This window comes from Cervus elaphus, chromosome 11 (assembly GCF_910594005.1).
Source record: "Cervus elaphus chromosome 11, mCerEla1.1, whole genome shotgun sequence".
Classification (NCBI taxonomy): Eukaryota; Metazoa; Chordata; class Mammalia; order Artiodactyla; family Cervidae; genus Cervus; species Cervus elaphus.
This window is the reverse complement of record NC_057825.1, coordinates 93513327-93657505: the sequence shown is the minus strand read 5'-3', so window position 1 is coordinate 93657505 and position 144179 is coordinate 93513327. Positions and strand designations below refer to the sequence as shown.

Genomic DNA, 144179 nt, shown 5'->3' with positions numbered 1-144179 from the left:
TCAAAGTCTTTCCCAATGAGTCGGCTATTAGAAAAAGGTATAGCTCCTCAAATCTTGTCCCTGCCGTGAAAAGCTAAACTTCCCCTGAATTGAAAAAAAATTTGAATTGCAGCAGAACTCCCTATTTCTGCCATAAACAGACTTTATGGAAACTTTTTTTTATTTACAGCTTTCAAAGGTTGTCACTGTGCCTCTAATGGCATTGTGCACTGTTCATTTTATGTTCCCCAAAGTGCCATAAACTAGTGGCTCTTCTATTATTATAATATAAACTGAAGAACAGGAACTGTGCTCTTAATTTAACTAATCACTTCTGATATCTTCTGAGCTTATAGAAACCCAAAACACTTGTAGGATGTCTGTCCTTTGATTTTTTTTTAATGAAATGCACACACATGTTATTTTTTATAATGTAGGCATATGCTTCCACATGTATGATCTTTATGAGTTTACTTAGCAAGAAACCAAATACGTGAGGAAAACAGACCTTTTCAGCGGCGCCTTAATTGTCTTTCCTGCATGCTCAACAGATCGTTACTGGATGTTTGCGGGGTCCCGCACAGAGCAACTTCACACCCAAGAAGAGGGTAACGTGTCTTTGTTGTTTATAAAAACGACAGCCCCTAATGGGCCATATCAGCTCTAACACAAACTATTAAATCCCCTTCACTAAATGCTGCCGTGTTCTGTTTCAGCATCTCGGCGGCCCCGGGAAGTAGGTGCAAACTCCAGGACCCCCGCGCGCACATTGAGACGATTATAGAGGCTGGTTATTAGATAAGCCTCGGAAGGATGTTTTTCTTGGGCTGCTCACAAGCATTTTGAAAGAGTTGTGCTCCAGGTTTGAGGTCCGCTGTTTTCTTCCTCTTAAACCATGAGCAGCTGTCGCACATGACCTACTTCTGTAGGGCCCTGTAATAATTTCCTTTCTTCGGAGGCTACAGGAGTCCTCCTCCTGCCCTGTGAAAAAAAAAAAAAGAGGGACAAATATTTTAATTCAAGCAAAATGCTGAAGCAGGTCTTGTTGGTTTCAGGGAAGAAACTCAATCCAGCTCCAGCACCGAGTGATGGCCTCAAATTGGAACCACCTGGGCTGCAGAAGGGCTCTGGGACCTTTGGGGAAGGCGGGGACAGCCTTGCCTAGGGCTGCAGCCCAGCCCGTACACCTGCAGAGACCCAGGCATCTGGAGGGAGGCTGGACTCCGCCCGAATCTGCCCTTCCAGGCTTCTCAGCTGGTCGCCAGCTCAGGGCAGCCGGGAAGCCACGGTGACCATGCTCAGGTAAAGGTAAACAGCCAGGAAGCCAAGGTGACCACGCTCAGCCTGTCCAGATAAAGAGTCCCCACAACGACGGAACACATCTGACACAAATCAGTCAGAAACACACACTTTCCAACTCTTTCAGAGGTCAAGGGAGAAAGTCTTCAGGGAACTGTAGGTTGGAACACTTGATATTCTTGGAGTTCTCCGTTAAGCTGGGGAATAAAAGGTGTCGGCAAAGCCTTGAATGTGTTTCATCGTCTCTGCCTTCGTTTTATTTATTTGGTTTCTGTTTGCTTGTTTACCTTTGTGACTGGCTGATTTGACCCTCCAGGGAAGTGAAAGCACTTTTCCAGTGTGTTCTAATAGCCAAGCCGGAAGACTTAGGCCAGCTCCTGGGAGGATATTTTAAATAAAGTATTTTAAACATTTTTGTACAGCTAATCATTTGATTTTTTTTTAATTTAAAAACTGGAAGAAAAGTTACTTCTTGTTTAATAAAGAGAGTTGTATTCCTTAAGAGAAAAATTTTTTTTGTACAACAAAATTTTTGTAATGCTCTAGCATGTTTCAGCTCATGTACCCTCTGCCCCAACTCCCCCATTTTCAAGCAAAAAGGATGAGGATCTTTGCTTAGTCAAAGACCAGAAATCTTACTTTGAAATCCAGCTCATGATATATTTTCCAGAAAGAAAATAGCATACCAAACCGAAATGGGACACAGTTGTTCAAATAATACATACATTTTCCAAATATCGGTTGATGAGGAATATGTCATTTTTAATCTGGGTTTTAAATTATTGACTGTGGTTAGAAGTATAGTGACTATAATGTGGCCATTACAGAATCCTAAAGAATACGATCAAACAGGACACTCTGGGGGTGGGAGACCCAGAATCCACCTCAGCACAGAGATCAGAGATCGATGGCAATAACGAGAGAAAGAGCCAGTCATTGGAAAAGGTGGCGATTTGGAGAGAACATAGGAAAGGCTGTTGAAATTTTGAGTTTAGTTAAATGTGTCAAAGTGTACATTTATCTGGCTTCTTCCAAGTAACTTTTCCAAAGGAACCCATGGACCACACTTTTTTGCTTTTTGTGATTAAATGTATTAGTTTATCATAATTAAATGTACTGACTGATGGAAATTATACAGTCAAGATGTAGATAATATACTTGAAGAAAACACTTTATTTGTTTTTAAAAAAAAACTTTAAAAAATGTGCGCAAGGATTTTTTTTTTTAATTCCTGAAGGGAAAAGAAACATTTCAAAATAATAATTGGATAGCCAGCCGCACAAGACGTCTTTCTTTTTTGCAAAGTTTTGAGACTAAAAAGGACACATAGGGAGCCAGCTTCTGGGACACATCATGATACGGTTCAGCCATGCGGGGTTCATGTCAAGAGCGTTCTCCCAGGCACCCCTGACTCCAGGCGCCTGGCAGGGCCACAGGAGTGTTGGGCTTACTCTTTCTAAAGTGAAAAAAGTGACAAAGTGTTGGTCAATCAGTTGTGCCCAACTTTTTTCGACCCCAAGGACTGTAGCCCGCCAGGCTCCTCTATCCATGAGATTCTCCAGGTGAGAATACTTGAGTGGGTAGCTGATCCCACTCTTTTTACCCCTGTTCCAAATGTATATGCATGAACATTTAGATTTTCAACCAAATCTTTGTTCTCTGAAATCTCCAGGATGCTTCCTACTCCTGCCTACGCACCCAGCTGCAACCAGACCTACCTCCCCCGACCCCCGAGCCTGCAGCGCTGCCTTCCCCGGGCCGCCGGACTCAGTGGGGCTGAGCGCCCTTCGTATGAGGTCTCCTGTGGAAAGCCAGTCGGCTGAGACCGGGAAAGGCCCCGTGGAAACAAATGGGGAGCCCGGCCTGGCAGCAGCTGGCCCTCTCAGGCAATTATAGCGACCCTTTGATACGAGCTTGTGTTTCTCTGGGAACCCTGGCACCATCTCACTCCTGAGCTCTGAGAGGGGCCGGGCCCAGCACAGGGGCCCAGCAGGCCGGCCACTCGGACGGGTTGTGAGTTTCTGCAAAGCACCAATGCCTAGAATCAGCAAAAGGAGAAATTCTGTAGGTGTCTTCATTATTATTTTTAAATACAGGGTGTGATAACATCAACCTACCCCTAAATTAAAGCAATGATTATAACAATCACGCGGCGACAAAGTCAATGTTCTGATGGTTTTATTTGAAAAGCACATTTTCTGCAAAGAAGAAATAACTGATAAAAATACATTATTATATATAGATATACGTAAAATATAATATGGGCGTCCCTGGTGGCTCAGTGGTAAAGAATCTGCCTGCCAATGCAGGAGATTCAGGAGAGGAGGATTTGATCCATGGGTGAGGAAGATCCACTGGTAAGGGAAACGGCAACCCACTCCAGTATTCTTGCCTGGAGAATCCCACAGACAGAGGAGATTGGTGGGCTACACAGTTCACAGGGTTGCAAAGAGTTGGACACAACTGGGCAACTGAACAACAGTAACAACATAATATAATATACACCTACACACACACCTATTTTGACAGAAACCTCCACTCCCCCCTCCCCGTTTTGATGAAAGGTAAACAGCTGGGAGTGGGCAATTTCAGACTGATTTCTGAACTGGGATGGGAAAGTGCTTCTGACTGAAAAAGAAAGAATAGTTTTTTGACCAAAATGGTCAGGAGGTGATGAGGACTGACCTCCCCTCCCCCAGCACTTGGCTGCCAAATCTTAACTGCCTGAAAACTTAGAGAAATGCTTGATTAAAACTAGAATAAGAATCTCCAGTCGCCTTCAGCAAACCGCAGCACAAGAGTGGGAGAAGCCCTGCCAGGCTGCAGTCGAGTTACTTGGCGTCTGCTGAAAGCACGGCTCCCTTCCTGTTTAATAATTAATTCAACTTTAAAGCCCCAAGGATCTGGACTCAGCACCAGCTTCACAAAGCAGTACAGAAACAAAATGCTTCCAGAACTGGAGGGGGACAGAGGAAGAAAGAATCTAGCATTTCAAGAAACATCACCACATGGGCCAGAGGGTGGGGGGTGGGGCTGGGAGGTGGAGAGAAGCAGGGTGGAGAAATTCAAAATTAAATAAGTACCCACAAAAGCAAGGTTATTCGTGGCCATAGGCCCCAGGACCGGAAGGGCACAGGGAGCTAGAAGTCATCTACCTGGGGCGCAGGCTGGGTGCCCACAGGCTCACGGGGAGCCAGTGGCCGAGGGGCCCTGTGTCTGGAGAAGGAAAGACCCAGGCTCTGTTCATTAGTCAGATCAACACACTAGAAAAGGCATCAAAGGCACGCCAGGGCCCCCTGCTCCTCCATCAAGCCCCTAGCCCCACAATTCTCTACAAAGGGATGGCTGGGTAGGAAACATGGACACACCCCCCACAGCTGAAAAGAGAGAGGAAGGATTTAGTGAGTAGCTGCTCAGTGCATTAAGAACAACGCAGAGACCCAAGCAAGTTACTAGACTTCCAATTCAGTTACAGAAATTAACACCCAACATAGCAGCAAACCGCAAAACGCATCCCATCAGGCCCCCTGCACTGGGGCTGGTGATTTCTATAAACCATTCACTTTCTCAAAAGGGGTCAATTCAGGACCGGGGAAAATACACTGAGGATGCTTTAAAGAGGCAGAGGTCACTAACAACTCACCAGATCTCTTAACACACCCGGGTGTGAGGAAGAGCGCTTCCAGAAAAAATGAACCTCATCCTGGGAATCCAGTGCCCAACCACACGGACTGAGCCATTGTATGTGGGACATTTCAGGATCCTAAAGCATCTGAGAGGGGGGACCCCAGTAAGGAACAGATTAAATGAAACAAAGGCCTGGGTGGCCAAGGAAAAGAGGAAAGCAGGTTAAGCACCAAATTGTATTTATTTTTCCCTTATTATTATTATAAAGAAGACATGACATAGAACACTCCCCATATCCACTGAGACTCCAGTAGGATATTCTGAAAAAGACATTCACGTAATTAAAGGGTTGATTTCAACAAATACTGGCCTGAATATTTTCCCCAGTCCTTAAAAAGGGGATAATACTCTACAATTATCAAAACGATGTGGATTTTCTTTATATTTTACTTTCTGCACAAATCAGTTATACAATGTTTAAAGACACCTCCTCCACATGTGCTTCCTCCCACGTCAGACCGATGGCATTGCCTTGAAAACAGCTCAAGTGTCTTTGAAAAATAAGCCTGCCTTCCTCGAAACTGTGCCAACCCAAGTTTGAAACCAGTTTCCGGTTACTAAACCATTTCAAAATCAGAAAGTCAATTTATCTTCTCTAGTTTTGAGTCAGTGAATGTTCAGCTGCAGTTTTTATCTTTTAATTCCAGGTTCAGATTTGAGCTGATGTCCCTGTTTTCTTCCCAAGCTCATAGCACTTTGGGTCCATGAGCACTACCCCATGCCAGTGACTGAATCATTCTGTACCTCAGTTTCCTGGCCTGTGAAATGGGAACAATCTTTGTTCTGAGCTCACCAGTCTGTGATAAGATTTGTGGCCTGATGAGAGGAGCCTGGTGGGCTACAGTGCACGGGATTGCAAAGAGTCAGAAGAGAAGACTTAAGCGACTTGGCACGCACGCACGCTCATGGGGCACACAACACAGCACCCTTCAAGTTCAAGAGCACAGCCCCTTCCGAGGTGCCCGTGACCCCTCCCTCAGCTACCCTCCCTGGGGGGAGTCATTGAGCTTGGTGTGTGCTGAGCTCCTGGGTGCCGCTGTCGCTTTACAGAATAGGCGCGTTCTAAAGGCTTGTAAATTGATTTTCTGTAAAGCCAATCGTATTTCCAGGACCGAGGGAGCTTCCTATTTCAAGGAATGTCCACAGTGAATCCTTTCTTAGAGCAGTAAATTCCTCCATGGCGAGGGCAGTTACCTATCAGCTTATCTTTTTTCTTTTCTCTTTAAAAATAAATCCAGATAGTTGCATGAGGCAGGTGGTCTCGTGGAAAGAACACCAATCATGAGACAAGCCAGCTTCTGGGTTGGTCCAGCCACTCACGGTGCAAACCCGGGCAAGTGACAGACCAGCTGCCTCTGCGGCTGAGGCAGGCGCTCACAGACTTCCAGGCGCGCTGAGATTCTGCTGTGTAGATGGAGCCCAAGGTGTCAAAGCTTGTTTCTGGGGAGGTGGAGGACTTTCGATACTCACAGGCCCTGTAACAGAGCTGTGAGTTAAATTAAGTGGGCCCAGGGTTTGCAGGGCCCATCCGGCTCCGTGACACTGGTTCTGTGGGAATCTGGACTCACGGACGTCCGAGTCAGTGCCCCAGCATCCGACCCCATTCACTAAATGTCCCCTGTGACCTGTTCACTCCTGCCCGCTTACCCATTCAGCGCAACTCACAGGAACTGGTGGGGGTCAGGTCATTCGGAATGGACCACCTGTGCATGTGAACATGCCCTGAAAGGGAAGGGAAGGTGACTCTTGGTGAGCAAAAGAACAGACACCCAGCTTAAGTCTGGGTAGCCAATGTACTTTCAGGGAAGGTGTATTCTATTCAAAATTCCACACGAGCTTAAAATGCCCTGTTGGAAACTGCAGGATAAGAGGACTATGAAGGAAACAGCCAAGCGCTCCTAGCCCCAAGTCCCCTTCGCGGGACCCTACCTCCCCAAGGTTTGCAAGGCAGCGTCCCTTTCGTAGAGGTGGTCTGTGGGCCCCAGAGTCCCACGGAGCAGGACTCCTCACCCCAGTGTTCTCGTCTGAAGACTGGGGGTGACACCCTCCTAGTGGGTACACGACTGATGTGTGTAGACCCCTTTGTAACCATACCCAGCACCCACAGAGCCCTCAGCTGGCGTGGGCCATTGTGACGACGAGAGCGGCTGGGATTAACCAAAGAGCCCATTGTCAGAATTACGCAGCAAGTATTGCCAAGCTGAGGTATCTCAGCCCCTGTATTGGTTTGCTGGGGCATCCCTGGCGGCACAGCAGTCAAGAAGCTGCCTGCCAATGCAGGGGACACAGGTTCGATCCCTGGGTCGGGAAGATCCCCTGGTGAAGGCAGTGGCAGTCCCCTCCAGTATTCTTGCCTGGGGAATCCTGTGGACAGTCCACAGGGTCACGAAAGAGTCGGATACAACTCAGTGACTGAACAGTAGTAATATTGGCTTACTAGCGCTGCCATGACACATTACCACAGGCTGGGGGATTAAACCACAGCAGTGAGTGTCTTCACCAGGCTGAAGGCCGAGAGTCCCTGACCAGGTATGGGCAGAGCTGGTTCTCCTACGCCGTCTCCTCCCTGTGTCTTCACAGGGGCCTGTCTGCGTCCCTTCCTCTTCTCAGAAGGACACCAGCCACGCTGGCTGAGAGCCCACCCCAGTGACCTCAGCCTGTCTAGCCACTCAGTCGTGCCCAGCTCTTCTGTGATCCCATGGACTGCAGCAGGCCGGGCTCCTCTCACCTGGGTAGCACATAATTCCATTAGCTATTGGTCACCACATGGCTCGCGCAGGAAGCTTTCAAAGAAAATTAAAGTAAGGGAGGGAAAAAAGATCTGGCACTGGTTATTAACTCCACCTCAGGGTGACTTCTCTTCAGGGGCAATTAAATAGCAGCTCTGGGCTGTTAAGTTTACTGGTTTGCTTGTAGGTGCCACATCTTCGTCAAGGACAGCCGAGGCCCAGATCTGCTTCGGTTTCACGTGATGAAGCCCGGGCTCTCTCTGCAAACCCAAGTTTTATGTGAAATTGTATGTATGACCATCCTTGTGTGTGCTGACCTTTCTTCTTTAAGAAACAAGTTTTGCATTACCAGGTAAATGCCCTTTTGGTAGAATTTCCATGGAACACTGGTGACATCCTGTGGTCAGTGGTGTTTAAGGCAGCCAGTGTTTCTCAGGAACTATCCCAGGGAATAAAGAAAACGCCCCCACATAAATCCTAGTTTGTTTTGCAAAACCAAAAATAAAAGAGAAGTCTATCCTCATTCCTAATTATTTGTACAACGCAGACTTCTCCTTTTTTGAGTAATGCGGTTTTCCCATGAATGTGGACAAAAGCAAATCCTGGTAATGAGTATCTTTGGTAAGAAGAGGTATGAAGCAGACAGAAATTACAGCTTCATCCAAACAGAGGATGTGTGCCATGATGTCGGTGTCCACCCAACACCACCCCCGCCATCGTACCTGGTTCCCACCACCTGTGACTTAATTCTCTTCGTCTTGGCTCTGAATCCAGAGCTTGCAGGAGACAACCTTCTGTGAAAGAGCACACAGCATGGCATAAAGGGAAAACAGTGGGTATTTTGGCATTTTTACATCCGTGACAATAAATTGAAGCCATTTAGTTGTAAATGTGATATTACACTTGACGGTTTCCTCTGGCAGAGTGCTGAGCGGCCCATATTGAACAGAGGCAGAGAAGTGGGTCTTGGGAAGCAGAGCCCATCACCAGAGCAACCCACCAAAGGGGCTCATAAAAGCATTTGTCGGTCATTTAGAATCACGGCTGAGCTCCACGTTCCTGGTGCCGGGGGCAGCCCCTGCTTGGTGGAAGTGGTGCTGGAGCGGGCGATGGAGTTTATGTTGTTCTTCTGTTTATTAAAAATGGATGGGAGCGCTTGACAGAAAAATCAAACTCTGGTCACGTCTCATTAATCCCTGTTGTATCTGTCAGGGGTGTGAGTCGGCTCCACTGCACCTCTGAAAGGAGTTCACAGCTGAGCTCTGGGACTCTCTCTCATTTTGAGTGGAAAGGGGTGCCAATTACCTGGAAAGGGAGAGAGCAAGAGCCTATTTTTAACCTACCAGCTTTGGTGGACAGTAAGTATAAGAGAGTTGGTTTAAGAGAAAAAGTATTATGGTGGAGAATTTTATTGCTGGTATTTGTCACAGAGAAGAAGGAAGGTAAAAATGGATGTGGCATACAGTCTACTGTTACAGCTCTTTCATGAAAAGCACGACTCTCGGAGACAGATCTTCGGGCAAACCCTGCAGACTCCTGACATAGCATGTGGTCACAGAAACACAGCCCTGCAGAAAGTAATCCTTAGGTACCAGCCTCCTCCCCAGAGATGGAGATGAGACTGTTTACAGCAAGCCAGAGGAACAGACCTGTCCCTCTATTGGGAACAATGGCCTGTTTAAAAGAATATATGTTGAGAGCCTTCCTTCTGTGCCCAACTCAGGCTTACTGGTTAGTAAGTGTCGCTACTGGTTAGTAAGGGTCTCCAAAGGTCCCCACAGGATGGGGAGACCACTGACTTTCCTGTTGATTTGGGGCTTGGGGTTTGAAGTCTCCCAGAACCTTGGATTCCTTGTGTATATGAAAAATAAAGGCAATAATTTGGTGTCTGCCCCATGGGATGTTGGAGGGATTAAATGAGATAATGTGTCAATCACTTAAGCACAGCACCTGGGCCCTGGGAAATCTGCAATATGAGTTACTCTCAAAACAGTTACTCCATGCAGTTCAGTTGCTCAGTCATGTCAGACTCTCTGCAACCTCATGGACTGCAGCACGCCACTTTTCCCTGCCCATCACCAACTCCCAGAGCTTACTCAAACTTATGTCCATTGTGTCAGTGATGCCATCCAACCATCTCATCCTCTGTCATCCCCTTCTCCTCCCGCCTTCACTCTTTCCCATCATCAGGGTCTTTTCAAATGAGTCAGTTTTTCACATCAGGTGGCCAAAGTATTGGAGTTTCAGCTTCAGCATCAGTCCTTCCAATGAATATTCAGGACTGATTTCCTTCAGGATGGACTGGTTGGATCTTCTTGCAGTCCAAGGGACTCTCAAGAGTCTTCTCCAACACTACAGTTCAAAAGCACCAATTCTTTGGCGCTCAGCTTTCTTTATAGTCCAACTCTCACATCCTATACATGACTACTGGAAAACCCATAAACTTGACTAGACAGAGCTTTGTTGGCAAAGTAATGTCTCTGCTTTTTAATATGCTGTCTAGGTTGGTCATAGTTTTCTTCTAGTAAACTCTAATTAGAAAAGGTACATGTACATTCATAGCAGCACAATTCATAATAGCCAAGACATGGGAACAACTTAAATGTCCACTGACATATTAATGCATAAAGAAGATATTGTATGTGTGTACAATGGAATACTACTCGGCCACAAAAAAGAATGAAACAATGTCATTTGTAGCAACATGCATGGACCTAGAGATTATCACACTAATTTTGAAGTAAGTCAGACAGAGGAAGACAAATACATGATATTGTTTGTAGTGAAAGTGAAAGTCACTCAGTCATGTCCAACTTTTTGTGACCCCATGGACTAAACAGTCCATGGAATTCTCCAGCCCAGAATACTGGAGTCGGCAGCCTTTCCTTCTCCAGGGGATCTTCCCAACCCAGAGATCGAACCCAGGTCTCCTGTACTGCAGGCAGATTCTTTTCCAGCTGAGCTACAAGGGAAATCCAAGAATACTAGAGTGGGTAGCTTATCCCTTCTCCAGCAGATCTTCCCAACCCAGGAATCGAACTGGGTTCAATTGCATTACAGGTGGATTCTTTACCAGCTGAGCTATCGGGGAAGTCCACTGCTTATACGTGAAATCTAAAATATGACAAAAATTGACTTATTGACAAAACAGACTCACAGATATAGAAAACAAATTTACGTTTACCAAAGCAAAACCAGAGGGGAAAGGGAGGATAAATTAGGAGACTGGGATTAACAGATACACTCTACTATATATAAAAAAGATAACCAACAAGGACCTACTGTATAGCACGGGGAACTCTGCTCAATACCTTGTTGTAACTTATAGCATAAAAGAATCTGAAAAAGAATAAATATGTATATGTATGTATATGTATAACTGAATTACTTTGCTGTACATGCGAAACTCATGCAACATTGTAAATCAACTTGACTCTGCTTAAAAACTAGTGACCCATCACCATCTTCAAGGTCATCACTATTTGCTCCAAGGGGTGCTTGCTCCACAGAGTTCCCGAGGGATAGGCAGTGGGCATGTGAAGTGAGGAAGGGAAGAAAGGATGCAGACAGATCCAGATGGATCAACTTCTTCCACTGATGGGGGCGATTGTGTAACTAATGATTATGAGCTCCATTCTGGGCTGGGTGCTGTGAGTGACACATAGGAGTTTTAAATGTAGTGTCTGTATTCAATAAATTTATATGTAGTCCAAATTAGTGGACACAGGAAGTTTTTCTGGGAAGGCAGCCTTAGGTCAACAGCTTTACAGCAAGGAGGTGAACCCTGGAAGAAGGCTGGTGCTGGGCAGAGGGAGGTGCTAAACTGATTCTGGTCAGAGCAGGGGCCATACCTCCCACCTGCTACACCCTGTGGAGCCGGGGATTAGCTGGAAGCATACCCCTAAGGGTCTCCAGGGGGGCCCAGCCCCTCCTCGTGAATTTCCAGTTCTTCTTAAATTTGGTTTTTGTTTAGAAACGTACCTACAAAGGTCCACATAGTCAAAGCTATGGTTTTTGCCCAGTAGTCCTGTAGGGATGTGAGAGCTGGACCATAAAAAACAACAAGACCTAGCAACTGAACAATAACAACAACAACTTCCAAGTACAGGGCCCAGGGGCCTGGGGCCAAGGCACCATGGTGTTTATGCAGGAAGGAACCTGAGGAAACCTGACCTGCATCCTTGGAAATCTCTCCTTGGCAAAGACAGACAAAACTATTCCAAGGCATGCTCTCCATGGGAAACTTCATCCTGCTGATCTTGTTGGAACCTGTTCATTCCAACAATCAAGATTTGGGAGTCTAATTAGCCCTGTGGCTTTTGTTTATGTTAGAACTCGAATCTGTTTACCCCCTCCCTCCCCCTTGCTTGGCAGGAGCTCAGGGATCTGAGGGCCATGGGCAGGCTGCAATGTCAAAAAGGAGTGTCCCGCTCGGAGTTGTATTTTCAATTTTTATTAGCATTTCTTATTTGCCCACAGCCTGAAATTTTTTTAGACCTCATTTGCATGATAGAGTTAATCAAAGAGTGAAATGCAGTAGGGACTGGAGTCAATGGGTGACAGGAAAGGCGACATTATTAGGACAGAAAAGAGATGGAGCAGATGCTATCTCCGCACCTCCACGTACAAACGGCCTACACGAGGACACCCGGATCTGGGCCGGGACAAGGACGCTCTGAAGAGTGAGCCACGTGTGCCCTGCATCCGAGTGGGTTTTCAAGGCACTTCCAAGCCAAATGTTTCCAGCAAGGCTCTGGATCTGAGCTGGGCCAACATCTCCATGCAAAGACATCACTTCGCTGACAAAGGTCCGTACAGTCAAAGTTTTGGTTTTCCAGTAGTCATGCATAGATTTGAGAGTCGGACTATAAAGAAGGCTGAGCATTGATGAATTGATGCTTTCAAATTGTGGTTCTGGAGAAGATCTTGAGAGACCCTTGGACTGCAAGGAAATCAAATCAGTCACTCCTAAAGGAAATGCACCCTGAATATTCATTGGAGGGAAAGATGCTGAAGCTCCAATACTTTGACCACCTGATGTGAATAGCCAACTCATTGGAAAAGACCCTGATGCTGGTAAAGATTGAGGGCAGGAGAAGAAAGGAACGACGGAAGATGAGATGGTTGGATAGAGTTACCAATTCAATGCACATGAATTTGAGCAAACCCTGGGAGGCAGTGAAGGACAGAGAAGCCTGGTGTGCTGCAGTCCATGGGGTCACAAAGAATTGGACACAACTTAGGGACTAAACAGCAACAACAACCAACTCTGGGATCATAGAGTAATATAATTAAATGGGTTGACACACAATAGCTTAGTCATCAGCACATACTGAGACTGTAAAAATAAAGTTGACACCAGAAACCTGCCCCCCGGCCAAAATTTAAAAATCACACCACTAAAAGGCATTCCCTTGGGAAAATGTTTTGAATTTAACTGCTTGATTTTTATATGAAGCCATTGCCTCTGTACTGGAAGATAAAAAAAAAAAAAGTGTTACGTTATTATTGGAAACCCTGCATTCAAGTAATGCAAATCTGTCTTCAAGTTCATTTAACAAAGTGACATTTAAATTACTAAGAAGAATGGAATAAACTCTATGTTATTTGCAGTCTCCCAATACACTGGGATGAAACTGTCCTGGGATCAGCAACTGATTAAGCTGATTATATACCTCATACATGGAGGATGTGGTTTTCAACCGGCCACAATCAAAATACAATTTACTTCTGTTAGTGTAATAATGTAGATGCCATAAAAGGCATCTCCTGGTAAGAGTTTTTCATTTACATTTCTCCTACTATTCGGGGAATTTTCACAGCTCTGCCCTGTCGTCTCCCTGCCTTGAACTCCAAGTTCTCACGGTGGAATCTGGGCGGCTTCTCTGGGTTAGCATTGCAAGGGAAACGGGCAGAAGGCAGGAGCTGAGCTGTGGGCGCTGGAAAGCCACACACACACCCCTGCTAGCCTGCAAAATGGTGCAAAGGGTGAGTGGTTCCCGGAAAGGTGATGAGGGAAAAGGTGTAGGCCAAGAAACAGCTCAAGCCGGGCCCAGTGGAAATGGATCCACCATCCAAGAGCTGTCTGCTTTATGTCATGAATATTTCACTCTCAAAGATTCCCGTGAACACAGATGCTACGGGGAATATTTTACAGTAGATGAGGAAGGATTACATTTCCACGCACACACATAATGAAAAAATACCATCTATATCCACGAGAGTCTTCCTTACCTTAACAAGGACAATTTCTCCAGTTCTCTGAGTGGCAGGATGACTATACTTCCAAAAAGAAGAGTTTACGGTGCATGAACTTAAGGTTCTTGCCAAGGAAAGGGAATCCTTTGGTGGTCCAGCAGTTAGGACCCTGTGCTCTCATTGCCAAGGGCCTGGGTTCCATCTCTGGTCAGGAAACTAAAATCTCATAAGGTGCATGGTGTAACCAAAAATAAAATGAAAAAAAAAAAACTTAAAAAAAACAGTGTGGATAGAAATCACACTTAATAGTAATGAATATTAAGCTAGTAACAATCTTTCCAGCAAGAATTAGATGCAGTTTCCTCTGAGGACCACAGTCAGATTATAAGTCTTAAATGGAACGTTTTTTGTGATGTGAGCAAGGTCCCCTGTGAGAAATCTGACCATGTGACTGCTGTGGTCCCCCCTCATATAGCAGAGATGGTGGCGGAATTCATCAGACCTAGAAACAGAGAAAGAAAATACCACCATGAAACCACCAGGAAATGGGAATGTTTGGTGCAGCCACATCAAACAGGTTGGCCCTTTTCACTCTGGCCAGTTTTAAGTGGTTGGGCTGTCTTTCTTTTAACTTTTTTTTTTTTTTTTGCTGTGATGGGTCTCCACGGCTACAAGTGAGCAGGCTTTCTCTAATTGTGGGAGCGGCGCTGCTCTCTACTTGCAGGCTTCTCACGGTGGAGGCTTTCGCTGTAGAACGCAGGCTCCAGGGCTTCAGGAGTTGTAGCGCATGGGCTGCGTTGCTCCTTGGGATGTGGAAAGAATCTTCCTGGACCAGGGACTGAATCCATGTCCCCTGCACTGCCAGGAGGATTCTCAACCACTGGACCACCAGGGAAGTCCTGAGCTTTCTTTTTCAGATTCAAATGTTTAAGGCAGAGAAATGTAATCTAAGTGGAGCGTCTCACTTGGAACTTCTGTAAGCACCTTTCTTTCAAAGCCTTTTGGTCTCATTACACTCCATTGAACTCCATGCAAGAAACAGGGGCAGAGAGGAAACCTGAAGTTCTACCCAGGCCATCTGATTCCACGCTGAGTTGGAGGCAGGGTCCAGGGTTTTTCACCTTTAAGCAAACACCTAGGCCATATCCACACACCTGTGCCCCCAGTCCTGTGCATTTGGCAGGAAGAAAGTCAACATTTTAGAGCTGAGCCCAGGATAAGCCTGAGTGGTACAGAGGCTGGTTAATTCCTCATTCTGCAATTGAAAAGAATTTTTAAAGGATTTTTTATTAGGAGGGTTCTCGATTTAAAGAGGTACTTCAGGAAGTCATCAACTGTTTCACTGTCAAGACGAGATCTGCGCTACTTAGTCTGTGTAAGCGTGAGTATCCTGGCCAAGTGAGGGAGGATGCAGCATTTCCGAGCAAATAGATGGGAAAGGGGTTTTTACAGCAAAAACCCTCAAGACCTGCTGATCAGGAGAGAACATACTGATCAAGCAGATGAGATAGGAGGCAAATTGTATCAACAACAATTTTTCTTATTACTTGGCAAATGAGACAGAGAAAGGAGAAAAAGAGAGAAAAAAAGAATGGGGAGGCAAAAATAGCCTATTGCCTTCAGTATAAACCATGCGTGCCTGGCTCAGAATCATCGTGTTCATTCCCTTTACAGATGATTTAAATTTCCTGTGTGTGTGTGTGTGCTAAGTCACTTCAGTCGTGTCCAACTCTTTGTGACCCTATGGACCATAGCCCGCCAGGCTCCTCTGTCCATGGGATTCTCCAGGCAAGAATACTGGAGTGGGTTGCCATGCCCTTCTCCAGGGGATCTTCCCGACCCAGGGATTGAAGCCGTTTCTCTGATATTTCCTGCATTGGCAAGCGGGTTCTTTACCACTAATGCCACCTGGGAAGCTCTTAAATTTCCTACCCATTTCTAAAATATGACAAAATATTGAGACCCAGAATTTTGGCTCTTATGATGTTTAGTTATCACTAAAGCTGGCCCTTCAGGGTGGAGCCAGACACCTGTGTGAACCCAGGGACCACGATAAATTCGCCGCCATGTCCACCACTGATGCTTTAGCCACATCAAAGTGAAAGTAAAACAAGATTTCCTCTTTTTTTATTTTATTGAAGTATAGTTGATTTACAATGTTGTGTTTAATTTCTGCTCTATAGCAAAGTGACTCAGCTATACATACATACACTCTTCTCATATTCTTTTCCATTATGGCTTATTCAAGTCATTTAGGCTTGTTTCCTCCAGGAAGGGCATAGTTTTTCTGAAAATGAGCAGAAGGATTCAGAACCAAGTCATATGACAGGTGGGTGACGCACGCTGAGATTGGAGGCAACGTGATGCACAGAATGGTCTCCAGAACTAGCCTCTCAGGTGGAGCTTGGCTATAATCCCAAATAAACAGCAACCAATGTGTAGCCTGAATGAACTCAAGTCTTCTAGCCCAATATGATTATCCTGTTCTTTAATAGGTAAATTAAAATGACTACTGGAAGATATGGTACATATACATGATAGAATATCACTCAGCCATTAAAAGGAAGAAATAATGCCACTTGGAGCAACATGGATAGATCTAGGGATTGTCATATTAAGTAAACTAAGTCAGATAGAGAAATATCATATGACATCCCTGAAATGTGGAATCTAAAAAGAAATACTATAAATGAACTTATTTACAAAGCAGAAAACATACAACACTGAAAGAAGAACTCCCCAGGTCGTTAGGTGCCCAGTATGCTACTGGAGATCAGTGGAGAAATAACTCCAGAAAGAATGAAGAGATGGAGCCAAAGCAAAAACAACACCCAGTTGTGGATGTGACTGGTGATAGAAGCAAACATCTGATGCTGTACAGAGCACTATTGCATAGGATCCTGGAATGTTAGGTCCATGAATCAAGGCAAATTGGAAGTGCTCAAATAGGAGATGGCAAGAGTGAATGTCAACATTTTAGGAATCAGCGAACTAAAAATGTCTGGAATGGGTGAATTTAATTTAGGTGACCATTATATCTACTACTGTGGGCAAGAATCCCTTAGAAGAAATGGAATAGCCATCATAGCCAACAAAAGAGTCTGAAATGCAGTACTTGGACGCAATCTCAAAAACGACAGAATGATCTCTGTTTATTTCCAAGGCAAACCATTCAATATCACAGTAATCCACGTCTATGGCCCAACCACTAATGCTGAAGAAGCTGAACGGTTCTATGAAGACCTACAAGACCTTCTAGAACTAACACCAAAAAAAGTACACCCCAAAAAATGTCCTTTTCATTATAGGGACTGGAATGCAAAAGTGGGAAGTCAAGAAACACCTGGAGTAACAGGCAAATTTGGCCTTGGAGTACAGAATGAAGCAGGGCAAAGGCTAATAGAGTTTTGCCAAGAGAACACACTGGTCGTAGCAAACACCCTCTTGCAACAACACAAGAGAAGACTCTACACATGGACATCACCAGATGGTCAATACCAAAATCAGATTGATATATTCTTTGCAGCCAAAGATGGAGAAGCGCTATACAGTTAGCAAAAATAAGACCGGGAGCTGACTGTGGCTCAGAGCATGAAATCCTTATTGCCAAATTCAGACTTAAATTGAAGAAAGTAGAGAAAACACTAGACCATTCAGGTATGGCCTAAATCAGATCCCTTATGATTATACAGTGGAAGTGAGAAATAGATTCAAAGGATTAGATCTGATAGACAGAGTGCCTGCTGAACTATGGACGGAGGTTCGTGAGATTGTACAGGAGACAGGGATCAAGACCATCCCCAAGTAAAAGAAATGCAAAAAAGGCAAAATGGTTGTCTGAGGAGGCCTTACAAATAGCTTTGAAAAGAAGAGAAGTGAAAGGCAAAGGAGAAAAGGAAAGATATACTCATTTGAATGCCGAGTTTCAAAGAATAGCAAGGAGAGTTAAGAGAGCCTTCCTCAGTGATCAGTGCAAAGAAGCAGAGGAAAACAACAGAATGGGAAAGACTAGAGATCTTTTCAAGAAAAAGAGAGATACCAAGGGAACATTTCATGCAAAGATGGGTTTGATAAAGGACAGGAATTGTATGGACCTAACAGAAGCAGAAGATATTAAGAAGAGGTGGCAAGAATACACAGAAGAACTATACAAAAAAGATCTCCATGACCCAGATAATCACGATGGTGTGATCACTCACCTAGAGCCAGACATCCTAGAATGTGAAGTCAAGTGGGCCTTAGAAAGCATCACTACAAACAAAGCTAGTGGATGTGATGGAATTCCAGTTGAGCTATTTCAAATCCTGAAAGATGATGCTGTGAAAGTGCTACACTCAATATGCCAGCAAATTTGGAAGACTCAGTAGTGGCCACAGGGCTGGAAAATGTCGGTTTTCATTCCAATCCCAAAGAAAAGCAATGCCAAAGAATGTTCAATCTACCGCACAATTGCACTCATCTCACATGCTAGTAAAGTAATGCTCAAAATTCTCCAAGCCAGGCTTCAACAATACGTAAACCGTGAACTTCCAGATGTTCAAGCTGGTTTTAGAAAAGGCAGAGGAACCAGAGATCAAATTGCCAACATCCACTGGATCATCAAAAAAGCAAGAGAGGTCCAGAAAAACATCTATTTCTGCTTTACTGACTGTGCCAAAGCCTTTGACTGCATGGATCACAATAAACTGTGGAAAATTATGAAAGAGATGGGAATACCAGACCACCTGACCCACCTCTGAGAAATCTGTATGCAGGTCAGGAAGCAACAGTTAGAACTGGACATGGAACAACAGACTGGTTCCAAATAGGAAAAGGAGTGTGTCAAGGCTGTATATTGTCACCCTGCTTATCTAACTTATATGCAGAGTACATCATGAGAAACGCTGGGCTGGAGGAAGCACAAGCTGGAATCAAGATTGCCAGGAGAAATATCAATAACCTCAGATATGCAGATGACACCACCCTTATGGCAGAGAGTGAAGAGGAACTAAAGAGCCTCTTGATGAAAGTGAAAGAAGAGAGTGAAAAAGTTGGCTTATAACTCAACATTCAGAAATCTAAGATCATGGCATCTGGTCCCATCACATCATGTCAAATAGATGGGGAAACAGTGGAAACAGTAACAGATTTTATTTTGGGGGGCTCCAAAATCACTGCAGATGGTGATTGCAGCCATGAAATTAAAAGATGCTTATTCCTTGAAAGGAAAGTTATAAGCAACCTAGACAGCAGATTAAAAAGCAAAGACATTACTTTGCCGACAAAGGTCCATCTAGTCAAGGCTATGGTTTTTCCAGTGGTCATGTATGGATGTGAGAGTTGGACTATAAAAAAAGCTGAGCACCGAAGAATCGGTGCTTTTGAACTGTGGTGTTGGAGAAGACTCTTGAGAGTCCCTTGGACTGCAAGGAGCTCCAACCAGTCCATCCTAAAGGAGATCAGTCCTGGGTGTTCATTGGAAGGACTGATGTTGAAGCTGAAACTCCAATACTTTGGCCACCTGATGTGAAGAAGCGACTCATTTGAAAAGACCCTGATTCTGGGAAAGACTGAGGGCAGGAGGAGAAGGGGAAGACAGAGGATGAGATGGTTGGATGGTATCACCGACTCAATGGACATGAGTTTGTAAACTCTGGGAGCTGGTGATGGACAGGGAGGCCTGGTGTACTGCGGTCCATGGGGTCACAAAAAGTCTGACACAACTGAGCAACTGAATTGAACAAAACAGAAACAGACTTAGAGAATAAACTTATGGTTGCCAGGGTTGGGGGAGGTGGGAGGAAGGGATAGTTAGGGAGTTTGGAATGGACATGTACACGCTGCTGTATTTAAAATGGATAACCAACAACGTCCTACTTTATAGCACAGGGAACTCTATTCCATGTTGTGTGGCAGCCTGGATGGGAGCAGGCTTTGGGGGAAGATGGATACATGTATATGTGTGGCTGAGTTCCTTTGCTGTTCACCTAAAACAATCACAGCATTGTTAAGCAGCTATACTCCAATACAAAATTAAAAGATTAAAATTAAACAATAAAATGCTGTCACATAATTTAGTCCAAGAGAGTCATTAAAACCCTGGTCCTTTCAAGCCCAGATTAACATATTAGAAAGTGCTTGGTAAACTTCCAGATATATTAGACTAGCAAGGAATTCTAGAGTAGAAAGAATACCTAATTTATTATCAATATACTACTTTGCATTGATTTAACAAAGTTTTTGCAGTGTGCAAATATGGAGGTAGACCTCAGCTTCAGCGTGGACAAGGATCATGCTGGACGACCACAAGGACAAATCTCCTGCCAAAGTCTTTAATCACTGAGTTTACACAATTAGTCCTAAACACCACCTTTCCGCTCACATGTTGAATACATAATAGCACTTTACACGAACTTGAAAATTTCTTTCTCTCAGTTTAAAGTATTTTTTCCTTTCCCAACATCTGTTTATAAAACATGACAACATGCTTATAATAGAGCAGTACTTTCTCTCCCTCGTATTTTGCAGCCTGAAAACAGAACTGTGATGGGAGTCCCTTGAAATTTCAGAGCAAACTATTGGCAAAGGCAGAAGGAGAAAAAATCCAAAACAAACAAACAAAAATTCCTTTCCACCAGAACACATCGCCTGCAACCCTCATCCCATCGTTGAAATTCCATCCTGAGCTCAAGTTAACATACAATTAAGAATTCACCACTATGGAGAGCTTTGAAAAATGAAGACACATTTCTTACTACATTTGAAAACTTCCTCAAAGCTAGGAATTGTTGTAAAAAAAAAAAAATGTTTCAGCTCATTTTTCATTTGGGAAGTAGTGGAAAAGGATGACAAATGGATACCATCAGCCACAGACTCAAAAATCTGACTTCTCTTGCCTTTCAGGCTCCACAGATACATGGATGTGCCCTGCTAATTACGCTTCAACACCTGGGTGAGCAGGTGTGTGTGTGCGTGTTCAGTTGCTCAGTCATGTCTGACTCTTTGGGACCCCATGGACTGTAGCCTGCCAGGCTCCTCTGTCCATGGAGTTTTCCAGGCAAGAATACTGGAGAAGTTGTCATTTCTTTCTCCAAGGTGAGCAAAGCCCTCATGCAAATAGTCAGCTTTCTTTCTGATGAAAATAATGTTTACTTTACATTTCAAGTTGAAGAGTAACATGTCAGTTGAATTCACAGCAATAATCATGGTAGAGATTTTGACTTAATTTTTTTACATTGGAAGCATTTTCAAGAGCACAATTACATACTTGTCCCTTATTTGCATGAGGAAGGGCTGTCACTCCAGTCAAAGGAAAGGCATGCTTCCATTCACCAATCCATCCATTCATGTATCTGTTGGGGTCTAGGGTGTCTTCTAGGCTCTAGGGTCATAGCAGTGCAGAGAAAATGATGGATATTTACAAGTCCCATGCCCCTCATTCCAGCTGGGGGAGACAGGCCATGATCAAAACAGATGAACACAGAATTGATTAGAAGGGCATCCTGGGCTGGAGGGGAGTTTGGGGGAGAATGGATACATGTATATGTCTGACTGATTCCCTTCACTGTACACCTGAAACGACCACAATGTTGTTAATGGCTATACCTCAGCATAAAATAAAGAGTTTTTTAAAAAAAAAATCTGTATTTTTTTAAAGAGCAGTAAAAGAAAGAATTGATAAGAAAGGATAAGTATTTGAAGAAGAATGAAGTGGAGGAGGAGGATAAGCCTGGGGGCTACAATTGAAACAGTATGGAAGGTCCTTAAAAAATTAAACATAGAATTACCATATGACCTAGCAATCCCACTCCTGGGCAGATATACAGAGAAAATCATAATTCCACAAAACACATGCATTACAATGCTCATTGCACCACTATTTACAATAGCCAGGATGTGGAAGCAACCTAAGTGTTCATTGACAGAGAAATGGATAAAGAAGATGTAGTACATTTATATGTGGAATATTACTCAGCCATAAAAAGGAACGAAATTGGGTCATTTGTAGAGAAGTGGATGGACCCAGAGAGTGTCATACAAAGTGAACTAAGTCAAAAAGAGAAAAACAAATGTTGTATATTAACACATATCCCCAAAATATGCAAATCAGGATCTCAAAGAGATGTTAGAACTCCCAAGTCATAAAAGCCAAGATGTGGAGACCATCTAAATGTTGTCTGATGGATGAATAAATAAAGAAGATGTAGAATGTATGCACCGTGGAATACCATCAGCCTTAGTAAAGAAAGGGATGCTGCCACATGTGTGACAATGTAGGTGAACTTTGAGGACAAAATGCTTAATGAAATAAGCCAGTTATAGAAAGACAAATAGTACATGATTCCACTTATTGAGGTATTTAAAATAACAACTTCTTAAAGTAGCATTTTTTAAAAAAATTATAAGCAGCACTTTTGAAGTAATTTAAGATGGCATTTTAAATAGTAACATTTTTAAAGTGATCATATGGTGTCTTCATCGTATACTGTGATGTGGGCTGGTCAGGGTAAATATTATCAACTGGGTTTTATCATTTTAAGAACAAACTTAGGACTTCCCTGGTGGTCCAGTGGCTAAGACTCTGTGCTTCCAATGCAGGGGGCCTGGGTCCCATTCCTGGTCAGGGAACTAGATCCCACAGGCCATAACTAAGAGTTGGTACAGCCAAATAAATAAGTAAAAATATTTTTTTAAAAAGTACAAGTGTCTGCCTTGGAAGGCAGGACAGGGAGCAGACCAGCCGTGCCTCAGAGCTCAGCTCTGCAGAATCTGCTTCATGCCCAAATGATGTAAACACTGCTCGGTAAACCATTATCAGGAATAGAAATGCCTGTGCCTAACAGAACCTGGGAACCAGTTCAATGCACCAACTAAATGTTTTACACAGTAAAAGAACATTTCAATGTGCATAACTAAAAGATGAACTACAGACACAAATACAGATCTGTCCTACCTATGCAAAGTACAATGACAATAACATCAACTAGTTAGAACATATCAATATCTATAACCTGCTCTGAAATTTACACACCCTTGTTGCTAATAATCACCAACCACCTGTATTGTTGAACTATTGTCCTGATTATGCAGATCCCCCCAAACTGAGGTTCAAGGAAGTTTGTAAGTCACTGGCTAGAAAGTGGCCATGGTGGATTACTGCATCTGACTGCAAAGTCTATGTTTTTTTCTCTTTGTACCTTGATACCTTACTAAAAAAAAAAAGAAAAGAAAGACAGAAAGAAGGGAAGAAAAAAAGAAGGAAAGAAAGAAAGCAAGCAGAGACTTTCAATTCACAAAAATCTTCCTGAGACAAACGAGAATTGTGCATCTGGTACATATACACCACGGAATATTACTCAGCCATTAAAAAGAATTCATTTGAATCAGTTCTAATGAGATGGATGAAACTGGAGCCCATTATACAGAGTGAAGTAAGCCAGAAAGATAAAGACCAATACAGTATACTAACGTATATATATGGAATTTAGAAAGATGGTAATGATAACCCTATATGCAAGACAGAAAAAGAGACACAGATGTACAGAACAGAATTTTGAACTCTGTGGGAGAAGGCGAGGGTGGGATGTTTCAAGAGAACAGCATCGAAACATGTATATTATCTAGGGTGGAACAGATCACCAGCCCAGGCTGGATGCATGAGACAAGTGCTTGGGCCTGACGCACTGGGAAGACCCAGAGGAATCGGGTGGAGAGGGAGCTGGGAGGGGGGATCGGGATGGGGAACACATGTAAATCCATGGCTGATTCATGTCAATGTATGACAAAAACCACTACAATATTGTAAAGTAATTAGCCTCCAACTAATAAAAATAAATGAAAAAAAAAAGAAAAATAAATAAATAAAAAATGTTAACTCTATGTAAAAAAAATACATAAATAAAATAAAAAGGTAAAAAAAAAAAAGAATAGCACTCAAGTTAAAAGAAAATGGATCAAGGAAGTTCAGCACAAGCAGTGTTGAACGTCTTCTGCTCATTCTAGCCCAGAAGTCCCAGAAGCAGTCATCAACTACAAGCGACGTTCAAATACTTTATGAACTCAGTGTGCCGGTATTTGATCAGTTTCCTTCTAAAATCACTACAAAGTATTACTATGTTATAGACAATTTTCTTCTAACGATTTGCACAATTCTGTCATCTACCCAGGGAAGCAAGTATAGACAGTATTCAGTCTGCAGAGTACCAAAATCTAGATGGAAAGGGTCAAGTTTCCATCACGGCATTACACCACGTTATACGGCTATTTCAGCCATAATGTCAGTGATTATATATTGGCGGCGTGCCTAAAGGCTGGTTCGAATCTATAATTTAAGCACATATCATGCTAAAGAGTGTCGTTGTGCCATAGCCAAGAGGTATCTGGTACATGATGCCGTTCCCCTTCCTGAGACACAAAGAAGCTTATTCTGTTCTCCAGTCACAGGTGTGACGTAGGAAAATGCCTTGAAAATTCCACCCACACATTTGCCTGGGAAAATAACTGAGTTTTCTGAGCTATAAAAATATACCAGCTTTTCCTTCTGAGTGGGTTCATGGAAATGGGTAGAATTGTATCATTTCCAGCTGATATACATTTGTGTCCCTGAAACCTTGGAAACATTTCAAAGTAAACAGCCCTAAATAGGTAGGCTCATAGGCTGAAATGCTTATCAGACTGTTTTGCATCGAACCTTCACCAGCACACAGGAGTATGAGATTAAGTCGATTTCAGTCCATTTGGAACTTTTCAGAAAGTCGGGATACAAGGTCGGGAAAAGCTCACATATATTCTTAAACTCAAGCTCAATGAGTTTGTGGCAACAAATTTCAGAAATTAAAAAAAAATGATGGATGGGAGACGGCAATTATGCTATATGCACTTCCCTTACCCACACAGAGTGTCACACAAACGTGAAATATCATAGCATCTGCATGCAGTATATGTGGTTGAACTTGGACTTGAACTTCATCACAGAATGGCGTTGGTAACAACTTGGGTTTACATAAAGCCTATTCCACTTCTCCAGAGCCCAAATTAAACAGTCTTAGAATGTGGGAGGAAACAAAAGGTCTATTTATTATTTGACACTGTTAACCAAAAAGAAAAAACATCAAGCGGCATTAATTGTCTATCTTTCTATTCTCATTCCCCTCATCCAGAACAGCAGTATCATTGTCTGGGCGTTCTTGGTTTTAAGTGGTCAGAGAGACGACACTGATGGCTTCTTGTCCAGACTGGCTTGGCTGTGGCTGGCCCTCCCTCTCTCTTCTGTCATGTGACTTGTTCTCTCGGGAATTTGAGAAAAAGGCATTTAGGTCTTAATGGGTATGCTCAGCCACTTCTGTTGCATCCTACTCTTTGTGACCCCAGGGACTGTAGTCTGCCAGGCTCTTCTGTCCATGGGATGTCCCAGGCAAGAATACTGGAGTGGGTTGCCATTTCCTTTTCCAGGGGATCTTACTGACCCAGGAATTGAACCCGTGTCTCCTGCATTGGCAGGTGGATTCTTAACCACAGAACCACTACGGATGCCCAAGACCAAGTTTTAAAACTTCCAGGACCAGAAAACATAGGCTGTCCTAGGAAAGGACCAGAGAGACTATGATGCCCGAGTCACCACTCTCTGCTCCTTCCGCTTTGATGAGTGATGGGGAGCTGAGCTCAGAGGAGATGGAAGGCTGGCCTCCATTTGCTTGGCCTTCCTGCACGAGACTGATTCTCCCCATGAAAGTTCTCCTGTGAGGACAGACTCAACGAGAGGTCCACCCCTGGTCCAGAAGACAGGGTGAAGCCAGAGGCAAGTCAGCATGTTAGAGAAGGTCAAAGAGAAGGGGTAGGGTCAAGAAGGAAAATGCAGAACCCTTCCTGGAGTGAGGGACAAGGTCGGGGAAGAAGCAACAGTCGACATGAACCTTGGAAGACTGAATAGAACAGAAAGGAATACCTGGTGAACGAGCATCTGAACAAATGCGCAGGTGTGGATGTGCGTTCAGGAGAACTGAACAGCAGCATCTGTCCCCAAGGAAGCATAAGCTTTGCTCTAGGGATATTCAGATCTGCAGTCATATGGCTCATCAGATACAAAAGTTCATTTTTTAACATGATCCTATGTTTGAATGTCCTCACTTTTTGTATGATGCTTATAGGCTCTGCAATGTAGATGTTGCAAAAACTGTATTTATAGTATCTGTTCCTATAAGCGATAAGAACCTAGTCCCTGGGAAAGTTCTTTTGAAGTCCCAATCTTTTCAAGATACTTAAGAGTTTCAGATACTTTCAAGAAAGGGTAAGTATTCCCTTTCACTCTGAAGGTATGAGTGAGCTTCCTTTAATTTCACTCGGATCTTCCTTTAATTTCTCAAAGCATTATAATATAAAGCTTAGTTTTTTCAATTATGTAAGAATTGCAAGTCCAAATATGATACTGGCCATATATGGGAAGGAGAAGCCTCTCACAGGCATGCCACACTAAAGGTCCACCGTTGATATTTTGGTGTTTACTTCAAAGATTTCAAGGCACTCCTTGACATAGTGGTGATTATCATACATATTCATGTTATTTCTTGCAAAGAATATTTTATGCCCATAAAGGTAATTAATTAGGTGACTGGGTTTATTTCCACTTTAAATCATCAAATTAGGGCTTTCCTAGTGACTCAGTGGTAAAGAATCTGCCGGCCAATGCAAGAGACATGGGTTCGGTCCCTCACTGGGAAAGATCCCACAAGCCGTGGAGCAGCTAAGCCTGACTGCCATGACTGCTGAGCCCGCCCATCCTGGAGGCTGTGCTCCACAACAAGAGAAGCCACCACAATGAGAAGCCTGTGCACCTCGACTAGAGAAAGTGCGTGCGGAAACGCAGACCCAGCACAGCCAAAAATGAATAAATAAAATTATTTTTTAAAAATCTGGGGTTTACATCTGCTCAAGTACAATACAAGAGATCTATCAGTGCATGGTATCATTAAGAGAGAGTTCGCATATGGATGCTTGATGACTGAAGGACAAAAATTAAAGCAGTATTACTTACTGCTAGCATTCAATATTATGATAGCATTCAATATTAAAGCACTCAATAGTAACTCTATTAATATGCTCCATTTAAAATCAGCTAATGGACAGTTAAGCATTAGCCAGACCTGTTCTGAACTTAACAAGAATCATCAGCTTCCTGAGAGCCAACTTTGGGCTGGAGGGGTTTTTCAAAGGAAATGTGTGCGTTCGATGAATGCTAATTACATGGTTCCAGATCTTCTTTAGCCAATCCGCTGGCAGCTGTTATCCAAGTTATTTTATAAATGTTGGAAGCAGCTGTCAACATTCTGAGGGAGAAGCTCTTCAATCAATGAATTGACAGAAATGCAATACTTAGATTTTTCCGAGCAGAAGGCAAGAGAACATAATATACATCTATTTAGTGATGTAGCCAGCAATGAAAGGGAAGGATTGATATCACCACTGTGTTTTCAAGTGTTATAGAACATTTTCACGCTCATGGGCATGGAAAAGACATTATGAGATCACACGATGTGGGGGAGACCCGCAAAGTCAAATGGGCTATTTGAGTGTCCTAAGGACACAAAACGGTGCAATCTTATTTTCCTTCGATAAGAATGCTTCCAGTGGTGTCGAGCAACATCGTAAATCATATTTTAATTAAAATTTTAGTACTTGTTGATGTTATTTGTTTATTGTCTCAATAAAACATTTTTAACAGATGACATCTGGACATTTTGCTTAATTTCTCTCTCTCTCTTTTTTTTCTCTATAAAATTCTTTAGTAAATCTCATTGTCAAAAAAAGGCATCAGACTGACATTTCTGGAAGATGAAGCCTTTTCTTCAGCCTTCGAATCTGTGTGTTTAGAAAGGAACTTATTTGCAGGGTAGGAATGGATACACAGATGTAGGGAATGGACTTGTGGACACAGTGAGGGAAGGAAAGAGTGAGATGAATGGAGAAAGCATCAACATATAGGCACTATCAGGCGTGAGACGGAGAGCTGGCGGGAAGCTGCTGGGTGACACAGGGGAACAGCCTGGCATTCTGCAACGACCTAGAGGGATGGCATGGGGGCGGGGAGCGAGACTTGGGAGCGAGGGGATGTCCGTATAACTACAGCTGATTCACAGTGCTGTAGGTCAGAAACCAACACAACATTGCAAACTTGAAAAAAAATAAAAAGAACAAATCATAAAATTAGAAAAGAAAGGAGCTGCCTTTCTGCTGTTATGGTCTCTGTTCCAGGCTAGAGAAACGACTGCTTCAGAGAAGGCTCAGGTCACTTTTGGCCTTGGTCTAGTATTTGCTTCTTTGCTAAGGCTGCAGGCTAAAGAGCAAAGATGAGTGTCTGTTATAGCAGTGCTTTCTTGAGCCCCCGTGTCTAAAATTAGACTGAATCTACTTTGTCTTTCTATTTGCAAGTGGTCCAAAAATGACTCTTGCATCACCGTGACCAACTTAAAAGTAACCCAATATTTTCTTGCCAAGAAAGGAGGGAAAATGCTACCTGCTCTGACTTCTCATGGAACCACGTGGGTTCTACATGGGCATGTCATCATTGGTCCCACACCAGGAGCCAGTAGACAAGGCATCTAATTAGAGTGTGTTAGTTTCACAAGTCTGCCTGGTTAAGTTATCCTGGCAGAATACATATACTCTTCTTTACAAATTTGATACTGATGATCAAATATACGACAGCATTTGGCTGTTGATGCTGTTGCCTAATAGATGGAAATATCAGTAGTTGTGGCATGGGATCTTTGGGCAGTTTTTAAAAACACAAAATAATCTTTTAACTTTCAAATGAAGATTAAAAATAGAATGTCCTCTTTGGTGACTTTGAGGCCTCTTCAAGCATTGCTGAATAAGTTTGTTCTTTTCCAATTAACATTTCATTGTATGATTTTCTCTTTCCCTCCTTAACGAACATCTTTGTACGGTTGGTTAGTTACTCTACGAGGCCACCAAGGAACCGTAGCCGCACTGGGTTCCCAGAAGCAGATCCTGAGACAAGAATGTATGTGCAAATGATTTATTCAGGAAGTGCTCCCAGGGGGAACCAATCATGAATAGGGTTGCTGGGTGGAGCAAGACGAAAAGAGCAAAAGTAAGCAAGAGTGAACCTCGGGCAAAGTTTGCTGGAGAGAAGAAACAGGCTGATCCGGCAGGAGAACTGAACTGTGAGTTTTGCCACAGCTTTACCCCAAATGGAGCAAGAGAGCTGAGTTTTCACCGGTCCCACCAGTTAGCTGTTAGCTAAAGGTATGGGGGCCTTCCCAGGTGGCTCAGCAGGAAAGAATCCGCTTGCCATTGCAAGAGACGTGAGTTTGATCTCTGGGTCGGGAAGATCCCCTGGAGCAGGGCATGGCAACCCACTCCAGTATTCTTGCCTGGAAAATCCCATGGACAGAGGAGCCTGGAGGGCTACAGTCTGTGGGGCAGCAAAGAGTCAGACACAACTGAAGCGACTTAGCACACATGCATGCCTTCTAAAAATTTCTTCAGTTTTCCTTTTCCCTTTTCATTTTCTTCTTTTGAGAGTCAAACATTTAGGGTCTAGGACATTTCATAGCAAGTGTGTATATGGGGGAATTAAGAAAAGTCATCATGCTTGCCCAAAGAAACAAATACATGACGTTGTGTTTGCATTTCAGGGTGATTCTCAGCACAGAGACAGCCTACTGCAATCAAAAAATAACAGAAGTCTCTCCTTATCAATGAAGAGGGTGAAAGAAGAGAGTGAAAAAGCTGGCTGGAAACTCAACATTCAAAAAACTAAGATCATGGCATCTGGTCAGATCACTTCATGAAACAGTTCACATCCCCACTAGATGGAGAAAAAGTGGAAGCACTGACAGATTTTATTTTCTTGGACTCCAAAATCACTGCAGACAGTGACTGCAGACATGAAAGAAAAGCTAAGACAAACCTAGGCAGCATATTAAAAAACAGAGACATTACTTTGCTGACAAGGGTCTGTATAGTCAAAGCTGTGGTTTTTCCAGTAGTAATGTTTGGATGTGAGAGTTGGACCATAAAGAAGGCTGAGCACCGAAGAATTAATGCTTTTGAATTGTGGTCCTGGAGAAGACTCTTGAGAGTCCCTCGGACAGCAAAGACATCAAACCAGTCAATCCTAAAGAAAATCAACTCTGAATATTCATTGGAAAGACTGATACTGAAGCTGAAGCTCCAAAACTTTGGCCATCTGATGCGAAGAGCCAACTCATTGGAAAAGACCTTGATGCTGGCAAAGACTGAAGGCAGGAGGAGAAGGGAGCGGCAGAGGATGAGATGGTTGGATACCATCACCGGCTGCATGGATGTGAATCTGAGCTAACTCTGAGAGATAATGGCATGCATGCATGCTAAGTTGCTTCAGTCATGTCCAACTCATTGTAATCCTATGGATTGTAGCCCACCAGGCTCCTCTGCCCATGGGATTCTCCAGGAAAGAATACTGGAGTATGTTGCAACACCCTCCTCCAGGGGATCTTCCTGACCCAGGGATTGAACCTGCATCTCATTATGTCTCCTGCATTGGCAGGGTTCTTTTTACCACTAGCCATCTGGGAAGCCACTGGGAGATAGAGGAAGACAGAGGAATCTGGCATGCTATAGGCCATGAGGTCTCAAAGTGTCAGACGTGACTTCACGATTGAACAGCAACAATTCTTCAAGAGTAATTACTTTGAGAGTAAGTGGATTAAACTCTCCAATCAAAAGACAGAGTTTGAAGGACGCACAGTTTAGAGAGCATTAGCTTGCTGTGGCCCCCTTTGTCTGGCAAAGCAATAAAACTATTCTAAAAAAAAAAAAAGAGAGATTGGCAGAATGGATAAACACATGACCCAACTATATACTATCTACCCAATACAAGAGGATCACTTTAGATGATAGATGCTAACAGATTGGAGACAAAAGGTGGAAGAAGATATTACATGCAAATAATAATTACATAGTAGGACTATTCATAATAGCTAAAATGAAGAGGCAACTGAGCAGCCACTGACAGATGAATGGATGAGAAAAATAGCATTCATACAATTCAGCCTTAAAAAAAGGAATTTTTGACATATGTTATAACATATGGGTATCATGCTTTGAGGGTATCATGCTAAGTGAGGTGTGTGTGTGTATGTGCTGTCATGTCTGACTCTGTGACCCCATGGACTGTAGCCCTCCAGGCTCTTCTGTTCATGGGATTTCCCAGGCAAGACTAATGGAGTGGGTTGCCATTTCCTTCTCCAGGGGATCTTCCCAACCCAAAGATTAAACCTGAGTCTCTTGCATATCCTGCATTGCAGGCAGATTCTTTACCACTATGTCATCTGTAAGCCAGCCACAAAAAGACATGTTCTGTGTGATTCCACTTACATGAGGTTCCTCGAGGTTCAGATTCATAAAGAAAAAATTAATAAGATGGCGGTTGTCAGGAGTTGGGGAGAAGAAGGGATGAAGAGTTACTGATTTGCGAGTTCAGAGTTTCAGTTTTGCAAGATGAATTAATTTGTGTTTATTTTGCCACAAAAAGAAGGAGAGAGAGAGAAAAGGTTGACATGACTAGAACAAAAAGGCACTGAAGGAAAATGGCAGTGAAGTGATGGGGGCAACGTCTCAGCCAGGATGTCCCTGCTGGCTCAGTGCATAGGAATCTGACTGCCAACGCAGGGCACACGGGTGCCATCCCTGGTCCAGGAAGATCCCACACGTGGTGGAGCTGCTAAGCCTGCGCACCACGACTGCTGAGCATGCGCACACTCTAGAGAGCCCATGCTCCTCAACAAGAGAAGCCATCGCAATGAGAAGCCTGCACACCATGACGAGAAATAGCCCCCACACACAGCAATGAAGACCCAGCACAGCCAAAAATAAATAAATAATTTTAAAAAGACAAAAAGAAACATTCAGCCCCTTGTTTTCTGAATCCTTGCTGACTCACTCTTACCCTGAATTTGGACAATAAGCTTGAATCCTTGGCCAAAGGATCATTTCATGAAACCTGGATATCAATATTTAGGGCAAATTTGTGTTTGTGGGGATGAAATTATTTCAAAAATTATTAAAGGATTTATTTCATCTTATTCAGGGTAATCTTTATGTACTGTGTGTGTGCACGTGTGTTTGTGTGTTATAGAAATTAAGAACATCTGATAAATGCAAGGAGTAATTCTATTTTTGCAACCAGTCTACCTAACATTTTATTTTTCCTTTGAATTACTTAATTTTCACGGTATCAATAGGTGCTTTTTCTTTCTAAAGATCAAACAACATTTCTCCATTGTGAATATCAGTTTTCAGCATTTAAAATATCAAGCCAGTGTATCCAAACTTGACACAGTTTCCTGTATGCTTGAAATATAATTAGGTTGTTGTGAAAATCAAATGACATAAAATATGTAAAAACGCTTTAAAAATATATTATTGAATAAATATAAGGTATACTTTCTGCTGTAGATATGGTTGTAAATCTAATTTTGGAAAGAAGCAGTCTTATGAAGTGGAAATTTGTGAAATAAAACACAGAATTTTGTATAATGTGCAATAAATTCCCTTTAATTAATTCCTAAAGGTGCTGAATTTGGGGTAATTCGATTAAATAATCATCACAATAATTCACTGATAGAAATATGCAGAAACTGGGTCTTCACATAAAATGAAACAGAGGTTCCTACAGGTATTGGAACAGGATATGAAACACCAATGACTTTTCTTTAGGAAAAGAAAAACCAGAGTTTTAAAAATAAAGGATAAAAAAAACTTATGAGTGTAGAAAAAGGGAGGGTATCCTTCACTCCCACTCACAGAAATAAAGCCACAGCAAGGACATGCTTTTGGAGCACTGACATGATGATCGTCATTTTCTGATTAATCCTATGGCATTAGCCTCGCTTCAAGAGCCAAGGTGCCGTTTTCTAAGGTTAGAAGGAAGACAGCTTCTAGGAGGATAAATACCTTCAAGGATATTTTTCTGTGTGGTAAAAATAGAAACAGACCCAGCAGACAACAGCATTGTTATTGTAATGGCCAGACTTACTCTGAGTTAACTAAGCAGCAAAATAAATTCAGCTAACACAACATTGTAAAGCAACAACACTCCAACAAAAAATAAAATAAACCACAAGGATGTATTACACAAAACAAAGAATACAGTCATCATTTTATAATGTTATATATACTGGAGTATAATCGATAAAAGTATAAGTAAAGTATAATCTAAAAAAATAAATTCAGCTGTCAGCATGAAGAGGAGGTGCACACAGACATACTGACAAATCCTGTTTGTACACATCCTCAACTTAGGAAAAGGAAACCAAATGATAAAAGTGTCCACTATAACATCTATACGATAGCAAACAAAAATAGGAGAATAATCAATATATAAATCTTGACCACTATAGAATGGTAGAGATAGAAGAAAATGACAACTTATGTTTTACTTATCATTCATTCAACCAGCAAGAGTCTATTGATAATCTCGTACTGTATCTGGCACAGTTGAGTTGGGGACACAGTATGAACAAAATAGACATGGACTCTGTCCTCTAGAGATTTGACAAAGACCCCAATTCATCTCATCTAAGCACCTGTACACGCTAAACCTCCTTTGCAATATATCCCCACTGAGTATACCTATATGATCAGTTGTGTAGGACTCTTTGCGACCCCATGGACTGTAGCCCACCATGCTCCTCTGCCCATGGGATTCTTGAGGCAAGAATACAGGAGTAGGTTGCCATTTCCTACTCCAAGGGATCTTCCCAACCCAGGGACTGAACCCATGTCTCCTGCATCGGCAGGCAGATTCTTTACCAATGAGCCACCTGGGAAACCCTATCCCTGTTGAGTGGATGTGGCAAAAACCATGAATTAGCTTCCAATTTCCTTCCTTCAACAGACGTTTATGTTCCAAGTTCTGGGTACTGTTTGGAAAACTGTTGGGAATAGAGCAGCAAGCAAGATGACTAAAAAATGTCATCCCTCCCGCACAGCGAAAGCTAGAAAGTCAAAGAGCCCCTTGCAGCTAGAACTCCAGATATGATTTAGTTTCTGGCTAATCAGAGGCCTCTGTGTGACACTTGGATTTATAGTTAGATGTAGTGATCCTAGGGGCTTCCCTTGTGATCTAGGGGCTCAGACGGTAAAGAGTCCACCTGCAATGTGGGAGACTCAGGTTCAATTCCTGGGTTGGGAAGATTCCCTGGAGAAGGGAAAGGCTACCCACTCCAGTATTCTGGCCTGGAGAATTCCACGGACTGTACATGTACAGACCATGGGGTCACAAAAAATCAGACACGACTGAGTGACTTTCACTTTCACTTTCACTGGTCCTAGACAGGCAGAACATGAGGCATCCACTTGGCTGGTGCACACCTTAGCATCCTCTGTGTAGTTCCAGGGAGATGGTGCTTGACTCACTATCCTGTTCCATTATTTTGTCAGTTACTTACTACCAGGTAATACACCCCAGCCACAACTGAGCACAGATTGAGGCAATGTTAATAATCCAGTGTTTCCATATGTGGTTTCTTGGGAGTCCCTCCCTGCTGCTAGGAAGATGTAATTCTATAATACTGACTCAAAAAACAAAAGATGAAAGCCAAAATCCCATTTCTTTCCTTTCACTTTCTCTTTCCAACAATAGATGAAACATATAACAAAATCTGGAAGTCACAAAGGCTCGTATTGTCAATTTTATCTCCCCTGTTATAAATTGCATGAATGGTTGAATTCTGAAATTGAACTCGAGTTCTGACTACATAAAGAAACTCATTGCTCTAATTAGATATGAAGTCACAAAGAATATGAATATTTGACAAGTGTGTACCCTGAGGTCGGCAACCTATGTCTAAAGAGTGCTGGACACATAAATAAAATGATAGGAAATCATGGATTTACTGTGTAAGCATAGATGTTTCTAAGCTTCAAGGTTATTAAGAATCTAACTCTACTTGTTAAAGAGGTTGTCTTTTTTCCATTGTATATCCTTGCCTCCTTTGTCAAAGATAAGGTGTCCATAGGTTCGTGGATTTATCTCTGGGCTTTCTATTCTGTTCCATTGGTCTATATTTCTGTCTTTGTGCCAGTACCACACTGTCTTGATGACTGTGGCTTTGTAGTAGAGTCTGAAGTCAGGCAGGTTGATTCCTCCAGTTCCATTCTTCTTTCTCAAGATTACTTTGGCTATTCGAGGTTTTTTGTATTTCCATACAAATTGTGAAATTCTTTGGTCTAGTTCTGTGAAAAATACCGTTGGTAGCTTGATAGGGATTGCATTGAATCTATAGATTGCTTTGGGTAGAATAGCCATTTTGACAATATTGATTCTTTCAATCCATGAACAAGGTATGTTTCTCCATCTGTTTGTGTCCTCTTTGACTTCTTTCATCAGTGTTTTATAGTTTTCTATGTATAGGTCTTTTGTTTCTTTAGGTAGATATACTCCTAAGTATTTTATTCTTTTTGTTGCAATGGTGAATGGTATTGTTTCCTTAATTTCTCTTTCTGTTTAATTTCTCTTTAACAAGTGGTGCTGGGAAAACTGGTCAACCACTTGCAAAAGAATGAAACTAGAACACTTTCTAACACCATACACAAAAATAAACTCAAAATGGATTAAAGATCTAAATGTAAGACCAGAAACTATAAAACTCCTAGAGGAGAACATAGGCAAAACACTCTCCGACATAAACCACAGCAAGATCCTCTATGACCCACCTCCCAGAATATTGGAAATAAAAGCAAAACTAAACAAATGGGATCTAATGAAACTTAAAAGCTTTTGCACTACAAAGGAAACTATAAGTAAGGTGAAAAGACAGCCATCAGATTGGGAGAAAATAATAGCAAATGAAGAAACAGACAAAGGATTAATCTCAAAAATATACAAGCAACTCCTGAAGCTCAATTCCAGAAAAATAAATGACCCAATCAAAAAATGGGCCAGAGAACTAAACAGACATTTCTCCAAAGAAGACATACAGATGGCTAACAAACACATGAAAAGGTGCTCAACATCACTCATTATTAGAGAAATGCAAATCAAAACCACAATGAGGTACCATTACACACCAGTCAGGATGGCTGCTATCCAAAAGTCTACAAGCAATAAATGCTGGAGAGGGTGTGGAGAAAAGGGAACCCTCTTACACTGTTGGTGGGAATGCAAACTAGTACAGCCACTATGGAAAACAGTGTGGAGATTCCTTAAAAAACTGGAAATAGAACTGCCATATGACCCAGCAATACCACTTCTGGGCATACACACTGAGGAAACCAGATCTGAAAGAGATACGTGCACCCCAATGTTCATCGCAGCACTGTTTATAATAGCCAGGACATGGAAGCAACCTAGATGCCCATCAGCAGATGAATGGATAAGGAAGCTGTGGTACATATACACCATGGAATATTACTCAGCCGTCAAAAAGAATTCATTTGAACCAGTCCTAATGAGATGGATGAAACTGGAGCCCCTTATACAGAGTGAAGTAAGCCAGAAAGATAAAGAACATTACAGCATACTAACACATATATATGGAATTTAGAAAGATGGTAACGATAACCCTATATGCAAAACAGAAAAAGAGACACAGAAATACAGAACAGACTTTTGAACTCTGTGGGAGAAGGTGAGGGTGGGATGTTTCAAAAGAACAGCATGTATACTATCTATGGTGAAACAGATCACCAGCCCAGGTGGGATGCATGAGACAAGTGCTCGGGCCTGGTGCACTGGGAAGACCCAGAGGAATCGAGTGGAGAGGGAGGTGGGAGGGGGGATCGGGATGGGGAATAAGTGTAAATCTATGGCTGATTCATATCAATATATGACAAAACCCACTGAAATGTTGTGAAGTAATTAGCCTCCAACTAAAAAAAAAAAAAAAAAAAAAAAGAATCTAACTCTAATAGCTTCATTTGAAAATTGACATGCTTATTTCAGGAAGCTGCATTTTCCCAGGATAAAATGTTCTTTTGAGTCTAAAGTTAAAATAACAACATGCAGGTGTTTACAATCTAATCACAGTGAACTTTATTCATAAAGAGATGTGATGGTTTAATCACATGCCAGGCTGTGATCTGCTCAGTGAAATTGGACACAATTTCAGTTTTCAGGTAGGATACTTGATTTTGGAAAACACTTGGAAAATGGGCCAGGAATGTTTCTTCACTGGAAATAGGAAAGGTGGTGTGCAAATTCTTGAGAGTCGTTTAAGGATATTGCAGAATAATTTTTAATCACCTGATCTGATAAATTGAGATAGAAAATTCCACTTTATAGGGTTTGTAAAATGGGGTTGGTTAATTGCTTTCAGAGAGAGTTTAGAAGTGGTTCTGCATAATGGTGAAGAAATGAGTTCAATGGTTTCCTTATTTTGATTTGCAGCTCTTTAAAACATTTAGGAAATAAAACCATCTTGATCCATTTGGCAGGGAGTAATGTTTTCCTTTGCAAACTCCCACTTTACTTTGCGATTCTTTCACAACTACATCACAGTCTCTCTAGAATGATTAGATTTGTGTAAATATCTTTTTTTCCTATAAGTTGATAAGCTCCGAAAGACAGGTATCATCTTAAGACCCAGATAGTTTCTATCACAGAGGCTTGCAAAGTATACATCAATAAATAGTGGGTGATAAAGTAGTCTCTGTGTAGAGTCATTTTTTACTTTAATTCCTGATGTACCAAACTCCACTTTCCAGCTGGGTGGAGTCAGCAGAGTTTATCCAATGTCTTCAAATCACTAAGTATCCACTTCCCTGAAAGTTTGACCTTTCTGGAATAATTCTTCGAGTCCTAGAACTTGAACATTCCTAGCTATCTTTGAGTAGGTAAAATCTGAATAATTTGGGGATTCATGTTTGTACTGTTGTTTTTTGGTCACGAAGTCATGTATGACTCTTTGCAACCCCATGAATTGTAGCCCGCCAGGCTCCTCTGTCCATGGAGATTCTCCAGGCAAGAACACTGGAGTGGTTTGCCATTTTCTCCTCCAGGGGATCTTCCAGACCCAGGAATCAAACCCGGGTCTCCAGCATTGCAAGTAGATTCTTTACCATCTGAACCAGTAGGGAAGCCCATAAGTACATGCAAGTACCATTTATACAATTCTCTTCTATATGGCTTAGAATCATACCCTGTGGTCCATCTAAATCCATGCACTTTCCCTGATAGAGACCCTAGAGATTTGCTTTCTCCTTTACCAGTAAAAACTGACAATTACCCTTCAGTACATTTTTGAATGAGAACACTTTCATTTTTCAGGTCTGATCACAGTCTTCTACTTATTTACATTTTCAGGTTGTATCAACCTCTTAGGAGCAATGCGCTTTTTAAGTTGCCTCCCTGCTGGGTAAAGTGGTACTTCCTCTCTTGGTCCTAAAATCGTCTCTTTGATGCCTCAAGAAGTACACTTTAGTTCTGGTTTTCTGAAATTTGATTATTGTTTATTTTTGCCATGCCCTTAGTGATTTTATTGATTCCAATTCTGTTTCATTCTACAAGCCCCAGGCTCTTGACTATATCCAGGCTACAACTGTGTTCATTTAGTTCCTCTTTTCTAGGTCTTTTTTACGTTCACTCAGCATCCATCAAAGGGGAGAACTGGATGGAGCCCAAATCCAGGCCACAGGCATGGATAAAGAGACACCCACAATGACACAGAACATTTTTTACACACTACTATTTCAGGTAAGGGAACCACTTATAGTCCCACCACTCTATCAGGATAACCATTTTCACTGTCTCAATGCACTTTAAAAAATGACTTTATACAAACAAATTACAATCACGGTCAAGGAGACCAAGCACATGGCCCCTTTGAACTTGTGTGTGTTTGAAGTCATTTTCCATGCACAGCAAATCGTGCGATCAATCCACCTTTATGTTTCATGTAAATTTGTTTTATTTTTGATAATGAAGCCTGAAGGAATAATTCTTGAAGCATCATAACAGCGTTGACTGACAGCTCCCTAAGTGCTGTCTATTTGATAGCAGACGTAACTGACAGCTTGTAGGTAAAGAGCATATGCGGATGGATGGGGTTCACACTGAACACAGTGGGGTAAAAAAACCAAAGGAGATATTTATTCTATCTCTTATTTATTAAAATTCAATCAATATGGTAAAATATATGCATCTTGGGAGAATACATTTACTTGTGGGCTGAGACAGATTCAGTTTTTAAACTGTAATAGAAGCTTGATCTATAGAAATTATGTACTAAAATTACCTCATAAATATTTTTAAACTCCAGTGAGATGTACATTACTCATTTTCACACCCCATGTATACTATCTGTTTAGCTGGGAGTGGTCAATATAACTAGAGCCTTTTTAAGTTGTAGATTTAAATTTTCAAGTTATCTTTTATGGGCACCCACTTGTATTGATTAAGTTAAAAATCTGGCCGAGTTAAAAACAAGAATCCTGCAATGCCACTTCTAGGCATATACCCCAAAGAACTGAAAGCAGTGATTTGAACAGACACTGTAATCCATGTTTGTAGCACCTTTATTTACAAGCTGAAAGGTGAAAACAACTCAAGTGTCCCTGGACACTTGGATGGATAAACAAAATGTGGTCTGTACATACAATGGAATATTATATAGCTTTAAAAAGGATTGAAATTCTGATGCATACCTTGAAATAGATAAATGAGTAAGACTTGAACCCACAACTTTTTCATTAGAATTACTCCTCTCCAATATTACTCAGCCATAGAAAGGAACAGTTTTGAGTCAGTTCTAGCAAGGTGGATGAATCTAGAGCCTGTTATACAGACTGAAGTAAGTCAGAAAGAGAAAAACAAATATCATATGTCCATGCATGTATGTGGAATCAAGGGAATGGTACTGATGAGCCTATCTGCAGGGCAGGAATAGAGATGCAGACAGAGAGAATGGACCTGTGGACACAGAGTGGGAAAGAAAGGGTGGGGCGAATTGAGAGAGTAGCATTTAAATATATATGTTACCGTGTATAAAATAGATAGCTAATGGCAAGTGGCTGAATAACACCGGGAGCTCAGCCTGGTGCTCTGTGACAACCCAGAAGGGTGGGATAGGTTAGGAGGTAGGATGGGGGTTCAAGAGGGAGGAGATGTATGTACACATATGGCTGATTCATGTTGATGTATAGCAGAAACCAACACAACATTATAAAGCAATTTTCACCCAATTAAAAATTAAACAAAAGAGAATCGCTTCCCTCCCTCTGCCCCTTACAAGTGTTGAGCCTTTATTCCCAACTTGTCGCAAGACCAGCTCCCACTCACTGCGGACAGCACTGGGGACACCTTCTGTATCATTCCCTTGCAGCAATTTTCTGGGCACTGACACCTGGTTGGGAGACCGCTTTGGAAGGGATAGCATGTGAAATCAGAAGTGCAAATCTCAACCAGACTGTGCCACGGATTTTCACTTCAATGGAATTTTGGCTAGCATGGGAGTTAGAAACATTATCTTAGGCTTAGATCTGAAACGGGTCAGGCTGCATCAATCCTGGCTGATACCCCCTGGACCATATCCTCTGGGATTGCAAAAGATTCAGGCAACAGAAATTAAAAAGGAAAAATAAGCAAATAAAACACCTTAGTAGGATATGTAATCAGGTTTGATCATATATGAATTAGGATGGAAGCACCCTATATCTAAATTTTCATGTCCTTGTGTCTAGGCAGTGGAACCCAAAAAGAATTGAAGGCCTATGTAGCTTGGACAGAAAACTCTAGAAAGGACACAGAAGATGTTTTAACTGACCCACCCTAGAAGGCCATGGGTGCCAAACAAGCAGGGATCCCTCTCACCCACCCCACTCCCGCCCCCACCCCATCCCCTGGCTCAGGCCCTTTGGCCATGCATTTCACTGCCCAATCTGCCCCAGACATCAGGCACAAAGTTCAGGAAATGGTGCTGGTCCTCAGACTCTGATGAATGATTTGTTCCAATTGTTTTATTCAGTTTTCAGTAATAGGGATATGGCCAAAAAGGCTGAATGCACCCAGAGAACTATGCAAAAGGCCCAAATGATTGCAGCGGGTGTGTTCGTTCAGGGACCACCAATGAGGAGGTGGGTCTTTGGGGGCCAATCTGGCCCTGGCAGACCACTAGGCCCAGGGGTACCCAGACAGGACCATTGAACCCCGTGTGGACAATAGGGGCACTCGGGGGAGGGCTGCAACTGATGCACCCTTGGCAAAGAGCCAGGGATTGGTGGAGGGAATGCCCCAGACGCCACAGAATGTCGGGGGCCCCCTCAGTCACTGACACTTTTGCGATCAGAAGACTGAAGGGACCCAAGGCCAAAAGTGATTCTGCCTAGAGATACCATCTACATAACTAATGTCAAGCCTTGGGCCGGCAGTGATGTGGCAGGCCACGAGATAGAGTTTCTGACAGACACTGGTGCAACCTTTCAGTCTTAACCCAAAGGACTGGAAATCTTAGGAACCATAAGGAATATGTAATGGGGATGTCAGGGATGAAATCGGGGCACACTTTTCTGGAACCCCTTTTGTGCAACATCAATGGCCTGTTATTTTTACAACGCTTTGTCTGTGCCTGACTGTCCCATCCCTTTAAAGAGAAGAGACTGAGAGGCCGCTCTGTTTCTCAAGGGGCAAGGTAACCACCCTCATCACTAGATGGTTCTCACAAAGGAACAGTTGATAGTAGACCTTAGTTGACCATGGAATGTGGAATTTTGAGGTACTTAGCTTGGCCTAAGATACTCAGCTGGTGATTATTAAGTAAAAGGGTTGTACAGTATCTAAATAGAGAATACAAATTTCTTAAACCTAGGGAAGATCCTCAAAAATGTTTGTAAATATATTATCAAAAAGGGAGGCCACTGGTCTAACTAAACTATGTGCATGTGCAGTCGTATCCAATTCCCTGTGACCCCATGGACTGTAGCCCCCCAGGCTCCTCTGTCCATGGCATTTCCCAGCAAGAATATTGGAGTGGACTGCCATTTCCTCCTCCAGGGGACCTTCCCAACTCAGGGATCAAACCAGCGTCCTCTGTATTGGCAGGTGGATTCTTTACCACTAGTGTCACCTGGGAAGCCCCTAAAAGTTTTCCATATTGATCAAAAAACCTCTGCAGTTCCAGAGATTTCTAGGAATCCTTTAAAGGTGTGTGTGTGGGGGTTTGTGTTGTTACAACAGAAAATGATTCTATACATATTTGCATGCATGTATCCTGATATACTTGTGCAAGAATTTCTGCAGGGTATATATCTAGAAATGTAAGCAGTAAAGTTGTGTGGTGTGTTCATCTTAACATAGACCACTGGCTCGTTGATTTCAGGAAAACGGTACCAATTTACACCCTCACCAGCAGCACCTAACAGTTTCTGCCGTTCATATCTGGTAGCACTTGTTTTGTTAGTGCAATGTCTGACTCTCCTGATATTTACAGTAGAAGCTGGTTTTAGAACCAAACTTTCACATTTACATGATTCCACCATGTTGGATAGTTGGGATTTTATGATCCTGATATGGGACCAAGAATATCTGATGTCTCCAACATAACGGGTGCTCAGTAAATGAGAAAAGATTAAACAAATCTAAACTTCAGCTGTTTGGTAAAATCGTAAGATTTTTTTTCATATTTTAAATGTTTATCAGTACATTCCTGATTCCACTCTTTCCTTCTGTCTCCAGATTATGCACCCAGTGTCAACTTACAGTGGTGTATTTCTTCCCAAATTCAGAGGCTACACAGGAAATTGAATGCAGCAGTCTAAGGGGTGGCCCTAGAAGTGGGATATGTATTACAGTTACTGTACTGTAAGCTAGTAAATCTAAGTGAAATATCATAACATAAATTTTAGAGGGAAAAAACCCTCCACAATTTCTAACCTTGATTTGAGTACTTCTGTAGTTTTTATGTGCTCTGACATGTCATTTTTAAAAAATTATATAAATTCAACTTTAACATACTTATTTGATTGTTTTATACTTGGTGAAATTTTCACAAGCTAAATCTTGGTTCCCAAATACTAGTTCATGGGCCTCTGCCAACTTCTGGCCTAAAAAGTAACAACAAAAAGAAAAGAAGAGTGAACTTACCATACAACTAAATGGATTCCAATTAAAGGACCACATTTCATTCCACAATTATGTCATTTCTACCTTCTTACTATTAAAATGTTCTGTTTTACAAAATAAGCAATAGTATATGATGTTTATCTGCTTGACAACTTTACCTCAGATTTTCCATGTATGTGTGTTTGTGTATTACTTTTACTGATCTTTCAAATCTAAGTGTTTGGAAACATTTTCAGAGCTGTTTACTGCTTCCTTTAATAAGTATTTTGTAGAAAGCATGTTGGGAGTTACCATCAGGAGCACACAAGCCTCAGAAGGTAAGGCACAGTCATCAGGATTCATACCTAATTATTAATATTTAGTTCTGATTGGGTTTCCAGGGAGGCTTAGTATTGCTAATAGTAAGGGTTATTGTCGTTGTTCAGTCACTCAGTCCGGTCCCACTCTTTGGGACCCGTGGACAGTAGCCCGCCAGGCTGCTCTGCCCGTGGGGTTTCCCAGGCAAGAATACTGGAGTGGGCTGCCGTTTCCTTCTCCAGGGGATCTTTCCAGATCAGGGATCAAAGCCCTGTCCCGGGCATTGTAAGCCACCAGGGAAGCCCAACAGTAGGGGAAAGCGAGAGTGAAAGTCGCCCAGTCGAGTCTGACTCTTTGTGACCCCATGGATTGTACAGTCCATGGAATTCTCCAGGCCAGAATACTGGAGTGGGTAGCCTTTCCCTTCTCCAGGTGATCTTCCCAACCCAGGGATCGAACCCAGGTCTCCCGCATTGCGGGCAGATTCTTTACGAGCTGAGCCACCAGGGAAACCCAACAATAGGGGAGTGATGAGCAAAGACAAGGGTCTGTTCCCGCCGGTGTAAGGGTTAGCCTGTGCACCATACACTTAGGAGGAAACGACCAGTTTCCCGGAGAAGGAGGGAGACCCTGGGCCCGGATCCAGGCGGCAAGGTGGAAGGAGGAAAACCCGTGCTCCGACGCGGTCGGCTGGGAGCAGAGGCTCGGAGAAGAGCTGCGTGATAATGGGCGTGAAGTCAGGGCTGCGCAAGGGGAGCTGGCGCAAGGGCCGGCTGAGCGTGACACAGAAGGGTTGGCGAGAAGGCTCTTGGAAGTCACTGCAAGGAGACTCGGTGAGCCACCGACTTCAGGATGCGCAGAAATACCAGGATGCCAAGTAGACTAGAGACCCGGATCAGAGGCGGGGGTGGACACGCCCCGCGTGTTCCCGCGTCCAATCAGCGACGAGCCAACCACGGTCGCGGGACACGCCCCCTTCTCCGCGCCTCTTCCCGGCAGCCTCGCGGACCCGGCGCCCATCTGCGCCGGCGCAGTTTGCAGGCCCTGCCCCATCGCCCTCCGGCCGGCGCCTCCTGCCGCCAACATGGCAGCTCCCTGTATGTCCTGCGGCGCAGCAGCTTCCTACCGGCTCTTCCTTGCGGGTAGGGTTAGCTTCGCCCGGGAACAAGGCCTCTGGAAAGCCGCGGCTTCTGGGCTGCAGACGGGTACCAGATGCCAGGTAAGGCTTGGGAAAGGTGGCAGGGCTGGTCCCTGTAGCACGCCGTGTGGAGTCTTCAGTTGCTCTGAGGATCTTTAGTTGCTGGGTGCGAGATCTCTTTAGTTGCGGCATATGAGGTCTAGTTCCCTGGCCGGAGATCGAACCCGGGCCCCCAGCATTGGGAGACGGGGCCTGTGGGATCTTAGGTGCTCAACAGAGGTCTCGGGTAAACAGAGGGTGGAATTGCCTTGCAACGGCCAACCTTTTAGGTTGTTGCTGGTTTTCGCAGGGTGCAGTGAGGGGGAACTTATCTGAGACAGAGCGACCCCGCCCTTGACTTGTCGCCTGGGTGGATTATGGGTTCAGCCCTGCCCCCCGAGACCCCGATCAACAGGGTGTTGGTGGATGAGAACTGGACTCCTGCAGTGGCCCGAAGACTTAATGCAGGAGGTCATATAGTGGAGAGGAGAGAGAAACATTTCTAAAGTGTCTTGTGTCTGAGCAGTGTCCATTCTGTTAATTTTCTCGGTAGTCTGTCTCTGATTGATGGAGACCATAACTTGTAAGTTACATTTAATCCCGGGGCCAGTGGGAAGCCAGGATTCTAGATTCAGAACTGATTGGATGATAATGCCATTTACTGACATGGGATCTGAGTAAAAGGAACAAAATTTGAGAGGGGAAAAAACGAGCTTAGTTTTGGAAATAATTGTATTTATTACATAGTTATATTTGCGGTGTCCAAGTGGACCCAAAGAGAGGCAAGCCTATAGTTCAAGAAGAGAGCTGGTTTACAAGTCCTCTGTTGCCTTGTGTGTGGTAATTAATGGATTAGATCATTTGGGGGAGGGTGCAATCAGTGAGGAAAAAGGAGAAGGAACAGACCCTGAAGGACAAACAGTAGAGAAAGAAGGGCCCCCAGGAGATTGGGAAAGACTACCAAAGAAGCAGGAGAAAAACCAGGCAGTGTGGGGCCATAGAAAACAGGAGAATGTTGCAAGGAGGGAAAGTGATTAACAGTACCAGATATTGTAAAGAAGTCAAGTACTATGATCAAAACCTGTGTTGAAAAAAGAAATACTATCTTTTTTCATTTTTTCTTCTACATTTTATCTCACAGCAACCAATCCATCCATTCATTTACCCATCAAACATTTCTATTTATTGTTTTTTAACTGGAAAATAGGCTGGAAGTTTTTCTTTTCTCATGCATCTCTTTTGAGTATATCCTTTTGTATACACACAATTTTCTGTGAAAGGTGATGTAGGTTACAGAATGTCTTTATTGTTGACAGTGTTGGGGAAGCAGCCAAGAGTATTTTTTTCCCTCCCTGGAACTCCCAAACCTGCTAATGCATGTATCCTTCTGTGTCTTTCTTTATGTTTTTTAAATCACATACAGACATACATGAAATGCATGTTTTTTTTTTAAGAATAGAGTCTGTTCTACTTTTTGTTTCTTTACCTAACATGTATAGTACAAGTCTCTCCAATTATTGTTATTATTATTATTATTATTAAACACCTACTATGTGTCTTTGTTGTTAGTTGCTCAGTCATGTCCAACTCTTTGCAAACCACATGGACAGTAGCCCACCAGCTCTGTCCAAGGAATTCTCTAGGCAAGAATACTGGAGTGGGTTACCATTTCCTTTTCCAGGGGCTCTTCCCAACCCAAGGATAGAACCCTCGTCTCCTACATTGCAGGCAGATTCTTTACCACTGAGCCACAAGGGAAGCCTTCTTATAGAGGGTATTTTTACTTTTTGTTTATCAACACTATCTGTGTTCCAGATAGTGATATAAGCAGTAGCTATTACTGTGAGTCACAGTCAGAAACGATTGAGAGACTCTGATGCAACAAGGAAAAAGAAATAAGTTATGTTAAACTGTGACTCCTGAGTGCTCAGTTGGGAGCCTCTGCGGTGGGTTTTCTCCTGTGTACCAGAATTGTGGAATCCACATTTCACATCAGTGCTTCAGTACAAGTGCCGATATCCGGCTGTCCCAAATTTGAGTGGAGGAGGGAATATTACTCGTGAATGGCCAGATTTTTCTGGTTTTAAACCTGTGAATATCAAGGATCTACGCACAGTGTCCTGTGAGATTTGTAGAGGTAAATGTAGACGAGCACAGACACAGGGAGCCTGATACAAATGAGCTGAAAATGGATGGAATGACAGCCTCCTCTCGGGGAGGTAACGGGAGAGTCTGTCAGGAGTTACGTGAGAAAAGAGGGATCCTGTTCCCGGAAGATGCAGTAGGTGCCCAAGCCCCAGCGATGTGCACAGTCAGTGGATTCTGGCAACGACAAATAATTGGTTCTAGCAACTGCAGTTGGTATAATAACTGATGAGAGAATGGCGAGATGGGATTAGAAAGTGTTTTGCTATGCTAAGATAACTTGATTTTTTTTAATTTATTTATTTTAATTGAAGGCTAATTACTTTACAATATTGTGGTGGTTTTTGCCATACACTGACATGAATCAGCCACGGATGTACATGTATCTGCCCGTCCTGAACCTCCCTTCTGCCCCCCCATCCATCCCTCTCCCTCCCCATGCCATCCCTCTGGGTTATCTCAGTGCACTGGCTTTGAGTGCCCTATTTCATGCATTGAACTTGGACTGGTCATCTACTTCACATATGGTAATACACATGTTTCAATGCTGTTCTCTCAAATCATCCCACCTTTGCCTTCTCCCACAGAGTCCAAAAGTCTGTTCCTTACATCTGTGTCTTTTTTGCTGTCTTGCATATAGGGTCGTCATTACCATCTTTCTAAATTCCATATATATGGATTAATATACTGTATTGGTATTTTTCTTTCTGACTTACTTACTTGCCTCTGACTTACTTTCTGATTTACTTTCTTTCTGACTTACTTTGTAAAACAGGCTCCAGTTTCATCCACCTCATTAGAACTGACTCAAGTGCGTTCTTTTTAATAGCTGAGTAATATTCCATTGTGTATATGTACCACAACTTTCTTATCCATTCATCTGCTGATGGACATCTAGGTTGCTTCTGTGTCCTGGCTATTGTAAACAGTGCTGTGATGAACTTTGGGGTACATGTGTCTCTTTTACTGTCACAAATGAAAGTAGTTTTGGCTTTGTTATAAGTATTTGACAGTCACAGTGTAATACAAAGGTTGTCCATGAATTCTTAACGCCTATCAATATAATTTTATGTAGGAATGCTCATTTAGCTTTCTGTAATATTTGTGACATTCATAATAGGAAAAAGCAGTAGGCCAATCTCTATTTTGAAAACTGTTACTACAAACATCAGTATGTCCTCTTGATTTTCTACTGAGCACTTGCTAAGTTTTTACTGAGCCAGCAAGCCTTTGTTGATTGGACTGTCAGCCAGAGAAGAATGCTGGATGATATTCAGTGGCTTAGCCCTTGTGTATTTTGCTTTTATTGTGAAAAACATTGCTGCCTCTGTCTTAAGGATCTGTTCTTTTCATCTCTCATCTTGTGGGCTCCTGGAGGTTATAATGTTCTATATTTATCACAGCATCCACTGTTTACAGTAGTCTTAATACTACTTGCAAATACCTCAAAAGCCTTTGCAAAGCAGATTTAAAAATTGACCAGTGTTTGTAGCAGATGCTTTATACAGCTAGTACATTAGTTGTGTTTTCCCCCAGATAATTTATGAATTTTTTAAAATTCCATTTTGTTAGCAGTGGGAAAGGAAAGCCCTTTGGTAGCATTAGTTGTTCCCTTGGCAGTCTCATCCTCCGAGATGTTTTAGTGTGTCCCTCATCACTTTAATTACGGAAAATACTAGGTCATTAAAATTTTCATTTTCCTCATGTGGTTTACAAAGTTCTTATTTAAAGAAAGCTTGATAATAGGCATACCCATAGTTGCCGCCTCTCTTTCCTTATAAAACAGGGTAAGTGAACTTTCTTGTACTCTGCTTTATTGTTGTAATTGGGGTGTTGAGTGGTTATTTATTGCTGTATAGCAAATTGACCTCAAATATAGCAGCTGAAAACAACAGATATTTACCTCATGGACTCTGAGAGTCAGGATTCCAGGCACAGTTGCACTGGGCCTTCTGCTCAAGGTCTCCTGCAAGGCAGCAGCCCATGGTCATCTTGGGTCAGGGGTGAAAATCCGCTGTCCACATGCTCAGTGTGGGTGTGGGCAGGACTCAGATCCTATTGTGCTGGCTGTTGGCCAGAGACCACCCTCAGTTCTTGGCCTGTGGACCTCTGGGGGGCAGCTCACCACGTCTTGCTTTCCTCGGTTTGATCAAGAGAGAGAAGAGGGGGAGGAGAGCCTTCCTGTAACCTGACCTCAGAAGTGTCTTTCTGTTGTCAGTGGTGTTCTGTTCCTGAGAAGCGCCCCAGGCCTGTGTCTTCTGCTCGCTGGTTTCTGTCTGCATGCACACAGGCTTATTTTAAGGGGAGTGGTGTTTCTCTCTTTGGGCTTCCCAGGCGGCGCTAGTGGTAAATAATCCTCCTGTCAGTGCAGGAGACACAGGTTCCTTTTTGGGTTGGAAGATCCCCTGGAGGAGGGCACGGCAACCCACTCCAGTTTTCTTGCCTGGAGAATCTCAACGGACAGAGGAGCCTGGCAGGTTACAGTCCACGGGGTGCAAAGAGTCAGACAAGACTGAGGATGCTCTGTACTGTTGTACCCTTCATTCACTTTACGTCAGGCCCCATCGCAGCTGACATTGACCAGTCAGTATCAAATGTGGATATTTCTAGCAGATAATGGAGGTAGCATATCATCCAGTTATTTTTATTATTATTTTTAATGTGTTGAAATGCTAGTAGGTTAAACTTCTTTGTGAGCATAGGCTTTTGTTAATTATTTATTAATTTGGTCACAGGCTTTTAAAAGCAAGCTTTATCTCGTCTCCAGACTCCTGTCAATTGAGTACCGTCCTAAAAAGACAATTGTTTGAAATGTCTCCTTTTATTTAGAAACAGTGGCCTATAAGATCATTGTTTAATTTGAAATCTTATCTTTTCCATTTGTATTTTCTGCTAGATACTAAGGCTCAAACATTCCCCGGGTGTAACAACAAAGAAAAATGTTGCAGCCTTAAGACGTGAAAGTTACACAGTGGACTTTATTAAAAAGCAGATTGAAGAGTTCAACATTGGGAAGAGACACTTGGCCAACATGATGGGGGAGGACCCAGAAACCTTTACCCAGGAGGATATTGATGTAAGTGCGGTGCTTGTTTTGGGAATCACGGGAACAAGGGCAGATCTTTGCTTTTCTAACATTGTTCAGTGAAACATGATTTTGTAACAGTAAAGCCTTTAAACAAAGTGTTAGATGTCAGTTAAAACTCACAAGAATCAGAGATTTTTTTATTATACTTTAAGGGATACAGGTTATTTATTTATTTATTGCATTAATTGACTTGGATGTTAAACCAGAGGCTTTCCTGGTGGCTCAGTGGGTAAAGAACCCTCCTGCCAACGCAGGAGCCGAAGGAGATGTGGGTTTGATCCGCGGGTCGGGAAGATCCCCTGGAGTAGGAAGTGGCAACCCACTCCAGTATTCTTGCCTGGAAAATCCCTGGACAGAGGAGCCTGGCGGGCTGCAGCCCCTGGGGTCACAAGGAGTGGGACGCGACTGGGCACACTAGTTAAAATACTGGGCTCACTGTGTGATCTTACATACGAAACTGGGTTCCGTTGTGTTCACATTTAGCCGTTTGTTAGGATTTTATGTGTTTTAAAGATTGGGTTTTCCTTACTATTAATACTTAACCAATTGCTAAAATAATGATCACTGAAATCATTTATGAAATTCATTTAGGCAAAAATAATTGAAGATGTAAAACAATTTTTTCACATATTAAAGTAGCTAACTTTTTTTGTTAAGTTTAAAAAAGATACACATTGGTGTCTTTCATCTAGAGTATCCTTCTTATATTATTTAGAGACACCTAAAAGATTCTGTCATTCAGTCAGGTAGAAGCAGTATTATTAATTCTGCCCCTTAAAATATTGAGTTGTTTTCCAGAGAAGATGTGCTTAAAATCTTGCTGTAAATGTGAGAGTTCACAGCTTTCCTGTACTTTTAAAACTGTGTGTGTGTGTGTGTTCAGTGAAAGTAAGTTGATAATATTTTGTATCATTGTGCTAATTGAACATAATAAAAATCCTCTTTAGAGTTAGCCATAAAGTAGTGAAATCATGAATTAATATGAAAAAACATACAGTAGCTTCTTTTAAAATATGTAGAACCTTTTAAAAAAAATAATATAGAAGCTGGATTTCTTGTGAGGAATATAGATGTAGAACTTTGTTACTAATCTTTTTTAGAAGATAAATTTGTTGTAGTTGAAGTGATGTTGTAGAAAGATACGGAAGCTGGCATTAGGAGAGTCCTTGCAGTGTTGTGAGCTTACACGTTTAGCAAGGTGCAGCATCGTCACTTGGTTTCCCCGTGTCTGAAATAACAACTCCTATTCGCGACTTCAGAATATAACTGAGGAGCATGAGACTGATGTGTTGTGTTGTTGCCCTCATTGCCATTAGCGGTAATAAATAAAATCTACCGTGACTTGAGTCAGTCCCCAGTGCTCCAGTGGCCTTGGGCACGTGACTCTCCATGAGCCGACGTGTTGGGGAGAAGCCTCTGCAGTCCCGTCGGGAACGTGGGTTCGTCCTGGAGCCGCTTCATCCCGACCGCACTCTGTGCTGGGGGCTGGGGGTGCTCTCGCCTCGCCCGCGTCTGGGAGCCCGCGTGGAAATGTGAGCCCTTCTCTGTGACGCGAGTGACCCAATGCCACTGCCTTCCACTTTACTGCCGGTGACCAGCTTTACCGGGTCTCACACTTCCTGTCAGTTGACTCCTGTGGCATCGTATTAAACTGTTTGTCATTAGAGTAGACGCTAAAGCAGAAGAGGACAATGACAACCAACCCTTACTGAAGCATTGAAATTGCATGGGAATGTACCGTTTTATGATTCCTGTTTGCATTTATGTTTCTGAAACTATTCTTTCTGTAAGAGGTTTGGCTGTGTGTATCACCTGAAAGAGACAGTACAGCTGATGGGTCTTCTTTAACATTTCCATACTGACAAAATGCTTGCTTATTTCTAAGGACAAAAATAAATAATTTGATATCCAAAGTTCAGTTCAGTTCAGTCGCTCAGTCATGTCCGACTCTTTGCAACCCCATGAACTGCAGCAAAGCCAGGCCTCCCTGTCCACCAACTCCCAGGGTCCACCCAAACTCATGTCCATTGAGTCAGTGATGCCATCCAACCATCTCATCCTCTGTCGTCCCCTTCTCCTCCTGCCCTCAGTCTTTCCCAGCATCAGGGTCTTTTCAAATGAGTCAGCTCTTCGCATCAGGTGGCCAAAGTAATGGAGTTTCAGCTTCAACATCAGTCCTTCCAATGAACACCCAGGACTGATCTCCTTTAGGATGGACTGGTTGGATCTCCTTGCAGTCCAAGGGTCTCTCAAGAGTCTTCTCCAACACCACTGTTCAAAAGCATCAATTCTTCTGTGCTCAGCTTTCTTTATAGTCCAACTCTCACATCCATACATGACCACTGGAAAAACCATAGCCTTGACTAGACGGACCTTTGTTGACAGAGTAATGTCTCTGCTTTTTAATATGCTATCTAGGTTGGTCATAACTTTCCTTCCAAAGAGTAAGTGTCTTTTAATTTCATGGCTGCAGTCACCATCTGCAGTGATTTTGGAGCCCCAAAAAATAAAGTCTGACACTGTTTCCACTGTTACCCCATCTATTTCCCATGAAGTGATGGGACCGGATGCCATGATCTTAGTTTTCTGAATGTTGAGCTTTAAGCCAACTTTTTCACACTCCTCTTTCACTTTCATCAAGAGGCTTTTTAGTTCCTCTTCACTCTCTGCCCTAAGGTGGTGTCATCTGCATATCTGAGGTTATTGATATTTCTCCTGGCAATCTTGATTCCAGCTTGTGCTTCCTCCAGCCCAGTGTTTCTCATGATGTACTCTGCATATAAGTTAAATAAGCAGGGTGACAATATATGGCCTTGACGTACTCCTTTTCCTATTTGGAACCAGTCTGTTGTTCCATGTCCAGTTCTAACTGTTGCTTCCTGACCTGCATACAGGTTTCTCAAGAGGCAGGCCAGGTGGTCTGGTATTCCCATCTCTTTCAGAATTTTCCACAGCTTATTGTGATCCACATAGTCAAAGGCTTTGGCATAGTCAGTAAAGTTAGGAAAATATTTTTTAAGAATATTTATTTCTTTGACCATGTCAGGCCTTAGTTGCAGCGTGTAGGGTCTTCCGTTGTGGTGCAGACTCTGCACTTGCCCCGCGTGTGGGTTCGTTGCTCCATGGCACGTGACCTCTTAGTTCCCCAGCCAGGGAAGGAAGCTGTGCCTCTTGGGTTGGCAGGTGGATTCCTAACCACTGGACCACCAGGGAAGTCCCGAGGGAGAGCAGCTTATTTTTAGTTGTTATTTGTAACGAAGAATACCGCCACTTACTGAAACCTCCTGTGTGTGTTCACAATGCATCCCCATGTTTCATCTTCATAAAAACCTCACAGGGCAGGTGTTTATTGTTGCAGCCACCAAGACTATACAAGGCGTTCACCCAAAGTCTGCTGTTCCACGCTTTCAAAGATGTGGTTTGGATAACACTTTGTACAATCAGATGCTGTCTCCCTGCCTTACTTGGTAGAACTCCGTGAGCGCAGCGAACCTCTCAGAGCCGCAGGACTCTCCTTTCTGGGATGGCTGTCAGACGGTGGGGTCCCCGAGGACGTGGTGTCCCTGTGCTGAATGGCCTGGCACTGCCCTTCTTCCGTGCCAGCGTGTCCACCTCTGCTTCTGCTGCTCGGCGCTCCTTCACCTCCTGCCTTTGGCTCAGCTCGGGTGGGTGGGTGTGTGAATTAGAGCCAAGAGCCACTGGCCTCGGTGTGAGGACCCACATGCCCTTCCTTCTAGGTAAAGTCACAGATACATGTCAGCTCATTTATAGACCTTTTTCATTGACTTCTAGGTTTACAATTTTATTCCAGAAGGTTGAGCTGGACTAGAAGTCTGGCCTCTGGCCTCCGTGAAAGAAGCATATATAACATAAAAGTATGAAAATTACACCTAGCTAATCTTGCATGTTGGCACACCCTTAATTTAATAAACCTTTTTAAAAAAGAGTGCTGAGGTGGATTAGTGAAATAAAAAAGAAATATGATCGGTAGAATTTATGAATAAAAATAATTCTGCTTGTTGCTGTTGATATTTAAAATTACATTATTTAGAAATTTTATTATTAAAGCTCCAGCATTGCATATCTGCTGGAAATGTTTTTGCAAAATATTTAATGCTAAATTTATATGAAAAATACCCTTTTAGTTGGTAAAATAGCAAATTCCCTGGAAAGAAATTAGGTGTAGACATTCTCCATTTCAAAATAGTTTGAATTTTGTCTAATTTCTTCAGTTATATTGAAAAGAAAGGAGCTGCACACCATTCTTTATTCCCAAATCACTGGTGCTGCCGGTGACAGGAAAAGCAGGTCCCTCTGACGAGCAGCGTGCTGTGCTGGGCTTAGTCGCTCAGTCGTGTCCGACTCTGTCGTGCAACTCCATGGACTGTAGCCCGCCAGCTCCTCTGTCCATGGGATTCTCCAGGCAAGTATACTGAAGTGGGTTGTCATTTCTTCCTCCAGGGGATCTTCCTGACCCAGGGCTCAAACCCAGGTCTCCTGCATCGGCAGGCGGGTCCTTTACCACTGAGCTGCCAGGGAAACCCGTGACGAGCAGTGGTGGGCTCTGTATGTGGCACCTTGCTGAAAGTACTTTAATGCATGCTAAATATTTTGAAGGTAGATCTTAATGGCGTGGACCCCAGCTCCTGTGCCATAAATCTTTCCCAGGTGACTGCCAGATGTTGATCAGACGAGTGTTCTCGTCTGAGAACACTGTGTGCTGGGTTGGGGCGGTGCAGGGTGAGGGGTGGGAGTGTCTGTCAGATGAAAACTGAGCTGAGTGGGGTTGTAATTCAATGTAAAGCAGTTACAGTTTGGCCAAGAGAAGAGTCTCTGTGTACAGAAACTGAGAAATAGCCCTGTTGTGTATAACAGGAGTGGGGTAGAAATATTTTCTGCAGATCTTGACCCAGGGCTGCAGACTGGTCAGGTGAGTGGTGGTCAGGGCCCTGGAATTCATAGACAGTCACACATTGCTCTGCTGGAATAGACAGACCTCTGTACTGTTGCTGACTTTTAACCCTTTTTGATGGTTCACGTGGATCATCAAAATTCCTTTTCTCAAAGTCATGCTGCAAATACACAAAAAGGTGAGGACCACCGGTACTTGCATCTTTCTTTTTGATTCAGCCTATCAATTTTAAGTTTGGAGATATTTCAGTTATCCTAAATATTACGGATACAGAATTGCACTTGCATTTACTAATGAGTGTATTTGGGAATTAAAAGTTAAGTTCTGCGTTAGTCGAGAAATTCAGGAAAAAAGCCAGCAAATTGATATATAATACTGCTGAAGTCTACCAATTACTTTTTAATTGGTATTATAGACCTCCTTCCGAAACCTGAGTGTTTTATTCTCCTAAGTGCGAATCTGCTGTGTGAAGTTTCTCTAATTGATTTGCTGTGCCCATTCCATTTGATGTATCATTTTTCACAATATTTCATAATTTGTGCTCACTTCTAATGAACAGAGTCGTTAGGACAGGCATGTCTAAGTACAACTGACAGCCAACATTAGGTGCCAGATGCAGTTTATAAAGCTGTGTAGCGCTGCAGAGAACAGTTTAAATAAATTAGCACCTGTACATTAGTCTCACTTGCTGGTAATTTATAAGCGAATCAGTAGAGATGACATGTAGGTAAGTCACTGATCACGTTAACAGCTGCAGACCCACTGCCCAGCTGGGATCCCTAATTAATAGGGATTGCAGTCCTGACCCAGGGCTTCCGTGTCCCGGATGGCATCTGCAGTCCTTTTGTACTTTGACATAAAGCCTGAGAATACATAGTTACATGTTTAGCCTTCATGGGGGGGGAAACTGCAGTCACCAGTATTCTCATGAAAATATGAAGATGTAAGCAGCATGTTTACAAATGAGAAATACCTTACTTTACTCTGTGACACTTACTTGGGTTAATTTTTTTTTTTAACATTCTTTTGTTTTGGATTTAGATAAGCCATGCTGTAGTCTTATAAATTTCTAAAGGATTCTGTTGTCTTTGTTCAGTCGCTAAGTCGTGTCTGACTCTCTGCGACCCTGTGGACTGTTGCCTGGCAGTCTTCTCTGCCTATGGGATTCTCCAGGCAAGAATATTGGAGTGGGTTGCCATGCCCTCCTTCAGGGGATCTTCCAGACCCAGAGATCGAACCCAGGGCTCCTGCATTGCAGGCAGATTCTTTACCAGGGGAGGCCTTGACGGAACTCATCCATGCTGTCTTCTGGTACTGCTTTGACTTCGTTTTCCAACTTTGGCTCTCTGACTCATCTGGAGTTTACTCAGATGTGTGGTGTGAGGTTTGGGTCCAGTTTTATCTTTTCCAATTGGCAACCACCTGTCTCAACATCATTTATGAAATAAAAACTCTACCTTCTGCAGAAAAGGAGAGAGAGGAGCCCCTGGTTTTTTCAAAAAGAAGAAAGTTCACTAAAGTAGCACTCTGGTGTTTGACTGGAGTTTTGTTTTTGTTTTTTAGTGTTGGTTTTATTGCCAGAAGGCAGAATGTGTAAAACTTGACCCAGAGACACACCTGGGCTCCTTAATGTAATTGAATTTGTGCCGCCCCCCCCCCCCCCCCCCGCCCCCAGAATTTATAGGCCCTAATTCTAGGGACAGGATCTGGTCTAGCACATTTTCTTTAAAAAAAAAAAAAAATGTATTTGACAGCATCGAGCCTTGATTGTGGTATGGTGGGATGTAGTTCCCTGACCAGAGATTGAACCCAGGCCCCTGCATTGGGAGCATGGAGTTTAGTCCCTGGACCACCAGGGAAGTCCCCAGCATGTTTTCCATTCAGAAGAAACTGGTTCTGAAAGTAGAGCGCTGGGCCGCAGGGGCTGCCAGGCCATCCGGAGCTCAGGGAGGGTGTAGGGTCCAGAGGCTTTGCATCTGATGACGTGCAGCAGAGATGAAGACCCGTGCTCTTTGTGTCTGCTTTTCCTTTCGATTGTGAGGAGGGTGCTGGACAAGACTGCAGGGGCTTACGTGGTCCCTCTCGGGTTGGGGGCACTGCCCTCAGGAGGTGAAGGCGTTTGGAAATGTGTGGGGGCGAGATTTGTCAAGAGCACTGGGTATATTTCTGCCGGAGGTTTTGGGAGAAGGACCAGGGATGACAGAATGACCCCACTGTATGGGGGAAGTTAGTCTATAGGGCAGCCTCACGTTCACAATGCCAGGAGCATCCCCACTGAGAAGCAGGCACTGGAGGGAACATGCTTGGGAAAACAGTTGAAAAGCCTCTCCCAAGTTTGAGGAAAAGTTCAGAGAGCTTCTGAAAACATCCAGGTGTCACGGTGGCGGAGGATGTGGGGCCTGCCCTTTGGGGAATGTATGCGTGGTGGTTTTATTAGTTCACTTAAAAGAATACACAGTGAAATAATGCACATGAGACCCTTGGTTCACCATCTGGTACGTAGTAAGTGCTCAGTTACTTTTAGTCATAAACGTGAACTTGTTTTTACAACTGGTGCTAAATTTGTGTGTCTTTTCAGAGGGCGATCACTTACCTTTTTCCCAGTGGTTTGTTTGAGAAGCGAGCCCGGCCCATAATGAAGGTAGTTCTCTTTATTAATACTTTTTACAAATTTCACTTAGCTTTATATGTTACAGTAATTACCTAATGCATTTTTAATTTATTTTACAGCATCCCGAAGAGATTTTTCCAAAACAAAGAGGTGAGTTTGTTCAAGAATAAACTAGCTCTTTCTTTCCACAGTGCTCTTGTGTATCCTCAGTCTCTCAGGTGTGTGGAGATCTGTGTCATGGTTGTTGTGAAAGAAGTCGACACTATTTTATAACTAATAATGAATGACTGGAGTTTACAGATTCTTTCCTTTTCACTAAATAATATTAAAATTAGATCAGGTTAGAGTTTACGCCTATACTGATGTAAGTTTATTTGCATTCTAATATACCTTTTTGAAGAAAAATTGGGTATAGATCTGCTGGAGACAAATTCAGCTTTTTTAAATATGAGAATTTTTAAATGTTCTTCATTTTGTAAGCATATTTTCACTAAATACAGATTTGTGGTCTTTTTTATGTGATCTGTTGTTTCTGATGAGCGGTTAGCCATCACTGTTCTCTTGCCCCCTGTCTTCTCTAGTTTCTTATAAGATTTTCTCTTTATCTTTTAAATATGTCAACTGAAATCTTGGAGAAAGCATGTGGCAAGCTTTAAGGTCGCCAGGAAATAGCATATGTACTATTTTCTAATTCAGATTAGAAGCTTCTTGGATAAGCTTGGGGCAGGGAGGTGGGCTGTCAGTTACTTTAGAAAGTACTAAAGCCAGAAGTCATTTCTTGAAAGCGTCTGAAATGGAGATTTGTGCTCAGCAGACTCTTGCTGTGACCCTGGAGAGGTTCCCTTGAGGATGTGTCTGTCCCTCCGTGTTTCTTTCATGCCCCTTTGCTGCTGCTGTGCCATCAAAGGTTCCAGTTTTGGTTTCCTTACCGTGGAGCAAAGAACTTAAACTTCCTTAGGAAATCTGAGTGAGCAGTATTTTTATATTTCTGCAGATGTTCCCCCAACCACACTGAAGTTGAACAGACCTTTTTTTTTTCTTTTTTAGTAACTTGCCTTTGAATCTTTTTAAAGCATTAAACTTAGTCTTCAGGGAAGCAGCTACTATCTTTTTCTGTTTTCACCCATGTTTCATCTGTTTATAGAATACTTAATTCATGTAATTATAGGAGTAAGTGCAATTGTAATAAACACAACTGACTCTTAGTAAGCGTGTACCTCAGCAGTGAAAATGTGTGGAGACACTGGAGGGTCCCCTGCTGGCCACAGATGCTCAGTTTATGGGTGGCATTAGAGTGTTTCAGAGCCAGTAAATTGATTGGTAAGAGAGTAGATATTTCTATTAAAAATTAATTTGTTCCAAATTGATGTTTTTGCTGAATGTTCACCTCTGTTCAAAGCTAGGCATTCTGTCGTTCTCTGCTTCACTCTTTTCAGGATAACTTTTATTCTGAATCCTGTTAGAGGTATTCTGAATCTTCTAATAAATATTTTCTGTCTTACATTTTCTGAACTCTTACATGTGGTTGATAATAAACTGTGACATCAATTTAATTAATAGCTTCTGGGAAGATAATAAATGAAGGCTATATTAAGAGTGTAAATCAAATTTAAAGACACAACTCAGCTTTCTAGAAGTAAAACTGAAGGCATAGCACGCAGTAGCTTACACTTGGAGCTTTTCTGTAGATGATTGCAGTGATAGTGATGGTCCCCGCTCTTTTAGTGGTTTTCCCGTCTTTCAGCCTCTCAGGCTCCTCACCTGTGTCTCTTCCTCTCTGTTCTGTGTCTCTCTGAGTTGCATCTCTTCTCGTGTATCTGCCCCTCTGAGCCTGGTCCTTTGAGGTCACACCAGCTTCTCAGTAGTGGGAAGTGTTTGCTGCTGTCAGCTGGAATGTCCATGTGTCCCTGCAGAATGCCCATGTGTTATCCTGGAAACATGTGCGTGTAGGTAGGATTTTCTTACATTTCAGTTAAGTATATTTATCTGTGTTTTGGGAGCTCAGATGGTAAAGAACCCACCTGCAATGCAGGAAACCCAGGTTCAATCCCTGGGTTGGGAAAATCCCCTGGAGAAGGGCATGGCTACCCACGCCAGCATTCCCGGCCTGGAGTATTCCATGGAGAGAGGAGCCTGGGCTGCAGTCCACGGGGTCGCAGAGAGTCAGGCACAACTGGGCAAGTAACACTCACTTTCGCTTCAAACACTATACCTTTAGAATCAGCTAAATACTTTTTGCCATCTGTCTACTAACCTACTTACCAATTTTGCTGTACTTTGTAAATACAGGACAAATTGATTTTTATGTTAAAAAATGTCATTGAATTTTAGATTTTAATAGATTATGGCACTTTCAATGTGCTCCAACTTCCCTTATCAAAAGGTGGAAGCTTCTAGATTGAGTTAACCTAAACTCCTGCTCTGCTGTTTAAAGCAAGTGATTAAAAAATTATTGGGAAAAACAAAGATAGGTACCCGGTTGATGACAGAAGCAAAGAGGAACATCTAATACCAGACAGAATGGAATTCAGGGAGCTTAGGGAATGGCTCAGTGAGACAGGAATGTTAATTTATATTGATAAAACCTAATATCCATTAAGTGGCTTTGACGACCATGAACCTTTTTGCACCAGGCATTTAGCATGGAAACATTTAAAGCAAAAAGCTGTTAAAAAAAAAAAAAAAAAAAAAGCTGTTAACTAAGGCTCTAAAGAATTCGAGTAACACAGCATGATTTTATAGCTACAGATTGAAGTACAAAGAATACATTTTCTATGCAGATGCCAGTGGAATATTAATAGAATTATGATGTAGTAGGTTGTAGAGAAAACCCAACAAATTATAAAAATAGAAATTATGTGGATTAGAACTGTAAAACTTTGGGGTTAAAGTGAAATCAAAATTGAGATTACAGACTGTTTAAGAATATATGACAATTCATATTAAACCCTATGGGATGTGGACAGTGTTTAACACAGAGGCAAATGTATTTATTAAGCATTGAGAAAGACTGGATATAAAATGAACAGTAGTCAGTTCAAGAAGGCAGAAAAAGAATGAAATGGATGATTGAATTAAAGAAATTTAAAAGAAAGGGTAGGACAAATAAAACCAACAAACCCTTTGAAAAACCAGTGAAATTGATCAAGTGCTTGCAAGTCTGGTGAATGGAAGAAGAACATGTAAGAGGACAACATAATGTACATAATAATATTCAGAGGGTATTTAAAAGTATAAAATTGTCATGGGTAACTTGATTCTAATTGATTTGAAAGGTGTCCTGAATAATGCAGTAACTGGTATTTATTGAAACTTAGAGCAGACCAGGTACAGTTCTCAGGGTTTTGCATGCATTAAGTCATAATTTTCACAACAGCTTTAGTAAGTAGATAACTATTGTTTTTCTTGTTTTCCAATGTGGGATATTAAGTGCTATCCACAACTCCTTTTCCTGAGGTTTCCCTGGTCATCTGTTAGTTGAATGCAGTTCATTCATTTTCTAGTAGATTTTCCAAAAGGGCTCACAGACACAAATTCTTACGTTTTTGAAATTGGTTTTTATAGCTTTGATACGTGAAGGACAGCTTGGCTGAAGGGGAAAGTCTCTGGTTCACACTTCTTTCCTGAGCTACTTAAAGATGCTGCCCCGGTGCTGCCTTGCTGTGCCTGTGGTTTTTGAGAAGTTTCGTGTTGGCCGTCTTCCGCCGGTGGTCTGAAGGGTTTTTGTCTGTTAGGTAGCTTTATGAAAATATGGCATCCAGTTGATTATTATTGAGGGTTAGATTACAGTGGTGACAGTTCTTTCAGTAGGTAGATTCAAGTCCTTATATCCAGAAATAGTTCTCTTAACAGTTAAAATTTTAGTTCTATTCCACTTTTAATTCTTTTCCTTTGGACTCCAATTATATAAGTGTTATTCCTTCCTTGATTGCCTTCCAAATCAGTCACACCAACTCTGACTCTTAACTTCTTTATCTCATTTTCATTTCTTTGGTTGTTTCCTTTTTTTTTTTAATGTATTATGTTTTAGTCTCTTCTCTTTTACGTTACTTATAAGCTAGTCTACATTCCTGATACCTTTAACTTTTCCTGTTTCTCCCCTGAATTTAGTCAAGTTGTCTCAATTTCTTTGAGTTTTTTGTCCATTATGTTTTCAGTTTTGAACTGTTGATTCAAAGTGTTCTTCAAAAACCCCGTGTTTGCTTGAGGATATTTAATTCAGTTTGGAAGGTCGTGTTTCAGTTTCCTCCTCTTTTACCAGAAATTTCCTTCAGTTTACCTGGTTTTGGTGAGGATGAATTTTCATCAGCAGAGCATTCTCACTTTCTGGGTTTTTAAAAAATTTTTTAATTAATTTTATTTATTCATTTATGGCTGTGTTGGGTCTTTGCTGCTGCGTGGACTTTTCTCTAGTTGTAGCAAGTGGGGGCTACTCTCTACTTATGGTATGCAGGCTTCTCATTGCAGGGGCTTCTCCACTGGAGGAGCTCAAGGCTCCTGCAAGGTGGGGGTGGGGCACAGACATTCAGTCTGCAGCAGGTGTGTGATGTGAATGCAGCTGAATGCTATTTGTATTTTTTTGTATGTGTTTTAAGTATTGTTCATTTATTCTCAATCCTCGTGATTATTTTGTGGTTTTCTTCCTTTTTTTTTTTTTTTTTTTACAAATGAGCAGCCTGATTCACAAAAGAGTTAATAACCCATGGTGTCAAGTTTTATTTTATTCATAGTATGATTTCTCCCAGCTAAGGGAAACAGTCCCCATACTACTCATTAATGCATGTAAGTATATCACATTTATGGTAAATAATATGAACTGTTAGCTAAGTAACTAATGATACCAGAGATTTATTTCACTCAGCTTCAGGATTTACCTAGTATGTTTCGTAATGGACAAAAAGTAAGACTTCAAGAGGTAAGACAGTATGTTAAGGTCACAGCTGTTAAGTAAGGAAACTAAAAAACAAACCGAGGAAGTTTCACTTTGCAGCCTAAGTTCTTTCAGTTACACACTTTCTAATAGACAAATAGTTGCGTAGATCAAGAGATGCCACTCGCACTTACAAACACACACAAGCATCTCTGTCTCAGAAGGTGGACATATGTAAATGCAGTGAAGGAGTCCAGGGCCATAATCTCTAAGCTTGCTTCTGGTGAGGGGATTCTAATATCTGAAAGATTATGCAGATAAGAAGAGTGGGCCAAAGCCATGCTCTGAGGGAAATCTATAGCACTGAGTGCATGTATTAGAAAAGAAGGAAAATCTAAGTTCAGTTATCTAAACATCCATCTGAGGAAAGTAGAAAAAGAAGAGCAAGTTAAATCAGAGTAAGCAGAAGAAAAGAGACATTAAAAGTTAGAACAGAAGTCAGTGAAATTGAAAAAAAGGAAATTAGGGGAGAAAATGAACAAAACCAAAAGCTGGTTCTTTGAGACGACAGTAAAGCCGATAATCTTCTCGCTAGGCATAACTGAAAAAAAGGAGAGAGGACACGGCACTGTCATCAGAAAAGGAGGGGACAGCGATTCTGGTCCTGCGACGTTAAAAGGATAATCGAGGGATACTGTGAACAGCTCTGTGCCCACCCACCTGATAACCCGGATGAAATGGGCCAGTTCACTGAAAGGCTATCTGCTGGAATTTGAGTGCGAGGAAGTAGACAGTGGATAGGCCCGCACCTATTAGAGAAGCTGAACCAGTACTGAGCAACCTAGAAGACTTGGATTTGCCCCTAGCTTTTTAGATACAACACTGAAGGCATGGTTCATGACGGAAAGAATTGATGAATTGGATATCACTACAGTTAAAATTTTCTGCTCTATGAGCGACATGGTCAAGAGAATGAAAGACAAGCCATAGGATAGTAGAAAAATATTTAGAAAAGACACATCTGATAAAGGACTGTTACCTAAAATATATGAAGAACTCTTAAAACTCAACGATAAGAAAACACCCACCTGATTTAAAAATGAGCCAGAGACCTTAGCCCACTTCCCTGGAGAACATACTCAGATGGTGGAAAATAAGCAGATGAAAAGATGCTTCAGGAAAATACAAACTAAAGCAACAATGAGATACCAGTACACACCCGTTCTCCACCATTTATTATAAAATGGCCTTCATTTTAAGTGTATTCACTTAAATTGGCCTGTGTATAATCCAGTTATCCCAGAAGAGGAAGATACCCTACATGCTGTACAGGTGATATTTCACAAGAAAAGAGCATATTATTTAAAAAAACTGATGGAGTAATGACTCTCTTTGTTGGACAGAATAAGGCGTACTTGGATCTCCGCCTCACAGATGTATTAATAAATTGCATATTGATTAAATTTCTGATCAGAAAAACATACAAAAATTCCAGAAGATAGTATATAGGAAAATAGTTTTTAGACAACCCAGAGTCTTAGAGCAGGTTTTCTCAGTGAGGGTAGTATTGCCCCCAAGGGAGTGTAAATTGGTTCATAGGAGGCAAAAGAATCTTAGCTTTTTCTGTGTTTGTGGCCCTAGAAAGGGCCATGGTGTGTGTCAGCAGATAAACAGTGTATCTACAGTGTTCAGCTTTCCTGGGGAGAAAGGTGATGAGGGAGAAAGTGTCTAATAAGGGTTCCTTAGTAGGGATGATAATGAAAAAGCAGTTGAGAAGCACCGCCATAAAGGGAAAGGGACGGAGTCCACTGCTACACTTTGCATATCTTGACTGTGAAGGACACCCCAGACAAGGTCAGAAGGCAGGCAGATTGGGAGGAAAGTGTTTACAACTCGTGCAATAGAGAGTGTAATCTCCGTGTTTGGAGTTCTTGCCAGTGGTTAACAGAGTAACATTGCCATACAAATACAAGGACGTGGAGTTAGTGTTGGCTTCACCTACTGCTGCAACGCCATTTCTCAGCTTGTTTGGTGTTTATTAGATGTGAGTGATTATCTGTATTTCAGAAAGAACCACACAGCATCCTCTGGGGCCCCTTCTATTTTAGACTTCTTAAACTCTTGGAGGTGTGTCACCACAGAGTTGAAACAAACAGTGGCACAGACAAATCCATTTCATTCTCTTCTGTGTTATATTTTCCTGTTATCACATTTGACTTTATCAGTGTTCCTTTTTAAGAATATGGGGGAAAAAAAAAAAAAAAAGAATATGGGAGTGCATTATATTAACAACCAAACATAAATCGTTTTGTTCTAGCAAGATAATACTGGCATTTTGTGTGTTAATTTAAAACAAATTATGGAAACCCTCATGGTGAAATGTTTAGAAATGTTTTATCGAATATAAACATTGTTTTGTATCAATGGGTATGAAATATTAAATATCCTAAATATAGGTTAAACCTGCCAAACTCAATTCTAATTATTAATGCTTTTTTTGTTATTTTAAAAGTTAATCAGAATTAAAAGCATGTCTTACTGCAGAATTACAAAACCGCATTTAAATGTAGGCTATTTGGTCTCTGTATTTTTATTTTTGCTTATTTGTTTTCATTTGGTTTTTATTAGCTATCCAGTGGGGAGACGATGGCCGCCCATTTCATTTTCTCTTTTACACTGGCAAACAGTCATACTACTCATTAATGCATGTAAGTATATCACATTTATGGTAAATAATATGAACTGTTAGCTAAGTAACTAATGATACCAGAGATTTATTTCACTCAGCTTCAGAATTTACCTAGTATGTTTCATAATGGACAAAAAGTAAGACTTCAAGAGGTAAGACAGTATGTTAAAAGGCTTTATATCTTTTTTTTTTTTTAAGGCTTTATATCTTATTAATTTATTTTTGCTAAAGGTAAGCACTAGAGAATTTATATCAGAATGGCTTGTCCTTAAAACGCTTTTACTTCCAAAGGTCGTGTTGAGAGAGAGGTGCTCAGGGCAGTATCCAGGCGTGGGTGCATATCACAGGGCCAGAATCAGGAAAGACACCATCAGGGCGATGGGGCGCTCACTCACCTTGGGGAGAGGCAAAGTCCTTCCCTCTCGTTGTTGTTCAGTCACTAAGTCATCTCATCCTCTGTCCCCCTCTGCTCCTTGTGCCTTCCATCTTTCTCAGTATCAGGATCTTTTCCAGTGAGTCAGCTCTTCGCATCAAGTGGCCGAAGTACTGGAGCTTCCACATCAGTCCTTCCAATGAGTACTCAGGACCGATTTCCTTTAGGATGGACTGGTTTGATCTCCTTGCAGTCCAAGGGACTCTCAAGAGTCTTCTCCAGCACCACAGTTCGAAAGCATCAGTTCTTTGGCACTCAGCCTTCTTTATGGTCCAACTCTCACATTCATACATGACTACTGGAAAAACCATAGCTTTGACTTTACAGACCTTTGTTGGCAAAGGGATGTCTCTGCTTTTTCATACGCTGTCTAGGTTTGTCAAAGCTTTCCTTCTGAGGAGCAAGCGTCTTTTAATTTCATGGCTGTAGTCACTGTCCGCAGTGATTCTGGAGCCCAAGAAAATAAAGTCTGTCACTGTTTCCACTGTTTCCCCATCTATTTGCCATGAAATGATTAGTTATTCAAATACGATTTGCTTTTCATAGGTCAGCACAGTGTATGAGGCTAGAATCAGGGTCTAGAGGACCCACAAAGAAGTGGTTTTACTACATTCTGACCTCCCCCACCGCATTTGCCTGTCCTGGGAACAGGTTGTATTTTCTTTCGGAGCTCAAGTGTTTGATGATGTACACACTGGGGCATCTCCTACAGTTACTGTGACAAAAGGCTGGATGCTAATACCCAGTTTTAAACAACAGAACCCTGTTTCACCTTTAGAGCACGGTGTCAAGTTTTATTTTATTCATAGTGTGATTTCTCCCAGTTAAGGGAAACAGTCCCCAGGCCTCCGTGTCCCCAGCGCATTCTTGGGTGGCTTGGCCCACACGCACGTGGGCCCTCTGCTTTGTCAAGCTGGCTGAGGTTTGCGCTCTGCAAAGCCAGAGGACAAAATCCCCACTTGTCAGGAGCATTTATTTCTTGAGGGGGGTGGAAAAAAAGAAAACCTTCCTTTCACTTTCTGTTGACCTTGGGCAAATGAGCTTCTTGCCCCAGCAGAAATGAAATGAATGATGGACGCGGAGGGCGTCTTTGCTGAGTAATGGAGCCGGCCGCGCTCTCCGCCCAGGCTCTCCGCACCGCCCGCGGCCGCCCGGGGACCCCTGCCGCTCATTTAAATAGGTATGTCAAATCTGCCTCCCGACGCCGCTGGTTTGATCTGTGGTAATATTTGTGAAGGTTCCATATGGACTCGAGCCCCCCGCAGAGCTCAGAAATAATGTACAACGCTTCATGGTGCAGACGCAAATTCCCCCTGAAAAGGGGCGCAGCGCGCGCAGTAGCTGTCGGAGAGGTGATGGAGCTGGCGCGCTCGGCTGTCAGCTTGTTACACGGATGGCTTGCACGCAGCGAAGCTGTGGAAAATCTGTGCCTTTTAACTTTTCTACTTAATCACGGTTGTAGCATTGCCTTTAGACTGTATGCTACATTAATTCTCTTCCTGCCTTCTGCCTTTCATCCCAAGTTTCACGGGAAAAAGTAAAGCGTGTGGGTCGTGGAGAGGAGCCTTATCAAACAGCTGTCACCCGACAAGCCATTTGCATTTGTCTGGGCTGAAACCGAGCAACCTCAGGGCACGGTATTCGGTTGCATTCCATCATAATGAAGAAATTACACATCGGAGAAGAGGCCTAACTTTAGTTTATGTGTTTTTAAAAGGGATCGCTCAGGAATCTGATCGGTTTCTCAGTCGATCAGATACTACCCCATTCGCAACTCAAATGTCAGATTACACTCGGTTTATCTACGGTCTTCCTTCTTGCATCATATAGTTTCGTTACATACAGGAGAGTTCTTTGGGCTTCTACATTTTAGTTTAATCTAGTAATTTAGGTCTGTCTGTCTGTTGCGTGTTTTGACCCCCAAACACTGTGGGTTTGGTATTCGTTTTTGTTGTTCATCAGAACAGTTTACACCTGTGAATTACAGATGATTTGGTTAAATTTGAACGTATTAATTCAGATAATTAATAAAATTTTGTATTTTTAAAAAAATGCACCTTATGAAATTTTAAACTAATTATGTATATGGAACAAAGGATAGGAGTTTCCCTAAGTGCATAGCAGGCGCTTACACCTCATGCAGGGCAGATGTTGTTAACCACAGTTGTGGTCCTTGCTGGGCCGTTGTGGGTCAGCGTTACACGAGAAGCTGCTTGTAACCCTGAACTGTGTTACGTGGCTAACACTCCCTGTTCCAAGTGACTCAGGCATCACATGTGATATAGGACAGGACACCTCGAAGCTGCTCCCTGCGTTGCTCTGCCCTCTCTTTGTGGGAGAGCGGTGCCCTTCCCTCTGGGAGGGGAGTCCCCCTGCTACCATCCACCACAGCCAGGGCATCGAACCCCCAAGACTGTGACAGGTGGGCGGGAAGTGAATCACTGTTGTCACCGTCTCTTTCTGTCGATGTCATTTCTTCCCATGTGACAGGGTGAACGACTCTGAGCCAAACTGATTCTCCCACGTCCTGCGCAGTCTGTGACGGTGTGAGCCGTGGGCGTCCTCTGCCAGGCTTTTTGGCAGAAGAGCACCGATCTCAAGCCCGTGTGCGGTTCTGCCAGGGGGCCTTTGTGGCATCTGTGACCTTCTGTCATGATGTCAGTGCTGCTTCCCAGTGTCTGATCACTGTCTGCATGTTAAAGTTACACAGTACATTACAGCAGCAGGTGAAAGATAGGCCTGGTGCAGCTTCCCGTTGAGAATAAGACGTAAAGCTTTAGTGAGCACTGTTTCCCCTTGGCCTGAAGTTAGCCCATCCGGTTCTTCTGTGGAGAAGTGGGGGGAGTTTTGAGGGAAGAGGAGGATTCTCAGAAAGAAGCAGCTCACTGTTTTGCCCGGAAGTGAAGCTGCTGGGGGAATGTCAGGTGCAGGAGCATGTCCTGGTCCTCGGGGGTTGCACCCTGAGTGTGTTACACCCTGAGTGAGCGTGTTATACCCTGAGTGTGTTACACCCTGAGAGTTCACAGGCAGGTTGGCTGGAACTCCCTCCTGTGGGCACAGCCATGCACCTGTCTCCAGGTTCCTGGGAAAGTCAATAAAAACCATCTATTTTACAAACTAGTGAGTAAGATGTACATATGTAGTGAATGAAGTGTGAAACAGTACTAATAAGTAAATTCTTAAACAGTAAAGGTCGTTTTAAGTAAGAGGAAATGAGAACCTTACAGTTTCTCAAAGGACCACTGAGGAGGATTAAGGGGCTCCATGCTGGACAGCCCTGCTCATCTGTCTTTCTTACCCAAAGTAGATGACTTTCCATCTCCTTAATAGCCACTTACCAGTAGAACTTGTGTACTTCTCAGACATGATTTAAGCTTTCAGGAGCAGAATGAAAAAAGATAGTAAAGGAAGTGACCTGAAACCTCTCCACCCAGAACACCTTTTCACATCCCTTGAAACCAGAGCTCGGGAAAGGGTGTGAAACACTTCGAAAACACTGTAAGCCGTCAGAAACATTCAGCATTTATTGAAATTTTCCGTCAGCTCTCCCCACTACAACCTTTAAGATAAGGTTCCTCATCTCTAAAAGCTACACTGGGAATTTAGAAACCTCATTTATATTTCATGACTTGCCTTACAGTAAACACTGGAGTATTGCCAGAATATTTCTATAATTCAAAGCAAGTATATGGCCACAGATGAAATTTTTACCCAAAGAAGTGTCAAATTAAGGAATAAGTAGATTATTATATACTGAAACTGTTCTACCCAATTAGGGGGGAAAAAAGTTTAAAATGTGAAAAAAAAAGAAGTTATTCTAATCCTGATAGTGTAGGGATAAGCAGGATTCATTTGCCTGGCTCATGTAGAAATTCTCCAGTTTATTTTAAGTGACTTAAGTAACTTCTGGGTTCACGCAGCAGCCCCAGAGGGGTGTGTGTGTCCACTTATGTTGTTGCAGACCCAACTAATGAATGTTCCGGGGACCTGGCGCCCCGGAATTCTTCCTTAGTTTACGTCCTCCCTGTCCCCTGGCAGCGCATGTTGGAAACTTTTGAAGCAGCACTTAAAGCGGACGTAAAGCAGTGACCCCCCCACAGTGAGGTATTACAGAATTCTGCTTCACAGCTGCGTTAAGGGCTTCCTTTTAGAACGCGACAGACCAGGCTGACCTGCCTCTGCCTGCTGTTCTCAGCCCTTTCTTGACGTGCATCTGTGCGTGCTATGCCGCTTCAGTTGCGTCCAACTCCGGGCGACCTTTTGGACTGTATGCAGCCCACCAGGCTCCTCTGTCCATGGGATTCTCCAGGCAAGAATAGTGGAGAGTTACTTTGGTAACTAATTCACTAACAGAATCTGCTGTTCTGGAGGTATCTTTAATATACGTTTTCCTCACATGTGAATAATTACTGTTGTGGATCTTGTATGTTCTAAGTGTAACAATTAGGAAAGTCAATTTTTAAAAACCAATTCAACTTACTGCCTCTGTTGATTTCAATCAGATCACTTCTTTTATAATGATGATTATTTTTCTAAATATAGGATGGAGCTTTAGGTAGTGAAAATGTATGGTATCGAGTCACAAGCACTCCTGTGTAATTACTCCTGGTGTGTACTTTCCCAGAGGACTTGTCTCTGTGACCTGTATGTGAGACTGTTTTGTTTGTGCTGAATAGCATTACATGAAGTGTACCTGTATAGCATACTGTGTTCATGGTATAGACAGTCATGGTCTCCCGTGGAAATATGTCTCTTGGAACTCTAGATAAATAGCGTGATGAAATCCATGAGAAATGAAATATATGTACGTTTATTCCAGTTGGTTTTGTATATGCCAGTAGCCAAAAAATTTTGAGAAGATTGTTATTTAGGAAATTTATTTTCTGTGATTTTTTTTTTCCAAAAAACATTTTAAAGTCTCTACTGTATTGAACTAGTATCTAAGATGATAATTATTGTTAGTTGTATATATTTTGTATATCAAAAAATAAATATATATATACAGACTTTTTCTGTACCACCCTCCTAGGAAATGTTATTTGTTTGCCCTTCCTAAAATTGGAACTTCTACATGATTAATAAACCAAAACAGATTTGGGAAGACTAAAATTAGTTTTCTTTAGACTAAAAATCATATTGCTCATGCTCTTGGAAGAGTTTAGTTTAAGCATTTCTTTTTTGCACCCTGAGCATCTGGTATTTTCAAATTAGGCACCTTCTAAATGCAACTCATACATTATGGAAATCTGATGACATGAGGGGTGGATAGACTGGCTTTGATTTTATGAAATATTAATCATAGCTGTGATTAATGATTCAGCATTTCACATGTGGGTTATTCCTGTCATATTTGAAAATTATACTATTAAATACAGTATATAAACTTAGCGTAGCTGGGGTCACGGCTAATCCTCTAGCGCCCCTTAAAAATTAAGTGGAAATTGAACAATAGACCAGAAGCCAGTCCTGATAATCTGTGATGTTGACAGTGCCTGGCGTATTTTATACTCTCGAGGATTTTCTGATGTAAATTAGTACACACACACCTCTTCAGGGAGCTGAAGCTGTAGGGTGTACTTTCCAGATGACTCTTGTCTCTGAGTAGCCAAGACAGACTCTGAAGAGCAGGTTTATTATTTAGAAGAGAAAGAAAGGTAGAAACAGCATGCAAATAAAATGGTTTCGCTTATTTGACACCCAAACACCATACCTCATCCCTGTGTCCTTTTTTGGCTGTTACTATAGGCTAGGCACTGTGCCAAGTACTTTACATATGTTTTCCTAAATATTTAGAGAACTGAACGAGGGGCTTTAATGTGAGCATTATATAACTTGATGGATCACAACTGTCAAAGCACATCTGAGCCACCAGGGAAGCTCCATAAATGATTAGAACTTAACCGTGTTCGAAATTTGATGTATACCTTCATGGATGGTTTTTCTCACATTCGACATTTTTTCTGGTGATTTTACATACACTATTTATGCATTTTTATGGAGCTAAATATGAACTCCAGAAGATAATAGCAGAGTGAAAAGTTTAAGAAAAATATGGATTTAATGTAAAAATTGCTAAGAAGTCACCGGCAAACGATGGCAACTTGAGCAGCCCAAACTGTGACGTGAAGCTTACCTATGAAGCAGGTCAACTATTTTTGTTTTTGTTGCCTTGGTTATTCCAGAAAATTAACTAGGGCTTTAACAAGCCGGGTATGTTAGTTGCTCAGTCGTGTCCAACTTTTTGTAACCCCACGGACTGCAGCACGCGAGGCTTCCCTGTCCATCACCATCTCCCAGAGTTTGCTCAAACTCATGTCCCTTGAGTCAGTGATGCCATCCAAACATCTCATCCTCTTTTGTCCCCTTCTTCTCCTGCCTTCGGCCTTTCCCAGCATCGGGGTCTTTTCCAATGAGTTGGCTCTTCGCATCAGGTGGCCAAAGTATTGGAGCTTCAGCATCAGTCTTTCCAATGAATATTCAGGGTTTATTTCCTTTAGGATTGACTGGTTTGATCTTCTTGCTGTCCAAGTTGTAGAGGTAGTTATTTTTAATCTGGACAATAGAATTGAATTAACCTAATTTCTTTCCGTAGTTCAGGTGTTTAGACCCAGACTTCAGCGTACATTACTTAGGGGTATGGTTCTAACAGATCAGTGAGCCCTTGTCAGAGGTTCCTCTTCCGGAAGTCTGGGGTGGAGCCTGAGACGGTGCATTCCCGACCTGGTGTTTGGCTTTGCTGCTGCTGCTGATGGGGACTTAGCTGTAGAACCTCTGACTAGTTAGTGATTCTTCACCGTGTCGGAGATGCTCAGCCGGCTTCACAGTTTCTAAAAGTGACTGCTTTTCTTCTTCTCTTCTAAGTTATCAATTCTACGCTCCTTCCAAGAACAAACAAAACACTCTCAGGAGTCTCCCAGCCACAGGAAATGAACTTTGTCCTCGTCTCACCATTCCTAGCCCACGAAGTATGATCTGGGCTTTTCTCAACTATATTTATGCAAATCAGAGGTGCAGTCCTTACAGCCTTTCTTCCTGCGTCTGCCCTTTCTTCCTTTTTTGCTTGAAAGAAATGGATTCCTGAGAAGAGGTTGCAGAAATGAAGATGATAAAATGTAAGCACTGGTCAGTACAGAGGCAGCAGCCAGGGACACGCCTATTCTTAGAGCAGACTCTTTATTGGCAGCTTTGACTATAAAATAGTGCTCTGATCAGCACCCACACAGGGTTGTCCCCCAGACTGGAGATTATTAAGACTGTTTGAAATACAGACAGGCATCTCTGTGAGTACAAGTTGTGTCTTCTGAGATTAGTAGACGCTCTCATGATTTAGCAAGAAAAAAATATGTCATCTCTAGTTCATCCTTTGAACATGTCTGTTCCTTAGATTAGTATATTATAAACAAATACGCACATGAAATTAGTATGAAATACACACAGAGTCAACATGAGTCTTCAAATAGGCTCAGTCAAAAAAAACTGGGAGACACTTGCATTATTCTGCTTGTTGTAAGCTCATTTCCTGGAAAAATGTATTTTATTAATCACCTTTGTTGCCAGAATATTGCTTTTTTACAATTCTAACAAAATGGTAAATTTCCCCTACTTGCGTTACAGTTTAACAGGTGGCACACATTTGAAGTCTTTGTTAGAAAGTAAATAATAGAAATCAAATAATGAAAAGTAAATATTAATAGAAAACTTTTAAAGACACAGACTACATGGTGAAGACTTAACTATTACATAAGTGTTAAATATTAGAAAAGTTGTTCAGTGGTAAGTATAATTTTCACTGGTATTTCTCCAAGTTTAAAGGCATATTGCTATATAAATTAGAAATTTTTTAAGGAAAGTTTTTGGTTCTGTTTGAGGAATTCTTAAGGCAGATAAGTCATTTATAACTTTATTTTGTGTTTAATATCCTCACTGAGTTAGTTGTAAACCTCTTATAGAGTTATTTAAATTCAGTTGAAGTGTGTCACTATGCATAATACTAAATTCTCATTGAAATCACCATTCTTCGGTTTGAGTGAGAAGTAGTATTGTTGAAAAGCATTTTCAGCAGCACTTGCCGTGCAGCTGTGACTTGCGAATTGAGGAGGGGCGCTTCTGAGATGAGGGGGACTCAAAGGAAGGTAGAAAGTAGTGGTGAGAATGTGCTGTCTCTGGGATCAGCGTGTGCTTTACTTGCCACAGGAAGCCTATGGAAAGGTGCTCCATGTAGAAGAACGCCAAGACCAGCTGCGAGCCAAAGGTCTGTTTTCAGAAAAACCTAAAACCAAGTAAGTTCTTCTTTGCGTTAAAATACTAACTAAAAACATACCACTTATCATTGGTGTTTCTTAGGTATTACATAAAGCTTAAAAAATGTGTTCATTATTTCAGCATTAATCATTATAATTCCAAATAATGGACAATGTTTTTTTGTTTTGGAGGATATAATTATTAAGGTTATTATTTTTATATTACTTCATTCCAGATTTATTTTAAATGGCACTTAATTACTCTATTTGAATATTATTTCTTCAAAATTTTTGTGTTGTACACTTATGTGCTTATGTATATATGTGTATGTATATATGTGTGTGTGTGTATTTTATATATTTTGTGTTTAAAGATTTGTGCATCCATTTAGCAAACAGTGATAGACTAGATCCATCAACTTGACCCACTGGTTTTAAATTTTGAACTGGTTAGTCATATATTTCCTCCTATTCAAAAGACATAAATTTTTGACCCAGGTGGCACAGTGGTAAAGAACCTGCCTGCCAATGCAGGGAGGACGCAAGAGATGTGGGTTCAATCCCTGGGTTAGGAAGATCTCCTAGAGAAGGAGTAGCAACCCACTCCAGTGTTCTTGCCTGGAGACTCCCATGGACAGAGGAGCCTGGCGGGCTACAGTCCATGGGGTTGCAGAGACATGACTGAGCACGCACAGCACAGCATATTCATGTGTTTTATTCAAAAGACCCAGGCTTTGGAACGTAGCTAGTTTTAGCTGTAAGTACTACCCCTAGCCTTTGCTTTGTATTCATCACTACTTTAGTCCACTGACAGATTACTGTGCTTCCGTAACCTCTCCTGTCAAACAAATTATGAAAAGCAAGCTCAATTTGAATTTTTGAGAAATCTAGTGACTTGAATATCCAGCAAGTTTCACAGTGCCAAGTCTAACTCTGCCAATGGAACATTTGCTAGACTGGATATCTCTTCTTCTAAAGTAGACTGAGGAAATGCAGTAACCCATCTCAAAAAATTATTCACTTGGATATAATTTTATAGCTGTGTAATATTAATACAAAAGTGTGTTCCCCCATCAAGAATCACTACCACTTGTGGGATCTTTCATGATGTAACTCGCATTGCATGGTTAATTTAAAAGAGAATATATGTGAAATTTTAACAGAGACCCGATTGGCAGCAGATGGCTGATTAAGGAAGAACTGGAAGAAATGTTAGTAGAAAAACTGTCAGATCAAGACGTGAGTAATTAATCTTTTTAATTTAAGGGGACCTGTGCTGTAAGATTGTAGACAATTGCTATATTAATATTTAGGATCCTAATAGTAACGTTCCTCAAGAAGCATGTGTTCCTAAGACAGTTTTCCTTTTAAAAAAAAACAAAACCAAAACATTTGGAGCCGATTCTGTCCGTAGGCCAGGAGGGTGGCAGCCTAGAAGACCAGACCCTCTCCTGCAAGTGTGCTGGTGGTCTGGTCTCTCTGCTTGTTGTCTTGGGGGGAGCATGGCGGGTGTCATTTTTTACATCCTTCAATAGAGTGGGTGTTAATTTTACAGGCCAATGATAAACATAAGGAGCCGTTACAGATGCAATAGGAAAGAAACGAAGCATAGGGTTCCCTTCCTGCTTAGCAAATGCAGTGTCTGTATGGCCAGTTCTTAGAATCGGCAAAACTACCAGTGTCAGGATCACCTGGAATGCTGGGAACAAAATGTGGTTTCCCATGATCCAGGCCTTGCTCAGAATTTCCACCGGCCTCACCCAGGAATATACATTTTTAGCAGGCTCCCAAAAGCCTATAAAGATGGTGATCCTTGGTTAGGTCTCAGCCAGATTCTTATTTTGCTCAGTATTCTAGCATATGCCAAGATTATCAGAGGAGATCTGATGTTTTAAATATGTTGATGTTCTGGATTTAGATTATTTCTAGAAGATGGGAGTGTAGATAAATTTCACAAATTATTTCGAGAAAGGTTTTTTCCCTCCCACGGCAGTGGCTGACATTGTTAGTACCTTGCCACTGTGTAGATTTTAAATCATGTACTTAAATTTCTCTTTTCTTCATTTAAGTGGTTACAGAAATTAATGTGTTGGAAAAGTTGCAATTTGCTAAACTAAGGTGTTGGACATGGTGAATGATAGAGCTGAAATTAATTTCTAATATCCTGACTGCGAAGTCAGTATCGCTGCATTCGATGCAGCTGAAAAAAATCTCTCTTTTCCTCTTAACTGACTGCATCATTTCAGTGTTTCCCATTTCCTGGTTGCTTTCATTTTTTTTGAAATAACAAGTTTGTTTTCATTTTGGAAATATCCCAAAGACTTTGTTAAAGGTGTGCAGCCATGAAAACAAAACAACCAAATATATAGGCTCATCTATTCATCTATCTATCTGTAAATATATGGGGTCTTTGTACTTTGGACTGTTGGATAATGGAAGAAATCCTGAAGCTGACAACTGGTGTTAAGATGAAGGAGGCAGGAGTGGTCAGTGATAGCTCAGCTCATGATCTCGGTGCCCGAGCACGGCCGTGTCACACCTGTCGTTGCCTCCTTGTGGGTCCGAGGGTGTCACGGCGCATCCAGAGGAGCTGAGAGCAGCTGGGGAGGGGCAGCTGTGGATGGAGGCGACGGGCGCCACCAGACTCGGTGCCCCAGTACCTCACCCTTCCTGAGACTGCTTCTCTTGTGACTTCCTTGGAGGCAGTCATTGACGTAGCCCTTGGAATCTTGCTTGTGGGATTTTTATATATTTCAAATCATTAGTGGCAGGTTTTCACTATAAAGGCAGAGGTCATGAAGATGAGCCTGATTTTTAGGGTTGGCAGAAACATAACTCAGGTTACAAAAAGCGGGGTCTCATGCTCTGTGCTCACCAAGGAGGTCAAGTGTCGATTGCTTCCTTCTGCATAAACACTTTAGAGTGATTACTCTGGCTTCTAATTTTAAGGGTTAATACCAAGTTGTTTACTTTCTAATCACATGTTCAAGAACTATTAAAAAAATGCACAGAGTAGCAAGGATAATTTATTTCAAGAGGTTGCCCTTTAAGTCAAGTATCTCTTGAATTTTTAAATAGCTTGATTGTTCAGTTTTAAAGGAAATCATAAACATTAAAGTAACACAGCTTGAACAGCTAAAGATATATTTGCCAAGTGTATTATGAAATATAATTTAAGAGGTACATTTTCTCAAAATCAGACTCTCCCCATTTTACTGTGCGAACTCACTGGAAATTATTTATGAAGCTCCTCTTGATAGCAATTCTAGTAAAAGAGTAGAAGTCACACTCAAAGATCATCTAAATATTTTTTTGAAACGGAATTTAAATTTCACTTTCTTGTAATATCCTAATTCAGAGAAATGGATTTTTCTTTGAAAGGTTTATCTGTCTTTGTTTCTTGAAAGAAAAGATTGAGCACCAGAGGTGCCCGGGGAGAATGCCACGCCTGCACGCTGTTTTAGAAGCAGCGCAAGTGTCATCCTGTCAGAATTCATCAAGAAAAGCAACACTGGAAAGATCAAGTATATAAAAATAGAAAAAACTTAGCAAATGCAATTACACTCCCATCTCCTAATGAACTTTTATTGTCTGCAGTACACACAGTTCATCCGGCTGCTGGAAAGGTTATCAGCCTTGCCGTGCGATGCAGCCGAAGAGGAATTTGTGGGCAGGTTCCGCAGGACAGTGACTATTCAGTCGAAGAAACATCTGATCGAGCCTTTGCAATATGATGAGCAGGGCATGGCCTTCAGCACAGGCCAAGGTAACGCGCCCTGGAGAGGAGGCGCGCCCCCGAGCGTGGGGAGACCGTGGGGGTGTGTGTGCTCTCGCCCTTTGCTGTTCGTTTTGTCCGTTTGTTTATTTTTGCTGTTGCTACATTGGATTTCCGAGGTTTTAAGATTCTTGTTGACGTTTTGAAAACCGGAACCCTTTAATGTCCCAAGAAAGGATGTGGACACATAACCTACACAATCACATTAGCGTTTTGTATTTTCACATTTTCAACTGGTGGAAACAGCAAAGTGTTTACCACCACAGAGCTTTCTTACATACACTGAAAATGTTCAGTGAATCTGCCCATCAGATTCCAAAACTACGAAACCTGAAAACTTTAGGTCCTCAGCTCACATCTTCCTTGTAGATGCCCAGAGCCATTTGACATGGTGTCATTTTAAAGAATTGAGCTATTAAATGATCCATCTGCAACTCTAAAAAGTTTAACATCATTTCCTTTGTCATTTTCAGTTAATATTTTCAAAGAAGTGTGACCTTCCCTGAGGATTCCTTTTATTTCAACCTTTTATTCCTTTTCTTTTACTTATACTTTATTATACTGTTAATGTATTGTAAAAATTTACAGTTGAGATTCAGGTATATTCTTATTAATTTAAAAAAATACTAGGTGAATTCATTTTTTAAAAATAATGTAAACAAATGTGAATTACTTGGTTGAAACTAGAATCATTGTAGTATTTCTAAAATGGGATCAAAGAACAAAATCACCCCCATAATAAGTTCATTACATCAATTATAGTGTAGTTTGCCTGTTTTATTTTTGTTTGGCATGTAATAATTATAGAACTTTCTATAGAGAGTTAGATATTGTTACTCTGGGGGAAGGAAATTAATGTAGTTTTGCCTCACTCAGAGCCCTGGTCTTCAAAATGTTCACTGAGTAGATGTCTTGTATTTTTCAAGGTAAGAGAAAGACTGCAAATGCGGAGGCGGTTGTTTATGGCCACGGAAGTGGGAAGATAGAAATAAATGGCGTCGACTACCTGCTCTACTTCCCAGTGACCCAAGACAGGTGAGGTCTGCGTTTGGGTTTGGCCTTTTGATTTTAAAGGAAATACGCTTGATGATACATCCCAATCAACAAGGCTTATAATTTCCTTATGTTTGCCTGATTGCTTCTCTTTGTTGTTTAGTTGCTAAGTCATGTCTGACTCCTTTGTGACCCCACGGACCATAGCCTACCAGGCTCCTCTGTCCATGGGATTTCTCAGGCAAGGATGCTAGAGTGGGTTGCCATTCCCTTCTCCAAGGGATATTTCCAACCCAGGGAACAAACCTGCGTCTCCTGCATTAGCAGGCTCATTCTTTACCACTGAGCCACCAGGGAAACCCCAGTCCAGGTTAATTCAGATGACTAGTGGAGTGATCATTTTTAGCTGCTCCCCTTTGGGTGTGGTTTCCTGTCCTCATAGACTTTGGTTGTATTCTGGGTACCTGCCTCCTGACTGCAGACCCCGCTTCCTGGGGGTTCTTTCTCACCTCGACCACCCTGACGCAAGTGCTCTCATATCTCCTGATTTTTTTCTCAATTTTGGTCTCAGTTTCTTTATGCTTATAAGCATTTGCTTGGGAATCTTAAAAGCTTCAGGAATTAAAGCAGATACATGTTTACGCTCCCAAACGCGTAGGTGAGCAGAGCTTCCCTTAGTAGCATCGTCACTCCCGTCACTCACCCTCAGTGAGGCAGGGTGTGCCACTGCACCCGGAAAAAGAGAGACCGACCCCACTCTTACGGTGTCTGAGTATCCAAAACAGCAGTGTCTCTGCGTGTGTTGTGGCTCCTATAAACGACCAGAGTGTGAGCATTCTGCAAAGTCGTGTGTATATGCCGCAAACCTAACTCCACCTCTTGTGATGTCCTCAGAGAGCAGCTCATGTTCCCCTTTCATTTCCTCGACCGGCTTGGGAAGCACGACGTGACCTGCACGGTGTCGGGAGGCGGGCGGTCGTCGCAGGCAGGTGCCATCCGCCTGGCCGTGGCCAGGGCCCTGTGCAGCTTCATCACCGAGGACGAGGTTGAATGGATGCGCCAAGGTATGGCTCGTTTGAGTTTCTGTGAGCCCTGGAAAGTAATAAAGTGTCATCACTTACCTTTTCAACTAGAATTTAGACAGGTCCGGTTTGCCTTCCATGCAAGTTCGTTGTTTTTTTCCATGCCTTTTAAGTCAAGTATGTGCAAAAGCCATGGGTATGTGGTAAGTGAAGTTTTGCCTTTGCTGTGTGGCCATTAAAAGTACTCTAACAAAATACATGAGCCTGGCACACAGTGAGAAGAAGTGGTAGTGTTGGAAGAGTGAAGAAAACAGTGAAGAACTCCAGCCTGTGTAATACTTATTATAAACACATCAGGGCTGGAGGCTGAGTGACTCGTAATCACGCCTGAGGACTGGGAGAGTGGAAGCCACCAGCAAAACTGACTTTACTCTCCCAGATTGCAAGTCTTGAGCTGAGAACACAACCCTAAGACCATTTTTTTTTAAGATCTTGAAACAAAGTCCTAAGAAATACTGTTGTCACACAAATGTATAAGTTTCTTATCTCAAATGTGTTCGTGAAGTCATACGTTACTTGTACATAATGGAGACCAGAGGTAGAAAAGAAAAACCTCCTGGATGGTGAAGTGTGTGGAAGTGTAGACCCCTTAGCGTCACAGTGTCTGTAAAACTTCCACTTCTGTCACGGTAAGCGCGCCAGGCGGCTTTCCTTGCAGTGACTAGGGATGCCACACAGGAGCAGCTTTGTCCTCAGTTGAACAAGTTTTAAAACCAAAAAGGAATTGATCATAGCTCTCAGAGCAGAAGACAAGCAGACTCAAATAATGTGCCTGGTGTTTGTCCCAGAAATCAGGAAGATAGCCCCGAAGAGGGAAAGCACGCTGCTGTCCTCAGGTTTATGTGAGGCGGGGAGCTGGCCGCGGGCCCGGGTGCTTCCTCTTAGCCCAGGAGCTGTCGGTTCACGCGATTCACCTGCCTCCCTGCATTTTCCATGGTTCCTAAAGGCGTCTCCTTTTATGCTGCAGCTGGACTGCTCACCACGGATCCCCGCGTCCGGGAGCGGAAGAAGCCCGGCCAGGAGGGCGCCCGCAGGAAATTCACCTGGAAGAAGCGCTGAGGGTCCCTGGCGGGAAAGCAGAGGGGCGCCTGGGGACCAGGGCCGGCTGCGGCTGCCTTGTGAGGTGACTTACTCTAAAATGCAGTGCTGTGAAGGTCGCCTTCTAAGAATAATTACTTAAAATGTTTCAGCTTTGTTCTGCTGCTTCACTTTTAAAACTTTTTCAGAAGAGAGTTTTCAAAGCATAACTCGGACTCCTGGCGTAGTCAGTCTGAAAGGAGCGGTCAGCCAAACCCAGCAGGAGGCCTTTCTCAGACGGGAGGCCCCAGCCCACGGGTCTGAGCCGGGAGCCGCGCTGCGGACGGGGGAGCGGCACAGGCCCACACTCCGTCCTCCCCGCGCGTCGCTTTTCCAGGCAGCCACACGTTTTTCACAACAGAGGGGCAAAAAGCCCGCGGGGTCGCTGATGCTGGCAGGCCAGCCTCTCCCGGGGCCTCTGGCAGCCCCAGTCCTGTGTTTCTATGAGCTTGACTTCTGTTTTTCTTTAAGAGTCTGTGTATGAGTGACACCACGCAGTGTTTGTCTTTCTCTGTCTGGCTTGTTTCACGGCACAGTACCCTCCAGGTAGGCTGCAGACTTGCAGTCACAGGAGGAATCAGCTCCGAGGCTCTGGGCTCGCACGATGCCCTGGGGGTCCCTCCCTGACACTGGGAGCCGAGGGCGGGTTTGGGGTTCTGTAAAGGACAGTGAGTCTGGTCTTCCTGTGCAGCCCTGGACACAGCGGACAACGTGGTGAGAGGGCCTGGCCCAGGGGGAGCAGGGGTGAAGGCCCTGGGCGTGATCTCTGTCTGTCTGGGAGGGGAGGACACAAGTGTCCACTTCACCTTCCACATGTGATACAAGCAGTTTTTGTTACGAACCGTTTTATGATAAAAGTAACTAAAGGACCGACCACCGTGAGACAGGATGTAGGGCTCAGGTGTGGCCTTGGGTGCGGGGGGTGCACCTGTGAGATGGGGGCATAGCAGCCCCTGGCCCAGGTTTAGGGGGTCAGGACAGTCCAGAGGCCTGCCAGGCCCCAGTAGGTGCACTGTCATCGTGGGTGGTGATTCTCATCAGGAAAGCCACCCACCCCCGACCCCCATATCCTCTATCGTTCAGTTACACACATGTGCCGGGGTCTCAGTCTAGATGGGCAGGGGGAGTCATGGTGTGAACAGGCAGTATCCTTGAAAATGAAGGATGTTTCATTGCTTTGGCCCCTCAGAACAAACAGAAGCACGATGCTCTGGACGGGGTAGCTGGACGCTGCAGACCCAGGGCCTCCACGTCTGTAACGACGTCCAGGCTACACCCCACTTGGCAGCCCCAGAGACATGGGTGTGCAGCCCATGTACACAAGGGAGGTGGCCAACCACAAGGACCTCTCAGAGCCCATAAGGGAAGGTCGGCCCCTCGCGTTTGCACAGTGCTGACACCAGGCACCCTGTCATGAAGGCTGTGACCCTTTCCACCAAATTAACCATCAAGGGGGGCTTCCCTGGTGGTCCAGTGGTAAAGAATCCGCCTTCCACTGGAGGGAGGGCACACGGGCCTAATCCCTGATAGGGGAGCTGAGACCACACATCTGGGGGCCTGCCAAGCCTGCATACCACAACTCGAGAATCCCAGGCCCTGCAATGAAGACCCTGCACAGCCAAAAAAATAAATAAAAAGTTAAAAAATATCATCAAGAGCCATAAAAATCAACATCTCACAAAAATACCGCCACCTTCTTTGGTGACCAGCCTTGGGATATAGAAATTTTTCTTATTATTTGTAAACCCTTGGTTAAGACAAAATAAACTCATTAAACACATTATTAAAAATTGGAAGTCGTCTTTGAGTGCTAAGCTGTAAAAACTCCTGAGCTTCGGCACTGAGCAAGATCTTGTCAATTTTCTTCTGTCATTTCTTTAGAAAATATAAATGACCGTGGAGGTGCAAAGTGTAGGAAAAAAAGAATTCAAAGTCATATCACTGTATTCCTTCCTTCAACTCAGGCCGTTAGTTTTTTAAACAAAGTGATAAAATTCATGTTTTTTAAAAAGGAACCATAGGTAGAATTAGGTTTCTCATTAGCGTCAGAAGACACTTACGGGTCATGATGTAATGGACCGAAGGCCGGCTTTAACTTTGTGTTTCTAAGCACCTGGGGGCCTTGCTGTCTGCAAGAAGGGCCCCTCCCAGGCTTGCCAGTCCCTGGCGAAAGTAACCACGTGCCTGCTCCATGCCTTCCAAGCAGTCACTCCTGGCCTGTTGGATTCCTCACACCTGATAATGATAAAACCCAGGTTTTACTGCGGGCCTCGGCCTTTCGGGCTCTGTCCTGCATTAGCAGCATGGAGCGTCACAGTCTGGCCTTGCTGTGTTAGTGCTTTTTCATACTCAAGTTTTGTTCATCAAACATTTACTTACCACATTATAAATACCAGCCAGACAAGTTCCTTCTAGGAAATTTTCTTTAAAGGATGGGAGGACACCCCTTCATGAAAATGGTAAATTCCTGTGCATGCATGCTTAGTTGCTCAGTCGTGTCCGACTCTGCAGTCCTTTGGGTGACAGCCTGCCAGGTTCCTCTGACCATGGGCTTTTCCAGGCAACGATGCTGGAGTGGGTTACCATTTCCCATGAAATCATGGCTGCTTAAAGCTTCCACAAAAGTTAGGACCACTTTTGGATCCTCTATGAAAACTTCTCATGAGAAATGCAAATTTATTCCTTTTTCATTTTCCCAAGACCTGATTGAAACCTGCCCGGCCTTGCAGGGTGGGGTCTTCCTCTCCATGTGGAGAAGGAGGGGTTCACCTGAGCTCTCCTGATTGAGTCTCACCTTCCATCAACCTCTCCGCCGGAGATGCCATCATCACTGTTCCCTCCCAGCTCCCCTACTATTACTTGAATTTTCCTTCTGTGATTTCAGTACGCTACCTTGAAGTGAGGGGCAGGTGGTGGAGGGGCATTTTTCACGATGGTGATTAATAAAGGAAGCAGAATATTGCAGGTTGTTTATATGAGGAACGCAGTTGCAGGTTGCAGAAGCCCCAGACTTGGACTCCACACTGAAAATGAGGGTCTTGGGAGGCTCTCGGGGTACGTGACCCCTGAGGGAGGGGCTGGACAGGCGTCCTGCAGGGCAGGAAAGGGGCTGTGTCCCCGGTCTCCGGGGCGATCAGCTGCCAATCCAGTGTCTTGCTTTCCTGCTCCTTGGGGTTCTTCCCACAGACTAGAGAGCCAGGGTCACTTGGGACCGAGGGCCATCCCCACGGAAGCCGTGGTGGAGTTGGGGCAGACCTGGCAGACAGCCCTGTGCCTGGAGGTGGGACCTGTGCGCCAGGGTCCGGCCTGGGTCCCTCGCTTCAGGGCTGTGCAGAGTGGTCTGGGGCCCCTCACCCCCGCCCCCAGGCTCAGCCCTGCCTGCAGCCCCCCAACCAGCGCCCGCGGGGTGGCCGACCCCCGACACTGCCTCCAGTGTCTGACCCTCCACCCAGCCGCACTGCCCTGCCCTGCCCGGTGTGCACAAGCGACCCGGCCGCTGGCCCCCCATCCGCCCACCCTCAGCCCAAGCTTGGCGTGTGGGGCTGGTCTGTGCACCTGTCTCCTCCAGCAGACACGGGCCGTGGACTCTGCTGCCTGCCAGCCCCTGGCTCGCAGGGGGCTCGGGAGTGAGCAGGCCAGCTCGGGGAGGGCCGTCGCTGCTGACCCGTCGCGGGGTGTTTCAGACGACTCAGGAGCTGGGCCCATCTGCATGTCTGCCCTGGATCGTCCATCTGCCCGCAGTGTCTTCACTGGGGCCCCTTGGGGTCCCGCAGGACAGGGGTTACAGAAAACGCTGGATGGAGTTCCTGTCCTCCAAGCCGTGAGTTTGCGTCTCTAATTAGAGACACACAACAAACAGAGAAAACAATTAGATGGCAATTAGGCCCTGCTGGGAAATGTCGACTGAGATAATGACTCAGAGCCAAAGATGGGCCGCCCTCACCTGGCAGGTCGCCTCAGAGCCTCTGCAAAGCCTGGGGTGGCAGCTGCTCAGGAGACCACTGCCCTCTGTCCCCACGGCCTCTGCCCTCCAGCCTGAAAAATGGGGCAGAATCCTGGCGTTCCAGGGCTCCTTGGACCCCTCAGAACCAGAGTGAGACACGGGGCAGTCTGCGGCATCTAGCCCTAGTGAATCACTGTGCCTGGCCATTTGACTGGAAACATCAAAACTGCACAGAGCAGGAGGTGGGCCCTGCCCAAAGGGCAGCGGTCAGAGACCACCTAGTCGTTCCTGGCAGTCGCCCCCTGCACACCACCTGCCTGCCTGAGGAAAGAAGTGACAGGAAGTCGGTGCCCACTGTGTTGCTGTCTGCCGCTGTGCCCTGGGCATTCGCGTGTCCCCGAGGTGGGCTGGCCTCGCCGGGCTGGCTGGCTTCCTGGTGACGTCCCTCTTCCAGGCCCTCCTGGATCTGGCTTCACTTCGCTCTGACCTGGCTGCCCACAGGCGGCGGCAAGGGCATCGGTGAACTGTGGCCTGGCACACGGTGTGGGGGGGCTCTCCCTGGAGGCCTCTCTGCACACAGATGCTGAGCAAGCTGGAGGCCCGCACGCACGTCGGCACCAGGGGTTCTTTCTCAAGATGATGCAAATTCAAACCGTGAAACTTCCAGTCCGGTGGGAACCATGGATCCATGTGGGAACCAGGCTATGGGATGGAAGCACAGGCCCCTCGCCCTGGAGAGACTTCAGGTAGGAGACTACCATTGAGGGGAGGAAGGAACATCATCAGGTGGGTGGGAGCTTGGGGCTTGTTCTGTCCAGCGGTCACCAACCAGAGACTCCCCACACGGGCACCAGGAGGTCAGGGGCCGGCCTCGGGGTCCCACTGGGGTGCCACCTCTGACACCTGCCCCCCACCCTTTCACAGACAGGGACACTGAGACGCCCCGAGGGGATGGCTTCCCTCATTGCTGGGTGCCAGTGTTCTGAGTTTTTATTCCAACATGCCAGCTGATCAAATCCTGACCAGCTCTCATTCCTGAATCGTCTGGAGATGTTGATTCGTTGAAAGTAAAGAAGCCAACAGGTGACTAATTCTCTTCTATCAAAGGATATTCATTTATTATGTGCCTGTATTTGATTTATAGAATCTACTTGTGTCTAGATATCTTTAGGCAGTGAAATTATGGGTACTTTTTCACTTTCTCCTTTTATGTGTTGTTGAACTTTGTAAAGCTCATTCATAACTTTTATCACATAAAATAGTGATTTTTCACCGTGAAGCATCCAGATTTCTAGCGGGCAGTACCCTTGCTTAACCACAAGGTGGAGTAGTTTACAACAGAATAAGCAACTCCATGCGGCGAGGTAAAGGGGTGGATTGCCCCGGCTCCTCCCCAGGTTCATCTGGGTGATCCATGGATGTTCTAAGGCTCTTGGAAACAACAGGCGCATTAATTATATTTTCAGATCCATCCGTTGCAGATGAAACTAAATTCTGAATATTTTCGTATTTGAATTTATAATTTATGATCTATAATTTGAATTTATAATTATCTCACTTATAAAATTGATTCCCTTTTACTATATTAGTTTTAGGTGTTTAACATAATGACTTGATATTTGCACACTGGCATGCCTCGTTATTTCATGGTGCTTCCCAGATACTGCACTTTTTTATAAATGGAAGGTTTGTGGCAAACTTGTGTTGAGCAAGGCCGTCAGTGCCTTTTCCCCAAAGCATTTCCTCTTTGTGTTTCTGTGGCCCGTTTTGGTAATTATCTCAATGTTTCCAACATTTTCATTATTATTAAATTTGCTAGAATGACATGTGATCAGTGACCTTTGATGTTATTGTGCTGCCACGGGCCACCCCCGCAAAAGACAGGAACTTCATCGATTAATGTGTGTGTGTTGTGACTGCTCCGCTGACCAGCCGTTACTGATCTCTCTCCTTCTCCTTGGGCCTCCACCTTTTCAGAGACACAATATTGAAATTAGGCCAATTGATAGCTCTTCAGTGGCCTCTAGTGTTCAAGTGAAAGGAAGATACACGTCTCTCTCACTTGAAATAAAAATTTAGAAATGGGGCTTTCCTGGGGGTCCAGTGGTTGAGAATCCTCCTGCAATGCAGGAGACATGGGTTCAGTCCCTGACCCGGGAAGATCCCACCTGCCGCGGAGCAGCTAACCCCATGCGCCCTGACAGCTGACCGGAGCTCTGGAGCCCGTGTTCTGCGGCAAGAGAAGCCACTGCAGTGAGAGGCCCACATACCGAATCGAAGAAGATCCCCGCCTGCCGCAACTAGACAAAGCCTGCACGCAGCAACAAAGACCCAGTGCAGCCAAAAATAAATAAATACATCTTTAAAAAAAATGCCAAAAATGATTAAGCTTAATGAAGAAAGCACATCGAAAGCCACGGCAGGCTGACAGCTAACATTCTTGTGCCAAACAGCTGCTAGTGGATGCAAAGGAAAGGTCCTTGGAGAAAATGAAAAGTGCCCCAGTGAACACGCACAGATGATAAGACGTGCCTCGGAGCAACTCAGCCTGAGAGTCACAGCTATCAAGCCTGTGCTCCAGAGCCTGGGAGCTGCAGCCGCTGAAGCCCACGCACCCTGGAGCCTGTGCTCTGCAATGGGAAGCCTGTGCATCACAACTAGAGAGTAACCCCTGCTCGCCGCAACTAGAGAAAACTCGCACAGCAATGAAGACCCAAAAATAAAATGAATAAATAAATTTTTTTAAAGTTTCTTTCAAAATAATACTGCTTACTGACAGTGATCCAAGAGTATCTCTAATGGAGACAGTGACATTAAAGTTGTTTTCATGCCGGCCAGCACAGCATCCATCCTGCAGTCCATGAAATTACTCAAAGAGTAATTTCAACTTTTAAGTCTTATTATTTATGAAAAACATTTTTTAAGGCTATAGTCACCATTGATAGTAACTCCCCAATGGGTCTGAGAGAAAAAAAAAAAAATCAGACTCACTGAGGGCTCAGGTGATGGTTAGCATTTTTTAGCAATAAAATGTTTTTAATTAAGGTTTGTACTTTTCTTAGACATGATGCTACACTTAATAGACTATAGTATAGCATAAACGTGACTTTTATCCACTGGGAAACCAAACATTTCACGTGACTCACTTTATTGTGATATTTGCTATACCTGTGGAGGTTTGGAAGCAAACCCACAGCACCTCCAAGGTCTGCCTGTATATTGCAAAAGGATCACCATAAGAGGTTGAGTTCCCATCTGTTGCCACACATAGTGACAAATAAGTGATTTTTCTTGTGATGAGGATAAAGTGGGTCCTTTTCCGAGAGGTGGATTGTTGGAGACGACCAAGATCTGCCGTCACAGGACTTGGCCACAGCATCCTGCAGAGAAGGAAGGTTCGTGCAGAGGGAAGGCTGGATGCCCCAGCTGCCTCCTTCAGCCACCACCCCCAGCACAGCATGGCTCCCCTGAGATGTTGAGTTGCTGTTTTAAAACATACATTTATATCAGCGTTTTGAATATTAATAAACTGTCTAAATGCTAATTTACAAAAAAAAAAAAAGAAAGGGAGAAAAGCGGAGAGAATTTAATTCAAAATAGTGGGAGACAAGTGTTAAAGAGTCTGAGACACACCACCAACCCATTTAGGATGGTGATTCATCCTGAGTCTCGGGAGGGTGGGGATGGATGAGACCCCACCCAGGGACGTGCCCCCGGGGCTCGGAAGCTCCAGGGCCCTACTTGGCCGGGATGGCCATCTCTCCACTTGCCCACCCTCTGCCCACAGTCCATCCTGGCAGGACACGTGGACTGAGAGTGGCGTGAGTTTAACGAGCATGTTTCCTGCCAGAAGCATCCAGGCGCCTGCGGGGTGACCTGGGCCACAGTGGGGAAGGAGACAGCCCTGGCTGGAAACACTCAGCCTCCCCCGTCGAAGGCAGATGGGAGCGGATTCTCTATCACAGAATCGCTGTCTCCTTAGACCGCCGTACTGTCAGAGGACCGAGGGGAAGTATTGAGCCATGCTCTCTTTCCAACAGGCTGAGAACTAATAAGATATAAAGCTGCTTTTCTGTTGTTCTAACCAGCGCTGGCAGCACTCAGATTCAAAGTGAAATTACCGAATGGAGAAAGAGAAAAACCCATCCGGGCTTCCCAGGTGGCTCGGTGGTAAAGAACCCATCTACCAATGCAAGAGACTCAGGAGATGCAGGTTTGATCCCTGGGTCAGGAAGATCCCCTGGAGGGGAAATGGCAACCCACTCCAGTGTTCTTGCCTTGGAAATCCCAAGGACAGAGAAGCCTGATGGGCTGCAGTCCATGGAGTTGCAAGGAGTGGGACACGACTTAGTGATTGAACAAGAATAGTAAATCTTACCGTGATCCCAACTGACAGCTCATAGCATTTTCAGGAGTTCTATTTTGTATATTTTCACATGAAAGCTTATTTTCCATAGTTGTAATTGCAGCATATATACGATTTTAAAACAGATTAGTATACTATCATAACCACTCTGAACTTCATAATTATCATTTTAATGACCTCATAATAGTCCCTCTACTGAGCATATGCTCCCTCATGGACTTAGCTAGTTTCCATACTGTTGGTCATGTGGGCTTGTTAAAAATGATACTGTAAATAATGCGTCGCCAGCATTCTTGCATGTCTGCTTTTTCTTTCATTTACCCTTAGGGTCGGGCTTCCCTGGTGGCTCAGATGGTAAAGAATCAGCTGCAATGCAGGAGACCTGGGTTCGATCCCTGGGTTGGGAAGATGCCCTGAAGGAGCGCATGGCAACCCACTCCAGTATTCTTGCCTGGAGGATCCCCATGGGCAGAGGACCCTGGTGGGCTACAGTCTATGGGGTCGCAAAGAGTCAGACATGACTGAGTGGCTAAGCACACACTTAGGGTCAGTGCCTGAACTACCTTTATCAGGTCACTGGCGTGAATTGTGACTTTATCCCCAGAGCACCCTGCCGTTTCTGGGGTGCATGTGCCAGCCCCATGGCCAAGGTCAACACTGACCATTTCCTTTTTGGAAGACTCTACGGGCTCTACATGGTGGACAAGGACACCGAGCTGTTCCTCCAGCTCCATTCTGCTCTCAGGAGTCCGTCTGCTGAGAGCGAGTCTCGTCTGCTCAGCCTGGCCTCCGGTCTCCGGGTCCCAGGAGGTCTGCACGGCTCCTTTCCTTGGTGGGACTGTGCCTGTTGCTTCCCAGGATCCCCCCAGAGCCCCTGCCCACTTCCCCTCCTCTGGTGCCCGTCCACATCCTTCCACAGCCCACATACACCCTGCTCTGCCAGGCCCAGGCCCAGGATGCTTCCATTGCATTGGGGGCACTGGCCTTTTCCAGTATCACCAGGGTGTTAATTGCAGAGGCCCTTTCACTTGCTCTCTGTGAGGCCTGGATCTCATCCTTCCAGACGCTTTCTCTCACCCTGGAGTCTGGGTCTTCCTGCCCTTCTGCCGCTTCTCTGTAAGTGTCGGCCGTCGTCTCTTTGTTGACCCAGTTCCTAACCGTCAGCGTCCCGCAGGTAGGATGGATGGCTCGTGGGGCAGTGCAGTGGGGCCTCACCCTCTCTCCAGGCTGTTGTGTCGGTTCTAAAATTTACAGAAAGTGGTCACAACCCAAGTGCCATCAACAGATGATGGAGAAACAAAATGCTGTCTGCATGCGATGGAGTCCTAAGTGTGGAGTTCCAGAGGTTTTAGCTCATCCTGGTGCTCACATGTCTCTGAGCTTGAAATTAACTAAGACGAATGTAAGATTTCAAGCAATGTTTTGATATTATGCAAATAAGGCAGCAAAGTTTTTTGAAAAACATTAGCATAAGTAACAGGTAAAGTTTATGGGTTTTTCTAATGAGAAAGGCAAGAAATAAAGCTGAGTGTTAATTCCTGCCAATTCATCTGTTTGATGAGAGGCATCAGGATGCTATCAAGAAGGAAGTGTGCGGCTCCTGGCGAGTCCGGCAGTGCCTCTATACTTAAATCGGAGGGATGTCCCCCTCCTCTCATGTCTCAAAAGTTTGTTCAGGGGTTAGAAAGTCCTGGAACATGAATACATTAAATGGAAAACTTCCCCTTTCATCACACAAGAACTTTCCCTGATTATCCGCTGGTTTGCATCAACTACAAAGCAGGAAATAACTTCCTAAAAGACATTTTTAAGCTGCTGACTTTATTTTGTTGTGTGTGGGGGAGGCTATTTTTGCAAGCACTGGTGAATATGGCTAATTTTTAATTGTTCCCCTAACTTAAAATATTTTTCCTCCAGTCTGAGATCAAATAGAACTGTTGTGAGCCTCTGGGTACGTAATTTTGTGTGAACCTAAGTCTTCATTGAAGAAGGAAATGGTAGCCCACTCCAGTATTCTTGCCTGGAAAATCCCATGGACAGAGGAGCCTGGTAGGCTACAGCCTATGGAGTTGCAAAGAGTTGGACATGACTGAGTGACTTCACTTTCACTTTCAAATCTTCATTTCTCTGGACAGAGACCCAAGCGTGCGGGTCACATGGTCACTGCCTGTTTGGTTTTATGAGAAACTGCTGAACTGTTAGAGGCTTCCCTGGTGGCAAAGTGGTAAAGAATCCATCTGCCACTGCAGAAGATGCAGGTTTGATCCTGGGTTGGGAAGATCCCCTGGAGAAGGGAATGGCAGCCCACTACAGTATTCTTGCCTGGAGAATCCCATGGACAGAGGAGCCTGGTGGGCTACAGTTCATGGGGTTGAAGAGTCAGACACGACTGAACTATTGGCTGGGGGGCTGAACCATTTTACATTCCCTCTAGCCAGATGTGAGAGGTCCAGCGTCTCTGCATTTGGTGCTGTCTCTGGTTTTTATTTTAGCCATTCTGTGTTATTTCAGTGTGGATTTAATTTGTGTTTCCATAATGACAAAAGGAAGTGAAGGTGCAGGGAGGAAGTGAAGATGGAGGAAGTGTAGGTGAGGAAGGAAGTGAAGCGGGGAAAGAGATGAAGATGTTAGGAAAGGAGGTGACGTGGAGGAGAGAAGCCCTGGGGAAGCCAGGGAAGTGAGGACAGAGGAGGCTGTAACCGCAGACAGGAGAAAGCTCCCTTCTGTTAGACAGGAGGGAACCAGAGCGCAGATGCAGATCACAGGTGCATTTGATGGTGAAAGTTGTATGGACCAGTGGCTCTCTCCAGGATGGAAAATGGGGGGAGGCCTTTGGGGGGGGGGTGTGTGTTTCTCAGTGATTGAGGTGTGATGCTGGTGTTTATTGCACCGGGGCCAGGAGGCCAGGTGACCTGCAGTGCTAAGACAGGGACTTACCCACTGAAAACAATGCTTGCCGACATAGCCACTGCTCACAGCTGTGCGCAGGACTGTACTCAACCTGATTTCTAAATACTGTATTGTACTAGAAAGGAATCAGGGCTTGTTGGAGAAGTCGCTGCTGTGTCCAAGACAGGGAATGTATGTGGTGACCTTGGGTGGCCTTGTGCCAGCATCTGTACAGTTCAGTTCAGTTCAGTCGCTCAGTCATGTCCAACTCTGCAACCCCGTGGACTGTACTATACAGGCTTCCCTGTCCATCACCAACTCCCAAAGCTTGCTCAAACTCATGTCCATGAGTTGGTGATGCCATCCAACTATCTCATCATCTGTCATCCCCTTCTCCTCCTGCCTTCAGTCTTTCCCAGCATCAGGGTCTTTTCCAATGAGTCAATTCTTCGCATCAGGTGCCAAAGTATTGGAGTTTCAGCTTCAGCATCAGTCCTTCCAATGAATATTCAGGACTGATTTCCTTTAGGATTGACTGGTTTGATCTCCTTGCAATCCAAGGGACTCTCAAGAGTCTTCTCCAACACTACAGTTCAAAAGCGTCAATTCTTCAGCGTTCAGCCTTCTTTTTGGTCCAACTCTCACATCCATACATGACTTATTGGAAAAAGCATAGCTTTGACTAGACAGACCTTTGTTGGCAAAGTAATGTCTCTGCCTTTTAATATGCTGTCTAGGTCGCTCATAGCTTTTCCTCCAAGGAGCAAGCATCTTTTAATTTCATGGCTATACTCACCTACTGCAATGATTTTGGAGCCCCCCAAAATAAAGTGTCATTGTTTCCTCATCTATTTGCCGTGAAGTGATGGGACCAGATGCCATGATCTTCGTTTTCTGAATGTTGTTTTAAGCCAACTTTTTCACTCTCCTCTTTCATTTTCATCAAGAAACTCTTTAGTTCTTTGTCGCTTTTTGCTATAAGGGTGGTGTCATCTGCATATCTGAGGTTATTGATATTTCTCCCGGCAATCTTGATTCCAGCTTGTGCTTCATCCAGCCCAGTGTTTCCATGATGTACTCTGAATATAAGTTAAATAAGCAGGGTGACAATATTCAGCCTTGATGTACTACTTTCCTAATTTGGAACCAGTCTGTTGTTCCATGTTCAGTTCTAACTGTTGCTTCTTGACCACTAACCATATGGCCGAGAGGTCCCAGCCTGGGTTATTACCCAAGAGAAATTAAAACTGCGTCCACACAGAGACTTGTATGTGGGCGAATTCGTAGTTGCTTTACTCTCAGTAGGACTTCCCTTGTGGCTCAGATGATAAAGAATCTGCCTGCAATACAGGAGACATGAGTTCAATCCCTGGGTTGGGAAGATCCCCTGGAGAAGGAAGTGGCAACCCACTCCAGTATTCTTGCTTGTGAAATCCCACAGACAGAGGAGCCTGGAGAGCTACAGTCCATGGGGTCGCAGAGAGTCAGACGTGACTGAGTGACTGACACTGTTCTCTCACTGGTCCCACCCTGGAAACACCCCAAACATCCATCAACAGATGAACAGACGTACAGTTGTGGTCTAGCCTGCAGGGCAGTGCTACCCAGAAATACCAAGGGGTCAACCACGGACACACCCAGCAACACAGGTAAGCCTCAACACGTTACACTGAGTGAAAAATTAACAGATATGAGACTCCCCTGGTGGCCCAATGGGTGGGAATCCGCCTGCCAGTGCAGGGGACACAGGTTCAATCCCTGGTCTAGGGAGATTCCACCTGCCTCAGAGCAGCTAATCCCATGGGCCACAGCTACTAAAACCTGCGTGCCCTTGAGGCCATGCTCTGCAACCAGAGAAGCCTGCCCACACACCGAACAAAGAGAAGCCGCCTCTCGCCGCAACTCGACAGAAGCCTTCGCAGCGAGGAAGACCCAGCACAGCCAACAGTAAACAAGTCAATTATAGGAAAAGAAGGAAAGCACGTGGAGGACTGCAGGTGAAGTCTGGGGCTGTGGGTGGGGAGCCAGCCCGGCGGGGCCTTGGGTGCTGAAGGAGTTCTCTCTCTTGGTCTCCACAGTGATGGCACCCAGTGTCCCCGGGAGAATGATCCGTTCAGCTGCACACGCCTGTACAGATGTTGTGTCTCACAATAAGAAGCGATCTTCCATGTTCAGAGAAGCAGCAGAAATCCAGGTGGCCCACGTAGAAATGCTGTTTCAACCCACTGATTCCATTTCGCTAATCAAAGTACCTGTTGTCTTTGACAAGGGGAGATGCCTGTGCAATTTAAAATAGAACTAGTTCTTACATAAATGTTATTGAGAAAGTCATTTTTGAAAATACAGATAGGGGTTCTTAGATAAGCCAAGATGAGAGATACCAAGTTGTCAGAAGAGAAACAGTTTTCTAACAATTTGTTGTTGTTTTTTAGTCCCTTCAGTAGTATCCAGCTCCTTGCGGCCCCATGGACTGTAGCCCACCAGGCTCCTCTGTCCATGGGACCCTCCAGGCAAGAATACTGGAGTGGGTGACCATTTCTTTCTCCAGAGGATCTTCCCAACCCAGGGATCAAACCCTCATCTCCTGCATTGGCAGGCAGATTCTTTACTGCTTAGCAACTTGGGAAGCCCTTTTAATAATTTCTCTCTCCCCAGTTTAGAAGGCTTCCAAAATGCCTCGAGCTAGAAAAGGTCTATAATCATGCATGCATGCTCAGTTGCTCAGTCATGTCTGAATCTTTGTGACCCCATGGATTGCAGGCCACCAGACTGCTCTGTCCATGGGATTTCCCAGGCAAGAATACTGGAGTGGGTTGCCCTGCCCTCCTCCAGGGGATCTTCCTGACCCAGGGATTGAACCCAGGTCTCCCACATTGCAGGTGGATTCTTTACTGCTGAGCCACTTGGGGTATCCAGAAAATGTCTACTCTTTTCTAAAAATGGAATGAGGACACAAACTGCAGAATCTCCTTTATTTGAATTAACATCCTGCTAACTTAGGGTTTTAGGTGGGAAGTGGCTTTCTCAGGCTTCCTCTGAACATATTAATTAAGTTATCAAGCAAAATTTGGTTTTCATAAGAACCTTGAGGGGAGCTGATTGGAGGCTACTGTTTCCTAGGGTTCAGGTCTGGGGCTGTTTTGGCCTCATCCTCCCTTCGAGATGTTCTGTGAAGCCTTATCATTACACTGATGACAAAAGGCTAGATGATCAAAATTGAAAGTAACAGGCAGATTCCATCTCTCCCAACTCCATCTTGGGTGAAAAGCTCTTCATTTTCAGAGGCTTGGTGTTTTTTTCTTTCTTTTTTTTTTCCCCCTTCATTTTAACACATTCATTCTACTTTGCCCAGAAAATTATTTCGGTCTCAGACAACTCTTATTTATTCATTCCCACGGATGAAAGCAGAAGCCTGGATAATGCAAAATGATACAAATGCAGAAACTCTTTATATTTGACTTTCAAATGCGGGCTTGTACTTACATTTGATTATGTGTGTGTTTAATATTCTGGGGATTCGATTCAGATGAAATAACCAAGTTGCAGGATGAGCATCTAACCGGCAAAGTGCGAGCTACTTCCCTGGGTCCCAACCACGTTCCTGAGCACATTGTCAGCCTGGGGGACTTGAGGGGGCAGGACTCCAGACACACAGACCCCCCCAGCCCACCCTCTTCTGGCTTCCTGGGCATCCTGGATGCTCTGCGCCCCCAAACCTGCTGTTGACCGGAGAGCAGATACCGCACGTGCTCTGAGCTCCGAGGCGGGAGCTTCACCATTGAGCTGATTGCTTTACACACGTCCAGAGAGCACACATCTGTCTCCTTCCTGTCCAAACTGAGGTTCGGTTGTTTGCACCAGTCCCCCACACTCAGGAGAGCAGATTCTACCCCGTGGAGGGGGGGACGGGCATCACGGGGCCTTCCTGGAGTAGTCTGTCCTCCATATTACTGGGTTTATAACTAGCCTGTCCAGCAGAGTAAAACTAACACCTGTGCAAACAGGCTGTGCGGAGTGGCTCTGGGTCAGCCTCCGTGTCGCCCCCCACCCTTGCCATCCACACTGAGACCCTAGTCCTGATGGTGCCCCTGGCTGGCACCAAGGTCCTTCCCAGCTTTCCTTTCCCCCTCACACCTCCTGTTCTAGAAACTGCAAAGGTTTATGTGTGGCAAAGGTTTGCGCTGGGATTTTATCACCAGGAAAGAACTGGAAGATGCTGGCAGGAAGCTGACATCATTGGCTATATATCAGAGAGGGGTCGGGTCTTGCAAATGGAAATTACTAGAGAAGGAAAGAGGAAAGACAAGAAGGAAAAAGAAAGGAGAAAGAGACACACACAGGGAGGAAGAGAGCTTGAAGGCTGGGCCCCGGAATCTCTGGGAGGCACCTGGGCCGGGAGGGAGGGCTCGAAGTCTGGGACTGCTGATCTGGGCACCTCTCGTGACTTCTCCATGTGGCTCAGACTTCTCCCAGCCGGGTGGCCATGTTCTGAATGGGCTTATCCCAAGGGGGAGCTCTGGAGGGTGAGTGCTCCAAATGACCCAGAGGGAGGCCACATGCCTCTTGACGATCTTGTCCCAGAAGACCCCACTGGACCCTTCCTCCGTTCTCTGTTGGCCGAAGCCACCCCAAGCCCATCCAGATTCAGTGGGTGGGGACGCAGAGCACACCTCACCCGTATGATCATCTCAACTTTCTTAGTTTCCAGCTAAGGTGTGAAGGCTCCCTTGTCAGGACAGCCGATTTCCTCTGATGCAGGAACGTGAGGGTTCAGGTTTCTGTGACGCACGGAGCACTTGGTGGTTAATAATCTGCGGTTCATTGCGATGATCTGTGGTCTCTATAACAGTCAGTGGGCTGGAACCACAATGTATTTACTGCCTTCATTTAGTTGCTAACATTAGGCTTCTTTTCAAGTATTTTCTCTCCGTTTGGATGGAATGCCTTTTATCTGAGCTTATCTTCAGTGTCAATAAGTTTCCCATTTCTCGACAGGTGGATGCCCTGATAACATACAGCTCTCCTTCTATTAATCTTCTGTGAATTGATCATTAGGGTTGTGAAATCCATTCATTACCAAGAGTTGTCCTTTCACAACTGCATGGTTGTCCATTTAGCTAAACCAAACCCTATTTCTTTACCAGGACTAAGGCTCTTTGTCATTTTAATCGTTCATCCTTAGAGCTGGCACAGAGTGTCAGACTGTCCCCCAAAGAACAAGTCGATGCCGCAACGCTCTCTGTAACCTTGGGTGGCTGTTGTTCAGTCAGCGTGCGGTTCAGTCTTGCACGCTGGACCGCAGCACGCCAGGCTTCCCCGTCCTTCACTATGTCCCGGGGTGTGCTCAAATTCATGTCCGTGGGATTGGTATTGCTATCTAACCATCTCATCCTCTGTCGCCCTCTTCTCCTGCCCTCAATCTTTCCCAGCATCAGGGTTTCTTCCAATAAGTCAGCTCACTGGAAGGGTTACCTTGGAAGCCCATAGGCCTGAATATCCCTCAGATATTCTCCACTGAAGTCTTCCCATTGGGCTGCTCTCCCCTGAGTAGAATTGGATGTTGAGTGTCACTTGTCCATCTCACTCTACAAAAGCGTTAATCTTGGTTTTATTCACCTTTGCCATCCCTCATTGATACAAGCAAAGTACAGCAAATGGTTTTAAAAACCAGTACAATCCGGATTGTGAGACAGGAAAAGAAAACAGGAAGTCATGAGTGGGGGAAGAGAGGGGGAGAAAGGAGAGAGGAGAGGAGGCTTCCCACTCAGGGTGGCAGATACAGAGCAACCAGGAGGAGAAGAGGCAGGATCAAGGGGTCATAATCAGGGAGACTGGGACACCCCAGCCCAGGGCACGTTCCTTCCCCCCTGGGCCCTGTCCGGCCTCCAGGAAGGGCTTGGGGAAGTGCACAGGTGTGAGTTGCCCAGGCCAAAGGCTGGGAGGCCCTGTCTTGGGCCGAAACTTCTTGGGAGGGCGGCCTGTGATCTGTGTGCGTGCTGCAGGAGGCACCCCTTGCCCCAATCCTGGTGGGTGACGGACAGGTGTCTGGGTGATGTTCATGTTCATTGGGCTTCCCTGCTGGCTCAGCGGTAAAGAATCCACCTGCCAATGCAGGAGACGCAGGTTTGATCCCTGGGTGGGGAAGATCCCCTGGAGAAGGAAATGGCAATCCACTCCAGTATTCTTGCCTGAGATAAGATGCCATCCAACTATCTCATCCTTCAGGTCTTTGTTATTTATCTATTTAATAAGTGTGAAACTCCTGGAATTAAAAATTCTTTGTGTGCCTTTTTTTCTGGAAGGATGGTCTTCGATCAAAATTCCCAAGGGGTTCAGGCCCAGAAAGGAGTGTCTGGGCCTGGGAGGGGGTCACTGTTCCCTGATTCCTGCTCCACAAACTATTGCAGGCAGGTAACTGCCAGCTCACCACCTGTCCACCACCAGCTTTAGCGAAAGTCAGGGCCCACCAAGGCTGAGCCACACAGGTAAAGGGCTAAAACAGACCAGGCAAATGACATCAGTCAGCTGTCAATAATCATAGTCAGATGATATTAAGAAATTATTCTTAATTTTGTAGCACAGGATAATGATATTGTGACCATGGTTTTTTTTAAGTCTTTAGTTAGCCTGGGGGATGGGGAAGTGGGGAGCAGATTAAAGAAGAAAGAAAATGTTGACAATCTTTCAGGCTGGAGCTGAGCACTCCTGGGTTCATGATACAATTTTTTCTACTTTTGATTTTTTAAATGCTGTAATAAAAAAGTTTTAAAAATAAAAATAAATCCAAGCTACTGTTCATAACAAGATGCAAATCACTCAGCCAGGGAGAAGTGTAACGTCTCCCAGAGAGGGCAAGCGCAGTGGCCACCCTGCACCTTGCCCGTCTGTCTGTCCGACAGGTACCACGCCTTGGGAAGGAAAACAAGTAAAAGAGGTGGGTCCCTCTGTTAAAGAGCTGGCTCCCCTCCTTCTCCCCCGCAGCGAGCCCCGCCTGGCCTCGGTTTTGCTCTCCCTGAAATGGGCTGACGTCCCTCTTGGAAGAGGCGCGGGCGGTGAAGGGGGTGGGTTGGGAGCGCCTGCAGGGTTGCCCAGGTGAAGCCGAGGCCGGCACTTTCCAAAGCTGGCTAGGGCGCGGGGGTGGATGGAGAGGCTCGAGATTGGGAAGGAGGAACACACACACATCTCCCTCCATCCTCTTCCTCTCACTCCGCCCCCCGAGGGGCGGTACCCCGGTCCCTGGGGGAGGTTTAGGCCGAGGACCCGGGAGCGCGGCGGGCCTGGGAGAAGGGCTTGGGTCTCGCAGCCCCAGCCCGGAGGCCGGTGGTGCGGCGGCCCCTCCCCTGCGATCCCTTCCCCTCCTCCCCGTCTCCTCCGCCCCATCCTCCTCCGTGTCCCCGGCAGCCGAGGCTCGGGGAGCAGCCGGCAGCGCAGCGGCCGCGCAGCCTTTGTCTCGGGGCAGCCGGGCGGAGGGCCCAGCGCAGGCGTAAGTGACCGGTGGCCGGGCGGGGGTGGGGGCGGGCTTGGCGGGGAGCGGGCCCGGGTCGGGGGCGCTCCCTGCGGGGGATGCGGGCCAGCCTGGTTGTCCCGGGCTCGGGCCGTGCGCGCCCGGCCAGGCGGCGCCGGGGCGCGGTGGGCGCGGAGGGGCCACCGCCGAGAGGGCGCCGAGAGGTTCGCGGGAGTGCGCGGAGGAGGCGCAGGGGTCGTGGGGGAGGTGCCGAGCCGCCGCGCTCGGGGACACTGCGCTTTCGCTGGGCGCTACAGCCTTGCGCCTGCGGACGTGCGCCTTGGGTGCGAGTCCTGTCGGCCGTGTTTCTCCGGGCAGAGGCCACGCGGGGACGCAGGAGACAGAGGACAGGCGGTGATGAAGCAACGGGAGAGGACCGGGCCGGCGTCACCACCACCATCACCATCACCACCATCACCATCGCTGACCGGCGCCCATCCCGGCTTCCCCACCTCCTCTCCCCGGTGTAAAGACTACTTTATCAGATCATTTCCTTTCCACTGGTAATACTTTGAAAAAGCGTCAGAGCTCCTCAAATCAGAGATCAGAGGGGCGTGCAGTCGTCTGTCCGGGGCCGGTTAACTAAGGTAGCAATCAGGCTTCCATGCTCTCGGTTTTTCTAATTCTGGTGCTGGAGAGGTCTGATTAAAAACTCCCCCTCGCTTGGTAATGATGGTGATGATGTTGATGATGATGATCAAGTATAAAGTAATATCCTCACTAAATTAGATAATCAGCAGTTTAATTTTTTCTCTCTCTCTTTTAACTTTTGGGTGTGAAAATACCAGTAGTAAGTGGAGACATGAGGAAAATGAAGCCGTTCCTAAAATAATAACCAGGAATAGGGGCGAGGAAGAGGTCCTTTGTAGAAAAGCCACCCAAGTGGGCTGAAGCCAGTGAGCCCCATCATATGTGGAAAGTGCTTTTGGCGGTTGGTGGCCATTGATCTCATTACTCTGGATGTATGAGGTTTCTCATGCTGCCCCAAGAATGTTTCCCTTGCTGTTTCAAACTGGCCTTCCCTTGGTCCAAGGGACCACAGATCCGACCGGAGCACGCACGCAGCTCTGGAGCCATCAGCCCGAGGTGAGCCCCACAAAACCGGCTCCTTACGAAAAGTGACTTTCAGAAAATAGGCAGCTAAGTCCCCTCTGTTTTTGCCCACTGGTTAGAAATGAGCCTTGGACGTCTGGACATAAACTAGACAATCCTACATATCTTGATATGCTTGGAAATGTTCTTGCCCAAAAGTCAGGGTAGCAGGACTCCTTTTTTAAAGATGATTTTTATTTATTATCTATTTGTGGCTGCACTGGGTCTTCATTGCTGCGCGGGCTTTTCTCTAGTTGCGGCCAGCGGTGGCTGTTCTCTGGTTACATGCTTGAGCTTCTCATTGTGGTGGCATCTCTTGTTGTGGAGCACAGGCTCTGGCGTGTGGGCCTCAGTAGCTGTGGCGCTCGGCCTCAGTTGCTCCGCAGGAGGTGGGATCTTCCCAGACCCGGGATCAAACCCATGTCTGCTGCATTGGCAGGTGAATTCTTTACCGCTGAGTCACCAGGGAAGCCCTAACTTCTTTCTTTTTACTGAGGTATGATTTATACACTTAACTCACTGTACAGCTCAATCTTTACCTATGTTGACCCCCACATAACCTCCACCCAGAGCGAGAGACAGAAAATCTCCGTGGTCCATGAGTGTCCCTCTGTGTCCTTTTCCAGATGTAACTGCTTCTTGGGCTGTTCCCAACATAGAAAAATAATTTCTTTGGAAATCATTTCTTTTCAGTGTCATTCAGTCACTCAGTCGTGTCCAACTCTTTGCGACCCCATGGACTGCAGCACACCAGGCTTCCCTGTCCTTCACCATCTCCCAGAGCTTGCTCAAACTCATGTCCATTGAGTCAGTGATGCCATCCAACCATCTCCTCCTCTGTCATCCCTTTCTCCTCCTGCCTTCAATCTTTCCCAGTATCAGGGCCTTTTCCAATGAGTTGGCTCTTCCCATCAGGTGGCCAGAGTATTGGAGCTTCACCTTCAGCATCAGTCCTTCCAATGAATATCCAGGACTGATTTCCTTTTGGATTGATTTCTTTTCAGTATCTCACATTAAATCTGGTTGGCCTGTTCCTTTAGCAAATAGGACTGGGGACTTGCTTGGTGGCTTAGTAGTAAAGAATCTGCCTGCCAATATAGGAGACATTGGTTCAATCCCTGGTCTAGGAAGATTCTACCTGCCGAGGAGCAGCTAAGCCCAGGAGCCACAACTACTGAACCCATGCACCCTAAGACCCATGCTCTGCAGCAAGAGCAGCCACCGCAATGAGAAGCCACACACCACAACTAGAGAGTCGCTCCCAGTCGCCGCAACTAGAGAAAACGCGTGCAGCGACAAAGCCCCAGCACAGCCAAAAATCTAAACAAATAATTATTTTTTTTAGAAATGTATGACTGAGTCCCAGCCCTGGGCCCAGCACTGTATGCACAGGAGCTCCCCCTGGACAGGCAGATAAACCAGATAATTAGACAAGCGGGGGTGACACTGTGTGCAGATATAGAACGTTCCAGGCCATATCCTAGTTTTTTGGGTTTTTTTTTCTGAGGGGGAAAGGGAAGGCTTCTTGGAGGATGTGAATCTTCAAGTTGAGAACTGAAACATGAGCAGAAGGTCATCAGTAAAGCGTAGTCAGAGGAAAAGGAAAGTCTGTTCCGAGTGGCAGGAATGTCATGCATCATGGTTCAGAAAGAAGAGAGCGTGGAGGATCTGAGGAACAAAAACACATCGAGGCTGATTGGAGCACAGTCTTGGGGAGGAGTGTGCAGACAGCCAGGGGGTCAGCGGGGCCACCAGGAGACTCAGGCCGGGGCGGGGATGGTGGTGTTCTTCTGGCAGGGAGGAGGCCTGGACACGCATGGAGGATGAGATCTGATTGTCAGCTGGCTGCTGTGTGGTGGGGAGATTACAGAAGGGGTGGGGACCGGGTGACTGCCGTGGCATCCCAGGGAGACATCAAGGTGGCCTAGCCAGGCAGTGGCTATGGGAATCAAGGACTGAAAGAGACATAGGGAACTTCTCTGATGGTTCAGTGGTTAAGAATCCGCCTCGCAACGCAAAGACCAAGGGCTTGATCCTTGATCAGGAAACTAAGATCCCACATGCCGCAGAGCGACTAAACCCAGGAGCCACAACTACTGAACCCATGCACCACAGCTGGAGAGTCCGTGCACTGCCACTAAGACCCACATAAAAAGATAACAAAATAAATAAATATTTAACAAAGAAAGAAACTTAGCAGGTAAAATCAACACGACTTGGTATTTGACCTGTGAGGATTCAAGGATGCCCCTTTGGTTTCTTAGATCTCACAAAACCGGTGGATGATGGAGCCATTGGAGATATTGGTGGGGGGAGAATCTAATTTATGTAATATCCTTTTGTGATATATGACTCTGTGAATACACCTGATCTCAGTTGCCAGTTAGCCTGTGGGATATGTAGGTAGAAATGTCTCCCAGGAAGTTGTAAGAGATGTTTATGGAGCGTGTGCTATGTGTCAGGCATTCTGGGGTCACCTCGATGCAGCTGTGAATGAACCACAATGCAAGGTTGAACCATGACCTTGTGAGTCTCACATATATCAGACCAGAACTACAGTCTAGGGGCTTCTGGGTGTAGGTGGTGACAAAGGCTTCAGAGAGAATGGATTTGTTTGGTAAGATTCTAGTGAAAGAGTAGAAGCCAAGGGTAAAGTCTCAAGGGACACCGGGAAACTAAAAAGGGGAGATGGCGGAGAAAGCAAGAAAGGTGTGGTGTTCCGAGGTCCAGGGAGAGGCCCCCAGTGCCACCTGCAGCTGAGTTATGTAAGGTGAGGTCTAGAGGGACTTCCCTGGTGATCGGGTGGCTGAAGCTCTGAGCTCCCAATGCAGGGGTCTGGGTTCCGTCCCTGGTCAGGGAACTAGATTCCACACGCCGCAACTAAGACCCGGTGCTGCCAAATAAAATAAGTAAATATTAGGAGAAAAAAGATGAGGATCAGCAGTAGCAGCTGACACCAGAAATTTAGAAACTGCAAGTTCTTTTTTAAATGTAATTTTGGAGTATAATTGCTCTACAATGCTGTGTGTTTCTGCCATACGGCAAAGTGAATCAGCGATATGTATACATATATCCACTCCCCCTTGAGCCTCCCCCCACCTCCATCCACTGCTCTGGGTCATCACAGAGCACCGAGCCTCCCCCACCTCCATCCACCCCTGGGTCATCACAGAGCACCGAGCCTCCCCCCACCTCCATCCACCCCCTGGGTCATCACAGAGCACCGAGCCTCCCCCCACCTCCATCCACCCCCTGGGTCATCACAGAACACCGAGCCTCCCCCCACCTCCATCCACCCCCTGGGTCATCACAGAGCACCAAGCCTCCCCCCACCTCCATCCACCCCCTGGGTCATCACAGAGCACCGAGCCTCCTCCCCACCTCCATCCACCCCTCTGGGTCATCACAGAGCGCCGAGCTGAGCGCCCTGGGCAATGCAGCAGCTTCCCACGAGCTGTCTGTGTTACACGTGGGCGTGTATATATCTCAGCGCTGCTCTCTCGTTCGACCCCTCTGTGTCCATAACTCTGTTCTCTACATCTGTTCCTCTGTTCCTTCCCTGCAAATAGGTTCATCAGTACCATTTTTCTAGATTTCATTTGTATATATTAATATACGATGTTTGTTTTTCTCTTTCTTACTGAGGTACACTTTGTATGACAGACTCTGGGTTCCTCCACATCACTGCAAATGACTCAGTTTCATCCCTTTTTATGGCTGTATATTTCCGTTGTATGTACGTATTACATCTTCTTTATCCATTCATCTGTCTATGGACATCTAGGTTGCTTCCATGTCCTGGCTCTTTTAAATAATGCTGCTATGAACATTTGGGGTGCATGTGTCTTTTTGAATTATGATTTTCTCAGGGTGTATGTCCAGGAGTGGGATTGCTGGGTCATATTGTAGTTTTATTCCTAGTTTTGTAAGGAACCTCCATATGTTCTTCTTAGTGGCTGTATTAATCAGCGCTCTCCCAGGACCACCTGAATCTGAAACTGAACCCCTGAATGTTACCCAGACTTCCAGGTGATTCACATGCCCCCCCACCCCCCAGAGTTTGAGAAGCACTGCTCTACTGTATTAACTAACAAGAAAGTCAGTCACAGGTGCCTGGGAGACTTGGTAAGAGTAATTTCATTGGTGTTACAGCCTGGTTAGGCAAATTTTTAAAAATTTTAACATAAGTGTTCAGAGTTTTTTATTGGGAAATTTCCAACGTTTTATTTTATTTTGCGCGTATGAGTTTTTTTCCCTCCTATATAGTAGTTGATCACAGATTCATGTTTTGTTTCACCCCGTTCCATATGACTTTGGGAGTTTTGTTTTTATCTACTTTGAAACACTTCCATATATACGTACGTCCGCCTACATCACTGATAATTGATTCTCTGCCCTCGGCTCTGAAATGGAGGAACGAAAGCCGAGAGGCAGAGTGAAGATGGGTGGATCTCAGCTCTGAATGGCAGCCTGAGAAAGCACCTAGACACCTAAAGTTGTTTCCTCCAGAAAGTTCCAAGACACTGGGGTGTATTTCTAATTATTTGAACTTGTCGTCATGTGAGGTAATTGGATATGTGTGCTTTTCATTTAAAGTGGGCCAGCAGCATAACCGTAATTGTTGTACTTCTGGTGTGCTAATGAGGAGGAGGGCTGCTGGGAACCAGGTCTTCCCCTGACTTTTGCTGTCAGATCCCCAAGTGTTTGATTTCACTTGATGGGAAGAACTAGAGCATATTACTCTGGTTTGCTGTGATAAGGGGAAATCTGTGGTTGATGTCCAAGTGAGAAGAGACTAAGGCAGACCCCCAGGCAAGGTCCAGGATGCTGTGGACTTGGACCCAGACCCTCACCCCCAAGTAAAGCGAATGCTGCAGTAAAGCCAGTCACACAGACCTTTTGGTCTCCCAGCGCATATAAAAGTTACTGGGGGGGACTTCCCTGGTGGTCCAGTGGCTAAGATTTGGCTTTCCCAATGCAGGTGGCCGGGTTTGATCCCTGACCAGAAAACTACATCCTGCATGCTGCAACAGACCCAGCACAGCCAAATAAATAAAAAATTTAAAGGTTATTGATGCATTGACGCTACACTGTTGTCTGTTCAGTGTGCATTGGCGTTATGTCTAGGAAGACAATGTGTACACCTTAATTGAAAACACTTCATTGCTAAAAACTGCTCACCATCACCCGAGCCCTCATCAAGTCATAATCTTTTTGCTGGCAGAGGGTCATGCCTTGATTTGACGGCTGCCGCCTGACCAGGGTGGTAGTTGCTCTCAGTGTAATAACAGAAATAAAATCTCACTGCAAGTAAACAATCAGCCTCCTTAACCAGAAGCTGAACAAAGTATTAGTTTGTGCACTTGCTCATTTCTCCCGTCTGCTGGGTCAGAGGAACCAAATGGACAAAACAGAAAATGTTTCACACGTTTACTGCTAATGACTGTTGACATTCAGTGCCCGTGACTTTGGGCCGCAGGCAACAGCTCAAGTCACGGAAGCGCTGTGTTCTATACCTCCACAGGTTTCAGTAACAAAGACTAGTTGCCTTGCGGAAAGTTTTCTAGAATATTCTACCTTTTGCAGTTTTCCAGGGACATCGGGGTAGAAAAGAGTTTGAACAGGAGAGATGGACCTGGGTTTTCGTTCTGACTCCACCTCTGTCCATCCCTGGCGGCTCAGACAGGAAAGAATCCACCTGCAATGTAGGAGACCCGGGTTCGATCTGTGGGTCAGGGAAGATCCCCTGGAGACAGGAATGGCTATCCACTCCAGTATTCTTGCCTGGAGAATTCCATGGACAGCGGAGCCTGGTGGGCTTCAGTTCAGGGAGTCAAGAAAGAGTCAGACACGACTGAGTGATTAACACCTTCACATTTTTTCCACCTCCATCTAAGTGTCTGACATTTGCAGGTCACTTGCCCCCACCCACCCGACCCCCACCATCTTGAGCCTCCATTTCCTCTTTTGTTAGCGGGAAGGAAGGTACACAATTGCCATGGTTCTTCCCAACCCTGAGATGCTGCGATTCTGTTTCTCTTCCTTCATGTGCCTTTTCCCATCTTTTTTGTCTTACATTCTGAACTTGACACCCGCGTACTGGATGCTGTTACCATAATTACCCAATCACAGAGCACCCCATGATGGAGAATAAAGTCGCTACTATTTATGCTCAAACTGTTTCGTTATTTTGCAGGGAGGGCGGGCAAGAGCTCCATGCGTGAAGCTCTAGTTACAGTAATGTAGTACATTAGATTATAGCTCTCTTTTGCCCTATTTTATTGATGATCATAGTTCAGGAAATCCAAGCCAAGATTTTTATTTCCATGCTCACATTCTCTAGATCCCAGGCGTCCAAGAAGAGGCCAGCTCTTGGAATGAGAAAAGCTGGACTGAGGTTGTGGCTCCCAGTTGAGGGAGGGCAGGGAATTGGGTGGCCCTGCACGGCTCTCACCAGGGAAACGCACCTCCCGGTGCCCACCTGGGCAGTCACCCTCTGTATCCTTGGCTCAAGGTCCCCTGGCTGTGCCCCTCACTCAAGCCCATGTCGAGGGGCAACATGGAGGCATCTACCTAGAGTGTACTTTTTTCTTAAATACATTTGCAGAAGAAATGTTGTTCAGTCGCTAAGTCACGTCCAACTCTTTGTGACCCCATGGACTGCAGCACGCCGGGCTCCTCTGTTCTCCCTGTCTCCCAGAGTCTGCTCAAATGAATGTCCATTGAGTCAGTGATGCCATTTAACCATCTCAACCTCTGCTGCCCCTTTCTCCTTTTGCCTTCCATCTTTCCCAGCATCAGGGTCTTATTAACTAGAGACATATTAATACATCTTTTGTTACCCGAACGTTATTGACCAGAGTGTTTCAATGTTCACTTCCATAATAAATCGCTAGCCGCAGGCGTTAGTTTCTGCAAAAATCCCTCAGTAAAAAAAATGTGTCAAAAAAAACTCAACCTTATAATGGAGTAGAATGCAAAACTTGCATAAATATTTAACATGAGATAGAATGCTTAAGGGCTTTGCAGGTGGCTCAGTGGGTAAAGAATCCACCTGCAATGCAGGAGACTCAGGAGACATGGTTTCATTTCCTGGTTTGAGAAGATCCCCTGGAGGAGGGCATGGCAACCCACTCCAGTATTCTTGCCTGGAGGATCCCATGGACAGAGTAGCCTGGCAGGCTACAGTCCATGGGGTCACAAAGAGTTGAACACGACTGAAGTGTTTGAGCATGCACGCACACAGAATGCTTAAAAGAAATGTCAAGCAGATAGAGGCTAATTTGGGGTCTCTCCCCAGATCCTTACTCATATTCTTCTGTTTAGGGCACTTTGGTGGAAATCATTGAAAATGCTAACCACTAACTTTTATGCAGTGCTGTGAGTGGTTCTAAGCATCTGAATGTGATTCTCTGGAGGTTTTATACTTATCCCCATTTTTCAGATGAGGAATCTGAGATACAAAGAGAAGTTCAATAACTTGTCCAGAGTTCATACAACTTGTAAGTGGCAGAGCTAAGACTTAACCCCACCGACTTCTCCCTTCCCTTACTCCTCATGCTGCCAACACCCTCCTTACAGAGAAAGCAGCTGCACCCCAAAGGATGAATTGTCCACATCACGGTCATGACAGGTGGATCTAACGAAGGGCGGGGAACCTTGCTTCAAACGATCTGCACAACTGACCTCAAGACAAGTGTGGTGAACTCATCTCTAAAGAATCTTCCTGGACCATCAGAGCAGCCAGGCACAGAGCAGAATCTCCTGATAAAGGTACACTTTCCAGAAGTAGCAGATGCTTCTCTGCATACCCCCTGCTTCCGGATGAAGCCAGCTCTGGTCTCCCATCCACTGATGGGCCTGCTCCCCTCCCTGGACCACTGAGCCAAGGCCTGAAGAGACCCTGCAAGGAGTACACATTCTGTCATATGTCTGTGAAATGGATTGAAAATGTGCTCAGAGAGAGATGTGAGTAAAAGGCTATGTATGAGTGTCAGTGTGGAGAAGCCATCGGTTCTGCCTTGGGTGATCGAGGAAGGTTTCCTTGAGACAGTGGGCAAGGAGAGGGGGGCGTTCTGAGAGGAGGCAAGGCATGCGTGAAGGCCCAGAACCAACTGCACAGCACGTGTCTGGAATCCAGAGGTGACGCATGTTGTCAGCAGCATCAGACCACATGGGAGAGCAGATGAAGAGAAGGCTGTGGATGCGAGGTGGAGCCATTGTCTTGCTGGCTTGGAAGGTGAAGGAGGTTGAGTTTTAGGATGAAGCCAGAGATGAGCTGCCAACAGTTATGGAGGAACAGAAAGGAAGGCTAGAGATTGATGTCTCTGCCCACAATCTGCAGAACAGAGGAGCCAGGAAGAGAAGAAGAGGCTGTCAGCTTGGAGACTAATTTGGGAGCCATTTAAATAATGCAGGCAAGAGATAGTGAGTGGGCAAACAGGACCAAGGCACAGAATATGGTAACAGCATACTCTTAACTCAGGGCTTATTAAGGAGGTAGCATCTTCACATGTCCTGATATTGGAAGTGGAGGGGGAAGAAGGACATGATTCCTGAAAGAGAAGAAAGATGGTTCATCAAAAAATATGTATATATATATACAGATTTCTGCTTCTAGGAAGATGATGTACAAGTAATTGTTCTTATTCTTCCTACTAGGTAGAGCTAAACATCTCTGGGCATTTTGTATAAAATAAGCATAAGAAGACTCTGAAAAGTGACAAGGAGGTAGACCCACCAGGGACCTTAGGACACGGAGGATAACACCGCCATGAGTTCCCTGGGTGTTATTTCATCTCTGGCATCCCAGAGTCCCACAGCATGACACCCAACACATCTAGGCTTCAACCTCAAATCACTCGTCATACAAAGAATCAGGAAAATTTCAACTTGAATGAAAAACCTCATGCAACAGATGCTGACACCAACATAATACATGTGTTAGAATTACCCAACAAGGATTTTTTTTTTTTAATGTGCTGGACCTCAGTTTCGATGAGGAGACGGTAGTGAGTTCTCACTCATTTTGTTCAGATTTCCAAGGAATGCATGAGAGGGTGTCGTCATCGATCCCCAACAAGGATTTTAAACAAGTCATCATAAAAGTGCTCTGAGTAGTTATGGTACACTTTGCTCAAATGAAAAACTAAAAAAATCTCAGTGAAGAAATAGAAAATATGAAGAAGATTTAGAACTGAAAAGCACAATAAATAAAAGAAAAATCTCAATGGATGAAGTTAACGGCAGAATGGAGGAGACAGAGGAAGAAAATTGGTGAACTGGAAGATAACCAAAATTTACCTAAAGCAAATAAGAAAAAAATAGACAAAAGGAAAGAGACAGAAAGAAGGAAGGAAGAAAGACTTACAGGCCTATGGGACTATTAAAAAAGACCTAACATTCATGTCACTGGAGCTCTAGAAGGAGAAGAGAAGAAGGTCAGGACTGAAAAAGTTCTCAAGGAAATAATGACCACTATTATTCAAACTAGAAATCAGTAACAGAAAGAAAACAGGAAGGTCTAAACATCTCAAAACTAAATAACACACTTCTAAATAATTCACAAGTCAAAGAGTAAGTCTCAAGGGAAATGTAAAGACACACTTAATCAAAATGAAAATAAAATATATCAAAATTTGTGGGATGCAACTAATTCAATGCTGAGAGGGAAATTTACATCATTAAATACTTAGAAAAGAGGCAAAGTCTCAAACCAATAATCTAAGCCTCCATCTCAAGAAACTTAAAAAACAGCAAAATAAACCCAAAGCAAATAGAAGGAAGAAAATGATATTCAATCAGAAATTTATGAACTTAAGGGGATTAAGAGGTGTAAAATAAAATCTATTATCTATAAAATAAACTATTATGTATATAATAAAAAATTGTAATATATAAAATTTAAAAAGCCACAGGGATATATTGTAAAACCCAGGGACTATAGGCAATACTTTATAATAACTATAAATGAAGAATAGCCTTTAAAAATTGTGAATCACTATGTTGTACACCTGAAACTTATATAATATTATTTATCAACTATACTTCAAGAAAGGAAGAAAGAAAAAGAAAGAAAGAAATTTGTGAATTTGAAAATAGAAAATCAATGAAACAATTGAACAAAAAGCTGGCCATTTGAAAAGATAAAGTTACTGACAAATCTCTAGCAAGACTGACAAAGAGAAAAAGAGAGAACATGCCAATTCTAATACCAGAAATGAAATAGCACTATAAATCCTCCAGCTTGGATGCATGAGACAAGTGCTCAGGGCTGGTGCATCCCCAGAGGGATGGGATGGGGAGGGAGGTGGGAGGGGAGTTCAGGATGGGGAACACATGTAAATCTGTGGCTGATTCATGTCAATGTATGGCAAAAACCACTACAATATTGTAAAGTAATTAGCCTCCAACTAATAAAAATAAATGAAAAAAAAATAATAAAATGCCATACAAGAGAAAAAAAAATCCTTCAGGCATCAAAGAAAGCAGTAAGAGACTAGTACAAGCAACTCTTTACACATAAATCTGACAAGTTGGATGAAATAGACCAATTTCTTAAAGATTGCAACCTACCACAACTGCCTCAATATGAAATAGATAATTTTAACAGTCCTACAACTGTTAAGGGAATTAAATTCCTAATTTAAAATCTCCAGACCAGACAGCTTCACCGGAGAATTATACCAAGCATTTAGAGAATAGTGGATCTACCTAATATCTTCCAGAAAAAGAAGCAGAGAGAACTCTTCTCAGGCCTTTTTATGAAGGCATGATTTCTCTGATATCAAAACCAGAAAACAACAGAACAAAAAAGGAAAGCTAAACACTATGAAAATAGGTGAATTTCCTTCAGAGAAATGCCCTTTCAGCTCCTTCGTCCGTGTTGGAATCAGGCTGTTTGTTTTTCCTGTTGAGTTGTAGGGGTTCTTCATCTATTCTAGATATTAATTCCTTGCTGGGTGTTTGCTTTTATAAATATTTCCCATCGATGGCCTTTTCATTCTGTCGTTAGTATCTTTTGATGCACAAAAGTTGTAAATTTGAACGTCCCGTCTAATTTTCCTTTTGTCGTTGTTGTCTGAAGTTTCCTTGTGGGGGAGAGGTCGTGTGGGAATATACCGTCTTTTCCGCTTGACATCCGCACTCCTCCGCGGCCCCCGTCGGGCCCCCTTCCCCACCCAGCAGAGCCTGCGGGGCGCAGTGTTGTATGAATTCTCTCCCCTGCCCGCGTCTCCCACCAGACGGATGGCAGGGGGCTCCTGTGCATGCTGGGGCTTCCCAAATAGCTGCTCAGCACAGGGTCGGATGAGTAAATGAAGGGGTGCCTGAATAAACGGCTCCTGGAAGGAGGAAGTTGGCCTCTCAGCAGGGCGGCAGAGCCTCAGACCTGGCTGCTTTCAGAAGCTCTTTCTTTCCTTTCCTTATTGTCCTGGGAGGTTGCCTCTCGGTGGAGTCTGACTTTTATGTAATTGTTTGGAGCATCACAATACAGCTCTACAGCGCTAAGGTCAGGGTCTAATCCTCCCCCTTCTCTAATGAAGAGGACGTGTCTTCTGTGGCAAATGGGTTCATTGAGTGACCAAAGACTGTTTGTATTCCTGATAGAAGCTAGAGCAGACAGACTGCTCGCTAGAAGGAATGAGACCAGCTGCTTCTGAACAGGAAATTGCTTTCGTCGCCCCTGGTGTGTCCTTGCTGATGTGGAGCTGGGTGCATCCTGTGTTCTCCTTCAGATGCACGGCCCTCCTCAGGACATCCTGTCCAGACACCTTTTTAAATGAGCTCTGTGCGTGTAACTCTCCTGCTGGTGCCCAAGGCACCTGGAACGCACATTCAATCTGAAGTCACAATTGGGAGCCTACCTTCCGTGATAAAAGAAAATCTCCCAAATGAAGCATGAATTGTTGTTAAGGATCCTTTCCTAATTTTTCATCCCTTTTAGGACTGCTGATGTCACTATCCAATAAGGGGTAGCAGGCACCAAAGCCTTAGGAAAAAAATAAGGAGAAAAAACATGAAATTAAGAAAATTCAATTAATTTTGGTGAAACTGGGAAAAGACTGTCATTATGAATCATTATTTGATTTTAGCAGCGAAACTCCCAAAATCAGTGTTTCCTGTCTGTCTGGAGTAAGTTTGGAAAGTCGTGTCATTCCAGAAGGAGCAGGACTCAGACAGACCTGGACGTGCATATGTGGGGTCACTCCCTGCTCTCCATATGATCTTGTACATGTTATGGAACCAGTTGTAGCTTCTGTTGCTCCTCTGTAAAAGAGGGATGTGATGAAAAATGCCTTACAGAGCTGGTATAAGATGAAAAAAACGGCATTTTTAAGGCACTTCCTCAATAAATAACCCGTCCCCTCCTCTCCCCGCTCCTCTCCCTTCTACTATTTGAGGCTTTTGTTGTGAGTACAGCCATTGAGGATGGAGTTACTTGTTAGGTGATTACTAATTTAAAAAGTGGTAGACTCTTAGAGAACAATCTTACGATTACCAGGGGAGAAGGGTGTGGGGAAGGGATAGTTACGGAGTTTGGGATGGACATGTACACACTGCTGTATTTAAAATGGATCACGAACAAGGACCTGCTGCACTGCACAGGGAACTCTGCCCAATGTCACGTGGCAACCTGGATGGGAGGGGGCTTGGGGGAGAAAGGATACACGTATATGCATGGCTGAGTCGCTTTGCTGTCCACCAGAAACTATCACAGCATTGTTAACTGGCTCTACCCCAATGCAAAATAAAAAGTTTTTTTTTTTTTTTAAGTAGTAAAAATCGTAGTCTAGTGGTAGATCAGATGACCAAGACCCTGAGGATGAGAAAATGGTATTTTTTTCTAACAAGATATCATCTCTTTTATCCACTCGTTCTTTCATCAAACATTCGTGTCTGGCTTGAGAAAGGAGCTGGTGGTAGTGAAGGTTTAAAAACTGAGCTTGTCCCTGGAAACTTGACCTGATTTGCCGTTTGCTTTTTCTGCCACGACTGATTCCAACTTGTCCCTCGATATTTGGTTGGTCTGGGGGAGCTGTTGGGGCTGCAGTGGTCAGTGTGTGAGCCCCTGCTTTACTGTGCGCCCCAAGGATGGGCTCCAAGGGTGTCGTTCTACGCTGCATTCTGGCGCCCAGCTGCCAATCAAGAGAACCCTCGGCATCACTGCTGACCACTGACCCACATCCAGCAGAGAACATTTTTTTGCCTTATATAATTCAGTATACTTTCCTCTGTCTCAAGTCCCTTTCATGTCACTGGGGCAGGAAGTGGGTGTCATGCCCTCCTCAAGGTCCTATTTTTACCTTCATGAAAGAGCAGAGAGACACGGCAGCATATTTGGGAAGAACTTTGTAGAGTTAAAGGGTTTCTAAGAAACTGTAAACAGACTATACTGTGGAGTCTGAAGGCAAGTGGAGATAATTGGAATCCTGTTCCCCAAAGAGACACAAGGCTCTCCCCTATTTCTTTTTATCACAAACATTTCCATTTTTATTCCCTGTGGAGGAATCTGTCTCCAGAGATAGTTTCAGTTCAGTCTCCGGAGGGTGGATGCCTCTGGCCTCTGGTGGATGCCTCAGAGCTGTCTTCTGCGAACAGAACAGAGTGGAGGCCCTGACCAGTCCAGGAGGGTGGGCATGCCGCAAGGCCCAGCGCCAGCCGGGGCTTCAGGCAGGAGGGGACGTTTCTAGTCTTCACTTTGGGAAAGCAGATTCCCAGCAGAGACATTTCCATGGTCTGTTCTCACTTTTAAAAAACATACAAGGGCTTCCCTGGTGGCTCAGTGGGAAAGAATCCGCCTGCCAATGCAGGAGACACAGGTTCACTCCCTGATCTGGGAAGATCCCAGATGACTCAGAACCGTTTGGAGGGACGTTGGGACGTCCTGGGGGAGAGGATATTGGGGAGCGACGTGGGGACAGGTCAGGGAGAGGCACACAGAGCCCAGCGGAGACAGCGGCTCACAGAGACAGCAGGTGGGCAGAGAGCTCTTCGGGTAGGTCTGAGGGTGTTTGCACCCAGTCAGGGCTGCAGAGGCAGGGGCCTGGGGGCAGCGCTGTGTCTGCTTTGCATCCTCTCTAATAATTAGCGCTGTTCAGCATCCTTTCACGTTCCCATTGTTCACCTTTATGCCTTCTTTGGAGAAATGTCTATTCAGATCTTCTGCCCATCTTTTGATTGGGTTTTTTTTTTTTTATATTGAGTTTTATGTGTTGCTTATATAGTTTGGATATTAACCCTTTGTCTGTCATGTCACTTGCAAATAATTTCTCCCATTCGGAGGTGAGGTGTGTTGAGCTTCAGGTGTCATGGGCGAATTTCAGGGGACATACATGCAAACCAGAAGTGAGGTCTTGGGTGGATGCCGGACTTAGGAGTCATGAGTTTCGTTAGGAAGCCATCAGGTATTTGATCAAGGGAGGAACCAAAAGACCCAGGGTTTAGGGGAACAAGCATCACATGTTATCTTGGGGGTCAGCTGGAGAGAGGTGATGCTGAAATGGGATCATTTAGGAGCTGTTATACTGACCCAGAAGACTTGGCAGAGGACGGAGCCATAAGCTGTCTTACGGACTCAGAAGCTGATTGGATGGGAGGAAAGAGGCAGAGGGGAGAGTCATGGATGACTCAGGTGACCATCTAAGAGCTTGAGAGTGACGAGGCCATTTCTAGACAAGGCAGGAGGAGGGACAGACCTCTCACAGGGTGAGTGGATAAGGGGCTGGGTGGAGAGGGGCGGGGGCTTGGTTTTAGATGTTTAAGTACGAGGTGCCGAGGGTCCCCCGACTGGCAGTGGGTGGAGTGGATGGTGGAGAAGGCTCAGGCTTGGCGTCAGAGCTCAGAGTTCAAATCTGGGTCCCGAAGCTTCTAAGCCGTGTGACCTTGATCAAGTGTATGCCACCTCCGCACGCCACTACCCCCCAAAATAAGAATAAAGGACTCCTGAGAAGGACCATATGGGTTTCCTGGTGGCTCAGTGATAAAGAATCCGACTGTCAATGCAGGGGCTGCAGGAGACATGGGTTTGAGCCCTGGGTCAGGAAAATCCCCTGGAGAAGGAAATGGCAACCCACTCCAGTATTCTTGCCTGGAGAATCCCATGGACAGAGGAGCCTGGTAGGTACAGTCCATGGGGTCACAGAGTCAGACACAACTTCGTGACTAAACAACAACAAAAGAAGGATGGCATGCATGTTGTCAAACACACACATAATAAATGCTGGTTTTTTTTTTTTTATTTTATTACTATAATAGCTAATACTAAGCTGTATGACTGGTGGCTAGAAATACAGCCAAAAGCTCAGACAAGGGGCTGGAGACGAGTGGGGAGTCCTTGCAGCAAGGTGGGGTGTTTCAGCTGGGCAGGGGAGAGGTGGAGGCAGGAGGCCCCCTTGGGGAGCATGCATGTGGAAGGGGGCCCCCCACCCCACCTCCAGCATAGCCGTGGTCTCGGCAACGTGGACATCACTTCCTCAGCTCCATCCAGCCCTGCCATTTTCCATGAGTCGCCTGGTGGTTCCATTAAGTCTGTTTCCCACTGGACTCCATGAGGCAGGCCCCTAGCTGCATCCCAGCACCCAGCACAGGGCCCCGCATACAGTAGGTGCTGTGCTGTGATTACTTGTTGTTTGCAGGAATCTGGTTGGGAAGGAAAATTTGCTGGGGGAGGAGGTGTCTGCAAATATTTGGGTTGCCCTGAAAGGTCACCTGATGGAGAGGAAAATGTAACAGAGACTCTGAAGGTGAGGGCTGAGGGGCTGGGGATGGTAAGCCTTGATCTGGCTCCCTGCAGTCCACCCTGCCACGGTCCACTTGGGCTTAATAAATGGCAAAACGGTTTTCCTGAGAATGGAGCCTTGAAAGACTGTCAGCCAAGCAGATCTAATCACATAAGCAAGTGAAAAATAAACAACCAGAGTCTGGAACAGCTGATCAGAAGCTGGGGGGAGGCGTGTGGCTCTCCCCAGGGTCTCCTGGCCCCTCCCAGGCACACGCCCGAATCTCACGTCACATCCAGCGACTCCCGCCACTGACTTACGGCAGGGTAGCGCCCAGGGCTCTGTGAGCATCATAAATGATCCTCAGGGCAGGGAACGATCGTTCGTCTCTTCCAGGAAGGAAGAAGGCACAGCTGGGTAGTCCGCGCCTGCCTTCAGTCATCCTTCACTGTTGAGACAGAGGCAAACGCTCCAGGCTCAGACTCTGCAACGTGACAGCGTAAACGGCTGCAAGTGGATCATAGACAAGGCAGGCAGGGCCCTCAAGGACTGTCCCCTCCAACCTCACAGCCTCATTTCATGACAGGAAACCGAAGCCTTGGAGGGAACCCGAAGATCAGAGACTGAGCTTCACTGAGCACCTAGATGGGCTGGCGCTGAGCTGGCCACTCTGCGGCCCGGTGCTGTGTTCTTCACTTAAGCCTCAGAAGTACTTTCTGTAGGTTGATGGAAGCATTAATATGTGTGTTGTACTCAATGAAGGCAACTCGCTTGTCCAAACCCCCAGGGAGTGGCAGAGATGTGACCTGAACCCCGAGTCCTTGTCAGGAGGACGAGGTCATGCGGTCACTGCTTGTCCTTTGTGCTGCGTGACTGCCGAGGGTGGCTGGGCTCTCCTCTTTGTCGCCTTCATGCAGGGAAGGCTCCAGCATCAAGGGCTTGGAGTGGGGAGGGAGTCAGGGGCTCACCTGCTATTCAGCATCAGTCGGAGGGCACCCCTCACGCTTACTGGCCAAGGAGGGCCATTTGCCACACTCAACCTCAGGGAGCAGAGAGGGTGACCCTGTAGTGTGGCTGGAGACATAGGAAATGCCTGGGGGTTGCACCAGTAACCCCCCACCTTGACACCACCCCCATCCTTCCAGCCCCTGACAAGCGCTTAGACACTCCCCAGGTGGCAGATCCCCCACTCCTCTCCTGCACCCCATTTTCTGCCCTCTCAGACCACCTCCCCCTGCTTGGCTGAAAAAAAAAAAGAGTAAAATCTTTGTTCTTTATTATGGCAACTGAATAAATATAAATATATTGGCAAATATTTACAGCCCCCAGAGGTGAAAGATGATATGCAAAGAGAATTAAATTACAGGCTGCAAGGTATAATAAAACAGTACTTGGGTTTCCCAGACTCTTGATAGTAATGTTTATTTTCTACAATATATGATGGTGGAAAGACATCCTTTCCTAGTCAGCTTCTTTTTATCTGCCTTTTTTTTCTGCCTCCAAAGTGCATGCAAAACTTTTACATTAATTGGAAATTCATTTCAGGCAGCAGAGGGACTTCCCAAATAGCATTTCTGCTTTTGCACTTGCATCTTTCAGAAAGTTATTTCTTTTATTCTGGGCTTTATACTTGCTAAAATTATTGGTGGTAACTCAGGAGAGCTTTCCTGGTGGCTCAGTGGTAAAGAATTTGCCTGTAATGCAGGAGCCGCAGGTTCAATCCCTAGGTTGGGAAGATCCCCTGGAGGAGGGTATTCTTGCCTGAGAATGCCATGGACAGAGGAGCCTGGCGGGCAAAGGTTTCTAGGTTCTCAAAGAATCGGACATGACTGAAGAGATTTAGCACTCACGCATGGTAACTCAGGAAGTCCCCACCACTCTAGCAAGAACTAGTTTATTGGAGTCCCGCCCTGTAGGACGGGATTGAGAGCACCCAGGGAGCCAGAAGGAGGGGTCCGTTCAGACAGTGCGTCCCTGGAGGCCTCTAGGGTGTGGTGGAGGTGGCTGAAGCACAGAACTTTGGGGATGGGTTGTGAGATTGGAAGTGAGTGGTCCTGGCACCCCAAACCTTCACAGTGGCTCTTCTGCAACCAGTCAGGGGGTCCTGGCAGGACATTCCACCCCGACCGCAGGTCCCCACACATCTCTAACCAGACCCCACCCACCTGCATGGATGCCCAGTTACCTGGACCAGACCCAAGTTCTGTTGGCAGGAGAAGAGGAGAGATGCCCAGTGCTGGGGGAGAGGGGCAGGCGTTCAGCTCCCACGTTGGTGACATGGTCACACCCATGGCTTCTTGAGACAGCTCTGGCTGGGATCACCACAATAACAACAGCTTTATTTCTACGGAAAAGAAGACTAGCTTTAGGATAATCTGCTTTACAAACCACTTCTGGGAAATTCCCTGGACAAAATGTGGGGCCGGGGCTTCCCTGGTGATCCAGTGGTTAAGAATTCACCTTACAATACAGAAGACACGGGTAGTATCTAGAGCTTGTGCTCTGCGGCAAGAGAAATCACTGCAGTGAGAAGTCCGCGCACAGCTGGAGAGTAGCCCCCGCAGCAGTGAAGAGCCAGCACAGCCAGAAATAAAGATCTTTAAAAAAATGTGGGACTGGCAGCAATCCCACTCCTGGGCATACACACGGAGGAAACCAGAACTGAAAGAGACACGTGCACCCCAGTGTTCATCACAGCACTGTTTATAATAGCCAGGACATGGAAGCAACCTAGATGCCCATCAGCAGACGAATGGATAAGAAAGCTGTGGTACATATACACAATGGAATATTACTCAGCCATTAAAAAGAACACATGTGAATCAGTTCTAATGAGGTGGATGAAACTGGAGCCCATTAGACAGAGTGAAGTAAGCCAGAAAGATAAACACCAATACAGTATACTAACGCATATATATGGAATTTAGAAAGATGGTAACGATAACCCTATATGCAAGACAGAAAAAGAGACACAGATGTATAGAACAGACTTTTGGACTCTATGGGAGAAGGCGAGGGTGGGATGATCTGAGAGAACAGCATCGAAACATGTATATTATCAAGTGTGAAACAGGTTGCCAGTCCAGGTTGGATGCATGAGACAAGTGCTCGGGGCTGGTGCACTGGGAAGACCCAGAGGGATGGGATGGGGAGGGAGGTGGGAGGTGGGGTTCAGGATGGGGAACATATGTAAATCCATGGCTGATTCATGTCAATGTATGGCAAAAACCACTACAATATTTTAAAGTAATTAGCCTCCACCTAATAAAAATAAATGAAAAAAAAATGTGGGGCTGGCCCCCATTTTATCCCCACCCCACGCAAGGGGCATCTTGCTGGGGGCCTGTTGTGGGCGAGCCTGGGGTCCTCAGAACAGTGGTCCCCATCTATGCAGAGGGTCTGGTGAGTGAGATGGGGAGAAGGAGGGTCTCCATGGAAACCTGTGGTGACCAGCTGCCCCGAGGTGAAGCATCCATTGAGGTCCATCCAGCCAGAGCCTGGCTGCTGACAGAAGGCCACTGCCCATCTCTACTGTCTAATCCCAGAGGCTTCAGCTGCTGTTCCAGATTTTCCAGCCGAGATGTCTCTCCATCACAGCCTAGTGTAGATGCCAGAACCTGGGCAAGTGGGCGGAGCAGTGCAGGTGAGACAGGGAAAGTAAAGGTGTGCACTGCATGAGATTCTTTTGAAGAGAAGAGATATAAATGGACAACAGAAGCTGGAGGAATGAAAATATTTTTAAAACATTATAGGCTGCAGGCAGCGGCACTGCCCAAGGCAGCCTGCTGTGGGGAGCAAACACAGGGTGTGGAGCTTGGCAACCCTGCTTCTGACATTTATGATGTGTGTGCTTTGGGATGAGGAGCCTAATTTCTCTGAGCCTCAGTTTCCTCATCTGTAAATGGAGATAGTATCTTCCGCGTAGGGCTATATGAAGATTAAAGACTTGGACATGCGATACAGTAAAATAATGGGAACATTTTCTATCTTATGCATGCATGCTAAGTCGTTAAGTGGTGTCCAACTCTTGTGCAGCCCTATGAACTGTAGCCTGCCAGGCTCTTCTGTCCATGGGATTCTCCAGGCAAGAATACTGGAGTGGGTTGCCATGCCCTCCTCCAGGGGATCTTCCCAACGCAGGGATTGAACCAGCATCTCCCACATTACAAGCAGATTTTTTACTATCTGAGCCACCAGGGAAGCCCAATAAACATCATATTTCAATGTGATTTTTTAAAAATAAAAATGAATGCAAAGAAACCCATGATGAGCAAAATAGCAAAATGTTTAAATAAAGACAGAATCATCAGTGTTGTGGAGCCATATCAGAGCGTGAAACAAAAGGAAAAATGGTTTGCTATCATCTTCTATTTATTTAGAAAGTGAGGCCCCTCTCTCCCCCCACCCTTGCCCCATCCTCCACCCCTTGCACCTCTTCTGGGGCCCAGCGGCTCTCAACCCCCTGCACGGTGCAAACAGTTGTTGTACTTTTTAAGAACGCAAGTGCCTTGGGCTTCGCCGGTGGCTCAGTGGTAAATAATCTGCCTGCCAATGCAGGAACCGTGCGTTCGATCCCTGATTCAGGAAGATCCCACATGCCACAGAGCATCTAGGCCAGTGTACACAGCTACTGAGCCTGTGCTCTGGAGCCTGGGAGCCACAGTTACTGCCCACGCTTCCTAGAGCCCATGCGCCACACCTAGAGAGTAGCCCCCTACTCTCTGCAATTAGAGACAGACTCAGCACAGCCAAAAAGAAAATCAATCAGTCAATCAATAATTAAAAAAAAAAAAATTGCAGATACCAGGACACAGCCCCGGACCAGTGCAAACAGAATGCGAGGGGGTGGGGCCTGAGCATCTGACCGCTCAAACTCCCTAGGTGGTTCTCCCGGGCCCGGGGCTGGCTGTCACCATGTCTGCGGGCATCTGGAGGGTACCTGGAAAGCCAGCTGTCCCCCCTCTGTGGCTTCTCTTAGCAGAGAGAGGAAGAAGCAAGTAATTGGACTCTTTTCTGCACAGAAACTGGAGAGAAGCCAACGTGCTCGGAATGGTCCTGTCCATCCCAGATCGGCTGGTTCCCCCAGAGCCTCCTGTGTGTGTGGGCTGCAAGCCAGCTCCCTTGGCTCCCCTGCCAGCTTGGGCAGTCCTGAGTCTGCTCCTCAGTGGCTGCTCCCTAAGCATCCCTTCTCCCCAGAGACCTGAACGTCCCCACAAAGGTGCTCATGAGAAACAAACTCAATGCCAGGACCACTCAGCGCCAGGAATGGGCTGAGGGCAGCTGTAGTTACCAGCACCACTCAATAACATCTATAACAGCGACGTCGAGGGTGAAGATGTGCTTTCCTTTAGCTGAGTCAACAAACTCCCCAGATGCATCTATTCACGCCTTTGGCGTGATCAGTCCATGGGTTGGGAAGATCCCCTGGAGAAGGAAATGGCAACCCACACCAGTATTCTTGCCTAGAGAATCCCATGGACAGAGGAGCCTGGCGGGCTGCAGTCAGTGAGGTCTCAAAGAGTCGGACACGACTGTTCGGAGCACGAACACATGGTACAATGCTGAGTCAGGTTATGCTTTGTCTGAAGAAAAATAAAGCCCAGTAGAAGCCCAGAGAGCGCCTGGGGATTCTTTGTCAGCCAGGGTGTCTGAGCAGAGCTGAGAACGAGAAGGGAGCCCTGGCGTCATTTGGAGACGTCTTGAGGCAGGGAACCACAGTGCAAAGGCCCGGGGGTGGAAATGCTCTAGGCTGTTCCAGGAACCACAGGTTTTTGCATCATGAATACTCACCTGTGAACTGAATTTTGTAAACTTCTGGTTTTTGTTCTCACCAACTGTAAGCGAACTCAGCCTTCGGGGTGCTTCTGGAAAAGCAATCATTTGCTCTTGGAAATTACATCAGCTTCACTCTTCTGTGTTGTTCAGTCACTTGAGTCATGTCCAACTCTCTACAATCCATGGACTGCTTCACGCCAGGCTTCCCTGTCCATCAGCAACTCCCAGAGTTCGCTCAAACTCATGTCCATTGATTCGGTAATGCTACCCAACCATCTCATCTCACTTTTCTGTATCCGTAGAGAATTTCTCCCCTTCTTCCAGCCTTTGCTGTTTGGTCCTATATCATCTTCTTCTTGGGGAAATCAGTTGGAGGTTGCTTTTTATAACTTTTCTCATTCTGGTTGATTTAGTATTATTGGACCATTTTTATTTCCTCCTAAAAGATTCAGATTTAATTACATGTTTTTCTTCTGCCTTCAGTTCAAGTGTGCTAATTATGTGGTGTTTAGTCTGTCTCAAGTTTATTATTAGACTTTTCATTGTCCCTGAATTTGCTCAATTGTAGAGAATTTATATTTTTAGGGTTCTTTCCATTCATGGTGTCATTCCTTGAGGAAAGTTTTTTAAAAAATATGTATATAAAAAGTAGGCCGAACTCAGTATTTCCAACTCCAAGTGTAGAATCCTGCTTAGTGAATGAGGCTGGTGATTCTGTGGTCAGCCAGCTGGTAAGTGTTACTTTAGGGAAGTTACTCAGTCCTAGAGCTTTTTCTTAAACGAATGGTTGGAAAACCAGGAGAACTGAGAGACTGAAGTGATGTCTCCTCACTGGCCTTTGGTACCTATGCTCTGGCTCCTGCTTTAGCATCTGACTGTGAGGACCCTCTCCTGATGGGGAGAGGTGCCCCCAGGTCATCGCTGGGACTGATGGAGGTGCCCGGGGTTTTAGAGAAGGAAGCTGGTATCGGCTAAACCCAGGAAGCAGCTTGCAATGAGGACAGAGTGGACATGCTGGGGACCCCCCAAGGAGGTCAGAGGTGTTTCCCAAAGAGTATCCCATGAGGCATAGTCTTGGGAGATGTGGTGGAGGGTCTGAGTATTCCAGGACCACATAGGATTTGGAAAGGCTGGGTTAACTGTGCCAAAGCTTTCTTTCTTGCAGGACTTCTCAGGGCCTTTATGTGTTAATTCAGGTCAAAACTCATGCTGGGGTTGTGGTATAGAGCAGGGTCCCCAACCTCCAAGCCATGGACCAGTACCTCCTGTCACATCAGCAGTGGCATTAGATTAGAAATAAAGTACCCAATTCCAGTAGTCTCCTCTGGGAAATCCCATGGACAGAGACGCCTGGTGGGCTACAGTCCATGGGGGTCACAAAGAGTCGGACACGACTGAGTGATTAAATAACAACAGCAAAGAGCACAATAAATGCAATGTGCTTGAATCATCCCCGAGCCATCCCCCCGCTGCCATCCACACTGCCCTCACCCCGCCCTGGTCCATGGAAAAGTTGTTTTCCAGGAAACCAGTCCCTGGTGTCAGAAAGGTTGGGGACGGCTGGTCTAGAGAGAGAAGGATGGTGCAAGAGACAAGAATAAAAGCAGCAGGCACTGGTGATGAACTGTCGGGAAGGACAGTGTCCAGCCTGACCCCAAGGGTGTTTGGCTCATGCAGTCAGTGGGCGGTGGGGGCACTTGCTGAGGGCTCTTGTTTCGTGGGGAAGAGAATGAACAAGGTTTGAGAAGGCTAATGGTATTCCCTTACTTGCTCTGCCTTTGAGAGATGCAAGAGATGACAGAACAGAGGAGACTTTGAACTCAAGGGAGACTATTGTTCTGCAGACTCAGGAATAAGGAGGGACCCCAAACTGATCTGAGGTCCTCTGGGGAACCCTGGTGCCATGAGCCAGTCCTGGACTCCAGAGCCAACATCTCCTGTTACCCCAACCTGTCTGAGACTTCGACCCTTCCCATAAAGTACAACTAGAACTCAGGAATCCAGCATAAGAACTAAATGCTTTCGTTGAGCTATTTTTGAACACAATGTCAGGCTTGTAAGGTCCTCAAGGCACCCTGTTGTTGCCCCAGAATATTAAAATTCTGAGCAAACCGAGGACTTCATATCTATTTCATGAAATTTTATATGACATGTAAGCATAATTTTCATATAACAATGTCTTATGAAATATAAGATTTCCATGCTGGATATCAATGCTCGAGTCCCACATTTGGGCTGGAGGAGGTTTGTTTGATTTATTTTGGGTCCGAAAGAGTTTTCCTTAAGCACCTAGCATCACCCAGAGGAAGCTGTGCTCCTGAACTTGCTCTTCCCTGGGGAGCAGTGGTCCTGATGCAGAGGTCTAGAAGATGTTACCTCTGAATTCCGGGCAGTGATGCTGCCTTGTGTGTTTCTGTGTGTCCACAGGGCCAGCGCAGCAGAGGGGCTCAGGCAACACGTAAGGCTTGAATTAATGAACAGGCTCAAGTGTCTGTTCATTCAGCACGTGGTCACTGAGTACCCGCTCCATGTACTACGTGCCAGGAACAGAGAAGGAGAAGTGAAAGTGAAAGCCACTCAGTCACGTCTGACTCTGTGACCCCATGGACTGTAGCCCACCAGGTTCCTCTGTCTGTGGGATTCTCCAGGCAAGAATACTGGAGTAGGTTGCCATTTCCTTCTCCTGGGGAATCTTCCCAACCCAGGGATTGAACCCAGGCCTCCATCATTGCAGGCAGACTCTTTACCCTCTGAGCCACCAGGGCATCACAGAGGGGAAAGACACACATAATCCTGTCCTAGTGGAGTCAACAGCGGGAAAGCAGACACAAATCACTGCTCTGCACTGTGATGTGGACAACAGTGGGGAAGGGAAGGTGACGGGGGTGGGGGACCCACCCCGCCTGGGGGCCAAGGAAGGCTTCCACAAGGGAAGGACATTTCAGCTGAGATTTGAGGAGTGAGAATTAGACGTGCAAGTCCAGGGTGGGGCAAGCAAAAAGAAGAGCTTGTGCAAAGGGCCGGGGGCAGTGGGCAACTGGGTCTGGAGGCAACTAGAGAACCTCGCAGCAGGCGACGAGGAGGGGCCTGGAGAGTCGGGCCGGGGCCAACTCACCAAAGCTCTCATCCACTAGTGTCTCAAACTCGTCTTCACTACAGCCCACAGTGAGAAATGCACTTACGTCATAGCTCAGGACACCCAGGGAGGTAGGCCTCAGCCATCACCAGCCGTCCTCACCCGCACAGAGACCTCCACGTCCATCTTATTCTACTTTCGTCAGCACTGGATGTGACCCCAGACTTGATCTCATTACCTTCATGGGGTGTCTGTGCACACCCCTGGATGTTCAGGCAGGGAGGCTGCCCTTCATCCCAAGGTCGGTAGGGAGCTGTCCATGGGCTTTCAGCCGGAAGCGGCTGGGTCTCGCCTCCTTCTCAGGGCTGGTCGGTGGCCGTGACCTTGTTGAGAGGCGGCAGCCCCCCAGACTGGAGCAGCAGCAGAGTGGGTGGAGAGAAGTGGGTTCAGGTCTGTGGTTTTTTTTTCCTCTTAATTTTATTTATTTATTTTGGGCTGCTCTAGGTCTTCATTGCTGTTCAGGCTTTTCTGTCGTTGTGGCCCATGGGGTCACTGTCCGTTGCGGTGCATGCGTTTCTTGTGGTGGTGGCTTCTCTTGTTGCGGAGCATGGGCTCTAGGGGCACCTGGGTTCAGTAATTGCAGCTCATGCCGCTCAGTGGCATGTGGGATCTTCCCAGGTCAGGGATCAAACCCATGTGTCCTGCGTGAGCAGGTGGATTCCTAACCATTGCGCCTCCAGGAAAGACCCTGCAATTCTTAAGACAGAGACTAGATGGTGGCATGGAGTAGGGGGGAAGCAGGGGTCAAAGATGACTCTGGGGGGCTGGTGGGGCTGGTTATTGAGATGTGGAGTGATGAGGGGACAGCCCTGTTTGGGGTGAAGATGCTAAGTTCTGATTTGGGCAGGCTGGGCAGAAAACAGACGAAGAGTTGATGTTCCAAGAACCCTGGGAGTCAAGAAAGGGGGCTGGATGTGGCTTCTAGAATCGGACCTGAGCAGTTTCTTGGGACGTTTGGAGTCTTGGAAGGGAAGGGATCTCTTCAGGTGAGTGTGTGAGAAACGCCAGGGCAGACCCCGGGACCCTCACGGCTCCTGCTCGAGCACCAGCTTTGTCACCAAGTGAGAAGCCAGCCCTTACCTTCACACACTGGAGACCTCTGGATAATATTACCTGAGGAGGTTAACGCAGAACAGGCCTGTGTGTCTGAGCGGACTGTTAAACATCATCTCAAGAAACCTGAACCTGAGCCTCCCTTAAGGCAAATGGACCTTTTCTCCAGGCTGATTCTGGGGGAACCCCGGGTGGAACTCGATGACCTGTGGGCCCAATCACCCTCTGGCTTTGTGTTTCGAATGTTTTCCATCTTGGCTGGTTTTGAACTAAATGTGTTCCTCATGCAGGGGAGGACGTGTTTGATGTTATTACCATCCTAAACAATAAAAAGATGTTGGGAATTATTAGAAGTTGGAGCAGCTGGTATTGAAATCTTTTGGCCCTGGGTTCAAATTAGTGAGTTGCCTTTCTTGATAAGAAGTCGTATTAAATTCCAGGCCTTTGATTTAGTAAAGGATTTGCTTGCTGTCTAGGAAATGGCCAGAAATCGCAGACTGTGCCTGTCCCCTCTCCCTGCCTCCCTCTCACTGTCTGCTCCCCCCAATACCATGCCCATCATATCCATGATTCTTGAGTTCAAAACATACATCATGTAAAATTGAAACATACAGATAAAATGCTGTGAAATGAAGTGCTGGTCACTCAATCATGTCCGACTCTTTGTAACCCCATAGACTGTAGCCCACCAGGCTCCGCTGTCCATGGAATTCTCCAGGAAAGAATACTGGAGTAGGTAGCCATTCCCTTCTCCAGGGGATCTTCCTGACCCAGGGGCTGAACCCGCATCTCCTGCATTGCAGATTCTTTACAGTCTGAGCTACCAGGGAAGCCCATAAATGCTATACATTTAAAAAAAATTAACCTTTTATGGAAAAAAAAATGTGACCTGTTACCTGCAGAAAGTTTAGAATATATAGATTTGCAGTGGAAGAGAAGTAAAGTCATTCACTCAATGAATGTTTGTTTTTTGAAATTATTTTATTTTTGGTTGCACTGGATCTTTGTTCCGCATGCTGGCTTTCTCTACTTGCAGCGAGCTGGGGCTACCGTCTAGTTGGTTCGTGGGCTTCCCGCTGCAGTTGCTTCTCTGGTCTCGGAGCACAGGCTCTAGGGCGGGGACTCAGTAGTTGTGGCTCACGGGCTTAGTTGCCCCACAGCAGGTGGGATCTTCCCGGACCTGGGATGAAATGGGCATCCCCTGCACTGCGACATGGATTCTTAACCTCTGGACCACCAGGGAAGCCCCACTGGATGAATGTTGAAGGACAGCTTCTAAGCTGCCTGAGTTGCTGGAGATGTGGGGGCAGGGTCCCTGCCGAGCGGAGGTGCAGACTGCACTCCCGGTGGGATGTTGTCAACATCAGGGGGCTGCAAAGGACACACCGAGATGGGCTTTTGAAGAAGCACTTGCAGGAAACTAAGGCAGAAGGGGAGTGAGAAAGCTGGCTTAAAACTCAACATTCAAAAAACTAAGGTCATGGCATCCAGACCCATCACTTCATGGCAAATAGATGGGGAAAACATGGAAACAGTGACAGACTTTATTTTCTTGGGCTCCAGAATCACTGTGGACAGTGATTGCAGTCATGAAATTAAAAGATACTTGCTCCTTGGAAGAAAAGCTATGACAAGCCTAGACCAATCCCCTGGAGAGGGGAATGGCTACCCACTCCGGTTTTCTTGCCTGGAGGATTCCATGGACAGAGGAGTTTGGTGGGCTACAGTCCATGGGGTCTCAAAGAGTCGGACACAACTGAGCGACCAACACTTCACTTCATAAGGGATATCATACGACATTTCTCTTCAAGAAGGAATGCTATCTTTTAAGGAGTTGTCTTACTACTAAGAAAATGTTGCTATTTATGGTTGAGCAAGGAGAAGACTCTTGAGAGTCCCTTGGACAGCAAGGAGGTCAAACCAGTCCATCCTAAAGGAGATCAACCTGGAATATTCATTGGAAGGACTGATGCTGAAGCTGAAGCTCCAATACTTTGGCCACCTGATATGAAGAGCCAACTCACTGGAAAAGACCCTGATGCTGGGAAAGATTGAAGGCAGGAGGAGAAGGGGGTGACAGAAGATGAGATGGTTAGATAGCATCACCGACTCAATGGACATGAGTCTGAGCAAACTCTGGGAGATAGTGAAGGACAGAGAAGCCTGGCGTCCTGCAGTCCATGGGGTTGCAAAGAGTCAGACACGATTGAGCGACTGAACAACAGCATGGTTGAGCAGGTATTCCTGCTGATGGAGGAAGTTTGGGCAATATGTAATGCAGAGACCAATGCACTCTCTCTGTCTGACTGCCTTCGTTCAGTGTGGTGATCTCTGGGTCCAGTTTCCCAGGCTGAGAAGCAGAGGCAGGACGATGCTTTAGGTCTGGAGTTCCCTGACTGGACCAGCGCCAAAGCCTCCTGTATGTCACTGGTCCATCTCAACTCGGTGATGGTTGGGTGGTGGTTTGGTGGAGGCAGGGGCGAAGGAGTTAAGCTCCCTGCCCAACTGATACTTGTTCACTCAAGGGTCATGAATATCCACATGGGCCGAGGCTGCAGGATTGACATGGTTCCAGTGCTGTTTCATCTTTATCACAAAGATGGTCCCTTCGATACCACTTCCCTCACGGGTGGGCCCAGCTGGGATTGTCAGGGCGGGGCTACCAGATTAACAGCCCTCCGGACAACTGTCAAGTTCCTGGGCAGTGTTAGGGACCCTGTTTTGGAAAATAAATTTAAAACCCTAGGGCTTTCCTGGTGGTTCTGACATAAAGACTCCACCTGTCAATGATGGAGACAAGCGTTCGATCCCTGGGCCAGGAAGATCCCACATGCTGTGGAGCAACTAAGCCCATGAGCCACAGCTACGGAGCCAGTGCTCCAGGGCCTGGGAGCCGCAACTGCTGAGACATGTGCCGAAAGTCTGACGCCCAAGCGCCCTAGAGCCCACACTCTGCAACAAGACGCCACCGCAGTGAGAAGCCCACACACCACAGCTAGAGAGTAGCTCCTGCTTGCCACAACCAGAGAAAAGCCCATGCAGCAGCAGAGACCCAGCATGGCCAAAAATAAAATTAAATGAAACGCAATCAGTCGCCTGCAGACAGACACAAGGGGTCTTTTTTGGGGTGACGGAAGTGTTCTAGAAGTGGACTGTCGTGACAGTTGCCTAACATTATAAATTGACTAAAAATCATTGAATTGTAAACTTACAATGGGCAGGTTTTATGATATGTAAATCGTGCTTCAGTAAAGCTGTTAAAACATTAAAATGTTATAAAAAATCATTTTAATCGAATTTATCAGCTGTGTTTTCTTTATTACTAATGAAAAACCATATTTTTTTTAAAAATCAGAGTCAGGGTTTTCTTTTTTCAGAATAGGGGCATAAAATGTTAGAAAAATGGCAAAGGTACCCAAAAGAGTTTAAAAATAGTTTCTGAAGAAGTCAGGTTCACGGGAAGGACGGGCACCTGCAGATGTGATTTTGGAGACGGAAAAAAGTTTTGCCAAGCAGCCAGGCTGCAAGGCTGAGAAGTCTGAGGAGCCCACATGCATCAGGGTTTCTAGAATTTACAGGAGCCGCAGCTGCGCTGGGAGCCTGGTGGGGGGGCGGGGGGTGGGTAGGTGGCAAGTGGCTTGGGACATCACCTGTTCTACATGGAGGAACTCGACATTGACAGATCTTATTTTTTAGCATCTTGAAAAAGTGCTAAGCATCTCAGATTTCATTAAAACATCAAACTATATCTATTTTTAAACAAGCACCATACGCTTTGTGCCTCTAGCGAAATCTTTATACCTGGTTCAGAGACTTTAAACACCACCCCTGAGACGCAACACTTCTAAACTAGTTCAGAGAAGGGGAAAGTTGGCTTTTCACAGTGAAATGCATAAATACAATTTTCAAGGATTACTTGGAACCTAAGGTCCCTAAGTGAGCCATATGCTTTAAGGGTGATATAAAGATACAAAAGGCTTCTCAGGTGGCACTAGCGGTAAAGAATCTGCCTGCTAATGCAAGAGAAACACAAGAGATGTGGGTTCAATCTCTGGGTCTGGAAGATCCCCTGGAGAAGGGAATGGCAACCCACTCCAGTATTCTTGCCTGGAGAATCCCATGGACAGTGGAGCCTGGCGGGCTACAGTCCCTGGGATCGAAAGCAGTCAGACATGACTGAGCAACTGAACATAAAGATGAAAAAAATGGGCAGTTGGTAAAGGTTGGGTGGGCTATTTGGACTTCTCAGAAGGACGTATAATACCAACTGTTCTATGTCATAACTAGAGCAAGTGTGGGCAGTCAGTGGATCCAAGTCGGCATCTGAGTCTGTAGAAAGGGATCCATCTGCACAATGAAACCCACCTGCACCCTGAGTGAGCACCGCTAACGAGGCCCCAGAACAGAGCAGGGATCCGGGCCTGAGAGGAGGCGGAAGTGACCGGAGGCCCTCTGTCCACTTGACTGTTTTCTTATCTGTAAATGGCAATATTAACATAACTGAGTGGCTGCGAACATTTTGTATATTTTTTAAATTTTGTTTTTAAAAATTTATTTATTTTGGAGATAGGAGGGAGGTTCGAGAGGAAGGGGATATATGTATACCTATGGCTGATTCATGTTGAGGTTTAACAGAAAACAACAAAATTCTGTAAAGCAATTATCCTTCGATTAAAAAGTAAATAAAAATTTTAAAAATAAAGTTATTCTCTATGAAAAAAAATTTGTTTATTTTTGGCTGTTGCTGCACTGGGGTTTTTCCCTAGTGTGGTGAGCGGGGCCTCTCTCGTTGAGGTTCGAGGGCTTCTCACTGCTGTGGCTTCTCTTGTTTCAGAGCATGGGCTCTAGGCTCGTGGGCTTCAGCACAGGTTCAGTAGCTGTGGAGCACGGGCTTAGCTGCTCCACAGCACACGGGATCTTCCGGGACCAGGGATCGAACCTGTGTCTCCTGCATTGACAGTCAGATTCGTATCCACTGAGCCACCAGGGAAGTCCCATTTTGTGCATTTTAAATCTTATCCACACCGTAGGTATTATTATTGTTTCTTTGGTCTGAGCCAAAATTCAGTCTGTCTTAGACCCCCGTGTTCACACAGAGTCTAGCAGCCTGGTTCCACAGACTAGAATTTCCCAACTCGGTGCCTGGCCCCAAAGCAACGCCCAGGCTGCCGCTGTGTCCCGGCTTTAGCCCTCTCAGGCCCAAGCCTGGTCACTCCACGGGGCCATACGAATGCTTTCTGCACATATCCTTGGGGTGGCACTGGGGACTGAACAGACCAGATAGCATCCGAATCCTGGTGCTTCCCTGTGTCTCCCGTGGACGTGGCAATCATCCTACATTCTCTGCAACCAGCAGAGTTAACTCCAGGGGGACATGGAGTTCTCACCCATTTCTCTCCTGAAGCACCCGGGAGAGCGCATCTATGCGTGGCCTACGTGCCCGAGGGCAGCCAGGGTCCTGGGGTCCGTCCATGGCTGCCGTGGCCCCGCACGCCCATGCCCCTCTGTTCCCACAGAGCTTCCAAGCTACTTTGTTCCTGCTTCCTCCTATTCCCGCTGAAAGACTTCACTGCTCTTGTCCCCAAATACTAACTCACAGCTAATATAAAAGACCCGTGTGGCTTCTCTAGTGGTCCAGTGGCTAGGAATCCTTGCAATGCAGGGGACCCTGCTTCAATCCCTGGTCTGGGAGGATCCCACATGCCAAGGGGCAACAAGCCCGTGAGCCACAAATACTGAGCCTATGCTCTAGGGCCCAGGAGCTGCCACTACTGCGCCCATGTGCTACAACAAGAGAAGCCGCTGCAATGGGAAGCTCGGCATGGAAGCTAGAGAAAGCCTGCAAGCAGCAATCAAGACCCAGCGCAGCCAAAAATAAATAAAGAATTAAGAAAAAAAAAAAAAACCCATGTATGTGAACTCCCACTTAAATCTCATGGAAGTGGCCCAGCTCAGGCTTAAGCCAGCCCTCCTGGGTCCTAATGCGGGCGTCTCTTGCCACCACTTTCTAGGTGAAGGACTGCAGTCTATAAAACTGCATCAGTGGCCGGGTTCTACAAGGTAGGCTATCAGCAGCTCCCACGATTGAGGATTGAGAACTTTAAATTCCCTAGAGCGATAGTTAACAGACGGCTTGCTGGGCCCCCACCCCTGGGGTTGTGATTCAGCAGGTCTGGTGGCCCTGATAACCTGCATCTTTAACAAATTTCTATACCATGGCCAATGCAGGTTCAGAGAACCCGTGAGCTATCAGAGGGCTAAGCCTGGAAGTAATACGCACACAATACGTATGTTTCAGATGTTCCTAAGAATCTTCAGTAAGGCTGTGCTTCATTAAAAGCCTCCCTGATTCTGTTCTCTCCCCCTCCCCCTTTTTTTTCTGGCCACACTATGGGGCATGCAGGATCTTAAGTTCCCAACCCAGGGATGGAACCGGCACGCCTTGAAGCGGAAGCACAAAGTCTTAACCACTGGGACGCCAGGGAAGTCCCTCCGATTTTGTTCTGTTTGAAAAATTTCCTCCCAAGAGTCTTCCCTGAGCTGAGAAATAAAAAATCTGGTCTCTCTCAGCTCACTTTTCTTAGAAGCTGAGACATGTAGCCTAACACCTGTTTCTAAGCAAAGCTATTGATGAATTACTTCTGGCAGCTCTTGCATAGTTTTTCACTGCCAATAAAGTTATTGAAATTGGGATATACCATCTGTTTGAGAGTTTGTATCAAAAAGACAGGTGACGCGGCTGCAGGTAAAGACAGAGTCAAGCTGTTTCCACGGTAGACTTCCCCATCTGCCCAAGCTGACATCACTCCTTAGATCTGGCGTTTGTGAACCAGCGTTTTCCTGGAGGAAAGGATGAAAAGTCCTATATCACAAATGTGATTGGTTACTGGAAGCAATAACCACAGCTTCAGAGAAAGAACTCACCAATTCCCCACCAGCAGAGACGGCAAGTTCTACTGGAGATTACCATGCCCGACTCTCTTCAGCCTGCCAGGCTCCTCTGTCCAGGAGGTTCTCCAGGCAAGAATACTGGAGTGGACTGCCATTCCCTTCTCCAGGTAGATATTCCTGACCCAGGGATCGAACCCACGTCTCCTGGATTGCAGGCAGATTCTTTACCACTGAGCCACCAAGGAAGCCCCAGAGATTATATACATATTTCTAAGTCTGTGAATTAAAATGTAGATGTGCCAGTGTGAAGTGACTATTAGGCTTATTTTTAGTATTTCTGGAAAAATAGTTCCCTAAGAAGTGCTTGCTCCCCAACCCAGTGCTTTGAGAGTTTATTCTTCAAAGTGGATGGTGGCCCCACCCCAGGGACACTCTCCAGACAGCCAGGGCCTTCAAGAAGGCCAGCGCCCACCTTTGCTTGAAGGACGTAGGGAAGCAGCGTCTATGGGGGCAGCCACAGACAGCAGCGGGTTCTGAAGATTCCGGGACTAGTGGGCAGCTGCTGTTGCCATCGTGTGGGGAGGGTCAGTCATTTTTCTGAACACCCAGTGGTGATTCGGGCTTTCTGGGCTGGACCAACCTGAGACTTGTGTGAACTGCCAATGCCACCAGCCATATCAGTAAACAAAGGATGCTGCAGCCATCAAGCCATCACATTACAGCCCCCTTGGCAATGCACCCTGAGTGGGCTCAGGATGTTCAAACACAGGATGGAGATGGAGATGGCCTTGGAGAGCGGAGGTGCACAGCAAAGGAGTGATTTCAATGAGCCCAGCCTCTTGCACCTTCTCACACATAGAAAAATGGCAGATTCCTTAACTTGAGATGTCTGGTTTTCTTTAATTAACAGTAATCTCTGGGTGTTCTGACTACCTGGTCTCTGTTGCAAAAACTCCTACATATCCTGGCTCCCTGCCGTCTGTCCCCACCCCCCTCCATCCCCAGCACCTCTTCAGAGCAGTCCCTCTGAGCTATCAATCAGAGAGGTAGTCTCCTGAGCGTAAGACCTTGGTTTTGTCCTCCGAATAAAACGTAACTCTCAACTTTTAGGTTGCGCATTTCTTTTTTTTTCCAGTTAACTCGTGTAATCAGACGATCTGCTGCCTCCATGCAGACCCACCTTTGGACAATTCTGCTTTAGTCATGACAAGAAAGGAGGCATGAGCCTCCGTTGAAAACCCTTTGTGCATGCTAAGTTGCTTAAGTCATGTCGGACTCTTTGCGACCCTGTGAGCCATAATTGAAGGAGCTTCGGACAGCGAACGCTGTGCTCAGTTCAGCGTCTCCTCTCTGCTCACTGCCAGTGGCTCCTTCCATCCTGGGCGTAGACGCAGCTTCCTGAGCATGCCAGTGGACCCCTGCTCACAGCAGAGCGCAGGCTGTCACCTTCCCTTCGTAAATGAAACCCCAGTTCACAATGCTGATTATTTTTTCTCATCTTTTTCTTTATTCTTTAAAATATGTCAACAAATTTTTAATTAGAGTACAGTTGTACCATGTTGTGTTCGTTTCTACTATACAACGAAATGAATCAGCTATATATGTATACATAGGGGCTTCCCAGGTGGTACCAGTGGTAAGGAACCCACCTGCCAATGCAGGAAACATAAGAGACACAGGTTTGATCCCTGGGTCAGGAAGATCTCATGGAGGAGGAAATGGCAACCCACTCCAGTATTCTTGCCTGGAGAATCCCATGGACAGAGGAGCCTGGCAAGCTAACGTCCATGGGGTTGCAAAGAGTCGGACATGACTGAGCAACTTGGCATAGCACATGTGTGTACATATATCCCCTCCACCTTGAAGCTCCCTCTCACCTCCCACATCCCACCCCTCCCCTCTGGGTCGATAGAAAATGGACATGTGGACCCAGTAGGGGAAGGGAGGGTGGGATGAATTCGGAGAGTAGGAGTGACATAAATACATGACCGTATGTAAAACACACAGCTAGTGGCAAGTTGCTGTATATAGCACAGGGAGCTCTGCTCGGGTCTCTGAGACCGAGATGCTTATTTATCTGCAACACCTGCACGCCTACTTGGCCCCAGGGTGGGATCGATTGCATGGGAACTACAGTCAGTGCCTTGAAATGGTTCCGTTCCCAGCTCGATGCTTCCTGGGCTTACAATTCCCATCACGACCCTTCTCTTCCACATACAAGCTGCCGGAGAGATGCTGAGAGCTGCTTCAGGCTGAAGTAGGCCCCAGAACATCTCCCGTTCGCCTGTTACCTCTTACTTTGATCTTTAATGTGCCCGAGCACTTAGTAAGAAAAGTGCTGTCGATCTGGGGATGAACAACAGGACTGTGACCAAAACGCTGAATTAAAATATCTGAGACAAGTTGTTGCCCAGAAGCCCACACAATTTTAATCTGATTCAACCTCAAGACACATATTAAAAAAAAAAATTCCTTGCACCATCTGTTCCTTTGGTTAAGCATGAAATCGCTCCCTATAATTATGTTGTAGGGAAGATCCATTCTTACAGCGTGGAGACGGGGGCAGGTGAAAGGCTCAGCCAGGATTGATAGACACATGGGTTTGTCTTTTTCTCAGTGGCCCTTATTCTGTGCTCCAGGAGGGACTTGATCCACCAGGGCTTCAAGCATGCCTGTCATGGTTCCTGTTCTTTAATTCAAGAGACAGAAATCCATGAACTCAAAACAAAGAGGGATGTGGAACTAACTTACTAATTACGAGTTGGTGAGTTATTAACTAATGCCCTTCTTTGTACCAAGCCTTGCACGTGTTCTTAGAACTCTGGGGGTAGACATATGGTTGGCTCCATTTCATAGATTGGAAGACAGAGGCACAGAAGTATTGTTTCGTGCTAACACAAGCATCTGTGATCCGCAGAGAGCTATTTCTCACTTACAGAATAACACAGCAGATCTCTGCTTACATAGCTCAGCCTCCACAGGTTTGGATAACTGCTCCCACCACTGAGATAAGCCTGTTCTGGCCATGCTCAGAACTGGAGCTCAGACCGTGGGTCTACCCTGGAGCATCGCGGACCAGGTGAACCTGAGCTGAAGTAGCATCACCAAGACATTGTCACTGGCAGAGGCTTTAGACTACATGGTGTGAGACCTCCTGAATTCCTTCACCACCCCCAGCCCTTCAACTTGAGATCTCTATGATATTGACTCTAAGGAACCTGGAAAAAAAGATGCTTCTCACCAGCACAGAGGAAGAAGTGGGCGCAAATAAGTGGAAAGCCGGAGAAGGACTTCCAAAGGAGAGAAGCTGACATATCCCTAAGGTGTCTGGAAGCGTCTACAGGTCTGATTCGCACCTGGCTCATGCATTTTGTTTCTGGCAGAAGATAGTGGAAAAAAGAAACAATTCAATTCTCCTTCGAATGTTTTCATTCCTGGACCGCTGAAGGCAGGGGGCTCTAGTCGGTCAAGTGTGTTCTTCTGGCTCCTTGTGGGCCCTGCCTGCACCAGCCCAAGTGAGGGACTGCTCATGTGAGCCCTCCCCACGGCCAGTGGGGCTTCCCCTGGGGGAGCCTGGGGGAGCCTGGGGGACCCAGAGCTGATGCTGCTTCCCCTCCGGGTTCCATGGCCACCTCAGTCACCTACATGCTCCCTGCAACAGTCTTTTTACTGAAATTATGAAACATTTATTTCTCAGGGGAAACAAAGATTGGGCCTATAAAAAAAAATTGAGTCAAATTGTTGGCTCCTTAAGTCTTATATATTTTAAATTGCATTATCCTTTTAGGTAATTTTTAAACAAAGTATATAATAAATGATATCTTGTTAATAATTCAAAAGTGCTTCCATTTTATACACACAACACACACACACACACACACACATATATACAAAAATATCTTTATTCATCCATCAATGGACATTTAACTTGTACCCATACCTTGGATATTGTGAATAACGTTCAGCATTGTGAGTACAATTCACAAGATTGTATTATACACTTGAAATTTGTTGTGAAGAGTGTAAATCATAATTTCATGACCACACACACACACACACCCCAAAGTTGATAATTACATGAAGAGATGGAGCTGTTAACTAACTTTAGTGTGGGCATCATTTCACAGTATATACATGTATCACATCATCACCTTAAACTGACACATGTGATATGTCAACAATCTCTCAATAAAAGCTCAGGTACAAGAAGAAAACAAATGAGCAGCTAGGGCAGTGATCTGCTTGCCTTGCTCCCAGCACTGAGGGCCAGTCCCCTCCTGTGCTCCCAGTAACAGCCCTCCCTGGGGGGCACTTCACAGGCAAAGAAACAAAGACTTAGAGAAATTAAGAAACAAAATCAACCCAGTTGGTAGGATCTATCTGAATCCCAGGCTGGGTTCTTACCCCAACTACTATATACTTCTGTGTGTGTGTGTGTGTGTGTGTGTGTGTGTGTGTGTGGTGTGATCAGTCACTCAGTTGTGTCCGACTTTTCTGTGACCTCATGCACTGTAGCCCTCCAGGCTCCTCTGTCCATGGGATTTCCCAGACTTTAAGAATACTGGAGTGGGTTGCCATGCCCTCCTCCAGGGGATTTTTCCCAACCCAGGGATTGAACCTGCATCTCCTGCAATCAGGCAGATTCTTCACCATCTGAGCCAGCAGGGAAGCCCAACACTCTAGCAGCACCACAGTTATCTGGAGTGTTACCACAGCATAAACGGGGAAGAAGACATGCGATCCTGCTGGATTATTTCTTACAACTGCTTAAGGTCAAACAAGCTTCCCAGGTGGCTCCACAGTAAAGAACCCGCCTGCCAATGCAGGAGATGCAGGTTCAATCCCTAGGTCAGGAAGATCCCCCAGAGGAAGAAATGGCAACCCATTCCAGTATTCTTGCCTGGAGAATCCCATGGACAGAGGAGTCTGACAGGCTATAGGCTATAGCGTCTCAAGAGAGACAGACATGACTGAGTGACTAAGCAACAAAAAGGCTAAACATAGAGAGGTGGCATCAACTAACGTTTATTTACTCAACAAAGCTTCTGTTGAGCATCTTCTCTGCTGGGGACACAGCAAACAACACAAAGTCCCGCCCTCATGGAGCTGGCTTTCCTCCAGCAGTTGCCTCATGCAAAGCTTCACTGGATCAGGGTACTTATAATTCAAGTTAATAAATGCTGTTCAGTTGCTCAGTCATGTCTGACTCTTTGCAACCCTATGGATGGCTCACCAGGCTTCCCTGTCCTCCACCATCTCCTGGAGTTTGCTCAAACTCATGTCCATTGAGTGATGCCATCCAACCATCTCATCCTCTGCCACCCTCTTCTCCTCCTACTCTCAATCTTTCCCAGCATCAGGGTCTTTTCCAATATGCTGGCTCTTCACATCAGGTGGCCAAAGTATTGGAGCTTCAGCTTCAGCATCAGTCCTTCCAATGAGTATTCAGGATGGATTTCCTTTAGGATGTATTTAGGATGTAGTATTAAATAAATGTTGATTATGGAAATGTTGATGACAAACTTTGGTCCCACTCAAGGTGGGTCTGATTAGGTTTCCCAGGTGATGTGACAAGGCTTGTCATGCTTGTGAAGACCCAGCCTTGTTCCAAGTGGTAAATAAGTGAGTCATCTCCACTCTGATGCTTAAAATACCTGTAAAAGGTAAAAAAAACTGTTCTGCTCCACACGTGCTTGGAAGGTCTAACCCCCTTTTCTTCCCTGCTTCTTTGCTCCAGGCCGTCCAGGGCCCAGGAGGTTGCACAGCCAGTTGTCACGGAGACGATGAGGCTGTGATTGATGACTCGTACGTCCCAGCCAGTTGCTCCCAAAGACAGGCTCCTCCCAGCCCTTCCAGCGCCCCAGAGACCCAAGCCAGCAGGAGGAACATGCAGCCCCCGAATCGCTGAGGCCCCGCCTACCCCCTTTCTGCCTCACCGCCAGGACCTCCTCCACGATGGCCTGTAACCAGTCGTCCATCGAGACCTACGCGTACCTGCTGCCCAACGGGAGCCACGAGGGGGACTCCAGGGCGCCCCCACCGCCCGCCCCGCTCAGGATGTCCCTGGCGGTCCTCATGATGCTGACGGTCGTGGTGGGGTTCCTAGGCAACGCGGTGGTCTGCATCATCGTGTACCAGAGGCCGACCATGCGCTCCGCCATCAACCTGCTGCTGGCCACGCTGGCCTTCTCGGACATCATGCTCTGTTTGTGCTGCATGCCCTTCACGGCCGTCACCCTCATCACTGTCCACTGGCACTTCGGGGACTCCTTCTGCCGGCTCTCAGCCGCGCTCTACTGGTTCTTCGTCCTGGAGGGTGTGTCCATCCTGCTCATCGTCAGCGTGGACCGCTTCCTCATCATCGCGCAGCGCCAGGACCGGTTGAATCCCCGCCGGGCCAAAGTGATCATCGCCGCGTCCTGGGTGCTGTCCTTCTGCGTCTCGGCGCCGGCGCTGGCCGGCTGGACGCTGGTGGAGGTGCCGGCGCGGGCCCCGCAGTGCGTGCTGGGCTTCACCGAGCTGCCGGCCGGCCGCGCCTACGTGCTGACTCTGGTGGGCGCCGCCTTCTTCGTTCCCTTCGCGGTGATGCTCGGCGCCCACCTGGGCGTCCTGCACGCGGTGCGCAAGAACGCGGTGCGCGTGCACAACCAGTCCGACCGCCTGGACCTGCGCCGGCTGCCCCGCGCCTGCCTGCGGCGGCTCCGGCGGCAGCAGCAGCAGGCCAGCCTGGACCTGAGTTTCAAGACCAAGGCCTTCACCACCATCTTGATCCTCTTCGTGGGCTTCTCGCTGTGCTGGCTGCCGCACTCGGTGTACAGCCTGCTGTCCGTGTTCAGCCGGCGCTTCTACTGCGGCCCCTCTTTCTACGCCACCAGCTCCTGCGTGCTGGGACTCAGCTACCTCAAGTCCGTCTTCAACCCCATCGTCTACTGCTGGCGGATCAAGAAGTTCCGCGAGGCCTGTCTGGAGCTGCTGCCCCCCACCTTCCAGATCCTCCCCAAAGTGCCTGAGCGGATCCGGAGGCGAATCCAGCCGAGCACCGTGTACGCGTGCACGGAGAACCAGTCCGCGGTGTAGGGGAGGGGCGAGCCGTAGCCCCCATCTGCCCCCCACTTGACTTCCTGGGACTCCCGAGCAGTCAGCACTCAGCACAAGGGGACTCGCTGGCCACCAGGGAAACTGGGGCGCCCGCGTTTGCACGATGAATTATTTCTGTTTCTTGCTGCAGAACAGCAGTGCGGGTCTGCTGGAAACCCGAAGGCAATCAAGACCAAAGGGGAGATGCGTGCAGTGATGCAGGTGGTGGCGGTTTAGTCGCTAAGTCGTGTCGGACTATTTCGACCCCATGGACTGTAGCCTGCCAGGCTCCTCTGTCCATGGGATTTTCCAGGCAAGAATGCTGGAGTGGGTTGCCATTTCCTTCTCCAAGGAATCTTCCTGACCCAGGGATCGAACCCAGGCCTCCTGCATTGAGGGCAGATTCCTTACCTACTGAGCTATGAGTGATGCAGGAGTTGGGCTGAAAGTTAGGGAGGAGGGGGAGCGGGAGGGAGGTTGGCTGAGCGGCAGGAGGAAGGCTGTGTCTAAAGAGCCCTCTCCAGGCCTGCCTTGGAGACACCCGGGTGCCCTGTTCTGATGTGAGAAACCCCAGTGCGTCCATCTCTGGGTGGTCAGGCATTGTCTGGGGCACCAGCATCCTTCTCAGGCGTTTGTGTCTGTGTGCGTGTGGTGGAAGCATGCAGAGTTCTCTGTGTTGGTCAGATGTGCATTTGGGGTGATGCCAAACCATTCTTTCTGGAAACCAAAGTCACATGGGAAGCAGAGGGGCCCTGGGCTTTTCACCTCCCGCGTGACACAGGGGAGACCTTGGTGGCTCGAAGCCCAGGGAATGTTCGAGGGCAGCTCAGCTGAGAGCAGAAGCCCACCCCAGTGCTCATCCCGCCGTGGCCCCTCACCTGAAGCCGCCTCTGGGCCAGCGGTGACAGCCCTGCCCCTCTCTTCTTCCTGCTTCCTGTCCCGCCCCACCTGGCCCTCCTTCCAGCTGACCGATGAGCGGGTACCACATGCCTTGTCCTGTTGGTTCATCTTTTCAGTAAGTACTTGTGTTGACTTGCTTTCAGTCTCAGAAGTGGCTGGGGGCTTTGTTTACATGTTTCTCGTGATGCCCTGAGGCCCGCCACATCACCCCGTCACAGCGGCGGGAGTCCCACCCCCACCACTGGGCTGCCCCCACGACCTCTGTGTTCCTCTACCTCACTCAGGGCTGCAGGAGTCTGACTGCTGTAGCCTGGGCCACCTCCCCAGGACCCTGGGACCCCAGTCCCCCAGCCCAGGCAGGACCGCGATCCAGAGGACAGATGCTTGGAGGGGACCCTTCTGCCTGTCCTGGGTACTGGGTGGGCCTCTCCTCCCTGGGCCACTGTTACCACCAGGAGCTTCCGGGGCTGGGAGTGACTTTCCTGAGTTTGGGCCACACGGTTGGTTCTGCGGATTGTCCTTACACTTTCAGATCTGAAGAGAGTGGGAGATTAAAAAAGCAATGTAGAAAACATGATTCTAAGCCCAACTCAGTTAGAAACTAGTCATGTGACCTTGCTGGTTTCTCCCCAGTTTCTCTGGGCTTTGGTTTCCCCATCCCTGAGGAAACAGGTCTAGAAGGTCTCCAAGGTCCCCGCCACCTCTCAAAGACTCTGATTCTAAAATGAATATGTTTTCCACTCGTAGACACCACATCCCCCTCCTGCATTTATCTATCATTAATTAAATGCCTAAGAGGTGCAAGGCACTGTGTGGGTGGGGGGGTGGGAGGGGCTGGTGAATGAGGCAGGGCCTGGGCCCAGAGGCAGATGTCAGAGTTATCTCAGGATAATCAGAACTCACATTTGGCGCAAGAACACAGACGCTCCCCTTCTCATTTCCTTTCCAAGGTTGTATCGCCAGACTTGCTCCTCATTCTCCTCCTGTGACAGAAGCAAAAAAGAAAGATAACACAGTTTACCCTCCTCTAAGCCCAGAGGAGTTCTTTTCCAGAAAATAATTGGCACTTTTCTCACCAACCCCACCCTTCTTTTATACACAGACCCAGAGCCCCTAGACGCTTTTATACTCAGAGAGGGAGAGAGAGGTGACACAGAGATGAGAGAGAGAGGTTGACTGAAGATGGGCAGTTGGTGTGTGATCGATCGAGGTGTGTCCCTCACCTCTGTGTCCTCTGAGCCCCCGGCAAGGTCAGGGTTTGCCCTGAGTCCCCATGAGGCAGAGTTGCATGGCCTTGGTGGTGTCCGAGAGCACAGCCTGCCCGCCACAGGGACCGAGCCTCTAGGCACCTCCCCTCCGGTGGTCGTTTAAGAGAATGTTCTTCAGGAGCCTTGAGTAAAAGAGAAATCCCCAAACTTAATGAATGAAGGTACCAAAATTTACATCAATCAGTGTTATATGATGTGTGTTGGACAGTAATATATATGTCTCAAAGTAATAATTTTGTATATATTTTAAATAAAGTATTATTGCTCTTTCGGTGTGGAAGGCTGTGTTCTTGCCAAAATTAGCGCCAGGGCCATGATAGCAAGCCGGGAATCTGGAGTCAAACATCTCCTAAGACACAGTCACTTCCTAGAACCTGTAAGCCATTAACGGAGCTGCAGCGACTGAAGGACATTACTGATTAGATGACCCATGAGAGATTCTGCAGTAGGGGTCACAAGGCAGCACTCACGGTTTTAATAAAACTCTCCACCCTGCTCAATAATTCCAGCCAGTTAGTTTCACCTCTGACTTTTTTCTGGGCTGTGGTGGGTCCTCCCTGTGGCAGCGGGCTTCTCTTGTTGTGGAGCACAGGCTCTGCAGCACACGGGCTCAGTAGTTGTGGCTCGTGGGATCTTAGTTCCCCGACCAGGGATCGAACCTGCATCCTCTCCCTTGGAAGGCAGATTCTGAACCCCTGGACCTCCAGGGAAGTCCCTCACCTCTGACTTTCACTTTGCCGCCTTCATAATTCCCTCCAGCCTTGCTGAGCCTTCGGTGAACTTTGTCTTAAAATCCTACGTACATAGAAAGTTCTGGTTTCCTTCCCTGCCGCCCGCAGGGTGACCTCTGCTTCTTCACCCTTACACGATCTGGATGTAGCCTCCCCCAGGGCCCCTACGCCTCCCTTTTCTTGAGCAGTTTGAGTGCACTGACCTGGTGAAAGACATGGGAACACAAGAGCGTGGTGTGTGTGTGTGTGTGTGTGTGTGTGTCTGTGAGCGTGCACTTGCATGCACATGTATGCATTATTTGGAGTGGGCATCCAAGGTCACTCACTGCACCAGGCAGTCCTAGTTCACCTTCCGCTGTCTGCCCTTCGGTCCCGGAGGAGCGGGGATAAGGTGTTCTAGGATTAGGAGAGGTGCTGGAGCGTGCCTAGCTCCGAGGGAACCAGGGAGAGACTGCAGCTCACACGGCATTTTCCTCCTTAGTCCGATGGGAACAGAAAGAACTCGTCCAAATGAGAAACACTCAGGTGTGACTGGAACGTTACCTTCTGCATCAGGAATCCGACAGTGCCAATACGCCAGCTCAGGCTGGACGTGTCCGGGTAAACCCCTAACGACCCCCAAGGCTGGGGTGGTAAGGAGGATTCCTTTCCCGGGATCCGCGTGGGCCAGCTTCCCTGGCTCCCTCCTGCTGCCTCTGGTCTGGCAGCCGCTGTCCCTTCACCAACCATCCCAGCTGGAAAAGAAATAGCCAAGCTCGTTTCCAGAAGCATGTTTGAAAAGACAGGTTTGCTGCTCCTTATGAAGTGTCCTCTCGGGACTCATTTCTCATTTCCTCCCTCATTGAAATGCTGCCATCGTCTCCCCTGCTGACGGTGTTTGGCTGTGGTGTCATGACGACTTCGAATGTTTTATTAAACCAGGAAGAGAGGGTCAGGCACCTCTCCATAAAAGACAAACAGGACTGAATAATTTTAGAAAGGCACATGGAAAAGTGCAAAGCCGTAATTTGCTTTCAAGGCGTGCAGAGAGGTAAGGGAGAAACAGTGTGGGAGGCAGGAGGCTCTGACTCCCCAAGGCTGCCACCGGCTCGGGTTTGCGGGGCGTCCCGGGGAGTGGGCAGCTGAGGTGCATCCGCCCAGGCCACACCCCGTGTCACTCATGGGGTCTCCCTTGCTCTGCTATGATGATGTTCCGCCCTACTTTTGTCCACCAGCGTCTAAGTCTCCATTATACCTTTGTGTGAACCTACAGGCCCTCTCCTGCCCTCAGATCCTCGTCACTCCCTGGCCCCCTTCTCTGTTTTCCTTGAGTTTTCCCTTCTCAAACAATGCAATAAGCAGGTATGGGCAGGTTCTTAACTAGACACAAGGTGATGCTATACTTTAGATTTAGATTCTGTAAGAGAATGGTATACTTGCCATCCTTATGAATGAATGTTCCCTAGGTTTAAGACAAGTTTTAAAAATAATACCTACTGATTTTTTTTTATTATAGAGGTGATTTCCTCCTTGTAGA

General features: G+C 45.5%; 2 protein-coding genes and 1 non-coding gene across 4 annotated transcripts; 2 read left to right on the top strand and 1 right to left on the bottom strand.

Moving 5' to 3' along the window:
- The first annotated feature begins 44254 nt into the window (after positions 1 to 44254).
- MRPS9 (mitochondrial ribosomal protein S9) lies at positions 44255 to 80428 on the top strand. Its single transcript, XM_043918490.1, has 11 exons — positions 44255 to 44446; positions 49446 to 49625; positions 57128 to 57190; positions 57280 to 57310; positions 64659 to 64738; positions 73346 to 73431; positions 74556 to 74631; positions 76990 to 77158; positions 78094 to 78202; positions 79055 to 79224; positions 80210 to 80428. The coding sequence occupies exons 1-11, from the start codon at positions 44312 to 44314 to the stop codon at positions 80299 to 80301; spliced, it is 1191 nt and encodes a 396-aa protein (XP_043774425.1). The 5' UTR covers positions 44255 to 44311; the 3' UTR covers positions 80302 to 80428.
- An 18309-nt stretch (positions 80429 to 98737) lies between these two features.
- On the top strand, positions 98738 to 140213 carry GPR45 (G protein-coupled receptor 45). Of its 2 annotated transcripts, none has more exons than XR_006343654.1 (2): positions 98738 to 99000; positions 99340 to 100871. XR_006343654.1 is itself a non-coding variant. In XM_043918489.1 (2 exons), the coding sequence occupies exon 2, from the start codon at positions 138643 to 138645 to the stop codon at positions 139762 to 139764; it is 1122 nt and encodes a 373-aa protein (XP_043774424.1). In that variant the 5' UTR covers positions 98738 to 99000; positions 138425 to 138642; the 3' UTR covers positions 139765 to 140213. The 2 variants fall into 2 exon arrangements, 1 of the variants encoding a protein (XP_043774424.1); XM_043918489.1 differs by lacking the exon at positions 99340 to 100871 and adding an exon at positions 138425 to 140213.
- LOC122704143 lies at positions 109097 to 109188 on the bottom strand. The gene has a single exon (XR_006343765.1). It is a non-coding gene; the product is annotated as a small nucleolar RNA SNORD116 (small nucleolar RNA).
- Positions 140214 to 144179: the final 3966 nt, after the last annotated feature.

What these genes read in the sequence shown, in the direction of transcription:
- MRPS9 (XM_043918490.1), top strand. Translation starts at nt 44,312, where the DNA reads ATGGCAGCTCCCTGTATGTCCTGCGGCGCAGCAGCTTCCTACCGGCTC. An exon ending in GAGCCCGGCCCATAATGAAG is followed by an intron (nt 57,191 to 57,279) that starts GTAGTTCTCTTT and finishes TTTATTTTACAG; the next exon opens with CATCCCGAAGAGATTTTTCC. An exon ending in GATTTTTCCAAAACAAAGAG is followed by an intron (nt 57,311 to 64,658) that starts GTGAGTTTGTTC and finishes GGTTTTTATTAG; the next exon opens with CTATCCAGTGGGGAGACGAT.
- GPR45 (XM_043918489.1), top strand. Translation starts at nt 138,643, where the DNA reads ATGGCCTGTAACCAGTCGTCCATCGAGACCTACGCGTACCTGCTGCCC.